General features: G+C 42.3%; 8 protein-coding genes across 24 annotated transcripts in view; 3 read left to right on the top strand and 5 right to left on the bottom strand.

Moving 5' to 3' along the window:
• atp2b3b (ATPase plasma membrane Ca2+ transporting 3b) overlaps positions 1-29,478 on the top strand; it is a 78,768-nt gene extending 49,290 nt beyond the window's left edge. For 5 of the 10 annotated variants that reach the window (XM_089002973.1, XM_089002939.1, XM_089002947.1 and 2 more), the window contains 12 exons: positions 2,984-3,090; positions 3,210-3,285; positions 3,792-3,950; positions 4,047-4,226; positions 5,985-6,072; positions 6,187-6,293; positions 7,490-7,681; positions 8,569-8,782; positions 14,328-14,539; positions 16,161-16,268; positions 16,385-16,567; positions 28,237-29,478. In XM_089002973.1, the coding sequence (XP_088859099.1) occupies positions 2,984-3,090; positions 3,210-3,285; positions 3,792-3,950; positions 4,047-4,226; positions 5,985-6,072; positions 6,187-6,293; positions 7,490-7,681; positions 8,569-8,782; positions 14,328-14,539; positions 16,161-16,268; positions 16,385-16,567; positions 28,237-28,740 (2,130 nt within the window). In that variant the 3' untranslated portion in view covers positions 28,741-29,478. Of the gene's footprint in view, positions 1-2,983; positions 3,091-3,209; positions 3,286-3,791; positions 3,951-4,046; positions 4,227-5,984; positions 6,073-6,186; positions 6,294-7,489; positions 7,682-8,568; positions 8,783-14,327; positions 14,540-16,160; positions 16,269-16,384; positions 16,568-18,454; positions 18,632-19,484; positions 19,645-19,882; positions 19,940-28,236 lie in introns of all 10 variants that reach the window. The other 5 variants (XM_089002998.1, XM_089003006.1, XM_089002981.1 and 2 more) reach the window with 4 other exon arrangements.
• A 9,012-nt stretch (positions 29,479-38,490) lies between these two features.
• crebzf (CREB/ATF bZIP transcription factor) lies at positions 38,491-42,316 on the bottom strand. Of its 3 annotated transcripts, XM_089003043.1 has the most exons (5): positions 42,142-42,316; positions 40,759-41,328; positions 40,495-40,658; positions 40,238-40,313; positions 39,593-39,944 (listed from the first exon to the last, which is right to left on the bottom strand). In XM_089003043.1, the coding sequence occupies exons 2-3, from the start codon at positions 41,271-41,273 to the stop codon at positions 40,607-40,609; spliced, it is 567 nt and encodes a 188-aa protein (XP_088859169.1). In that variant the 5' UTR covers positions 41,274-41,328; positions 42,142-42,316; the 3' UTR covers positions 39,593-39,944; positions 40,238-40,313; positions 40,495-40,606. The 3 variants fall into 3 exon arrangements, with proteins under 3 accessions (XP_088859161.1, XP_088859153.1, XP_088859169.1); XM_089003035.1 differs by having other exon boundaries at positions 38,491-39,944; positions 40,238-41,328; XM_089003027.1 differs by having other exon boundaries at positions 38,491-41,328.
• A 3,581-nt stretch (positions 42,317-45,897) lies between these two features.
• las1l (LAS1 like ribosome biogenesis factor) lies at positions 45,898-48,178 on the bottom strand. The gene has a single exon (XM_088998517.1). The coding sequence runs from the start codon at positions 47,965-47,967 to the stop codon at positions 46,249-46,251; it is 1,719 nt and encodes a 572-aa protein (XP_088854643.1). The 5' UTR covers positions 47,968-48,178; the 3' UTR covers positions 45,898-46,248.
• Positions 48,179-48,299: 121 nt separating this feature from the next.
• Positions 48,300-54,108, top strand: haus7 (HAUS augmin-like complex, subunit 7). 2 transcript variants are annotated; one of them, XM_089003057.1, is made up of 9 exons: positions 48,300-48,767; positions 49,157-49,272; positions 49,371-49,441; positions 49,698-49,759; positions 49,877-50,058; positions 50,145-50,253; positions 53,487-53,702; positions 53,770-53,878; positions 53,997-54,108. In XM_089003057.1, exons 1-9 carry the CDS (start codon positions 48,711-48,713, stop codon positions 54,074-54,076), a joined length of 1,002 nt encoding a protein of 333 aa, XP_088859183.1. In that variant the 5' UTR covers positions 48,300-48,710; the 3' UTR covers positions 54,077-54,108. The 2 variants fall into 2 exon arrangements, with proteins under 2 accessions (XP_088859183.1, XP_088859190.1); XM_089003064.1 differs by having other exon boundaries at positions 48,712-48,767; positions 49,182-49,272.
• An 80-nt stretch (positions 54,109-54,188) lies between these two features.
• On the bottom strand, positions 54,189-55,123 carry mrpl49 (mitochondrial ribosomal protein L49). Its single transcript, XM_089003076.1, has one exon. The coding sequence runs from the start codon at positions 55,080-55,082 to the stop codon at positions 54,582-54,584; it is 501 nt and encodes a 166-aa protein (XP_088859202.1). The 5' UTR covers positions 55,083-55,123; the 3' UTR covers positions 54,189-54,581.
• A 616-nt stretch (positions 55,124-55,739) lies between these two features.
• Positions 55,740-60,309, top strand: LOC148903452 (ninjurin-1). Its single transcript, XM_089015850.1, is given in 6 exon segments — positions 55,740-55,743; positions 55,964-56,103; positions 59,663-59,841; positions 59,843-59,892; positions 60,018-60,144; positions 60,222-60,309. Coding segments are annotated over 6 exon segments (588 nt in total).
• A 1,689-nt stretch (positions 60,310-61,998) lies between these two features.
• On the bottom strand, positions 61,999-66,527 carry emd (emerin). 2 transcript variants are annotated; one of them, XM_089003087.1, is made up of 7 exons: positions 66,408-66,526; positions 66,202-66,281; positions 65,815-65,910; positions 64,872-64,906; positions 64,744-64,769; positions 62,826-62,885; positions 62,001-62,753 (listed from the first exon to the last, which is right to left on the bottom strand). In XM_089003087.1, exons 2-7 carry the CDS (start codon positions 66,278-66,280, stop codon positions 62,567-62,569), a joined length of 483 nt encoding a protein of 160 aa, XP_088859213.1. In that variant the 5' UTR covers position 66,281; positions 66,408-66,526; the 3' UTR covers positions 62,001-62,566. The 2 variants fall into 2 exon arrangements, with proteins under 2 accessions (XP_088859220.1, XP_088859213.1); XM_089003094.1 differs by lacking the exon at positions 65,815-65,910 and having other exon boundaries at positions 61,999-62,753; positions 66,408-66,527.
• A 4,622-nt stretch (positions 66,528-71,149) lies between these two features.
• Positions 71,150-117,936, bottom strand: flna (filamin A, alpha (actin binding protein 280)). 4 transcript variants are annotated; one of them, XM_089003107.1, is made up of 49 exons: positions 117,780-117,936; positions 108,836-109,293; positions 95,808-96,059; positions 94,878-94,975; positions 93,857-94,004; positions 93,651-93,769; positions 93,499-93,576; positions 92,615-92,777; positions 92,327-92,527; positions 89,697-89,834; positions 89,487-89,613; positions 88,863-88,999; positions 88,597-88,793; positions 88,365-88,478; positions 87,987-88,130; positions 87,761-87,884; positions 87,313-87,473; positions 87,127-87,217; positions 86,832-87,001; positions 84,742-84,859; positions 84,426-84,538; positions 84,204-84,353; positions 83,799-84,117; positions 82,713-82,886; positions 82,463-82,625; positions 82,212-82,372; positions 81,908-82,075; positions 81,677-81,800; positions 81,462-81,618; positions 81,198-81,387; positions 80,545-80,568; positions 79,887-80,134; positions 79,096-79,170; positions 78,297-78,396; positions 78,080-78,220; positions 77,872-78,000; positions 77,569-77,742; positions 77,308-77,469; positions 77,020-77,223; positions 76,788-76,940; positions 76,584-76,706; positions 76,141-76,407; positions 75,922-76,059; positions 75,362-75,477; positions 73,877-74,009; positions 73,594-73,770; positions 73,291-73,509; positions 72,998-73,195; positions 71,150-72,414 (listed from the first exon to the last, which is right to left on the bottom strand). In XM_089003107.1, exons 2-49 carry the CDS (start codon positions 109,203-109,205, stop codon positions 72,230-72,232), a joined length of 7,635 nt encoding a protein of 2,544 aa, XP_088859233.1. In that variant the 5' UTR covers positions 109,206-109,293; positions 117,780-117,936; the 3' UTR covers positions 71,150-72,229. The 4 variants fall into 4 exon arrangements, with proteins under 4 accessions (XP_088859233.1, XP_088859242.1, XP_088859250.1 ...); XM_089003116.1 differs by lacking the exon at positions 80,545-80,568; XM_089003124.1 differs by lacking the exon at positions 79,096-79,170.
• Between the last annotated feature and the right edge of the window lie 17,150 nt (positions 117,937-135,086).

The raw sequence follows: 135,086 nt of genomic DNA on the forward strand, positions 1-135,086 counted from the left end.
AGACGTCGTGAACCGTTGGGCAGAGTACTTCGAAGACCTCCTCAACTCCACCAACACGCCTTCCTTGGAGGAAGCAGTGTCTGGGGACTCCAAGGTGGGCCCTCCGATCTTTGTGACTGAAGTCACCGAGGTGGTTAAAAAGCTCCTCGGTGGCAAGGCCCCGGGAGTGGATGAGATCCGACCGGAGTTCCTAAAGGCTCTGGATGTTGTGGGGCTGTCCTGGCTGACACTCCTCTGCAACATTACGTGGTCATCGGGGAGAGTGCCTCTGGATTGGCAGACCGGGTGGTGGTCCTCCTTTTTAAAAAGGGGGACCGGAGGGTGTGTTCCAACTACAGAGGGATCACACTCCTCAGCCTCCCTGGAAAGGTCTATTCAGGGGTCCTAGAGAGGCAGGTCCGTCGGAAAGTCGAGCCTCAGATTGAGGAGGAACAGTGTGGTTTTCGTCCCGGCCGCGGAACAGTGGAACAGCTCTACACCCTTAGCAGGGTCCTCGAGGGCGCATGGGAATTCGCCCAACCACTCTCCATGTGTTTTGTGGACTTGGAGAAAGCGTTTGACCGTGTCCCTCGTGGAGTTCTGTGGAGGGTACTTCGGGAGTATGGGGTACAGGAGCGGCTGATACGGGCCGTTCGGTCCCTATATGACCGATGTCAGAGTCTGGTTCGCATTGCCGGCAGTAAGTCGGAATCGTTTCCAGTGATGGTTGGGCTCCGCCAACGCTGCCCTTTGTCACCGATTCTGTTCATAACCTTTATGGACAGAATTTCTAGGCGCAGCCGAAGCATTGAAGGTTTCCGTTTTGGTGGCCTCAGTATAGCATCTCTGCTTTTTGCAGATGATGTTGTACTGTTGGGGTCTTCAAGTGGAGCTCTCCAACTCTCGCTTGAGCGTTTCGCAGCCGAATGTGAAGCGACTGGGATGAGAATCAGCACCTCCAAATCTGAGACAATGGTTCTCAGTCGGAAAAGGGTGGAGTGCCCTCTCCGGGTCGGGGAGGAGATTTTGCCTCAAGTGGAGGAGTTTAAGTATCTGGGTGTCTTGTTCACGAGTGAGGGTGTAAGGGAGCGAGAGGTCGACAGGCGGATCGGTGCGGCGTCTGCCGTGATGCGGACTTTGTACCGATCTGTCGTGGTGAAGAAGGAGCTGAGCCAAAAAGCAAAGCTCTCAATCTACCGGTCGATCTACGTCCCAACCCTCATCTATGGTCACGAGCTATGGGTTGTGTCCGAAAGAACGAGATCTCGGATGCAAGCGGCCGAAATGAGCTTTCTCCGTCGGGTGTCCGGGCTCTCCCTTAGAGATAAGGTGAGAAGCTCCGTCATCCGGGAGGGGCTCAAAGTCGAGCCGCTTCTCCTCCACATCGAGAGGAGCCAGATGAGGTGGCTCGGGCATCTGATTAGGATGCCCCCGGGACACCTCCCTCGTGAGGTGTTCCGGGCATGCCCCACTGGCAGGAGACCCCGGGGACGACCCAGAACACGCTGGAGAGACTATGTCTCCCAGCTGGCATGGGAACGCCTCGGGATCCGCCAGGACGAGCTAGAACAAGTGGCTGGGGAGAGGGAAGTCTGGGCTTCCCTACTGAAGCTGCTGCCCCCGCGACCCGACCCCGGATAAGCGGCAGAAGATGGATGGATGGATGGATGGATGGAACCTGTAAAGGGTTATTTGGTTATTTGTGGCTTTCTGGAAAACACATTTTTTAAGCTTCTCTTTTCTGACACCGGCCCCCCCATCACAGAAGGGAAAAGTTGTGTGGCCCTCACAGGAAGAAGTTTGGAGACCGCTGTCATAGACTGTCTTCACAATTAAGCAGTCACGCTCAAATTCGTGTTCATGTTAGTCAGCACACATCAGCAAAAAAAATGTAACAAACTAAATTTTGACAGGATAATCAGGACTAAGCGGACAAAATTATACTTGATTTGTGTTTTGTCAGATTAAAACCAGAGTTTTTGACGAACAGAAAATTGTGTTTTTTTTTAATGGCGGCACCTTAACCACAACTAATTTGTGTACTTGACAAGGCGATAAAATACTTGACAATGCAAAATATTGATTCTCTTCCCACCTTCAAATCCCACCTCAAGACCCATCTGTTTAAAATCACATTGACAGTTTAGTTTAACTCATTCACTTCCAGACGTGCAAAAATGTGTGAACACGCAGCGGCTCCCCTCTCCCGGCAAATTGGCGTTTTCATGTTTATTATGTTTGTTAAAGTCATTATAAGTGTCTTGCATGCTGGGTCCGAGAGGACAGTAATTTCATCTGTGCATAGCATATTTGACAATAAAGCTGACTTTGACTTTGAAATGTGTCCACTCCAGTGCCACGGAATATTGAGTTTTAGGACTACGTAAACATTCAAAACAGTGTTAGAAACCTTAGACTCTCTTATTTCAGCGGAAAAAAATACTTATTTCCTAAATTATATCGGTCTGAAGTTACATGACCTTGAAATGAGGGCGGCTGTCCAAAATACAATGCAATACATACATATTGGTTTATATCGCGCTTTAACAACAACTGAAGTTGGAACAAAGCGCAAACATGGAAAAACTGGAAATGCTGCCCCTTTGTGGAAAACAGAAAAACATTGCCAGAGGCCATTGCCAGCGCTTTATCAGCACCCAAGCATGAAAAAACAAAACCCGAACAAATTCGGGAATGGCGCACTGCATCTTATTTTCAATTTCCAAATAAATTTGTCAATGGCAGTGAATGAGTTAATCAGCTCTTTTATTATTCATGATTTTATTTGTGGTTTTATTGTTCTGGTTTGTATTGTTCTTTTTGATTGTAAAGTGTCCTTGGGTGCTTTGAAATGTGCTTGTAAATTAAATGTCTTCGTATTATTATTATTAAAATTCCCTTGAATAAGGCCATGGACGACTTTTGCACAGCTCACATTGCATGTCAAAAACATGAATGCTTTCACGATTCTGTATAATGCTCATCATTGTCTCTTTCATCCCAGGTGTATACCTTTAACTCAGTGCGCAAATCTATGAGCACAGTGATCAAGCTGCCAGATGGTTCCTTCCGTCTCTACAGCAAGGGAGCCTCTGAAATCATGCTGAAAAAGTGAGTGGAAGGGAAGAGATGCGCTCAGCCCAGGAAATATACAATATCGCTTTTGATTTGTCAACAAACACATATGTTGGGTCATCTGTTCCATGGTTTACCATTCTCTCTCTCCGCAGGTGTTCTTACATCCTAGATAACAACGGGGAACCTCGAAGTTTCCGCCCGCGGGACAGAGATGAGATGGTCAAGCAGGTGAATGACATATTGTGGAACAACATTGTTGTTGAAAGAATTCCCCAGCGAAGATCAAGTACTTGCTCTACTAACAGATTGGATTTTGCAGCAGTGTGAGCAAATTGTCCCCTTGAATGGCAGGCGGGCTGACCTGCCTCATGGCCATTTCATTTTATGCCACGAGAAAAAAAACAACTTTGCCCTTACACAGCCCTTACATAGCTGTATTCTAGCTCGTTTCTTCTGCTTGCGTTGCGGCAGCTTTATGCCATGCAAGCTCTTCATCATATTGTCTTCCTCTGCTTCTCGGCGTAAGGGGGCTTTCCCTCTCAGCGTTGTCAGAAAGAATACGAGCAAAAACAGTCAAAAGCTCACGCCATGTTAACTTCAAATTGCATGACAATTTGCTGTTTTCCTTGCATAATTTTGGTGTCTGCTATAATGATAAGTAAATACACCCAAAATACTGAAGCCGCTCGACATTTTTCCTGGATACATTATTTTATGCTGATTTTATTGAACAGGTGATCGAGCCAATGGCATGCGAGGGCCTGAGAACCATCTGCATTGCTTATCGTGACCTGCCCTCCAATCCAGAGCCTGATTGGGAAAATGAGGCAGAAATAGTGACAGAGTTGACTTGCATCACCGTGGTTGGGATTGAGGATCCGGTACGACCCGAGGTAGGAGTGTATCACCACCGGCTGCTATCCATATTGCAGTAGGTGAATAATATTTTGTAATAGTAATCTCATCGTGTTTCTGTGTGAAACACAAAGGTCCCCGAGGCCATCCGCAAGTGTCAGCGTGCGGGCATCACTGTGCGGATGGTGACTGGCGATAATATAAACACAGCCAGGGCTATTGCTGCCAAATGTGGAATCATCCACCCTGGGGATGATTTTATCTGTCTTGAGGGCAAAGACTTCAACCGACGAATCAGGAACGAGAAAGGAGAGGTGAGTTGGGGTCTCGTGACTGCACTCATTCATGCACATCTTTTCTTCCAAAAGAATACGTCTGTGTAAGCTCTCAGCCAAACAGGAGTGGTCCATCGATGAGAAGGTTTCTTCAGCCGTCATCTGTACAATTTTGAAGGTTTCGGATGTTTCGCCTCCGATCCAAGAGGCTTCGTCAGCGAACTAAAGTCTGACTGGTCGTATCGGCCCTATTTATATATCCCTAATGTCCAGGCATGGCGGCGCCGGACACAGCTACGATAGGTCACTACTCTCAGGTTGGGGGTAGCAGAGGACCCCTCCCTGTGGCCCCACTGATTGTTCCTACATTCCTGACTAACGACTGGCCTATTTCCCCCACTCCCACCGGTATCACCTCATCAGCATAACGAATGTTGCCTAACCTGTTTTGCCTAAGCAGGCTATTGTATGAACGATCCAAATTGAACCTCACCCCACCAGACCGGTTTAAAGAAGGATTTTGTTGTTTTATAAGAATCGCTTATTTTCCCCCCCTTTCAAACCATCTATGTTCTTTCGCTAAGATTTTAACCTCATTGTCGTCAAATGAGTGGTTGCTAGCTTTTAGGTGCAAATGTACTGCCGATTGAGGCCCACTTGTATTATCCCTGCGATGTTGATAAAGTCTTTTTTTGAGAATTTGTTGAGTCTCCCCAATGTACTGCTCTTTACAATTTTCATTCTTACAATGTATGGAAAAGAATGTCTTCCAAAAGAATGTCTTCAAAGTGCGCTTTTCCATACACGTACTGAGAACACTTCATCTCAGCAGCCAAGACCAGTAAGCACCTGAGTTATTTTAAGTCACTCTATCATTATTCAACAATATTGTCTTCTAATCGGAATCAGAATTAGAATCATCTTCATTGGCCAAGTATGTAGAACACACAAATAATTTGTCTCTGGTAGAACACGTTGCACTAGTGTCATCATAAAACTAATTCCAAAGAGGCTCGATACAGTTATATTTGTGTTACAGTTTAGCGAGTTAATGGCTAGGGGGAAGAAGCTGTATAAATGTCTGCTGGATTTGGTGCGCATGGATCGGTAGCGCCTGCCTGAGGGAAGGAGCTGGAAAAGGTTGTGGGCAGGGTGTGGAGGGTCCAGTAGGATTTTCCACACCCTTGTTTCGATTCTTGCTAATACCGTGAGGAGAACAAATGTATATGTATATTTTCAATATATTTATATTTGTTATATTTATATTATATTGTATATATATTTATATTTTAATTTATATTGACTGAAAGTAACTTACAAATGTCACAATCGGCCATACTTTTGCAGGATTGCCACACGTTGTGAGGTTGTGGCATGTCCTCCGTTTGTGTGTGTGCGTGTGTTTGTGTGTGTGTGTGTGTTTGTGTGTGTATGTGCGTGCGTACGTGCGTGTAAGAGTCCGTGTGCGATATGTGTCTGTTCTGCATGTTAAAGGAGCTAATAACAATTATAATATTAACTACGTTTTGAGAAATTGCCCCTGGCAAAAAAATTGATTAAAATTGATGAGATAGCGGCATTCCCCCACATTTGTATTTGCTGAGTGCAATGCTTGGGATGTGGACTTTTCCATACATTCAATTGTACACGACTTGCAGGTGTGTGTGTGCCTTTATTTTGTTGTTGTTTTGTTTTTTTTACAGCCCAAGATTCAGAATCATAATTTGGTATTTGCCAGTGAAAGAAGTGAGCAATATTATTTGTTAAATCCATCTTCCCATTTCCATGTGCATGCAGATTGAACAGGAGCGAATTGATAAAATCTGGCCCAAACTACGTGTACTTGCCCGGTCCTCACCAACAGATAAACATACCCTTGTCAAAGGTGAGTTACAAATTGATAATCCAAAACAAACACTTTTTACCCCCCCCCCCCCCCCGCCCTCCCCACACGCACACACACAAACACTGATCTGCTGTGCCTCTGCTCCCCCGTTAGGCATAATTGACAGTAGTGTTGTAGAACAGAGGCAGGTGGTTGCAGTGACAGGGGATGGAACCAACGACGGACCAGCTCTGAAGAAAGCCGATGTTGGATTTGCTATGGTAACTATGACAGTGGCTTCATTTTTTTGCAATCCACTTGCACTAATTCTACAACTCAGTCCTGAGTCACGAATGACTGTTGGCTGTGAACTCATTTACTGCCATTCCCGAATGAATTCGAGAATCGAAAAGGATGACGTGGCGCGCCATTCCTAAATTTGTTCGGGTTTTCGTTTTTCTTGCAAAGGGATGTGGATCAATCTCCAGTCAGACCTATGGCAATGTTTTCCCCTCCCACGAGGGGAAGCAATTACATTTTGTACAGCCGCCCCCACTTGCTGGTTCTAGATAGCTCTAGAACCAAATAAGCTTGACCTAAACTTTTTTGGTGATGAAATAAGAGGGTCTATGGTTTCTTACGCTACATTGATTGTTCATGTAGTCCTAGAACTCAATATTCTGTAGTTCCTGGAATTTTAGTGAAAATGACAAAAAAAAAAACCCTGGCACTGGAGTGGAAATATTTTATGCACATCTTCTGGCAGTGAATGAGTTAAGGAGTTCAGATTTAATATTGTTTGAGTCTGACTTTGCTGTCACTATATGATGAACAAAACCTTGAGTTGATTTCTTTTTTTCTGTTCAGATCAACATTTCTGCAACTATAATAATAATAATAATAATAATAATAATAATAATAATAATAATAATAATAATAATAATACAGTTCATTTATAAGCGCCTTTCAAAACTCTCAAGGACATGAGAGAAATATACTGCTTCATGAATAATATGTACCATATACAGTAAAGTCTCGTTATATCGATATTCAAGGGAGTCCGAAAAAATATCGATATAACCGGGACTATCGATATATCCGACCCTGTTTGCATGTAATTTTCTCCGTGCGTGCATAGAAATAGTATCGATATAACCGGGACTATCGATATATCCGATATCGATATAACGAGACTTTACTGTATTTAATACCCAGAGTTACAATGGCAATGGATATGTTAAATGAGAGTTTTGTAGCATCCAAAGCACATTTGCCTCAACGCACTATTCTAAATAATACATGTTGCAAATTTTCATTGGGGTGGCATGCATTTGTCTTTGACCACATCTTTTACTCATGCAAACTGCAAAGACTGCAGAGAACAACACAGCATTGAGGCAGTAACTCCAGAATGATTAGAATGCTTCAACGCTCCCATGATTCATGCCGTGACTCTCACCGTTGCAAATTCCACCAGGGCATCGCCGGTACAGACGTGGCAAAAGAGGCATCTGACATCATCTTGACAGATGATAACTTCAGCAGCATTGTCAAGGCGGTGATGTGGGGACGAAACGTCTACGACAGCATTTCCAAGTTCCTGCAGTTCCAGCTCACAGTCAACGTTGTGGCCGTAATCGTCGCCTTCACTGGTGCCTGTATCACTCAGGTGCGCGGAATCACATCTGAGTCATATGCTTTTATTTGGATTGCAAAACCAACCGCTGCGCTGGGCCAATCTCACAGGGGGAAATGTTTGCAACGGGTCTTGGAATTAGGTGACATTTTTTTTTACTTTCCTTCACGAATATGCTTCTTATGACGGTCAGAGAGAGGTGGAGTTTTGAATGGTTGGTGAATGGCCACCATGCCCAATATGGCCTCAACTTTAGCAGGACAGTGGTGAAGTCAGATCTCAGGAAAAAACAACAAAGAGTCAAACGGGGGACCCTTCATGAATGAATGAATTAATTCAGATTCTTTTCATCAAACTCAAGAATAATTGCGGTCTGATGGGATGATGTTAATTTACCATAAACTGTGTGAATTATACCAGAGCCTTTTGATGGCCACTGTCTTTTGATTAGTGTTTAGGGGTAGAATTATTATTATTACTTTTTGGTGTGTAAGCTGAATGTGACACGATTTGCAAGGTGGTGGTGGTGGTGTTGGACCCCAAATAAGCAGGTGAGAAGAGCAGGGTGCAATTGACAAATTGTATTAAATAAAGCCAACAGGAACAAAATTTCAAACAACAAACTCATCATAACAAAAAAAGTCCAAAGTAGCAAACAAAACCATGAGTGAAACATGACAAGACAAAACAAACCTGACGAGGTGAAACAAACAATGACCTGCCACTGAATGGTTGTGCCGGGAGTCCTTATAACTGCCCCGATTAAAAGGACCAACACCTGTGCAGCTGCAGGCAGGGCTTTACAGTGCCACCCGTTGGTCATAAACCGAAATGTGACAGGATCTGGCCCAAAATAGAATTAATGGGAGTTTTACTTTATTTTATTATTTTTTAAAATACATGGCGTCATCTCTCGGTAGGACTCTCCGCTGAAGGCGGTGCAGATGCTGTGGGTGAACCTGATCATGGACACGTTTGCCTCCTTGGCCCTGGCCACTGAGCCCCCCACAGAGGCGCTGTTGCTACGGAAACCCTACGGCCGCAACAACCCGCTCATTTCCCTCACCATGATGAAAAACATCCTGGGTCATGGAGTGTACCAACTGATCATCATCTTCACCCTGCTTTTTATAGGTGAGTGCTCGCCTACAAAAAGTACAAAGCAAGCGTCTGCAATAGAACCTTTCTTATGAGACGCTATGCTTGGTGGGTTGACTTAATTAAACATGTGCCTTTTTTGTTGCTGCTGCTGTTGTGAAAAAGTATATTCATGCCTGCCAGTAATGATTACATTGGTCAGCAATTTTCCCATTAAAAAAAACCTGAGATAGAAGTACACCTTTCTTGAATAATTTTTGCCAAATCTGTTGGAACTTCTTTCTGCGGCCACTCTAAATGACAACTGAAAGTTTCAAACAAAAAAGAAGAAAATATCTCAAAAACTTGAGTTGTCCAAACAAAATATAATAATAATAATAATAATAATAATAATAATAATCCATTTAATTTACAAGCTCTTTTTGAACACCCAAGGACACTACAATAAAAAAAAACAATACATAAAACAATAAAACATGAATAAAACAGTAAATAACAAAATAGCAGATTGAACTAGATCATGAAAGCAAGTTTAAACAGGTGGGTTTTAGGTGAGATTTGAAATTAGGAAGGGAGATATAGATATATAGATAGATATATTCTTAACTCTTTCCTCCCTAGCAGGCATTTTGCATTTCTTCCCCCACAGCCTACAGAGCCTGCAGCCTCGCTTTGTAGTGTGCTCTCTAAGTGGCTTCAGCAGGAAATTCATAACTAACATGTGTGTTCAAATAAACTGTTATAACTTCTTTATTTGTTGTTCAATCTTTATGAAACTTTCATTACACTTTCATAACATATAATAGAATAAGACAGGGGTCGGGAACCTTTTTGACTAAGAGAGCCTTAAAAGTAAAATATTTAGAAATGTTTTTCAGTGAGAGCCACACGCACGCGCACATACAAACGCTCGCGTGCGCACGCACACACACACACGCGCGCACGCGCGGCCACTTTTCAACAAAATATCAGAATGTATTATTTAAAATAACTTTGTGATAGTACTCACCGTTAACATGAATGGTTTTCCGTTCCTCGTGATTGGTAAAAATCCAGGCAAACGATCGGAATGAAATTCAATTTGCCGGTCCAGAGGCGAAGTTACTGCGAGCTAGCCTGCACACGGCTCATAAGCTTCCACACTTGCTATCTGCAATCTACTTCTCGCAGAAGTATGTTGATGCTAACGTTAACATCGGGCTAGTTAAAATGTCACTGACATGCGACTGTTTCATCGATGGTATTGTTTCATTGCAAATTAGAATCAGAACATTTTCTCTCCTCTAATGCTCCGGTGCATTCACGCTGAAGTGCACTAGTTGGGCTCATTTAAAGGGGTGTTTACCTGTTTCAACATGACGGCCACTATCATCCATGGCGCTTTCGGCCATTCTAGGTCAGTGTCATCCAATCAAAATTGCGCTTTCCACCAACTGCAGCCCCAACGGGAAATGAACGGCGAAAAAAACCACAATATGTATTTAGTTTTATCGGCGAGCCATATGCAATCATCAAAAGAGCCATAGGTTCCCGACCCCTGGAATAAGATAACAACGTTTTTGGTGAAATTGATTGAAGTTTTAGAAAATTATTGCAATGTTAATGAAGATTTTTTTTCCAAAACCTGCAAATTACAACAAAATGCATTCGCAACAAGTCACATATGCATGAAACAAACCTAGAATGTTTTTAAAACAATTCAGGATGTTTTTATTTGTGGTATGGTTTAAAACATGGAATGCATAGGTTCACCTTGCATTGCTCACAACCTGTTCTTGGCTCGCGACAAATTTTCTTCTTTGCACACTCTTTACATGTTCTCTTTTTATCCAATTCTACTGGCCAATGAAGAAGGGCAACAGTGTCATTCTCCTTCATGCATTCTGTTTTTCTTTTCCTTCTGTAATTGCCAAACAACTGATGAGCTAAATTTGTCCTGAATTCTAACTGTGTCCTTTTTCGGAGGCGACCTGTTCTGGTTTTTGCTTGATGGTTTGGAGAGAGTTTCATCAGTATAAATCCATTGCAAATACAAATATCCACTAGAAACCAGAACAGGTATTTCCACCATTTGAGTGATTTCCTGGAGATAGCGTATGAAGCACGTAGTTGATTAGCCCGAAAGTATTTGAATGGTGATAGAAGTTGTCAAAATGTCTTCATCAACATGGTCATCTATTTCATTCACATCAGGAAAGATATACAGTACAGGGGTATTTTAGAAAAAAAACATATGGACCTCCGTTTCAACAATCATATTGAGAATGCAAAGCTATGAGGTACTGCTATTAGTGGAAAACGCAACCACGCGGGTTCGCGTCCCGGTCCGGCCTCCCTGTGTGGAGTTTGCATGTTCTCCCAGGGCCCGCATGGGTTTTCTCCGGGTCCTCCGGTTTCCTCCAACACTCCGAAAACATGCATGGCAGGCAGATTGACCACTCCAAATTGTCCTTAGGTGTGAGTGTGAGAGTGACTGTTGTACGTCTTTGTGTGCCCTGTGATTGGCTGGCAACCAATTCAGGGTGCCCGAAGACAGCGGAGATAGGCTCCAGAACCCCCCGCGACCCTAATGAAGAATCAGCGGTACGGAAAATGGATGGATGGATGGATGGATGGCACCATTCACTTGCAATTATTCGCATCGGGTACCAAGTCAGGATCAACAATATCATCATGAAAATAGCGTTAGCGTTAAAATATTCCAAATTTGGGACACTTCCTTATTTTTAATATTTCTCTGTAAATAAACAAGTGAGCGTTAGTTTATGCATTTCGGTATCAAGGTAAATCTCTTCTGAATAGCTCATAAAATAGTTACAACATATACTTACGTGGTATTTCATCCATGATGAAAAATAGAAGGCGCTTTGAAGATGGAGGAGAGCACGTTGTGTTGCGCATGAAGGAGATGATATCACTGACGCTCTTAAAGGCAAAACTGCATATAATCTGTTTTAAAGGGACATGTAACTTGTGCCGCATCAGTTTCAATCGGCACTTGAACTGCTACCTTTCATTTTCTCGATCTAGAAGCACAATCGTCCGTAAAGGGTTAACATCTAGCCCAGGGGTGGGCAAACTTTTTGACTCGCGGGCCGCATTGGGTTCTAAAATTTGACAGAGGGGCCGGGCCAGGAGCAGTTGGAGGGAGTGTTTGGGCCGGAAATACTAAACCTAAAGCATTAAAGGACAACCGACGCCTCCCGACAAGTTATGTCCATAATTTATAAAATCACTTCAAATGACTTTTACTGAGCGTTTTTTACAAAGATTCCACAGCATATAGCTATAGTTTACGTTCTAAGACTTGCGCTGAATATTCACGAAGTCTTGTTTTCGAGTTGATGACGATCCCCATGTGACGTCACGTTTGGACCGCCCCTGACCGAGAAAGCGACGCACAATGCATTTTGGGTACTTTGTTTGGTCTGAAAACTTCGTGTTGATGGCGAAATTAGAAGGAAAACACATAAATAACGCCATGGTGAATTGTTGTGTGTTGCACCAAGACAACTACAGTAAAGTCTCGTTATATCGATATCGGTTATATCGATAGTACCGCTTATTACGATACTATTTCTATGAACGCAAGGAGAAAATTACATGCGCGCAGGGTCAGATATATCGATAGTCCCGGTTATATCGATATTTTTTCGGACTCCCTTGAATATCGATATAACGAGACTTTACTGTATTTGATATTCGCTGACACAAATTCCCAGCTGACAAATCAGCCCATTTCCAACGGAGCTTGGGCGCAATCTTCTGCATTTTCTGGGTGCTACATTTCTGTCATTGGCGGCTCGAATTGATATGGGAGGACTCCTTGAATCAATTGCAAACATTTATGCTTTCCTCTTTAGAACTATTTGAATCATATTCATAACTGGATGAGTAACAAGAAAACATCTTCTCCGAATCTGAAGCCATTGTTTTGATTCTCGAGCAAGGCAAGACGTCATGGCGTGACGTCACGAACAAAGGGGTGGGACCTTCTGAAAATGGCCATTTCCGGATTCATTTTGAAGTCGTTTTTATTGGTGTTTTTCATTTAACTAAAATATCAGCCTGCCTGTTTTGGGTATTATAGATGCTATAAAACGTTTTTATAATGTCAGTGGGAAACACAAAAAAATGGTGCCGGTTGTCCTTTAAATGTAGTGTGTACAAACCTCATAGCACAGTAAGAACCCAATTTATTAACTGTCTTTCAAATGTGAAAAATATCCCTGATCAGTTAATAAATTTGTCTCAAGGAATGTGGCGTTTACATACTATTTCACAGATACTTGGAGGAGGAAATGGAAATAGATTAAAATAACATGCACTGTGATTCATCAAGATTGCGTCTGTTTTTAATAGGTTTTCATTGAAGGGGCAACGTTAAAGAAATCAACATTTATTGAAAAATGGAATCACTTTCAACATTCAAAACATATTATTCCACAACGAAATATTCAAGCTCAATAATACCTACTTGTTTTAAATTCCGCCAAATCGTAGATGGTTTGTCCTGACCGCGCGCTCAAAAAACTCCTCACTGACGCCCTCGCCTTCACGCGCAAACAATACACGTGTACCGTCGCCGAGCACGCAGACATCGGCAACCTGCAGTGAAATTTGCATACTCGGCACGGCAGCCAATCAGAAAGAAGCATGCTGCTTTCTTCCGGACTTTCGCAAGCGTTATAAAGTCGTGCAATTGCATGTCATTTTCCAAAATAGATGCACAGAACCTCAGCCCAGAAGAAAGATTCAAAAGAAGCTAACAACATATGTGACGCTACAAAACGTAAATTTACATTAAACCGTGACTGTGAAGTGTACGTGAGACTCATGAAAGGGGCTTCGTGGCTCGTAGGAAGCAATGCAAACGTTGCATTGTGCACCGCAATGACAATCGACTACAGCAGCAAAATCTAGCCATGCACATTTACCGTAAATTAAGCAAGGCAGCATTTGTAGTAGGTGCATTCTTGATTAAAAAAAAAATAATACTTTGTTACAATGTTTTTGATGTGATTAGTTGTCTCATTGTGCTTCAAGTTGTGAAAGATGGGGCAGGCAACTTTTCAGTTATCTGCCCTGTTGTCCGCTAACTTTTTGTCATAAGTTTCAGACGCTGTTTTTAATATAATTTGGGCAGGTTCGGCGGGCCGGATTAAAAAGCCTAACGGGCCGTATGTGGCCCGCGGGCCGTAGTTTGCCCATGCGTGATCTAGCCTGTAGTCGGCATCCGACATTATTTGCTATCGCTTCAGCCCGACTGGAGGTGTGACTCGGGATACACGGAAGTAAAAACACGACTGTAGTTGTTTGCCGGGAGGAATGAGTTAAAATAGCCTTCCAAAATGCATTCAGGCTCACATGAACCCTCCATAGATTCAAATTTTGCTGTTGATAAGTGTTATATTTTCATCATGAGAATAGCATTTGTGTTAAAAAAAAAACTTATTGGTGTATTAACCATTTCATCTCAACTACTGTTAATTTTGCACAGCTGGATCAATAAGTTGTTATTGTAATGTATTGAGCAGGCTCGTCCTTTTTTCTCCTCTTATCTTCCTTTGCTCGCGTTCAGGCGAGCGCATGTTCAACATCGACAGCGGCCGCAACGCTCCCCTTCACTCACCACCATCCGAGCACTACACCATCATCTTCAACACGTTTGTCCTCATGCAGCTGTTCAATGAGATCAACGCACGTAAGATCCACGGAGAGAGAAACGTCTTTGATGGCATTTTTTCCAACCCCATCTTCTGCTCCATTGTTTTGGGGACCTTCGCGGTACAGGTAAGATGAATTTTAAAGAAAACCCTTAAAAAATATTAGCCGAGTAAAGGTTTATTGGAAGGAGATAGTTGTCGTGACTGGTTGAGAAGAACACGTGAGATTCTGACCCAGAATTTCTTAACAATGAAGCAAACACTTATGCTCATTCATTCATTCATTCATTCATTCATTCATTCGTGAGATGACTTCCAACACAAAATGCTGATCAACAGGCCTGGAGCCAATTTTTCTTAGGTGGCAATTATGCTGCCTCACATTGAAGAAAAGGGACATGGAAAATTTAGCATGTCAACAGTCAGACAAGCCTGAAAGCATCAATTTTAAGCACCCACTTAAGTTACCATTCCTTCTCCGGTAAATAGCTAACTCGGGTTTGTTACAGGCGTGTAAGCAGTTCACATCCACCTTAATGTTTGCTTCGTGCACATGATGGTTGGACGGGGGGGAGGAGAAAAAAATGTTAAAAATTTAAATGTTGCAGAGTGCACCATAATGACAAGTTTGCTTATCAATAAATCATACTGAGAAGCACAGCCCGTCAACCTGCATTATTGAAAAAGGTTTGAGGACCACTGTCTTATGTGTTTCAGCCAAATTAAAGAGAAGGGGGAGGGGTGACACTCAGGAATATTGTAAGTACACAGAAAAGAGCAGATGAGGAGACAAAGACGCGCTACAGTGCTTATTGGCTCTTTGGGGGAAATCAGGAGAAAGGCAGGCAGGCAGGAAGGAAGGCAGGGAGGGAGGGATGGACTGAGGGTGAGGTTTTGGGGATTTTGGGTGTGTCTGAATAGCAAAATTTTGAGAGTAATATCAGCATTGTAGACAGAAGGAGGCTTGGGAGGAGTTGAGTGACAGAGTCGAATGCATCTTTGATCTAATTGAGGGAAGACTTTGCTGTCAACAAGACGTCACTGCAAGAGGCCTTTGGAAAACTGCATCTTGCTCTATCGTGGCTCAGAATCGAATTGAGATCTAATTCATGCAGCGAAAGGTCATATCAGAACACATTTGCTCCCTCCTCTCAGTTGTAATCAAGGCTTAAACGCTCAGCGATATCGCCAACAGTCATCTGCCACGTGTTTTGTTTGATGACTTCATGTTTTGGACCTCATTTGAAACATTTGGGTCAAATTAAATGCTGTTCTCTGCCTGACTGAGGGGACAAGAGTCTGTCTTGTCACATCAAGCCATTATCACCCGAGCAGTGAAATCCTGTTATTCACAGTGCATTGCCTTTTACAATCATGACACTTTTCATTCTCATCAGCACTTTCCTATATTCTGACACATTTTTGTGTTGAGCACGTTGGACATTGTTTCATAGATAGAGACATTTTGATCTTCATTTTCATGTCTCGCTAAGACAAAGGAAATACAACATTCTGTTTCAAAATGAACATTTTATTTAATGCAAGAAGTAATATCCAAAACTATCTTAGATGAGTAAATCACTCCAATAGTACTCGGCTTACATTTAGTTTTTTTTGTCAACGACACGTGTGTTGCACCAACACTGTTAATGCAGCAGTATTGTGTGCTGCAGTCATACAGTCAAATCCTCATACGTGTATCTGTGTATGTCCCTGTCTGTCCGCCTGTCTGTCTGTCTGTGTTTCAGATTGTGATTGTGCAGTGGGGAGGGAAGCCATTCAGCTGCGCTCCACTTAACATTGAGCAGTGGCTTTGGTGTCTGTTTGTGGGAGTTGGAGAGCTGCTGTGGGGTCAGGTACGACTCTCTTCAGCTTGTTGGAGCGAAACGTGTGATCCCCTGAGCTGACGCCATTTCACACTGTCACTTGCACTCCCTACCGACGATTAAAATGTAACAAACCTGATCCGTAGGTGATCGCGACTGTCCCGGCCGAGCGGTTACCGTGCTTGAAGGAAGCGGGTCTCGGTCTGGAGCCCGGGGAGGAGGAAGGGGAGGAGCTCGCAGAGGATGAAGAGGAGATTGACTGTGCTGAGAGAGAACTTCGTCGTGGACAGATCCTCTGGTTCCGAGGCCTCAACCGCATACAAACTCAGGTAAAATATGCTTGATAAGACTGCAACCCAAAACTCAAGATTTGGTACTTCTCTTTGGTACTGTTGTTTGTTCTCTCTGTGCTGTGTGTTTTTCCATCTAATATGCGTTTCTCTTCAACACAGCCGACAGTATGTTCTCCTCTGGCTTTCATTATGATTCTCTTGCAAATTAAAAGCGGTGGTTTGTAAAATGCACCACAACATGACAAAGGCGTGTGCTTGTGTAACGGAGTTGTGCACTTAGATTATTAAATTATGAAGGAAGTGACGCAACGGCGCACAGTGTGGCACCATGTCCCGCCCATAGTTTCCAGAACAATCTCGAGGAGATTCAGGGTGAGTCGCAATTTTCTGTTGGTCTCGATTAACTGCGCAATAGAAAAGCACTATGAAGCACATGTGCTCCAAAGTTCCACTCGACAAAACGTGAAGTAAATAATGACACAAAAAGTAATCTGGACTCGAAATGAATAAGGGAACTAATTAGATAACACTAGACAGTATAAAAGGGGAAACAAAATAAGATATTGTCATGAAAATGCGCGTTAATCGAGACCAACAGAAAATTGCGACTTACCCTGAATCTCCTCGAGATTGTTCTGGAAACTATGGGCGGGACATGGTGCCACACTGTGCGCCGTTGCGTCACTTCCTTCATAATTTAATAATCTAAGTGCACAACTCCGTTACACATGTGTGTGTGTGTGTGTGTGTGTGTGTGTGTGTGTGTGTGTGTGTGTGTGTGTGTGTGTGTGTGTGTGTGTGTGTGTGTGTGTGTGTGTGTCTGTGTCTGTGTGTGCGAGTGTGTGCGTGTGCGTGCGCATGCGCGTGTGTGTTCTATTTTGACCTGTGGCGGGCCATGGGTTTCATCGCTAGGCCTTCAGTAGTGCTCCATCTGAATTAATCCAGACTGAAAAAAGTGTGGTGTGATTTTCCACTAGAGGGCACCATTAGCCAGAAAAAAACTGACCGACATTTCAGAATGACGTCCATTTTTTCTTGAAAAGTCTGTCTTGAAAATGGCTTAAACAATATTTCTCCAACCAAATCCATTTCTTCTCCTCTATTACCGCTATTAAATCAACACAATATATTTACTCATGCAGCTCGCTACCGATACAGTGTGCTAGCTCTGGCCAGTATGCTCTTGTCATGAGCGGCTTGTGATTTGCTAGCGACTAGCCAATCATAATTTGCGAAAACTCTGACGATGCCAGCGCCTTCAAGCAGGTCTTGGGTTGCCAACTCGAACTCTGATTGGTTAAAGTAATTGCTTCATCGACATTTATTTTTATGCTCCAGAGCCTGCAGAACTGATTGTGAAGGCGTCTAGGTAGATTTCTGACCCTGGTAACAAATGCTTAAATATGAAAACACACATCTGGAAGCAGCGCAACGGGAGGAAAGTAGTGAAAGGAAGCTGAAAGACAATCTGGAATCATTTAAAAATAATTTATGGACAAAATATAATTAATTGGTCTGTGATTCAGATATTTTTAAGCCAGCAGAGAAGGCCTTCCAGGCCCTGACGGCCCGCCACTGATTTTGACCATTGCTATTTACACGAGTACAGTGACGTGCGGTGAGGTTCATGGCTGGTGAGGCACTGACGTCATCACAGTCAGATTTACAAACATATGAACTCCACAGAGTAGCGTATTCACCATTTGATTGATTGGCAACAATTAACGTGTTTTGTTTAAAATGTCATGTCAACATTCCTTATACACTGTATACAAACTGTAGCATAGAAAAAATAATTTAAAAACGTTATTATCGTGTTACCTTTACTAATAAATGAAGTCCAAGTCTCTCTGTCTCAATGGAGATCACTGCCAGTGTAGAAAGTCGTCTTTGATCAGTGCTGTTCTGACTGTATGTTTTCAGTCTTGTGCTGAGAATGACCGCTCCACTGATGCTGTAGTAGCTGGAACAGTGAGCACGGTCTGGAGCAACTTTGTCGCTTCAGGAATAGTTTCGATGAGATCCTTCTTGGCCCAAAAGCTGAGAAGCTGTCCAGGAGATTTACATTCATCCCTCACCGTTTGTGAGCTATACAGTCCGGTAATGGTCTTCCTTTAATTATTATCTCCTGCTTCGATTGAAAGTCTAGTTTAGAAAATTATTTCAATTTCGATAAGTAATCCACCATGCTGAAAATAAGGCCAAGCAACACGAAAAAAATGACTGGATGGTTGCACTTAACTTGCTAACTGTTTATTGTAGCTTGCTCTCACTAATTCTATTCTGCAGCCGAGGAGTCGCAAGAAGAATCTCAAATCAGCAGCGCCCGCTGTCATGAGGCAGGAGAACTGTGTGCCTCACCTATGCACACGGTTTTGATAAAAATAAAATAAAATATCACTGTGGTACAGTGTTTATAATGTACAGTGACTGTACATTATATACACCAGCTAAACTGTAGAAATTTAGTTCATATACTTAAAGCTTTTGAACACTTTAATAGCAATATACAGAGGGACAGCAATGCGGCCTCACTGAAGAGCAAGCCAGCACAGTTAGCATAGTGATTGCGCAATCCATGGTGAGGCTGAGACGGCTGCTGCCTCACCGCTCGTCTCCACTTAGTATTTGAACGGTAAATGTGAAAATTCAACGATTTTGAAAAAAAATCCAAAAATGGTGAAGTTAAATGGAAAAGTATGTTAAAGTACAAATCACTAAATAAATATAACCGTTTAATTTATTTTGTCATTTGATATTTCCATGATGACAGGTGAGGCCCAGCCTCCCCTGACTGCACGTCACTGCACGTGTAACTGTACATCTACTTCACTAGAGTGGATTAACACTTTTGTTGAACACAAACACCACGCACACACAACGTAGAGGGTTCCACACCACCTGCATTCATGGCGCCCTCACTGAGTGCCGCTGTTTTATCTCTGTCCTGCAGATGGAGGTAGTGAGCACATTCAAGCGAAGCGGCTCGTTTCAGGGGGCAGTGAGAAGGCGCTCCTCTGTGCTCAGTCAGCTCCACGACGTAAACACTATATCTACCCCCTCTCACGTAGCTCTCTCCACCGCAACAGCCAATACCAGCCCAGCCCCAGGGAGTGAGTCCGCCGAAAGCATGCACACAGTTTTCTGACGCACACACACACATGAACACAAACACACCCACGCATACAAACACACGCTCACACATACACGTTTATGCACGGCACATGGACTTGCAGTATTTTACAGTATATGGTTGTGCCCCCCCCCCCCCCCACCCCTCCAGCTCGCCTGCTGCTCATGCATATACAACGTTTCCTCTATGCTTTTTTTCTTATTCTCCCTTTCAAATAGCACCCGGTCCTGACCAGCTGTGTAATTCTGGTCTGATCTGGTCTGGTCCAAATCCAGGTCTGGCCCCAGTCCAGAGTGTATTTGATTTTATGTTTGAGTGTTGAGTGTGGTGCAGAGGGTTACTGTCTGTTCGCTCACTGTGTCAAGGGTCCTGCCAGAGGAAGAATTTACGTTTCAAGGGGATGTCAAATCCAAAATGTTCTTCATGATATTTTGTCTGCAGGCCCACTAATCCAAGCACAATATTATGATAAATATTATTAGTTTCGTGGGATACGAATTAATAATATTGAGGCAAAGGAGCTAAATGTTCTTCAAATGTGCCACCTAGTATCCTACCACAAGTGATTACACAACCTTTATTGGATATTGGATTGGATTGAATTGTATTGAATTTGATTAGTCTTTATTACTCACAGTGGAGAAATGTATATTTCACAGCAGCAATGCGGTAAAAGTAAGACGAAAGGAAAGGAAGAAGTAGAAAAACAAAATGCAGGACCTGCTGTAGAAGCAGCCACTCTCGCGGTGCCATCTTGAAGTCAAAACAACAACAAAATAATAATAATAATAATAATAATAATAATAATAATAATAATAATAATAATAATAATAATAATAATAATAATAATAATAATAATTGGTGGATTTGCAGTGTAAGAAATATACACACATTCAGTCTGACTGAAGCATAAGGGCTCAAATTCGCTAACGTCACCTGACGAAATCAAGAAAACAGCAGAGTCATTGATTGTTTGTTTCCTGGGCCCATAGGTGCTTTGATGTGATGTCGTTTTCAATTGACAAGTGGCAACATAAATACCAGTGCATTTTGCTGCTCATTTTAAATTCCACAAACGCGATTTGAATCAAAATGTTTAAATTTGTGGGTGTGCATTGAACATATTGGGAGGAATTTGATATCCCCTTTTAGTAATAGTACATAGTTGAACAACCCCCCAAAATAAAAAAAGTAAATGAAAGCTATTGAAATGATCAAAATGACCTTGGTGGAAGTTAAGGGCCAAAGTTGACAGAGGTGAGGACAGCTCCCGCTGCACCATGTCTTACAATATTTACTGTGTGTCAATGAGGTCAAGCCGAGTTACCGTGTTTAAAAAAAATGACCGCTCTCAAGCTTAACACGTCAAAGAAAATAAGTGATGAGCGTGATATTCTTGGAATGCTACAATTAGAATATTGGCTACAAACTGTAAACCTTCGAGTATCAGTGCCCTCCAAACTGCTGCTGTTGCTTAACTTTGCCATTCAAAGTTGAGTTTCCCTTTTAGCCTTGTTTCTCCCTCGTCTCTTCCTCCTCTCAACTTTGTTCGGCATGTTGTGGATCGATTTTGTCTGTAACACAACTTTCAGCTTCAACGTCTCACGTTTGCCTCTCATCCCGAGCCCTCCAAAACATTGCGGTTTCTTTCCCTGCCTGTCCCGTTTGTTTGTTTGTTAACGTTCTCTCTTTCTCCAGTCTCACTCTTGACTTTCTCTTTGCTGTATGTTCTTTTTGTTAGAGATTTTACAGGATGGTCTGTTTGCCCTAAGTACTCCTAAAGACTGTGAAATGTACTCTGTTCTATACGTAGTGGAGTTGTTATCTTGTAGATGTATTTGGATTGCGCCAGATCTGAATACAGGCTTAGTTTAACTAAGATTTCTTTAGATTTTCACATCCTTTTTGTTTTGACCTTGTTCCTCCTTCTTTTGTCATTTCCCTTGTCCTCACTGTCATCCATTTTTGTTATTGTCCCCATCTCCTGTGAAGAGTAGCGCAACCCACCTCACATTTCCTCTTTGATTTCTCTGCATGTCAGTTCGGCGAGTGTCTGTTTGTGCCCACAGTCGCTGTTGTGACCACTGCTGAGTGTTTCTCAGTGCGCTTGTGAGCTGGCGACTTGTGTGTGTATGGCCATGTGTGTGCCAATACTTTTGACGTGTCTTTTGCGTATCTGGGTGTGTGTGTGTGCATGCTTGTGTGTGCCTGTGCTGTCTCATCATCCGTCTTCTCAGTTGCTTCTCCTTTACAACCTTGCTCCTTCCCTCATGCTTTTGAGTGACGTAGGAATAGAGACAGAGAGGCTGGCCTCCACGTTAAACCGCGCTGCTTTGTTGCCCGTGGCCATTTTGCACCGACGCGAGAAATCCTGGCTGTCCTTGAAGAACATTTCTGTTTTCCCCTCATGATTGCAGTACAGCATATCATGCAGTGTGTTGCTTTTTCACCGCGGGGGGCCTTTGCATTTCAGTGGAAACGCTTTGAGGCTGACAGGTAGAAATAAAGAGGGGTGTGTGCAGTGATAAAGGGTGCTGCTGCTCCCTTTTTCTTCATTTCTTTTCCCGCAAGAGCTCGCGAAGAGCTTTTTTTGAGAGCACCTGGTCGTAGAATGACAGATGCAGATTGATTTCTGAATGCACTTTTACAGGTGAGACCCTCGCATTATTTGTCGATTCATCTGTTCGATGACAACCACGTGAATGAGCAATGAGGCCCCCCAAATACTCACCAATGGGACAAATGCAGTGATTTCAAGTCTTGTAATTTTTCTCTGATAAATTGAAGAGATGTTACTGCCCATAAACACCCTTTCAAATGTCATCTTGGCGCTTGCCTTGGAATGAATACGGTCCTGTTGCATTGCCACTGAATTAAAAGACCTTGCCTTGCATGAACAAGTGCTTCAGGCTGCAGGCTGTAACTTTTGCGTCTGACACGAACTCGGCCAAGTCACGCAGCCCGCCGTGTGCGCACAGCATCTCTTTGCCGCCTGCGCACAATTTACAGTATAGGATAGAGTAGCCTGTCCAATGACTTAAACTGTTAGCCTTCTCGTATCTGTCAACGAGTGGGCTGTGCTGTTTTGTTGAAAGGTGGCTCTGTACATTGGAATTCATAGGGCAAGCATTTAACTTAAATGTCTTCACCGTCTTCCACATGCACACTGTGGTAAAATCAAACTTGTGCCTGATTAGCACGTGAAAAATGTGCAGTATGTAAATCAGACATTTACACTTTCTCCAGAGAAAGTGACACGATAACTGCTAATCACATCTGTAGCACTGTTGCCTAAAATGGTGCCTTCTACGTCTCATTTGATGATGAAAAAGCTCCGCCTTTGAGTGTTGGAAAAGAAGATTTAAGTTTCAGGTAACTTCTGCGTCATGTGTTTACGCCACTGGTATTCTCGGCAAATAAAGCCCACCCTGCTGACTTCCATACTTGAGATATAAGAAGGAAGATGTGTGCGTGTCTCGCTTTCAACCAGCTTGAGCAATGTTGGACCTTTGTGATCCTTGTCGTTCCACTTTGTTTTCATTTGATATTGGCCTACTTTCATCGACATCGTTTTCAGATAGACACAGAGTCCAGACAGAGTTTACTGTTGGGATCACCCTCTCTCGCTTCTTCCATCAGTTCTATTCATTCGTTCTTGTGTTCTTGCATATTTTAAAAAGAGGTATTTGCCTCCTGCCTTTGAGTCAGCGACACCAAGGGAGAATGTTTGTGGCAAGGGTTGCTGCTGTGCCCCTGAAATGAAAAGCATGCATATTCCAAATTCTCACTTGACGTAAGATTTGGGAACTCTTATAAAGGCCATCAGCCTCACAGCTTTTCTCTGTATTTATGTTGCAGTTTCTTCCCATCAGCAGTTTGTTCAAACCGCACCCTACCCCACCCAACACACATGCAGCACACATGCCTCTACTTTTAATCCTAATTGTTTTTCCATCAAGCTATGCTGAGAGGGCCAACAGGGTGGCATGAAAGAAGAGGGGGGGGGGGGGGGGGGTGGGAGGGGGGTGGCATGGAGATAAACTGAAACAAAGCAGTAACACAGCAGCGCCATGACCTCCAGGTCTCTGCAAATTTCCCCACTGTGGGACTATTAAAGGCTCTTTGATTCTTTGGTCACACTGTAGGCGAAATATACTCGAAAGTTTACTCCACCTACGGGGACAAAACAAAATGAAATAAAAAGCCAATGCTGACAAAGTGAGACAAAGTAACTTTCTGAAACCTTCTCAGTCTGCATCAAGTGTTTTTTTGCTGTCTGACAGGCTCTTTGGAAAAACAGATAAGCACTGAACCTACTGCTTGACCGCCAGTCTGTCTGTCTGTCTGTCTGTCTGTCTGTCTGTCTGTCTGTCCGCCAATTTGTCTGTCTGCCAGTCTGTCACCTATGCCAGAGTCATGTGTAGAGATTCTCAGAGTTTGGCCAACTGCAGCATCGACCCCCATTCAAGCGACCTGATTGTCAAAAGTATTCAGTGGTCGCTGTTGCAGTTGAGAGAAAGCCTTTGGCCAAACGGTCTCTATGTAAGTCTCTGTCTGCCCGTCCGCGCCTGACTTTTATCGTTGTATTCAATTTTGTCCTTTTCTTTGAGCTCATTCAGCTTTCCTTTGATTTGGCCTTGAGGAAAGCATGCATGGAAAAACCGCCATGGCCTGAGAATGCCTTTTTCAAGCGCCTACACCGCATCATGCACCTCTCAACACACTCACGGATCTCACGCTGGTGTGTGTTTGTATGACAGAGAGGTAGAAAGAATGAGCAAGTGAAAGAGAGAGAGCGAGTCTGTGACTGACACTCATCTGATTCAGCATGACCTGCCTGCCTGTGGAAGCGTGCAGACCTTGAACCAATCACGCCCCGTTTGAAAATAATCTAACCAATCACGTGCTCTTCTAACCTGCTGTGATGTTTGCTTTCTTTTTTTTGCAACTCTTGAATTTTATTTTACATGTCCCGCAGCAGCCTTACTCATCAGCCTCATCCTGATTCCACTCTATACGTTTCTCTCTCATGCATGTCTGCAGGAGATTCGGAAAATGTGTGTGTGTGTGTGTGTGTGTGTGTGTGTGTGTGTGTGTGTGTGTGTGTGTGTGTGTGTGTGTGTGTGTGTGTGTGTGTGTGTGTGTGCGTGTGTGCGTGTGTGCGTGCGTGTGTGTGCGTGTGTGTGTGTGTGTGTGTGTGTGTGTGTGTGTGTGTGTGCGTGCGTGTGTGTGTGCGTGCGTGTGTGTGTGTGCACGTGTGTGTGCACAGCGATGTTGACAGATTGACTCGGAACACAATTTTCCAATGCATGCTGATTGGATTTGGATTGGATTGGATTTGCCTTTATTAGTCTCCCAGTGGAGAAATGTACATTTCACAGCAGCAAAGTGATAAAAGGAATGATAGGTAGGTTGGTAGGTAGGTAGATAGATAGATAGATAGATAGATAGATAGATAGATAGATAGATAGATAGATAGATAGATAGATAGATAGATAGATAGATAGATAGATAGATAGATAGATAGATAGATAATGTACAAAGTGCCAAGTTTACTACATGGAAAACTGCCTTTCCATTCTATTACAACGGCTGTTGCATGTGCTTGTGTGTGTTCGTATGTGTGTGTGCGTGTGCGTGCGTACGTGTGTGCACGCGCGAACGTGTGTGGCCACTTGGTGATTTCTTGATTGTACATTCAATTAACTCACTCTTCTTTTCTTCTTCTCCATCTGTGCCTCACATTTAGCCTAATCTGTGTGCATGCATGCTAGCCCGTGTGCTGCAGTGCGAGTGTATTTTACCGCATCCACAAACACACTCTCAAACACACCCTCACATTATTGTCAACTCTTCCACGCACATCAGGTGTGTATTATGTGAGGTGTATGCTGCTTCTGAGCTCTTTGTGGAAGGGTTTGTCTGGTGTGTTGGAACTGACATCAGTGTTTGTCAATCGCACACTCATTTCAAAACACTTTTTTTCCAACATTTTTTGATGACACACTGGATCAGGCGGGCATCCTCTGTACTTTGGATAAAATGAATTCATTTTTACTCCCGGCAATGTTTTTTTGTACAGCAAATAACCAGAAATGCATGGCAGAGTGCCCCCAAATGTAATTCTTAGGAGGTAGTACCGCATGGCAAGTGCTCACATCACTTATAGTCATCGGTGTATTTGAGTCCTCGCTCAGTTCATAATTTCATTTCATCAAGAAGATGTAGTTGTCAGAGCAGCATGGTGTACATCATGTCTGCTTCACAGTACAGTGAGACCTCGGTTTACGAACCCCTTGGCTTACGAACTTTTCGGTTTATGAACGTGCATTTATGAAAATTTTACCTTGGCATACAAACTATTTTTCGGGATACACGCTGAGCTGCCACAATGAGTGATGTGTCGTTGGTGAACGAGTCCGTTCTCCAAACAAGGAAATGGCAGCAGACTTTTTTTTCTCCTCTATTCCCCGCCCCCAGTCATCGGTTAAAGCCACGTGATTGGTCAAGAACACAGCAGTGGGGGATGGGGTTACAGACAGAGACAGAGTGAGGCCGTTCTCCAAAAAACAAAATGCCGTCTTCGGTTAAAGCCACCTGATTGGTCAAGAACCCAGCAGTGGGGGGTTAAACATTAAAGGACAACTGACGTCTCTGGACAAGTTGTGTCCATAATTTGTAAAATGGCTTCAAATGACCTCTACTGAGCGTATTTTACAAAGATTCCACCGCATATAGCTATATTTTACATTTTAAGACTCGTGCTGAATATTCTGGAACTCTTGTTTTTGAGTTGGGGACGAGTCCGTACGTCACTGAAGGAACGCCCCTGACCGTAAAAAAGGACACATTGTAGCAGTCCTTCCATCACGTCAATGCTTGTTTGGTCTGAAAACCTCGTGTTGCACCAGAAAGAGCCAGAAGAGGGCGACCAAGCTCCATGTAAGGAGTTTATCAGCCTGTGGAAACGGGCTCGGTGGCCATTTTTTGCCTCTTTTTGGGTGAGACATTTCCCCCCAATGTTGCCTCAAAATGGCACAGAATAAATTCTTTAATTGATTGCAAACATGTATGCTTTCCTCTTCAGAACTATTTGAATCATATTGAGCTGACGCTCCTTTCTTCTCATCACAGGCTCCTCAAGCCATGTATCCATCCATCCAGCCGCAGACTGGAATGAAATCAGTATAGTGGATGGATGGATGGATTCAGTCATCGACATAATGTCCTATGAGTCTGAACATCACTTAGTGGCATATCAGACTTTGCATTTGGAAGACTTTTATCAGCGACTGCATCCTTACCCGAGGCCAGACACATTTTGGAACAGAGGTTCCATCTGGGGCCCTCCCCCATCACACAGTTGGAGGGGTTTTTGATTAAATGTTGAACGCAAAAGAAGTCAACTTGCCTTTGAATCGACCCCAATAGATTCTCATCACCTAGAATCTAGGTGATTATCTAGGTCCTAGATAATCAAACGTATTGACAACTGCATCTTGTTTCAGTCAATCACGTTTTGAGTGGGATAGACACAAACTACACAGACTCAACCCCTCTTTTCTCTTTTTATAATTATCGGCAAAGCTGTCTTTAACTCAAACAGCTTGCAAAGGTCGCTACGTTTTTGGTACAACTAGTAGCAATTCCTTTGTTTTGGCTGTAGACGAAAAACATTCGGATTTGACATCAAACAATAAAAAACACAATCGATCAATATTTTAGCTTTAATTTCCACGTGAGATACACAACTCAGACGATGCACCTTTTGTTTGATTCCAACCATATTTCTTGTGAGATCAATAATTGGAATGTGTGCTTTTTCAGCCATCTATGGCCTACATTTAATATTCAAAGAATAAAGCGCAGTGATTTGTTGACTCATTTCCAGAGAATCCTGCTGATGAAGACTTTGTTTACGCTAGTCAGTTATTGTTCACTATGGGAGGTGCGATTAGCATAAAAATCTGTTATTTTTCTCTGTGGTGAAAAACAAGCAAGCAAAAAGCCGAAAAACAATGCAATATCAATCTGAATCACCATGCAAACATTTTCCGTACTCGGTACAATTAGAATTCTTATGGGGAAGTTCGGAATCATGGGTGGACAAAGTAACAGACGTTGAGTGGGTAGAAGAAGAAAAAGTAGCAGTAGATGATGAAAAAAAAACACATAACAAATGTTAGTGTTATTCACTTCAGTCACCGTTGCTTAGCAAAAAAAAAAGGGCTTTGATTATAAATAATGCGATCTTCTGAGTTGTTTATCAGATGGAAATAAGCGGCCAATGTTACATTTTTTTTCCTTCCTATTCATATTTTGATGTCAAATTCAAATGTCTTACATTTGTCACTTGAGGTTTGAAAATAAGAAGAGTGACATAGTTATGAAAAGTTAACCGGAAAGTCACCTGGCCCGGTGTGTCTGTCCATTTGTGTCTGTTTGTCTGTCTCTTCTGGAGGAGACCAGTCGGTCTGTGAGGGTTTCCCTTGACTTTTTTTCCACTTCAGTATCTGACTGTTCTCTTGTTGTTCTTGTGGTTTCTCCTCCACCTTACCCCTCCTTTCGGCAGATGCGGGTGGTGAAAGCATTCCGTAGTTCTCTGTACGAGGGCCGGGAAAAACCAGAATCCCGCAACTCCATCCACAACTTCATGGCCCACCCGGAGTTCCTCATCAATGACCTGATCCACAACATCCCGCTGATCGATGACACCGATGTGGACGACGACTCAGAACTCAGCAGATATCAGCACGTGCACCCGGCCCTTCGCAAGCCGCCGCCCCCTCCCACTCACCCATCCACCCGCACCCGTCCCACTCGTCCATACCGCCAGCATAGCCTCCCAGTGACCCGGTGCAACCGAAATAACAACAACAGCAGCAGCATCGGCATCGGCGGCACTTCCTCAATTGTCCACGCCAACAAACACAACATCAACACCATCATACCGAGCAACCACAACTCTTGTCACCATCACCATCTACACCGCAACAACCATCATAGCACGTACCGGTTGGGGAAGCCCCCAACTCCTTACCTAGCCCACCTCTACTGTGTGGAGACCACCTTATAACTGAGTGGGTCAGGGAGAAGGGGAACTGAGTCTTGGGGTGGGACAGAGGAGAGAGCTTGAGGACACACGCGTGACATTTCCATCCAGTCTCTCCTGTGTGACAGGAAAGGGGGAGGCCGATGACTGCCGACTCCATGAGAACATTGATCAAAGTACCACTCCTTCCCCCTCATCCACCAGCCTCCATCTGCTGATGGCGAGCTTGGAGACGCAGGGGCTCCCTAAGCCGCAACCCCCCCCGCCCAACTCCATTCCGACCGGTGTTCATCAACTGTGGTTGACATGACCCCACCCACTTGCCTGCCATGACACCACAACCGCCGTGCTCAACAATTATGTGGTTGCTCATTGAAGGCGTCAAACAGCTAGTTTTTGCTCGTGATGTAATTGTTGAAGCTTTATCTTCCTCATCCGCTCCGCTTGGATTCATTCATTTCGGAACATGGTGCTCATGAGTTTTCCACGTTGCTTCAGTTCCTGGCTTTTGTCACTGCTGCATCATATTCATTTTTATTTTACTTCTGATCACTCCCCATACTCTGTTTCAATGTGTGTGTTGTCTTGTCTCTTCTGAGAAAAAAAAACTAATTGTGTAAACACATCCGTATAACTTATTTTATTTTATTTTAAAACAGAATCTTTACTTACAGACAGTGTATTGTAGGTGTTTCAAATACCTGACATGTTTCGGCGTCTACTTCCGCCTTAGTCAGAGTGCATATATATATATATATATATATATATATATATATATATATATATATATATATATATATATATATATATATATATATATATATATATATATAAAGAATGTGTATACATTTCAAAGTTACCTTTCATTTAGGCCTAATAGTAAAGGAAGGAGTTATATAAGTACAGTATATATACAGTACATATGTATATATGATATTATTTTTTTTATCAATAATTGTGAAGCGACAATATGGAACTGGTCATCAATCGCCAATCCTTGAATGCTGCCCCGTGTCCACATGATAAGTTCTGTCTCGATGCTGAATCCTCTCAAAGCCTCTTCATTTCCTCTCCTTCGTCTTGCTGGTCCTCTTCCTCCCGCTTTGCTTTGGCTCGCGATCCCTAATGTTTCTTTTTGGAATGCATGGAATGCATTATCCCTTTAAATGGCATCAGGTCACAATGCACAGACTTTGGCCCTTTAAGACTGACACTCACCTCACACCTGCTCTTGCTCACATGTCAACACCATCATGGATGGAGGGATAGAGTGATTGACAGATTCATACAGCTAACAATTCATTGTTGGATTCGCCCCCGACCCTTCATATGTATAATATTGTCAATTATGTTACATATGTGATATTTGATCATTGAAGTTTGCCCATGGGGAAGCGGCAAAGCTAACATTTGCACTACACTGCAAAAAAATCACTAATTCAAACTTTCAAATGCAGCAAAATGAACTTAAACCAATTTAAATTGGGTAAATTGAAATTAACAAACAAGAAATTAACAAAACCTCTGTTATATTGTTTCGCAAATTTTTAACTTGTTTCAGCTTAAATTTCTCTTTTATCTCGGCCAAGTGTGAATGTTGCATGAGAAGATCCATATTATATGTTACGCTTTAAAACGGGCCGCACATAGACACACAAAACTAGGCTGCTTTCTTATTGATAAATGATAATGTGACATTTTACTCACTCGCTTATTAAAAATCCCAAATCTAATTTCGAAAGTGTGACTTTCAACAGCTCGAAGATCAAATTTAATGTAAGATGTTAGTTTTACAATTGTCCCCACTCGGCCACGTGTTTTTCCAATGATTGCAGTACGTCACAATACTTTCTAAAGTTCAACTTCTCTTCAAACAATTCACTGTCGTCCTTTTTCTTCTGTCGCAAGAAATCATGCATTTTGCTGCCTCATAGTGAGGCTTTTGGGCTCCATCGACAACTCCTTTGTCAGTGACCAAATATGGTTGCTTGTTTAGCAAAGGGAGGCAAGTGAATGGACTCTGCCTATCTTGTACAGTCTGTTTGTATTCCGCTATATGGACCGACAATAGCACTATTTATGCAGAAATAGGGGGAATAGACTTTTTTTGTAGGCGCACGATATGAAACGTGCAAACATATTCACTGTATGTCCTCGTGGCTCTGGGGTCAATTGTAGCACAAAAGCAACGGTTGCACTATATACAAACCGAACGTTTCCAAATCACTTGAAGGCGTAATTCAGGGGTGTCCAAAGTAGGTCCTCGAGGGCCGCCGTCCTGCCTGTTTTCCAGCTCTCCCAGGAGCAACGCACCTGATTCAAATCATCAGGACCATTTTGATGCTGCTTCAGAGCTGGCTGGTGAGCTGATCATTTGAATCAGGTGTGTTGCTCCTGGGAGAGCTGGAAAACAGGCAGGACGGCGGCCCTCGAGGACCGACTTTGGGCACCCCTGGCGTAATTGAATAGTGTGATGTATTATTTGCTCTTTTTTGAGATCATGGCAACAAGATGAAAATGTTCAGGTTTTCGAGGGTAGAACGCAGCCACACAAATAGTTGACAACATACATGATGGTAAGACCATGTGAGCCGGTGACATCACATTCCTCCACGTTCATGCTCGTGACCTTCCGTGGACATTCCAAACAAGCCCCCCATCCCAAGATGTACCATGTGTGGGTGAACTGCTGACTTCATGTTGCCTTGAAGTGCAACGCAATGCAAATCAACTCCCACCCTCCGGTCCCCACCACCACCACTGCCACCACCTTCATGTCCTTGCGCCTCTCCTCACTTTTTTTTTGACCGGATCCACCACCAGAAAAAGGCAAGGACGGATAATATGCAACTGACTGACATGTCATCATGTGTAACCCAGATTAGAACTGCAGTCCAACAGGGATGCTAACACATGCAAAAACAGAGCCGGAACACACTTGTCCTTACCAGTTCTGCTTCAGGAGGGGTGTCAGGCTCTCTGGAAAAAAAAACAAACAAAAAAAAACACTAACTGTACAGAACTCTTGTCTTCTTGAATGCTCATCATCATGGCTGCCACCCCACACCTGGGTGGTAGCCTTGTGTTCCTCTTGTCTGTTTTGAAGCATGCATTTTGGTATCATTAATGTCACTCTTTATGTGTAGGTAAATCATTTAGATGACTGTCACAACTGTGTGCTATGAACTCTCCATGTTTGCTCTCATGCGCACATACACATACACACACACATACACAACACACACACCTGTTGGAGTCTAACCCTATTTCATTGCCTCGTAGCACAGCTGTCAGTGCTTCTTACAGTCAACAAAAAAGAAAAAGGCACACCAAAACATACTGAGCAAATCTCCAGTGTTGTAAATTCGACGGACCAGTTGCAGCCATTTCTGTCCCATCTGTCCACAGCCATGTTACATTATGATGTTGTGAGTTAGATTAACAGAAGGCAAAGCAGAATGTGAAAAAAGAATATATTTATCCCAAATTAGAAATTGTACCGCTGCATCAAAACTGTACAGCTTTCCCCTAAAGTGTACACACGCAACTTTAATTTACAGGTACTATGTTCCTGTGACTCTCTTTTCCACTCCCCCCCCCCTTCCTTTTAGTCCTTTTGCTTTTTGTAAGGAGAAGGAAAATGAAACAGAAGCACTTGTACATGACTATGATTACTGATTTTGTCCACCGGTGCTCCCACCGATGGAAGACAATATGTTGCACATTTTTTCCTGAGCATATTTTGAGGGCTGTGTTTTCTGTCCAGTGAACAGACCCTGAAGCGTGCGGAGGGGCCCAGATGCTTTCAAGTCTCTTGAGACCGTCACGGTGACTCTGTAAATAAGCAGTAGACAAATTACTTTCTTATTTTGAAAAAGACTGGACGACTGGAGGATGGCACAGAGCTAGAGACTGCAGAAGTGCAATGCATCTCTCGTTTGCATTGTTTAGGCTGCTCTTTTAGATCTGCCGCAAGTTTTTAACCGCCCGGGGGGAGAAATTTTGGCTTGACATTATTCATGATACACACTCTTGTAAATTTTGTGCGCAGAATGGTCCTCCTTCTTGCACATCGCAGAGCTGTTCTGCAGACAGAAAATGCAGCCTGAACTGTGCTGGAAAAAAAGACCAAAAAAACAACAACAAAAAAAACAGACTATTGAATATATTCAAGAGTTACCTGCCTGTTATTTAAGCGAATAAATATCTATATATATGAGGAAGAACACACCTGTATACTGTAGACAAACTGTACGGAAATCTAAGATAATTTATTGGGAATTAAATCCTACACCTTTTGTCTGTATGAAAGAAAAAAAATACATCAAAGTATTCTACAATAATAACTGACAACTCTGTGTGATCCTGTGTGGTTTGTTTACGCCAAATCAGAGTACAACAATCCCTCGTTTTTTGCGGTTAATGGTGACCCACCCGCGACAGGCAAATGTCAGCGCTGAGAACCAATCACGCTACAGCCATGTACAAAACCTCTAAGTCATTTGGCATTGTTTTATTATGAACATTTTTTTCCCTGAAAAAAAAAAAAAAATCTGTGATCATTGACTCCAAAAACATTTTTGGTCTTTCTTTTTTTTTGAAAAGGCATACAGAAGAGCAGATACAGTTTTTCCGAAAATTTACGAAGCACCCAGAGACCGTAATGCTCGCACCATATCAACTGGCTTGGAACATTGCACAGGCTAAAAAGCTATTCAATGAAGGGGAGTTTGTTAAGAAATGCCTCAGTGACGCTGTTGAAATCTTGTCTTCTGAAAATGACAAACTAAAACGAATGGTGGCAGATGTCCAACTGTCCTGCTATACTGTTGAACACAGAATATCAGACATTAGTATGGCTATTGAATCACAGCTGCACTCTGACCTTCAAGCATGTGAGTATTTTAGTGTCGCATTGGATGAAAGTTGTGACATACAAGACAAGCCTCAGTTGGCAATATTTGCACGGTCTGTGACAAACGATTGTATGATCAAAGAACACCTTGATATTGTGTCATTAAAAGACAGAACCTGTGGTATATATGTGAAAGAAACAATGATGGCTGCATTTGCGAAAGCAAATCTGCCCATACTGAAACTGCATTGCTGCGAGAGCCACGGAGGGACACCGAATTTTAGAATTTCCACTGAATCATCCACAGGGAGCAATGGCCGTCTAAATCATTGAATTTAGACAACGTCATGAAGCCTGTGATGGAAATTGTCAACTACATCGGCGCTCACGCGCTTCACTACACACATTTCAAGAATCTCATTGCTGAGCTGGACCGAGGGCTTCCAGGTGAGCTGCCACTGCACTGCATGTGAGGTGGCTGTCAAAAGGTCAAGTCATTTTTGCAACAGGCTGCATTGTCGTGATGGTTTCCTCTCGTGGGCCGCTATTAATTTGGGGAAGCCATTAGAATGTGTCATATTACATATAGAGCACACAGCAAATTAATAACAAGTTTTCAAATTTGAAGTAAAAAATAATGACTGTTATTGTTGTTTACATTGGACAATTTAACATTTTGGTTCAGACTTTAGCAAGCATCATGGAATTTCCCAAGTTTGTTTTGCTTTCTCAGGTGAATAAAATGATGTGGTGGGCCAGGTTTGGCCCACCACATCATTTTGACTTTGACACCTGTGATAGACCAGAGGTGTCAAAGTCAAAATGATGAAGGGTGTCGAACTGTTTTTTTGCCGCAGGCCACATTGCCGTTACGGTTTCCCCTTGAGGGCTATATCTGGAGAATTGTGCGCACTGCGGCTTTGATGTGAATCTCAGCCTGACATGTTTCCCACGCTTGGACGGTATAAAAGTGCAGCCGTCGCGGGACAGCAGAAGAGAATCATCTCAGACTCAGACACACACGCAACTCCCAGAGACCTGCTCAGCATCGGACGGAGTTTCACAGTACTACTTGCTCGACTCCACGCCACGATCAAGCTCTGCGAGACATCTTCCCTGGGAGATTTGACAACGAACCTACTTTTGATTACCATTCTACAAATAAAAGTGAAACTTCACTTTTGTACAGATGACGGCTGAAGAAACCTTCTCATCGATGGACCACTCCTGTACGACTGAGAGCTTACACAGACATTCTACAAATAAAGAGAAACATCAAATCCACTCCACATATTATATGTGGAGCACACAACAAATTAATGAATAACTAGCTTTCAAATTTGAAGTATAAAACAATGACTTATCATGGTTTACATTCAACAATTTGAAATTTTGGTTCGGACTTCAGCAAGCATCATTTGCCAAATGTGGCCCCGAGGCCACATTTGGCCCCTAGGCCGTGACTTCTTCGACACCCATGCTCCAAACAAAGTGCTGGATGTGAAACAAGTTCTTCTCATTTAACAATTACCAAAACAAGACGGCATAAAGCCCAAAAAAATGTAAATCAAGTTTCATGCGGAGTCAAAAGCCAAATAAAAATGAGTTTTAAAGATGTGCAGCGAGGGGGCATTTAGTGGGAGGTCATTCAGAATTTTGCTTTTCTTGTTTTTGTGCAGTTTGAAGATGAAAGGAGAGCTTCAATTCGAGTCTGTACTTGTTCTTTGCCCGCTTGACCCACGGTGTGAGGGATCAGGGAAGTGAGAATCGCTGAAACGATAGCAAAGCTCAGTTATTTTCATTCTCATACTCAAAGGCCTACGATTAGCTCCACACACTATTAATCCAAAGTGTTATTGAAAGGTATATGGGAACAGACAAGCGAGTTGAAAGTGAGTTTTAATTGCTTAAATGCATAAAAACAAGTACAGCTTACGAACTTAATTGGTCCCCAGAAAGTGTGTGTGAGGTGAAAAGTTGGTCCGCTAAACATTTTTTCCCATAATTGGATTGGATTTGCCTTTATTAGTCTCACAGTGGAGAAATTTACATTTCACAGCAGCAGTGATGAAAGGAATGAAAGTAGAAAAACAAAATACATGAGCTGCTGGAAAGGCAGCCACTCTCGCGGCACCGTCGTGAAGTCAAAAGAAGAAAAAAAAAAATTAAACGAATAATATGACAACATGTATGTACAATATGACAAAGACACAGAGTCATTCATTCTTCAGGACTTGCTGTACCCTCTTTGTGATGATGACATTCTAGATGAAAGAAGAGAGGATCAAAGCGTCTTTCCACCAGTGGATCAGGTACATCATGGTGGAACGTGCACGTCGACTACAAGCTAAATGTTGAAAGCAAACACGCAGCTATAGCATCCATTGACGAAAAGAGATTGTCTCACATAAATCTGCTTCAATTCCAAGCCGCAACAGTTCCACATACGCATCGGCGCTCTGCGCTGACGCTCCTTTCTTCTTATCACGGGCTCAAGCCATGCATCCATTCAGCCGCATACTGTCCAACAGCACCGACCTTTCCGCTGAACAAAGAGGGGCTGTGAAGATGCTGCCCATTACAGGCGCAAAAAAGCACAATGGGCCCTTTGCTGTCCAGCGATGGCAGTCGAATGGCACAAAGTCACAAAGTCAAAGTGACAAAAGAAAACACAAAACAAGACAAAAACAACCAAAAAAAGCAAGGCTCATGAGAGCACTTGCTGACGGCTGCCTACTCGGGCGCCATTTTGGACTTCTTTTAACCATAAACCATTAAAAATTAGAAGAATCCGTTCACAGGTGCCCATAAAAAAACTTCTACTAAATAAGCCTTAAAACTACATAAAATATACCTTATTTTATGTATAATAAATGTGATATTGGGTTGTAATTAAATAAACTATAATAAAGTCATTATATTTACATTTGTGATGGTCATCGTCAATGGATGGTAGCCATGGTCGACTTAGCGTAATGGTACTGGGACAGCTAAGTCACACAAACGCAGACCTCGTTCGTGTTTTTCGATGATCTTCCACTCGACCGTAATTTTCTTTTGTGTCCTCTTCGGCTGAACAGTAGTGTAGTATATTTCTGGTTCCTTTGGGGAGGGGCTAAATGTAGCATACGTTTTCCCTCGACTGTTATTTTCTTTTGAGTCCACTTCGGTTTAACACTAGCCTGTGGTGGGGTTTTTTTTTTTTTTGGTCCCATAATAGAAAAAGCAATCCACTCGATGACAAACCACGGCTACACTCAATTAAATTGAGGAGGGGGGGGGTGAAAACTAGTCCGCCAGCCAACACCTTGTTCGTGTTATTCGATGATCTTCTACTCGACTGTAATTTTCTTTTGTGTCCTCTTCGGCTGAACAGTAGTGTAGTATATTTCTGGTTCCTTTGGGGAGGGGGTAAATGTAGCATACGTTTTCCCCGTAGTATTTTAAAACATTGTTTCATAATTTTGAATTGTGTACGCCGTATAACAACTTTTCTATGATAAAAAAAAAAATCTGCGGTTATCGAGTCTGTCGATGAAGCATGGAATGCGCATGTGCGGCACATTCTTTTCGTTTGATTTTGTATTTCCGTTTCCGTATTTGAAGTCCAGCAGTCCAGCAACGTAGAAGCATGGGAGAACCGCCAAGTAAGAAGAGAAAAACTCTTGGATGGGGTCGCCACAGAAAAGAATGGGAGTCTCCAAAGTGAATACGCTGGAGTGATTAGATCGTCGACAAAAGGTCCTCAGTTATCACTCTGCGTTCCGTGTAAAAAGGACGGAAAAGTTGCTGCAAGTGGATTTTACGTTCTAAAGAGCCACTTTAAAACTGCCGGACACATGGAAAATGTAGCCAAAAGAATGTCTCACTCGATCATATGTATCTATTTTTTTCGCACCGGAAAATATGGTAGATTCCATTTAGATTTCTTCACCAAGGGGGTAATCCATGTAATTTAATACTACAGTAAAGTCTCGTTATATCGATATCGGATATATCGATAGTCCCGGTTATATCGATACTATTTCTATGCACGCACGGAGAAAATTACATGCAAACAGGGTCGGATATATCGATAGTCCCGGTTATATCGATATTTTTTCGGACTCCCTTGAATATCGATATAACGAGACTTTACTGTAATTGAAATGTCCTCTCCGCGGGTTTGAAGAGGAAAGGGTAGTGAAGGAGAAAATTAAAGTACACCTGTCAGTAAAGTTACAAGTGAATCTAAAATTACTGGCATACAAAACTTAGTTGCTTTCTGTCAAATGAAGTTTCTACAGTGGTCAGGGTCCTCTGTCATGATCATCAGCAGCTCTCCAAAGGTCCAAACTCAATTAGTCGGTTTTATTAAATGTCCCGTTGCCAAGTCCGCTGATTTGCCTCAACACGGGGTGAATGATGACAAGATAATAAACTCAGGTTCTGGTCAGAAGCGCTGGCCTACATCAGACTGTCAACATCATCGGCGTTGGCTGCTACTCAACTCTGCGTTTGATCTTCTAGGCCTCTCCCAACAGGCGTTAAAACCATGGCAATTATACGCATGTCAATAACCTCAGCAGAGTTGTGCAACGATATATACTACGGTATGTATGTTGGCTTTGAAAAGCAAACCATTATGTTGCATTGCGTTTATAACTCAAAAGCAGCACTCGGCATAATGTTACAGGACATATTCGGAATGAGCATTACTGAAATGGAAAAAAATAGGACCATATAATCCATCATTTTGAGTGCTAAGAAAATGTCAATTCTAATCTTCAAGGTTTTTTCCCCCATTCAGGTGCATACGGCATTGATTTGGGTAAATCTGAACTACCCCAATACAAGTGTTTCTTTCATGGTTTTCTCTTGTACATTTCTCCCATTTGATTTCATTACTTGCTTCAGTTTAAAAAGTGTTGGGACTGTGATGGAGAATAACAATTTATCATGTTTAAAAGTGCCGTGCTTTGCTGACCAACTAAACAATAAGCCCACAGTCAAAGCGCAGATGACCACAGTAAATCTGAGTGAAACAGACACGGCAAGGCGAACTGTCGGCTCCATTTAGATTCTAGAAGGTCCGGCCTTACTAATGTATCACCTTAATTTACATATACTCTCAATAGCTTGGCAGAGGGTCGCAGAATTCAGACGTATGTCATTTGATGAATGCGTCTCCTGCCGGCAGTGGGGACAATCTTTCTGGTTCCGAGTCTGTCCATAGGTGTCTGTCATATATCTGACAGACTGATGACAGTGAAATGTTTTAAAGTACAGTATTGTATTTCTTTTACTATTCAGTTAAATAATATTGCATGAAGTGCAACTCTGCAGTGTATAATTGTTGGTTCTATTTAAAAATGGACTGAACGTTTGCAGGTTAGGGCCACAGTATCACTTTCAATTCAAGTAGATCCATCCACACAACATGTCAGGAATGGTCATCCAAGCTGCAACACTAATCAAGAGTTGAATGTAGTATAATTTTCATCCACTTATCAATTTGTAGATAACAAATATTGCAAGCTGTTCCAATGACCATTGGAACAGTATCGGCCGCACTTCATGAATGATACTATTCATCGATTAATCACAACTGGAGATTAGTCGATATGGCAAAAATCATTTTTGTATCTTCTCAACTCAATTATACACATATCTCCATTAAGGTGATGTGCTAAGTTACCCATCTCAATTCTGCATAAATTAATACTTTACATATGCAGATTTCCGTACTAAATATTTCAGGACATGACACTGTTCAACAATTTCCAACTGAAGAAAAGTCAAAATGTAAAAGATCGTATTTATGGGCTTTTTCGGTGCATGCCATTCACTTGCAACCTTTACCAGCCTTGACCCAAACGTTGAGGAAAAGTAAGATCTTTATCGCAACCTTTACCAGACTTGACCCAAATGTTGAGGAAAAGTAAGTTCTTTATCGGGAGAGAGCTTGCTGTTTAGAAAGAAAAAGAGAGATGCATTAATATCAACAGCATACACAAAACCAATGTCAACGTTTACAACCGAAACAGGTAAAATGTGATTTATTTGTTCATCTTCTGTCAGAGGTCAATTACCTCAGAGGGCACATTTTCAAATTACAGTATGTACACATTTACATTTTATCACAACTGATGGCAATGGAATCGCCTAAAGCGGGTGATTAAGGATGTAATATTACATTTACCAAATTCTCAAATGTGATCATGCAGTTGATTGAGCTCGCAAAGGCCCAGAATTGCAACTCTTGTGGCAAATAGACGAAGAGAATGACATATACCATTGTTACCGATACTACCTTAAAAACAAAAATCAAAAAATAACAGGCCATGGTGGCAGCAGCTTGTCCAGTCTCTTCAACCTCCACCAGCAGAATCCACTTCAGCAATAAAGAAAAACAGGCGCCTCTGAATTAAACGATTCTTTTGTATCGTGGTGCTGGTTCACAATGAGCTCCATTGGAAAAAAAGTTTCAATTTGAATAGTCTTCAATGTTTCCGGAATGAGAATGCCAATTGCTCTTTGTGGACCTTCACCATAATTTATACATTTTGTGTTCTGTTACATTTACGAGTCTTGGAATTACTGTACAAACCTTTAACATTTTTTATTAGCTCTGACCACAGAATGAATGAAGCAGAACTGAAAATATCTCTCCGCTCTGATCCTTACCATGGAGTCAAGCAGGTTAAGGTGTTCAGAGAGCCATTCATCCCTCACGGGAAGCGCAACCTTTACCTAGAAGAAACTGTCAACAAGGTTTAGCGGTAACGAGCATCACCAAGCCATCATGTTAACAAACACATGCACAATCAGTGGGGCCCTAAAAAGAATTAATTAATTCTTAGAGTCTTGGTCCACCATCAATATGGACAGAAGATACAGCCATGTCTCATTACATGAAATCAGAGTTAAGTACTTGACCCTACATTTTAAGTGATGAGCTCGCACTCGCTGCACACTTAGTGCAGAACTCCACTGACACATAGTTCTTGTCCACGTGGAGGCACACGCCACCTGATGTCTCTTTCTCCTCCACTTTCACACGTTTCCGTGGCAATGAGTAGTCGTGCTCGTTAGAAGAGTCTGCGCCCTGGAAAAGCGAGGAGGATAATTTCATGCCATTCACACCGCTCAGCCGTGACAACAGCTGAGCTAACATGCTCTCATTGGCCAGCACAGCTCGCAGGTACCTGGTCTCATCTTCCAATTCTTCCACTCGTTTGATCAGTTGAGAGTTTTTGTTTTTGAGCGTGTTATTTTCCATGGACACCATGTCCACTTTCTTTTCAAGGGTGTGAACATATTCTTTCTTTTTGAGACGATTCAACCTAGCAGCAATTGCATTTTTGTTAATCACTTGGCTTGCTTGTCGCTGCTTATTTCTGCTTTTCATGGATGATGACCCACTCTCACTCTCTGGGGAGGAGGCAGTTCTGACTTCAGCACCGGAATCTTGATGATTGTCGCTGTAAAGCTCACCAAACTCAATGTCAAATATTGGTGAGCTTTTCTCTTTATCATGAGTCCATTCTAGGTCTTCGACCCTGAAGAAGTCATCCAACTCCATTCCTATACTGTCGAAGGCACCAATTTGAAATTCCTCCGGGAGACTTGGGTAAGCTTCTATTGTTTTCTCGGCACTGGTCACTTCAACGTCCAGGGGCTTCAGCACAGTGTTGCAATTGCTTCTTCTCCTGGTTATCATTTTGTTGGAAACTGGACAGTTGATGAACGATGTTGTGCAAATGCAGAATGTAACCCTGTAAAGACAAGACTAGTCCTTAACATTTCAATGTGAAGTAATGTGACAATTTCAGGTGGATTTACAATTTTAGATTACTGTTGAAGGGAAAAGCCCAAAGGAAAAGAATAAGTTAATATTCCATCCCTTCGTGTGTATTTTGTTGAACATAAAGTTCACAATCGCCATATCAATCAAAACTGTTTGGCAAAACTGTTTGCTTGGCACGCTCGTGGCATTGCAAAACTGGCGTGCAGGCGAACTTCTTACAACATCAAAGTAGCAGTACGTACGCGAAAAATGTTAAATCACAAAGGCACAACAGGCTTTGAAGGACCGTCATTTACACTAAGTTATGAAAGTGAACTCAATGCCCTGACGTTTGACATACGTTGCTTCTTAACTCCAACACAAACTAGTCAGACAAACACAAAAAGTCATTTAAACGCTCGTATCACACGGACGTGTATTTGTTTACTATATATTGCTTGTTATACGACGTGATATTACTAATACGCGTATTATAAAGTTACTTTGTCGTCTTCTGTCGTGATAAGCACATTTCGCTAATGTTAGCAAGGGCCCGAATACAACAGTGAAAAGCCCACGATAAAAACACCAAGTTTATTCATACATGATTGGACTGTAGTTTATTTGTAGTTACAGGATCCACTTAACGAGTTATCTATCCCACGACTTGTTGAAGCGGGTACTTTGTCCAACTGCGTAGCATTTGTTAGCCTGTTTGCTAAAGCTAGTTTCACAGGACCGAGCGCTTAACGCGTGGGTCACGCAACGGTTTCAAATAGCAACATTTTCACGGCCGACTTACCTTTCTTCTCAAACGTGAACGGATCCTGGGTGAGATAGATGGGCGATATAAATATCAGTTTGCGTTTGTTTCTTCTGTTGTACACAATTCGTATGTCTGTCCAATAGTGATGTGTCGTTTGCGAACAAGCCGGATCTCTGAAGTGAACGAACACTCCCGGCCCTTAACAAGGAGCCACACGGAGCCGGAAATGGGAGCCAACTTCCCCCCCCCCCTCTATTCTCCGCCCCCAGTCTTCGGTTAAACCTGCACGTGATTGGTCAAGATCCGTGGTAGAGGCGGGACGGGAGAATCACTGACACACGCAGCAGTGAGGAGAACAGGAGTGGGTAGAGAAACAGAAGCACACTGTTCAGTCCAAAAAAGCCACAGTGTTTGTCTAACAACTGACTGCTGGACACCCCGAACCACGACATCCTACATGTCAGTTACATGCCACTTTATTGAAAATTTCAAAATGGGGAGATGTCAGTTGGATGGTTTTGAGTTCAATGAGAGACACATTTCTGAAAACTTAGCAGGAGAAGTGGGGAGGTACTGCGGGACGCATGCACTGTTTTGGAGCCATTTGAGCAGGTTACTGGAGATCAGCTTCAGGCAGAAATTCACCAGGAACGCGGAGTCACTGACCAACACTAACTCTGCCGCAGCGGCGTTCTTTTGGGGCCGAACGTAACCCGAGCAGGACTCACGGAAGCCGGTTGAGCCAGTTACCGTCCTATAGTGCGGCCCGTAGCGCGACTTTAAGTGACCGGTGGAAACGTTCACACATCCCGTTAACCTGCGGGTGGTAGGCCATAGTGCGGTGTACCTGCACACCCAAGGACTGCGCCATGGCTGACCAGAGCTCGGACACAAACTGGGGGCCTCTGTCCGAAGTGATATCGGATAAAATGAGCGGGCGTTATCTGCCGAGGTCGTGGAGGACAGGGGGAATGCTTCCGGCCACCTAGTGGTCCAATCGACCATAATGAGGAGATGTGTGCAACCCTACGAAGGAGGGAGGGGCCCGAACAGATCCACATGGACGTGGTCAAATCTCCTGGCCGGAATCAGAAAAGTTTCCAGGTTTGCCCGGGTGTGCCTGTGGACTTTGGCGCGCCGACATGCCATGCATGCAGCTGCCCACTTCCTGACGTTCTTTCGTAACCCGGGCCAGACAATCTTGGCCCCAAGTAGTTTGACTGACGCCCGGACGCCAGGGTGTGAGAGGGAATGAATTGAATAAAAAAATCTCCAACACCACTCCTGCGGAACCACGGGACGAGTGCCACCCGTAGACACATCGCAGAGGAGAGCGGGACCCCCTTCACACAGTGCCACCACCTCAAGCTTCAGGGCCTTGCATGCTGCCTTGAGTTCGTGGATGTCCGGATGCTCAGATTGGGCGGTGGCCATCTCTGAAAAATCCACCCCGAGCTGGACTGGACATACTATCGCACGTGACATTTGCCGGCCATGTGCCGAATGTCTGTTGTGAATTCGGAAATAGCCGCTAAATGCCGTTGTTGCCGGGCCGACCACGGTTCGGTCACCTTTGACATGGCGAATGTTAGGGGTTTATGATCTACGTAGGAGGGGAACCGGCAACCCTTGAGGAGGAAACGATAAGGCTTACTTGTGCCCCGCTGTCCACAAGAAAACGTCTACCTGACGAGGAGTCGGTGATAAAAAGCAGCTTGCTTTCGTTGCCGGCGCCCACGGCTGCTATTGGGTACCGGCGCTGGAGTTTCCCGGAGCCTCGTAGGTACAGGAGAATACGCAGCGTCGAGCTGGTGGAAAAAACAGAGGGCTTTCTCGTGTCGCTTCCGCGTGACCACTACTACGGTCGGGTCGATGTTCGATGCCGCTCCGCCGAGGGGTTTGGCCATCACGCTTTGCATGGCGAACCGCCGTGTCGCTAGAAGCACCCCATCCACTTCTTCCGCCAAACCTCGGTAGTCCCCGGTGGCTAGGCACATCTAGTTAGCTGGCACGGCGCGCACTGAGGCCAGTAGCTGGCGAAGGAATACCTGGGGGAACAGGAATCCGCCGTCATCCGAACCTAGTAGCGACAACATTTTGTCCATCAGATCCACTGCTGTTCCGTCTCTGAGTTCAGAAAGGGAAAGAAGCCCGTCTGCTCTCTCAGAGGCCGATAGCGTGAACCGTGCAGCAGGTGTTTGAGCGCCGTGTATTTCTCGCTCTGTGGAGGTGCATGCAAGCGAGGCAGCACACGACGAGTAGTCTGTTCGTTGAGAGACGCCACGACCAGATAATATTTCGGATCATCTGCCGTGATGCCTCGTAGGTGGAAAAGCGCATCCACATGTTGGAACCACGAAGCCAAGTCGCTATTCCAGAACTCGGGCAGCTTCGCGGCGTAGGCGGCAGCTGCGAGCTGAGGCGCCGGTCATGGCGACATGGCCGTAGGAGATATCTCTTCGTCTGCTGCCATGAACATTTCCAACGTCGGGGTCACCAGTGTAGCAGTTGAGGAAGGAGAACTCACGATCGACTGGAGTACGTCTTTATTCCAACTGGATCTAACTCAAACAGAAAATGCAGTGAAATATATGTAACATAAACGCGCCCCCTCCTGTGCACCTGTCTGGTCCTCGTGCCCGCCACAATCATATTATAATGATATTATTCAATTCCTGTATTATCAATTTTACTAGTTGGTATTATAGCATTACTTATATGAAAAGCAAATTAGTGACAGCTGATCATCAGACCAGAGTAACCACAGGGAACGTGAAAGTTAGTGGATGCTCTCTGTGCACATATAAATAGGCCATATAAATAAAAATATTTGATAGTGTATTTTTTTACATGAGTAATTCGTTTTTCACATAATTTTAGGTAGTCACTGTAAGCAACCAAAAAACTGAGGAGCCATTTGGGAGCCAATAGAGACTGATCTTTTTAGTGAGCCGAGCCAAAAGAACCGGCTCTCTGAAAGGAGCCGGAATTCCCATCACTACTGTCCAAGTGTGGCGTGTTGGGGAAGGCGGTGCCACAACACCTCCCAACTCAACCTACAAGATTGCACGGTGCTGCATTTAGTGACGTTTGTAATCTTTTGCCTTTAGTGTGAATCAGAGAGCGTATACCGTACTGGTTTGTTAGCACACACAATTGTGTATTGAAAGTCTTAGTCGCATCTTAATCACGACGCATGCGGGTTAATGACCAGCAGTGACGTGCAGTCAGTGGAGGCAGGTGAGGCAGTGCCTCACCTGTCATGGAAATATCAAATGAAAAAATAAATTAAACAGTTAGATGTATTTAGTGATTTGTACTTTAAAGTTCTTGTCCATTTAACTTCACCGGTTTTAGGATTTTTTTCAAAATCGCTGAATTTTCACATTTACCGTTCAAATACTAAGTCGACGGATGGTGACGTCATCGATGACGTCAGTGCCTCGCCAGCCATGAACTTCACCGCACGTCACTGATGACCAGTACTTGTTTGCGGTGCTAAACCGAGATAATTAATACACATTCTTATCTAAAAATATAAAAGGAACGATGAAAGGGCACGCAGACGTGCTGATCAATCGACAATCAGTTGTGCCGCTTCAATCACAATAAACTTTTACAAGTGGTAAGGTTCCTGCTTCCACATAGCCTCAAAATATGTGTCTTTAGTTACTGAGACTGACTGGTCAACACTCCCAATTTTCCCCCTTTGTACAAATCCAGTTCAGCTCACCTGTGACACCAATGAGGAACATTGGCTGTAAAAATGCATGGATGGACTCAGAATGCAATGACAACACAACTTTTAATACATGCCACCTTATTACAATGCAATGGTGAAAAATTGACATTTAATTAAGGAAAATGTTTTTCTTGGTTGGTAACGTGTGTGTAAAAATAAAGTCCACAGAAAGTGTTTGTAGCAAAACGCTTCAATGACTTTGAAGCTTTGTCATAAAAATATATAAACATTTTGCATTCAGGATTATTGGCTTGATGTAACACATTTAAAGTGTTGCTTTCACCTTTAAACGTGTAATTGTGTTGATGAAATCAACCAAGCAAGAATATCAAATGGTGAGCTCCACTAACTGATGTGCTTTTAAAAGTAAGCTTATGTATTTCATCACTTTACAATCACAATCAAAAAAGTTGCAATCCAATTTTAAGTTTGCCAAGGTCACTGTGGCTCCACAGAAGACCATCAGCTGCCCTTCGAGAAGGAGAAAGTCCAAATACATTCTGCGGTGTGCTGCTCTCCATCCCCACCGGCTCGTCAGACACGATCATAGTTGAGTAATTGTCCATCATCAGGCACGAAGGCTCATCTGACTGGCCCGGGACTTTTCCAAGAGGGTAATTCTTCCATAAAACTTTGTCTATGCAGACTTGCCACGAGGAGCCTTGCAGCAACTTTGCTTTTTGCACTTCCGCATCTGACCATTTGTTCTTTTCTTCCATCCACTTCTGCTGTGGTTCCACCAGCAACGAATGACTGTTACGTTTTGTTTGCTGAATCTTCTCCTGCAAACTCTCCAGTGTGTAAATGGGCCACTGTTCCTGCTCTGTGTGTGTGTCAGAATGTTCTGGGCGAGTGTAGATGGAGCAGAGTTGCAGTAACCTCTGCTGGGTTTCCAGAGGGAGAGGATGCTCCATGTCCTCCAAGACAAGGTTGAGCAAGTACGGCGTACTGGGACAGGGAGCTTCCAGGCAGGCAGACAACAGCTGCTGCCACCTCAGCTGCATGTGGTTGACAAAAATCCTGTCCTTCAGTCTGGCTTTCTTCTGTGCCTTTGTTTCAAAGCTATAATCATTTTTGTTAGTGTTACAGTGCATTACTTCAGAGATCCATGCAGAAATGTAGTACATCCTGTGTTTACTATTCTCACTGGAGAGTAGCTTCAGTTCAGCAAAGAGTTTCTCCAGGAAGAGATGAATGAAGGAGGGCGAGTTAAGTGTTTTCAGGAAGGGGAGCCAAAAACGCAAGAAAGTTGGAGGAAGTTTGGGCTCTGAGAGACAAAACCAATCATCAGAGCTGTCACAGCCTAAGGATGACAGTTGTTGGGCAGTTGGAATTAGGAAGCCGTCTTCTAAGAGAACTTCAATCAGCAACTCACCAAATTCAACAGAAAAATGTTTAATCTCACCAAGTGTCCCGCTCATATCGGCAAAAGGGTCTGGCCACGTGCCCTTTTCTTTTTCTTCGTGCAGCCCCCCACAAGCACCATACTGCTCTTTTTCATAAGAGATCAGAAGATCCCTTGCATTCTTGTAAGCCTCTCTTTCTTTTTGCCTTGAAATGAGATCGTCCTCTTGCAGTTGCATGCCAATTTCTTCATCCTCCCCATCAGACAGTGCATCCCAGTCAGCATTAGAATCCCCTCCCAACTGTCTGGACCAATATTCCTGCTGGAGCCACTCCAGAACCACTTCGCACCCCTTTCGGCACAATTTCAAGGCCGGGAGTTGATGATGAGTGACGTCATGCCTTAGGTTGACGATCCATTCGGGGATGTTCAAGTGGCCGGCCAGTCTCCTTAACGAGCGGGCAAATTTTCCTTGCTGGCGTTCGGTGATCAAGTTCGTGAACCTCACCAAAGCCGTTCCATACAGCAGAACCAGGTCATGAGAGTCCAGCTTTTCGGACCGGTCCAGCACCTGACACCTCACCAGGTCCGCGGTGCAGTCAATTGCCACAGGAGTACTGTTAGCATACCTTGCTTTCCACGCTGTAATTCTATGGAGAGCATTCCTCTGTAAAGTTGAATCCTTGGAGTAAAGATATTCCCTCACTTGATCCCATTCGGCATTGTTGAGCCACGCTACCACATGGCGTTTTTTCTCTGAGCTCTTTTTCTTCATTTTGAAGGCTGAAGTGGTGCAAGGCGCTCTTGTATGTGACACGAAAATTTTCAAGTTACTGGACACCACAGTCTTCCGAGTGTTTTCAAACAAGCACCAAAACGTGACGACACGCTCAAAACGTTTAGATAGCTTTGTATGAGCGGTCACGGCTCCAGCTGGGAACGTTTTTCTTCGTCTTCTAGTATTTTTTTCTCCCTTCTTCTTCTTCTACGACTAATATTTTCTTCTTCTGCTGTTTTCTTCTTAGTTTTTTTTTCTTCTTCTACTATCTTCTTCCTCCTCTTCCTATGACGTTTCATTTCAAGCAGGTTGTAATCGTTTGAACTAAATCCCGTCACTTGCAGATAATGGGAGTTGGAGTTGTATTTTAATTCACGACGGCGGCACGTTTCTTAAGATTTGGTCTGTTATTTTTAAGAAAGTATTAATTCGCAACATTCTCAATTGAAGACAAACAAAGTACTGTAGTTCTTCTTTTTATTCTCATTTAGATACTAGTTCCTAAGAGATAATAGTAACAAAAAATGCTCTGCAAAACATTAGTGCTTTTTAAAAAAATATTTAAACGTATATGAAACATCTCTTTTCGTGTATATAGTATTCGTGTTCTGTACTGATTCTGGTTCAACAAAGATTTTTAAAAATGCATTGAAAATAACTGACGGAGGGTGGCGCGCGTGTGCTGACGCGGTTGCAGTCGAAAGATCCTCCACCAATGCACATGCGCACTCTTAAAGAACATGGCGGCCGATTCAAATGAGAAGGAGCGGGCTGAGCGCATTTATACACGCCTGCTGGTAAGTTAGTTACTACTCTTAAATTTAAACGGTCAGTACACGTTGGACTGAAACGTAGGGTAATATCATATCTTGCTGACTAATTTTTAGTTCCAGTGACAATATTTCAGAAAAAAACGTAAACAAAGCCCAGCGGAGCCAATTTAGTCAATACGCTATTTTCGTTTTGAGCTAGCGTTTTGCGATGACTGGATCCACATTCAAGATATTGCGATCCATAATAAAGATACTGCACGGTAGGGTACTGTGCAGTACAGTGTATTCGATACATACATTCACTTGCCATACAATTTCTTTTGTGATTTCAAAATTCTCGTGAAAAACAACCAGCTTCAATACTTCTGGCACTGGATAAAATCCACTGATAAAAGGTGTCATTCTATTTTTAGGCTGTGCCATGTCCTGTTTTGAAAGGTTTACGCATGGAGGAGCCTGAGGACATACTTCAGCTGCTTTGCACGCCATCCCAGCTTCGTACCGACATACTGACCTGGATGTGCTGCAGGTTACAACAAAGTGGAACTAAAATGCTAACTACACGCATATATATATATAACCAAATCAATGAGAACTAACTATGTGTTTCCGCTTCTGGCTTCTCAGTATTGACCCAAGCATCGCCAGTTTGAAAGGAAAGGCATCAAGAAACCAGGACGTAGATATTTTGACAAAGGGTAACACAAAATTATTAATTTACATGCTTGATGATAATTGCATAATCTTACAGTTCTCAATTTGGATAGCTTAATAAAATTGTGGAAGGTCAAGAATGACCACCAAATTGCCGTGTTTTTGGGAGCGTTATCTTGTAAAAAGGGCTGAATTATTTTGACAAATTATCCAATTATGACTGGATTTACTTGAGGTAACCAGATATTCATATGGATGTTGCCATAGCTACAGTTCTGCACATGTTTTCTCTTTCTAAAGGTATGGCTGCACTTGGCCAGGATTTGTTGCTGTGCAGAGTCGACAGCCTAGACTTAATCAAGGTGGGAAGGCACTCTGAGGTCAATTGCATCTTCTGTCGGCTGACACGTTGTCCACCATCACTTCTCAGCAATACAATGAAAACATAGTGCACACAATCTTCTTTTGTTTTACTCCAGGGTGAAGCCAGTTCGTACCGGCAGCTTCAGTTCCTGGAAAAACTTCTTGTTGAGGTCTCGGACTTCAGTGTGTCCTCTGCGCACGATATGAAGATGCAACTCAACACACTCTTCACTGATGAGAATCTGAATCTTGCGCAAATTGTCACACCTTCGTTGGACCACTGTTTTTCAAATGACACGTATGTTACACGCTTCCCGCATAACCGGCTTCTTGTGTGGAGTCGTCTTCATTAGCTACAAACCTTCCGAACACTTTGTATCACAGGATTACAAACAAGGGTACCAAATCGACCAAGCCAAGAAGAGACAACTCTGAGAGTATCACCAGCCTTCTACAGTCTACCCGCTCTATGCTGGGGCAACTACAGTCTGAGGTGTGACGTTTACCTGAAAATTAAGTCTCATGAGCAAAACTATAATTGCTATTAACTCAGTCACTGCCATTCACAAACGTATTCGGGAATTGAAAATATGACGAAGAGCATCATTCCCGAATTAGTTCGTTTTTGTTTTTTCTTGCTTGGATACCGATAAAGCGCTGACCAGATCTCTGGTGATGCTTTTCCCTTCCACAAGGGGGCAGATTTTCCATTTTCCCCATGTTAGCGCTTTGTTCCAGCTTCAGCTTTTGGTGAAGCGCAATATAAACAAATATGTATGTATTGCATTGTATTTTGGACAGCCACCCTCATTTCAAGCTCATAACTCCAGACCCATATAATTTAGGAAATAACTTTTTTTCTGATGAAAGAAGAGAGTCTGGGGTTTCTTTCGCTGCATTGAATGTTTATGTAGTCCTAAAACTCAATATTCTGTGGGTCCTGAAATGTGAGTCTTCTTCGGCACTAAACCTTGAAACACTACTTTTCGCTTTACACACCCACTACGGCTGGCGGAGTGATCTTCGGATCTGGCGGAGTGATCTTCGGATCTGGCCGAGTGATATTCGGCGGAAGCACACGACCGAACAGCGCTCCAGCCAGCGCACCTTTCCATGCCCCCTCTCTCTGAATTCACACGTCGATCGCCTCCGAGGAGCTTTTTGCAGATAATTTTACTGTTAGGAAATGAATGCAAGATGATCCCCTAATAATCACCGTTGAGGAGAAGAAGGAGGTCATTGAGAAACACGAACGAGGTGTGCGTTTGTGGCGTCACATGTACATACCGCGGCTGTCGTGTGAATTTCAGCCTGACACATCTCTCACGCTGTGTGTCACTTCCCTGAGAGTAACTTTCTACAACCATTCTACAAATAAAGAGCCAGGTACCATTCACCATTGCTACCATCCTTCGCCTAAAAGCTTTACACAAAGGCGTTATTTTGTCGATGCTTTCACGTGACTAATGACACCGAAATTGTCACGTGCGAGTTGACAGCTGGGGCGAGGCCGCCGCTCGCGACCTACGCCAGCCAAAGAAGACACTTCAATATACAATGCACTGTATAATAAAGTCACTTTATTTACATTTGTGATGGTCGTTGATGGCTCTTAATTGACACCTGTTGCTCTCTGACTTGAAACTGAGGCATCACATTACCATTCATCATGTTGATGATTCTCATAGTCACAGTCTTTTCTGAATGGAACTGTTCAATAAAAGCCGTCACATCATTCCACTTGGCAAATCAAATCCTGTGTGTTGAGGACCTCATTATGGTCAGCAACAAGCTCCTCGATGTCATCTGCATCCACTTCGCGTCCCATGTTCTGTCCAATGGAAACAATGTTGTCCAAAACAACAGAGTCATGAGGATCAAATCCTTCAAAGTCCCTCTCAAAGATGCATGCGGGCCACAAATTCTTCCATGCTGCTTTCAAGGATCGAAGGGTAACATCATGCCAATCCTTTTCTATCAGCTAAACACTGATACACATTGAAATGGGCTTAGCATATCCGCTAAGCGGCTAAATCAGACAAACACCTCGTTCGTGTTTCTCAATGATCTCCTTCTTCTCCTCTACTGTAATTTTCTTTTGTGTCTTCTTAGGCTGAACACGAGCCTGTGGTGTCTTTTTCGATCCCAAAAAAGCAAGAGTATCCGTTTAAAAACTCCTTGGAGGCGATTGACGTCTCTCTCTCGCTATCTCTCGCTCTGGATCGATGTGTGCATTCAGAGAAAGGGTGTGGAAAGGCAGGCCGGCTGGGACCTTTATCGCTCATGTGCTTTGGTGTTCTTCTGCGGAAGATTACTCCGCCAGCCGTGGTGGGGGGTGTGTATCGCCAAAAGTAGTGCGCAATCCAAGGTTTAATTTTCATAAATTTAACGTTCGTAAACCGAAAAGTTCGTAAGGCAAGGTGTTCGTAAACCGAGGCCCCACTGTGTGTGTATGTATACAGTAAAGTCTCGTTATATCGATATTCTCGGGAGTCGGAAAAAATATCGATATAACCGGACTATCGATATATCCGATTCTGTGGCATGTAAATTTTCTCCTTGCGTTCATAGAAATAGTATCGTAATAAGCAGTACTATCGATATAACGAGACTTTACTGTATGTGTATATATATATATATATATATATATATATATATATATATATATATATATATATATATATATATATATATATATATATATATATATATATATATATATATATAAACACCAGAGCCATAGAGGCACGGATATACCACACCAGGCAAGACCCAAGGTGTAGGTTGTGAAAAGAGGCACCTGAGACAATCCAACACATAACTGCAGGGTGTAAGATGCTGGCAGGGAAAGCCGACTTGGAGCGCCATAACCAGGTGGCTGGCATAGGCTACCGAAACATCTGTGCGTATGGACTGGAAACCCCAAGGTCAAAATGGGAAACACCTCCCAAGGTAGTAGAGAATGACCGAGCAAAGATCCTGTGGGACTTCCAGACTGACAAGATGGTAATGGCCAACCAACCAGATATCATGGTCATAGATAAAGGGCAAAGGAAAGCCGTTGTCGTGGAAGTAGCGGTCCCGAGTGATGCAAACATCAGAAAGAAGGAACATGAGAAAATCGAGAAATACCAAGGGCTCAGAGAGGAGCTGGAGAGAGCCTGGAAGGTAAAGGTGACAGTCGTGACTGTGGTGGTCGGAGCACTCGGGGCAGTGACCCCCAAACTCGACGAGTGGTTGCAACAGATCCCGGGAACAGCATCGGATATCTCGGTCCAGAAAAGCGCAGTGCTGGGAACAGCACAGATACTGCGCCAAACCCTCAAGCTTCCTGGCCTCTGGTGTGTGTGCGTGTGCATATATATATATATATATATATATATATATATATATATATATATATATATATATATATATATATATATATATATATATATATCTCCTGAAATGTGAGTGACAATGACAAAAACCCTGGCACTGGAGTGGACACATTTTTGCACATCCTCTTAATCGATAAATAAAAGATTTCATTTGAGTCAACATTTACAGGAAAATGAGGTGATCTCACATTTGGTGGTTGCCGATGGGCACAGACCACAGATTGGGACACTTACATAAACCGTTCAAAAGTTACATTTTGCTCATCTGTTCCCTTGAGTGTTGAATATGAATTAGGGTCTCTGTTTGCCCCAATGCTAAAAGTGCTTTCTGCTCTTCCCGACTCAGTGCAAGTTCGCGACAACAAATGAGGTGCCAAATACCAGTGAGTTCACTTCCCGTGCGCTGCATGTGACCGTGTCCGACCTCCAGCAGCTGATGACTACCTTCTGCCACGTCTATGAGACACACCTGAGTGTTTTTTGCACGAGAGAGCCAGCGAATTTTAGTGCCGACACACTGGTCTTCCAGAGCGTATATGAACGTTTGCAAGCTTGCTGCATGGTATACACACACAAAAGCAGTTTGTCCAAGATGAAACAGGATCTCACTAGAATGCATCTTTCTGCAGGAGTTGGATATGCTGAATGAAGCATCGGACACATCAGCGTCTGTGAAGCAGGAAGTAAGCCAGCTGCAAAAACAGCGTTGTTGCACTAGCCAAGGAAAGGGAACTTTACGTGAGTAAAGGGTACACTTATACACCATCAGACAAGTTGCTATCATGATTTTGTAAATTGTATCACTTGAAGATTTTTTATTATTATTAGGGGAAAACGTGTATTCTCTGTTTCGCAGATGATCAACTGGAAAAACTAACCAGAAGAATCAAAGCGTTTGTCATCCACCTCCGTGCGGCCAACAATAGTTTAGCGTAGCTTCTTTTGCTATGGCATATTTGTACAGAGAAATATTATTGTATAGTTATGTTTTTTAAGCTTTCTTAGAAAATAAAGACTTTTAAATAAACAGTGGACTCTGACTCACATGCATTTGAACTAGTAGTTAGGATTACGGCATCCTTTCGTCATGAAGCCAAAGCAATGCAGCAGAACTTTGTTTTCATAATGTTAACATTTAAAACCCTATCGCTTCCCAAAAAATATGATCACCAAATACTTGGGACGGGACTTTTTCGTGTTTGCATGCGGAATTGTGGTCTCATGAGTACAAGAAATTGGATCCAGTCGTATATTTACAATAGTTGCCACTTTATAAACATGGAATTGCATTACCGACAACTAAGACGCAGAGCCCGGTTCGCACCCTTTCTGCGTTTATGGGGTTCTCAAGAGTCCAGGCAGGGTATCGCATTTTGCCTCGAAGGACAAGAGTGCGTCTATGAAACAGGCAGGCATCCAATCACCGCCCCTCCAAACATTTTCAAAAGCCTTTACTAATCAACCATTCCTTCAGTTCTTTGTCAAAATGTCCTTTCACCCTCAGTGTCATCGTGACCTCGTTGACTTGAGTGGGCATTTCTTTGCCAGTCACGTCCTTCAGGTACTGTTTCACGTCTTTCTCCAAAGCCCAGATGTCGCCCTCAACCTTCCGGACCAAAGTCATAAAGCGATTGCCGTGGGTCACGTCGGTGTACACCGGTACGTTGTGCATGCGGGAGCGGCGAATCAAGTAAGGAAGAGGCGGCGGAGATTCTGGCGGCGGTGTCCAGCCGGAAGGCGTCGGCCCGGAGTGCTTGGGCGGAGAGGGGACACATGAAGGCGGGATGAGACGCTCGACGAATTCGTATTCTTTCGCGGACTCCTCGAATGGGGCTTTTGTGGCAAAGAAGACCCTGGGGCCCATGATCGCACTGGGAGAGCCTCGATGTAGACAAATGGCTCCACGCAACGCAGCAGAACGAAAGGCGAAATATACCGCCATGATTTAGTTGAGGGCGGAAGTAGTCCGAAAGTCCACGATTCTCTGCTGCGTTGTCGGGGAGCACTGCCCCCTGCAGGTTAACCTTCAAACATCCAAAATCAAGTGGGGTCAGGGCCAAGTTAAGCCTGTACTTCGTGTCAGAATTCTGACACGCACGCACACGCGCGCGCGCACACACACACTTCTGTCCATCGTTAAAACATGTCTTGAAATAGTTTTTTTAGCTTTCAATTGTTTCAGTATGTTTTTGTGATTACTGTTTTTATGTTATTAATTGTTTGAACTATTTGTAGGTCTCATTATTGTCACATCACTTTCTATGCAGCTGGGACTGTTTTAAAACGCTATATCCATAAAGTTGAGTTGAGTGAAACCATATAAATAATTATTTAATTGTATTATTACGTCACCATCACAAATGTGTTCATACTACATATTTTAAAATCCAAAGTTTAATAGAAATTTTTTTCAACTGTTGTTCAGGTTGCAAACCAATAATAAAAAAAACGTTATTTATTATATATTATATTTATTATGTTGGTAGAGATTTGCTTTTGCGGGCCACAAACTTATCTGGTAGGCCAGATCACGCCCTTACGCCTCAAGTTTGATATTGTGGGTTGGCCAAACCAAGGGGTGGGGTGACGCTCCCAGAGGATGGGCTGAAACGTGCTACATCATTCATTTTACACTGTGGTCTTCCTTCCTAGAGTCAGAGCGGCCCCCTTAGTGTAACCTGAGGAGCTTCTTGGCTTACTCGTCCAGTCTCTCTCCTCAGCTTGTTTTCTATCTGTCTCTTCAGTTTCAGGAGTGTTGCCCTAAGACTGCCTTTTGTCGTACTCCAGGCAACAACAGCAAGAAAGGGAAGAAACTTATCTGAGAAGGTAATGTGGACAGAGAACACACACGCTACGGAGAGACCATTGTTCTCAATAAACCCAATGATATAGACCATTGGTCACCAAACTACGGCCCGCGGGCAGTAGCTGGTCCGTCAGCACATTTGGACCGGCCCCCTGAATAATACCAGAGATGCTATCAGATTTTTTTCCTATTTGGCCTCCAGAAAAATAAAAAATCCTTTTAAAAGTCAAAGGTCGGTTTTCGATCATTATCTGTTCCTATTTTAATCAATGTAATCAATGTATGTTGTTTATAATCGTAATTGAACAATACAAACATGCCTGCTCACAATAGAACGCTAAAGGAGTCGGTCACGGACCTCTGCTAGATCCTCTTCAGTTTACCTACTGGGCAAACAGGTCTGTGGAGGATGCAGTCAACATCGGACTGCACCACATCCTCGACCACCTTGACAACACAGGAACCTACGCAAGGATCCTGTTTGTGGACTACAGCTCTGCGTTCAATACCATCATCCCAGAACTCCTCATCCCCAAACTTCTCCAGCTTGGTGTGTCCCCTATGATCTGCCAGTGGACACTCAGCTTCCTGACAGGACGGACACAACAGTTCAGACTGGGAAATATATCATCCTCAACACGAACCACGAGCACTGGAGCCCCACAGGGATGCGTCCTCTCCCCATTGCTCTTCTCTCTCTACACGAACGACTGCACCTCAACGCACCCAGCTGTCAAATTCATAAAGTTCGCAGATGACACCACAGTCATTGGTCTCATCAAAGAGGGCGACAAGTCTGCGTACCGACAACAAGTGGAGCAGCTGGAGCTCTGATCCAGCCATCACAAGCTAGAGCTGAACACGCTCAAGACAGTTGAGATGATCGTGGACTTCAGGAAACATCCATCACCACAGCTACCCCTCACACTATCCAGCTGCCTCGTGTCAACCTTTGAGACCTTCAAGTTCCTGGAAATCACAGTCTCCCAGGACATGAAGTGGGAGGGCAACACCAACTCTGTCTTGGGAAAGGCCCAACAAAGAATGTACTTCCTGAGGCAGCTAAAGAAGCATGGCCTGCCACAGGAGGTGCTGCAACATTTCTACACGGCTGTCATTGAATCCATCCTGTGTTCTTCCATCACCGTTTGGTTCGGGGCCGCCACAAAAATGGACAAAATCCGACTTCAACGGACAGTTAGGATGGCGGAAAAAATCATTGGCACCGCCCTACCCACTCTCGAGGACTTGTACACTGCAAGAATCCAAACTAGGGCGCAGAAAATCCTACTGGACCCTCCGCACCCTGCCCACCACCTTTTCCAGCTACTTCCCTCAGGCAGGCGCTACCGATCCATGCGCACCAAATTCATCATACATTTAAACAGCTTCTTCCCCCAAGCCATTAACTCATGGAACTCTTTCAAAAGTAGCCCAAATGGAACTGTATAGTGCCACTAGGCAATTTTTTGATGATGATACTAGTGCAGCGTGTTCTACCGGAAATAAATTCCTTGTGTGTTCTACATACTTGGCAATAAGGATGATACTGATTCTGATTCTGATTCTGATAAGGAAGTGGAGGGGAGTCCGGTGGTACATTCAGATGCGTTTAATCATTGACACTTAAAAGGACACCCGGCGCGACCATCCGGTGCCGGTTCATTGTTTGTTTGCTGCTTGGTTGCTGCATGCATCGTGTACGTGTTTGTTTAACCTTGGCGGACTTTTACTTTTGGTCTTCTTTTGCTACTTTGTATTTTTTGCATTCAGATGATTTTGATGTTTTACATTTTGTTCCTGCTGACTTTATTTTAATACAATTTGTCAAACAACCTCCAGCTCCCTCCTGCCTGCTTTTTGGGATCCGCACCCGCCATCACCACCTCGCAAACCGTGACAGGTAAATGATACAACTTCTGGATAGAGTTGAGGTTCTTTATTAGGACGGCTGTGTTGGTTGGAGGGAGAAGGCAATTGACATGTGTGGTCTCTTAGGCTCTCATCAGACTGACTTGCAACAGTGCGCATGCTCCTTTGGTCTATAGCCAGGCATCACTAGTCAAACATGCAAATACGATTTCTTAATTGAATTCTTTACTTTTAACAAATGTAATGAATTTAATTAATTATGTCAGTAATGATAAAATTTAAACTTGAATAAGGTCTTTCCAAATGTTGCAATAATAAATGAAGCATTCACATGCTTGATATTTGAGGCAAATTGTACATCTCGACACTTGATTCTGTGATGTCTTGATTCATCCTAGGCCAGAACATCAGTTGTCGTGCTCTTTTCTTGCACTTTCCAATTCCAAGATGTCCTTCATTAATCTTTTTGAGTATTTCACTTCTCAGTCTTTGGAATGACAATCTTACTGCCTTTGTATATGATGTCATCCACTACAGATAACTCCATCCTCTAGTTCCAATATTCTGCGGCATCTGGTGAACAATTTTGTTTCACTTTGGGCCATCCATTTTTGATGATTTGTTAGAGATAGGGGGAGAGGGAGATAGATAGATAGATAGATAGATTAGAGTAAATACAGTACATCTCAAAATGCCGTAAGCCTACCTACATGCGTTAGTGTGCGTATCCAGACGTTCCCCCCATATTTTATTTTTTGTAAGCTAAAGCTGCTATTTTTCACCTTGATTTTTCAAAAAACAGAATTATTTACAGCAATTGAGTTCTAGTGAGTCACTTACCAGCACTGTGTGTGTGCCTGTGTGTGCCATTCTCTCCACATGTAAATGCCTTGTGACAAAACAAACAAGCACCTACCTTGGGGTTTGGAGCAGAGAGAAAGTCCCATATGGACGGTTTATGGAGAAGCACGGTCAAATAATTGGTGGGGGATTGTTACGATGGACTCTCTTTAGAAAGCTGCTATGTGTGTCTTCTTCTTTTCCTTTCGACTTTTCCCTTGACGAGGTCGCCACAGCAAATCAGTGTCCTCCATCTTTAGAGGTTTGATCCGCATGTTTGTTTTGGCCAAGCTTTTACGTCGGATGCCCTTCCTGACACAACCCTCTGTATTTTTCCGGGCTTGGGACCGGCACAAGAAGACTTATGTCCCTTTGTGGCTACAGAACAAGCAACTCGCTCAGTAAAAGGCTCCCAAACACAAAATGGTCATTGGCACAGCAACATTCAAAAAAGCAAAACCTGTTTAATGTAGAATCAGTTACATATTATTACACAGACACAGATTGACTATTTTTTGGGGGAAAAAAATCAAAGGTCAAAAAAGGGTTTTGATAACAATAATATGTTTTAATTACATGTTTAAAGGTAATCAAGTTGGCTCGCAACTTGATTACGTGATTTTTCACTGTAGTTTTGTTTTTGTATTTTCTCATTTTTGAGCAGATACATTTTTTTTTATTTATCGAAAAAGTAAATTATACTAAATTTCCCAAACATGGGGCATTTTTGCAATAGTTTGGTTTTATAAATTAATGATGTAGTAACTACATCATTATTAAAAGTAGATGAAACTACATTGTAGTTTCATCTACTTTTCACTTTTTAATGGTGTTTATGAAAATGTTTATTTTATTTTGTAAACAAAAATGTTTTTACAATTCCTGGGATTGGCTTCAGCTCACCTGAATGAGGGTGCGCACTCTAGAAAAAGAATGGATGGATGTTCAAAGTGAACAAAATAATTACGACGAGTCGGTCACTCATGGGGTGTCCTTCACCAGAGATAACATCACCGACAGGCAAAGTGCACCGGCCCTTGAACATGAACAACTATGCCACCAATAAAAGTGCAGCTCAGAGTATGCTGGATGTGGCCTTATTGATGGCCAACTCATCCCAGCTTAAGACAGTTCTCTATGTGGGACCTCAGTATCGTTTCTACATCCCCCTTGTTGTTTTACTGTCTGTCCATCACTCTGCAAGTCATTGTGGGCCTACTGCTCGTTTTTATAGGCAAGTAACTGACAGGCCTGCTTTGGTTTGGTCGATGATTTCAGGCATTACAGAAATTTGACGTGGCAACAGTCTTCTTTTTGTATGGGTAGTTCTTTTCTTTTACTTCGACTCTGTGGCAACAGTAAAGTACGATCTGAATGACGTGCGTAAACACGCAAAGTTGAACAGGATGAATAATGTGGCACCTGTCCTGGTCTTCACGGTCCTCATCAATATCTTTATCACGGCGCTAGGCTTTGAAGGACACGCTCTAGGTACAGGTGGTGAAACACACATTGACACACAGTCAGAGTTGTTTGCTTTAATAACGAGACCTTCTTCTTCTTCCTTAGGCCATCACATCATGGCATGATGCTTGAAGCAGCACCCCAGATGTCCCTTCAGCATTCTGAACACAACGTGACTGGTGTTTGAATCAGCACTTTTAATCAGTTGTGGAATGCAAAGTTTGCACGTTACAAATCACGTAACATTTATTCCATTTGTACATACAGCTTTGGTTTGCCGCTCCAAATAATTCAGGATTTTCTATCAACAGAATGCCACTACAGTATATTTGTGTTACAATGAAATTAAATGACCATATATTTGTCTTATATGGACATGTCAGCATTTTTGTCATCGCCAATGTGAATTTCAAGGGGCTTTCTTTACATTGGTACTGCTGAACAGTAAAGAAACTATGTCGTGCGGCGAGACAGCAAGCAGGTGGAAAGTTGATAAAAGTTCACTCAGCCAGATGCAGGAAGGGTATTGTGAGTTTTCTTTATTTGAAGTTGATATCAGTGTTCGGCAGACCCCAGGTAACACTGCTCTCCAGGTTGTCCTTTGTCCCTCTTCTTCCTCCTCGAAGTGACTCGCTCAGTCTGGCTTTAAAGGTGCTTCACCTGAGCTTCTGGCCAATCGGGTCCCAGCGGCAATTGGCCATTCCCAGGTGGTTGCAATCACCTTCTCAGAGTTAATTATTGGTCGCCCAACTCTACTGTTTTGGAAAATCCAGAACACACAAAATTATTTAACATTTCTTTTGGCATCATGACAAACTACATATTAGGATTCAGTCTCAGCCCATTGATTGTATTGGGAAAGCCCATCCATTTATTTATAACGAAACGAGATGATAGAAGAGGTGGTGTAATGACAACATCTTGTCAACCATTAAAAAAAACTTTCAGCTAGAATTCAGCGCATTACACCAGTGTTTGAAATAACGTCTGCCCGGGGTGTACAACCTTTACGTCGGGCCGAGAACTTCTTCAAGAAAAAAAAAAGAAACGTTTTTTTTTTTCAACTCAAACATTTGTTTTATTCAATAAAGCAAACGCTAGAAGCAAATCGCTCCAAGCCACGTTGACTCCTCTTTCTAAGCGCCTTTCAAAACTCTCAAGTACACTTTACAGTCACGGTATAGTCCGAAGCACGAAACCGGTTTCTGATTGGCTGCCGTGCCGAGTATGCAAATTGCCAAACGTTTCGTGCTTTGGACTATACCGTGACTGTAAAGTGTACTTGAGAGTTTTGAAAGGCGCTTAGAAAGAGGAGTCCACGTGGCTTTTAGCAGACAACGCAACGCAAACATTGCATTGTACACCATGACGACAAACGACAACTGCAGCAAAATTTTCAGAAAGGGATATTTACCATAAATTAAGCAAGGGAGCATTTGTGGTAGGTAATCCTTTTCCTTTGCAACAATGTTTTTTTTTTGCGATTAGTTGTCTCATTGTTTCAAGTTGTGAAAAATGGGGCAGGCAACTTTATGGCCGGGCAAGCAACTTTTCAGAGTTGTCTGCCCTGGTGTCCACTAACTTTTTGTCGTGAGTTTCAGACACTGCATTACACAAACAAATTTTTTGAAATATGACACCCATCACCTACATAAAGTGAGCATGGTGATTATTATTGACGTTTGTATTGAAATTGATCTAATCTTAATTTAATATGTGCCGTTAGTATCGCTGCTAATTTGACTTTCTGGCATCTTGCTTGAAGATAATATTTTACTTATTACTATGCATCGCTGGGATAGATAGGCAAACAAACTAGTTTCACTGCAAATAATTTAGGAAAATTATTGATGAGAGCACAGCGTTGGGAATCATGTTTTTACTTTCAAATTTGAAATGAAACACAACAGAAGATGTTTGACTTGACATGATTTGGACAGCCATTCATTGTACACATATGTTTTTATTTAAAACAACATGACACAATCATATACATAATCAATACAACTATCTTTTAGACCAAAAAACAAAGCATTGAAAGTAATGACAGCATTTATAACAAAGGACTATGTCATGAGCAAAAAAACAAAACAGAGCAAGTAATTCAAATTTTTGCAATATGAGAGAAACGAGACCAAAATGTATGATGAAATTAATGATTTAAAAAAAAAAACACCATTCAATGCGACTTGCACGATTCAATTGAAACAACAACAAAATTAAATATTTGAGTAAGCGAAAATAAGAGTAAATCCCAAAGATTCCATTCGGTGAGCGAGGTGATGTCGAGAGCATCGCCTGCGGAATCCAGAATATTTGATGTATTTTTTGCAATGCAGACTTTTGGCGTGTGTCACATCAAAACATACCACATTGACTCACTTTTACCCAAAAGAACAGTGCTTTTTTCCCCTTTGGAAAAATATAGTTTAACAGGTCATAAGTCAAATTAATGTTGGAAAAAAAGGATTCTCGTCTTTGGTCATATGACAATAAAGGTAGTAGGCGGCGGCTACCACCGCCAGTAGCAGCAGTATCCTTATGACCCCCCAGATGCTGCATCCAGAATGGGCGGTCTCCTTGGGGTGCACGCCGTTCTGATAGGCTGCTCTTCTCTTGTGCAGGATGGGCCTGTCGCACAGGAGGGGACGACAACATTTATATGAAGTCATTTGCTGTGATGCGTAAAGTTTCAAGACATACTGTAGGTCTCTGTCTGATTCTTCATCGTCATGTGGTTCACCGTTGTATCTTTGTCTGAGCCTGGATGGAAAAAAAATTCAATTTCTTATGAAGTGTCTCATACCTTTAATTATTTTTTTAAAGGAGACATACTATACACATCCTTTGATAATTTCCAACAAGCTCTCAAGTGTCTTACCTTGTCTGTGACATGCGATGAAAATACCCAAGGATTCCACAATGATAGTTTAGCAATGCCCCCCGGTTCACAAACAAAACCGTTTTTCTATCATTTACAGACACGTCACATATTTCACATACAGATACGCATTTTCTAAAGTTTTTGTTTTATATCCAATGAAAGCAACAATTACATGTGATCATTCTTCTTGGAAGTCCCTAAAATTTTGTTTTTCTGAGTTCCGCTCCCAGCCTGCCGTCTCAACAATGCATGCTTACCTCCTCTCTGGTATATCGTCTGCGGCCCGAGCTGTCCGGGTGCACTGTTGTCCACTTCTTGTTTCTACGCAGCTGCATGCTAATATGACGTAGTTCAGTGGCAGGAACGGATTACCAAAATTTCTCCATAAAATGCCCAGTAGAATACGGTCCTCAAAACTCATATTTTAAAAGTGACCTTTCTGCCCCTTTGCACTTGTGTTTATGTCTCACTATCTGCTGGTATCATCCTTACTTATTAGAAGGAATAGTATGAATTCATAACTATTCAAATCATCCAAATACAGTGTGTATTTTTAAAACCAGATTTAAAGCTACGACATTGTCCCATACATTTCAAACCATTTAAAAAATGACAAAATGTTGGTTTGACACTTGGCAGTCTGAGTAATTTTAGTAAAAATTTTGTTTCTTCATCTTAAAATGTCTTGGACTTCTTAGCTTGTAACTGCTTTTAAATAGTGTATTTGAAGCACATTCTCACCCGCAGAAAAACGGATCCTGTGACTGTAAAGTGACCTTGAGAGTTTTGAAAGGCGCTTATAAATGAAATGTATTATTATTATTATTATTATTATTATTATTATTATTGGGTAATGTATTTATTTCCACATGGTTGACATGTTTAAGGTGCCTAAAAACTCAAGACTAGAAACACCATCTAATGGTCATTAATCAAATTACACTTCAGTATATAGAAAGTGATGATAGATTTCACTAACTCAGATTATTTGGCAGTGAAAAACAATTGTTATAATGTCAGGTAACACTACAAAATGCAAAGAGCAAAAAAAAAGCTTTTATTGACGCAAACTAAGTGCCACAAACGGCAGAATAACATACTATTCTGTTGCGACCGCACCCGAAACAAGAAATATACAAAAGTGACACAACTTATTTCATTAAACTACATATAATTTTGGAATTAAAGTACACAAGAAGCCATAGTTATTGATAAAACTCTGTACAATGTGAAAATCTCTTTTTTTCCCCTTCGCTCAACTCTGGTACAATACTCCTGCTGCATTTTAGATTATTTTTGCAGTAAAAACACAGCCAATAATTCACAGAAAATTATGATAGTTTTTACTAAGGCCCTGAAATTAATTCCGTTCATGGACTTGGGTTCAACTAAAAATACTGTTTCTTCCATCCTGTTCCGCATTCTGCTGGCCCAATGCTGAGACTGGCTTTCACTGATTGTCTCATCGGGTGAGCGTGTGCGTAATGCTTTCTCACATTTATTGGAAGCTAATGCTATCGATCAGCAAGTTGTCAAGTAAAGAAAGCTTAATGAAGTGCTGCTTAACTTTACCCTATGACGTAACCTTAACATTTATAATTGTTACACAAGCTAACATGGTCGGGCAGGTTTTCATGGTACTCCACCCCGCAGGACACACAATAGAATAGTCTGACAAGGTGTGAGTGTGAGCACATCGTGCATTTGGCGTATGCGTGTGGCAAGACGTGCACTCACATGTCTTCATAACCTTCATGTCTGACCTGTGAAAATGAAAACAAGATGTAATGTAAAATGGCTGACTTTGTCTCTACGTCAAAACAGAAGTGAGGTATAAACACAAAATGGGCAGTTAATGCACTCACCGGGCTACGGTACGTGACGTACGTAATTTCTTCTTCTGTGAAAACATACAAACAGATTAGAACACTTTTAGCATGGTCACTAATTTCAGGACTTGTAGGTCCACCAACTGAGCACATGTCTTATTTGGAACATGTTCACAGTTTATAATCTTAAAGCAGACATGTTACAAGTGACTTTATATAATTTAATGAAGGTTTACAGAAATAAAACAGTTCCCAGGTGTCTTAATAACATGTCTTAGCATGTGACATACTGTATTGTCATGGTAACAAAACTCTACCTCAGCCTAGGCCCGAAAAGGAGAGGAAGTTGGGCAAATAACATTTGCCTCAAACCAACCTAATTTTAGAAATGTGTGCTATAATTTTGGAGTAAAGCATGTGTGTATTTTGAGTAGAGCATTTTCTGAATGTTTATTAAGGGAACTTATTTAAATTGTGGGGAAAAAATATGGTTATTTTTAAGAAGACACAAAGAAAGGCATAACTGTAGATTTAAAGCCAGATCCCAACAAAAACCTGAAACTCCAATCTGAATGTGTGAAAACTCACTATATTTGAAGTTTGACCCAACAATTTTAGGGAAAATAGGTCTTCAATCTCATACATAAAATTTAGACATCAAACAGCCGAGATTTTTGACATTACCAAATTGAGTGAGCCTCATTGGACCTCATTTCAGCTGACAAAAAAGTGTCATCTTTGCTCAGCATGTGTTACAAACAATTCAACTTCAATGTATGGCAGATTAAATGTTTCCCAGTGGGTAGTAGTAATACACTGGCAAAATTATGATGACAAAATGTTGATTCTGGTATGAATTATTCCAGATATAAATGAATGGATGCCACAGTGTGTTAAAACAGCCTCACGTCATTGTTTTGAATCTCCTGTCATTGTCCCCGTTCCAAACGAGCCATGCGCAAACACTAAAGCATCTTACCTTCCTCTCTGTAGTAAGTTTTATCAGAAGAGGGGTTCACTTGCAGTTGTTCCATGGCCCTCTCAAGCTTCTTCACATACAATTTGCGAGTGGAGTCTAATCACAGATGCATGTCAACGGCTATGATTACAAATTTAAAAACTCATACAAAAATTGCACAAACCCGAATGACGTGGCTTCTTAATTGTGAACGTTCGGTGTAGCGCCACGAAATGCAGTGTAGTAATTGGAAGGGGTAAAGGTTTACAATCACAAACTCCGTGTTTATTGCACGCTAAAGGTGGAACAAATTAGCCTAGCTTCATTTGTATAAAGTGCATTTGTACAAGAGAAGAAAAAACGAGCACGTTAATGACTTTTATTGGGTTGCAAATATCAATGTATTACCAACTACGGGTCCATGTTTGATGCCGTATTCGGTAAGCAACTTGCTGAGCTCTTCGTCGCTTTTGCCACCCAATGACATTCTGCACAATGACAGAGATAATAATCGTTTCATAGATTCGACAGATTAATACGTAAACATGGATTGGGAACTGAATCAAACGTATTAAAAATAAATCGGGGAATGATAGGATACGATTCGAACTTACTTTTGAAAGAGAGGTGGAAAAAAAAGTTATGCCTTGGAGAAAAAAATGGTCCCAGCAGAGAAGTTTGGGATTGAAAAGTAGACGCAGGGCGTGTCCATCCAGTGACGTCACATAAATCGCCCAATCAGCGACCTCGTACTTAAGCGTTTGAATTTCATTTGGGATTTTTTTTCCCTGAGGATCGTATGAGAACTGTTTTCGAACCACGTTTCAAACTTGTTTTGAATTTGCGTTTTCAGCATTTTCCATGTACATATTTTCAAGAACGACACTGATTCGCTGTGGGAAAGGAAAAGATCATTGGCCAAATGAAACAGTTTCAAAATGCACTCAAAATCTAACAAAGGTCGATCAACGTTTCAGAAACAAAAACAAAATGTATTTATCCAGGTGCTGATTTCAATCCTGTCTTTTCATTGACTTCTGTTCCTGATATTTTGTTTGTACATTAGTGTTCTTCATCGATGAGAAGGTTTCTTCAGCCGTCATCTGTACTTTTTTGAAGGTGTCGGACGTTTCGCCTCCCATCCAAGAGGCTTCGTCAGCGAACTAAAGTCTTACTGGTCGTATTGGCCCTATTTAAATATCCCTAATGTCCAGACATGGCGGCGCCGGAAACAGCTATGATAGGTCCCTACTCTCAGGTTGTGGGGAGCAGAGGACCACTCCCTGTGGCCCCACTGATTGTTCCTACATTCCTGACTAACGACTGGCCTGTTTGCCCCCCTCCCTCCGGTATCACCTCATCAGCATTACAGATGTTGTCTAACCTGTTTTGCCTAAGCAGGCTATTGTATGAACGATCCAAATTGAACCTCACCCCACCAGACCGGTTTAATGAAGGATTTAGTTGTTTCATTAGAATCGCTTCTTTTACTCCCCTTTCAAACCCTCGATGTTCTTTCGCTAAGATTTTAACCTCATTGTCGTCAAATGAGTGGTTGCTAGCTTTTAGGTGCAAATGTACTGCCGATTGAGGCTCACTCGTATTATCCCTGTGATGTTGATAGTCTTTTTTTGAGAATTTGTTGAGTCTCCCCAATGTACTGCTCCTTACAATTTTCATTCTTACAATGTATGGAATAAACTACATTACTTTGTTTTTCATTTGGCAGCCTATCTTTTGGATGCACTAATTTTTGCCTTAACGTGTTTATCGGTTTGAAATAAGTAGGAATTTTGTGTTGCCAAAGGACTCTGAGGTTCTTCAGAAACTCCTGCAATGTAAGGTACCGCTACTCCTCTCCTTTTTGTATCTTGAGAATTATTGGTTTCAATCCCTATTCTTTCTTTCTGACATTTGTTGAATGACCACTGAGGGTACCCACAGTTAGTGAGTGCTCTCCTGATATGTTTTGACTCCTTTTCTCTACCTTAAACGCTTGTTGGTATTAGTTTAGCCCGATGCTGGAGGGTTCTGATAACTCCTAGTTTGTGTTGTAAAGGGTGGTTAGAATCAAAAAGTAAGTATTGGTCAGTGTGCGTAGCCTTCTTAAATACTTCTGTTTTAAGCGCTCTGTCCTCTTTTATAATTACTTTACAATCCAAGAAGGCTAGTTGGTTCTCTTTAATGTCCTCACGAGTAAATTTAATGTTGATGTCTACCGAGTTGAGGTGATCTGTGAAAGATTGAATTTCTTGTTTTTTTAATTATGACAAAAGTATCGTCCACACATCTAAACCAGTGTCTAGGTTTTGTCCCCGGGAAGGATGTGAGGGCCTGTTTCTCCATCTCTTCCATGTACAGATTAGCCACTATGGGTGAAACTGGTGAGCCCATAGCACAACCATGAATTTGTAAAATTTCTCCCTAAATTGAAAATATGTAGTATTAAGGCAGATTTCCAATAATTGGCAGATGTGATCCGGTTTAAGTTCAGTTCTTTCATGCAGAGAAACGTCCGACAGCAGTCTCGTCCTCACCACTGAGACTGCTGCTGGGGTTGGGACAGATGTAAAGAGAGAAGTCACATCATAAGATGCCAAAGTTTCCTCAGGTTCCAATATAAGGTCTTTGATCCTCTTTACAAACCCTGTCGTGTTCTCTACGTGATATTCTGTGTTACCAACCAACGGAGCTCAGATAGTTTTTAAATATTTGGCTACATTACTTCTGATGGGCGGCCCGGTAGTCGAGTGGTTAGCACACCGGCTTCACAGTGCAGAGGTCGCCGGTTCGCGTCCCGGTCCGGCCTCCCTGTGTGGAGTTTGCATGTTCTCCCAGGGCCCGCATGGGTTTTCTCCGGGTCCTCCGGTTTCCTCCCACACTCCAAAAACATGCATGGCAGGCAGATTGACCACTCCAAATTGTCCCTAGGTGTGAGTGTGAGAGTGACTGTTGTATGTCTTTGCGTGCCCTGCGATTGGCTGGCAACAAATTCAGGGTGTCCCCCGCCTCGTGCCAGAAGACAGCTGAGATAGGCTCCATCAACCCCCGCGACCCTAATGAGGAATAAGCGGTACGGGAGATGAGAGATGAGATTACTTCTGATAAAACTTACTACAGAGAGGAAGGTAAGATGCTTTAGTGTCAAACTGATAAACACGTTAAGGCAAAAATTAGTGCATCCAAAAGATAGGCTGCCAAATGAAAAACAAAGTAATGTAATTTATTCAATACATTGTAAGAATGAAAATTGTAAGGAGCAGTATATTGGGGAGACTCAACAAATTCTCAAAAAAAAGACTATCAACATCGCAGGGAAGGCGGCCCGGTAGTCGAGTGGTTAGCACACCGGCTTCACAGTGCAGAGGTCGCCGGTTCGCGTCCCGATCCGGCCTCCCTGTGTGGAGTTTGCATGTTCTCCCCGGACCCGCGTGGGTTTTCTCCGGGTCCTCCGGTTTCCTCCCACACTCCAAAAACATGCATGGCAGGCAGATTGACCACTCCAAATTGTCCCTAGGTGTGAGTGTGAGAGTGACTGTTGTATGTCTTTGTGTGCCCTGCGATTGGCTGGCAACCAATTCAGGGTGTCCCCCGCCTCGTGCCCGAAGACAGCTGAGATAGGCTCCAGCAACCCCCGCGACCCTAATGAGGAATAAGCGGTACGGAAAATGAGATGAGATGAGAGAACATCGCAGGGATAATACGAGTGGGCCTCAATCGGCAGTACATTTGCACCTAAAAGCTAGCAACCACTCATTTGATGACACTGAGAGTAAAATCTTAGTGAAAGAACATAGATGGTTTGAAAGGGGAGTAAAAGAAGCGATTCTCATAAAACAACAAATCCTTCATTAAACCGGTCTGGTGGGGTGAGGTTCAATTTGGATCGTTCATACAATAGCCTGCTTAGGCAAAACAGGTTAGACAACATTCGTAATGCTGATGAGGTGATACCGGAGGGAGGTGGGCAAACAGGGCAGTCGTTAGGAATGTAGGAACAATCAGTGGGGCCACATGGAGTGGTCCTCTGCTCCCCCCAACCTGAGAGTAGGGACCTATCATAGCTGGGTCCGGCGCCGCCATGTCTGGACATTAGGGATATATAAAAAGGGCCGATACGACCAGTAAGACTTTAGTTCGCTGACGAAGCCTCTTGGATAGGAGGCAAAACGTCCGACACCTTCAAAAAGTACAGATGACGGCTGAAGAAACCTTCTCATCAATGGACCACTCCTGTACGACTGAGAGCTTACACAGACGTATTAGTGTTCAATTTTGAAATGTCAACGAACTCTATGACAAACAAGTTTCTTTGGGGGGCCTGCGCAAATAAAATGGGAACATTATTTCTATTTTCATAACATGGGACTATTTGCATGCTCCCTCAGAGATGTTCTCTGTTCTCTTAAAATACATCCATGGTATCATATGGAATGGCTGTGGCAGGATTATTCAACCACATTCCATTCCCATTAGGTACGTGCCTTTCAGAATTGTGTTTTGTGTGCTTTTACCTCCTGTAGGCCTATGACCAGAATGCAATCGTGTGTGGTTCATGGTGCAAAATGTGTGCTTGCACATTTTCCAGTGTGATATATCCAATCAGCTCAACAAATCATTTGTATGTATTTTCAGTTTCAGTCCTCCGCGTGTCGCCAAAGGACCACAAACGGCCACACTTGTAACCAGTTTCAGATTTCTTACTTTGAAATAACTCTTGGTGGGTTTAGGATTTGAGGCAGGGGATGGGGTTCCGCGAATATGGATTTTGTTGTTCCAAACTCGGCAAGTTAAAAAGTCCTGGTAGATCAACAAGTAGTTTATTTTTACATCCTCAACAGCCAATTGGGTTGTTGCCGTTGGTGTCAAAGGAGGTCGTGGTAGCTTGATCATTTGCAGATGGACTGTAGTTGTCAAATTTTCTTCCACTGAAAAAGCTGATCTGGATCATGCGTTGACAGAACAAACATTGGCAGATTCAATGCCGGATGTCCATGCGATGAGTCTTTCGTCGATGACAGGGTGCCCAAACACAGACATAACGTTATGGAATGTGGTTTGGTGCAAATAGTTACTGTGCTAGTCTACCAAACATTCCGGAGACGTGACAGAGCTCCGTAGAAATCAAGTTGCAAAACTGGGGTTGGTAAGCAACATTACAATACACGGATTTGTGTCCACTCATATTCGTGAAAATCGACGCGGTTTTTAAATCCGAATTCTACCCTTATTGTTGTCTGCAGGAAGTTGGAAAATTGATGCTTCGCATTTCAATTTAAAAAAATTAAATCAGACAAAAAATTGAGAAACCAACATTCCTGTTCAGTGAAATAAATAGGCATTACACTCAGAAAGGTACTAGACAACAACTTTATTGGGTATCAAAATACTGTCTTACAAACATTTAAAATCATATTTATTCTGGACAAAGTCATGGTTTTGTGGGCATAGGACTATGTAGGAGTAGGGGGCAAAAAACGTGAGAACACTGAGAAAAGTAACTTTTTTTGGTCACCACTTTGAAAAACGTGATGCAGAACAACATCCAGCACATTTAAATTCTTCCCTTTTTAAAAGACAACACATCAGGTTGGTGTTATCCTGAATCTGAGGGCATATTACAGAGAAATTGACATGCATTAAACACATAGAAAAACATTTTTGTGAGCGTGTGACACAAACCTTGCGTTAGAGTACTACCTGTTAATCTAATGTTTAATTACACCTCTACTCTAATGTGCATCATTTTAATAACAGCAGTGCCTAAAACTGGGACACACTATCAGCAGGTAAAACAACTGTTATCAAAAAGAAAAAGGCATCACAAATCCATACTGAGCGGACGAGGCATTTTCCAATTATCAACAAACACCACAAGAAGTCCACCCCTGTTCAGTGTGAGCAAATCACATTTTATATGGACAATAAAAGAGCCTCATTTGTTCAAACGCAGCAAGGCGCATTGAGCATTTAATTGCAGCTTGTTGTTCATATAAAATGTAAACTTCTGTATGGACCAGCCTCAATGGTGGATATTATGCACAACTCATTCTCTGGTAGCCCAAAAAAAAGGACCTTGGACTTCCATGGCCATCAATGAGTTACAACCAAGCTATCTACCAATGCCCACTACATGCCCAAGTTTTTAGATTGAAAAATATATGGTAAAGTCAACTATTAGTTCACGATCATTCAAAGGTGCCTTATTCTCCTTCCCGATGCTTTGCTTATCAGAAATGGGAGCAATTTAATAATGGTTAAAAACCAACAGTAATATTTGCATCTTTGGGATATGTTTGGTTTTCTAAAATATCTGAATAAACTGGAATCTGGTTGCCTGAAATGTATAACATGAATGGGCCATGGACCTGTAAACAATTACAACAGTGGAAAGAGAAGTTGCTGGTGGTGGTGGTGCAAGCTTTTTTTTTTGGTTCTAGACCATGATATGGAAGGGGCTGCCTGGAATGTGATCATCCCCCCATTTCACCACCAGGATGTACTCTCCCTTTTCTTTGAGTTGGTAGCTGACATTATACAGGCGATTGCCCAGATGTTTTACTAGGATTTCCTCACAGGGTATTTTGGGGCCATCCACCCCAACCAGCAACATGTTCCGACCTATAGGTACAGAGGCACATGTATCACGATATGAGTTTTACTTCTGTAGGTTTCAAATATAGTCATTTTAAGTACAGTAAAGTCTCGTTATATCGATATTCAAGGGAGTCCGAAAAAATATCGATATAACCGGGACTATCGATATATCCGACCCTGTTTGCATGTAATTTTCTCCGTGCGTGCATAGAAATAGTATCGATATAACCGGGACTATCGATATATCCAATATCGATATAATGAGACTTTACTGTATCTAACAAAGTTTTCATTTAGCTCGGAGACTACACAATCAGCCGATTCTATATTCATTTCAAGATAAAACTTATTTACATTTTTCTTTTTTCCCCTATTCCTTTCGTAACTTTGCTGCTGTGAATTTGTGATTTCTCCATTGCGAGACTTACAAAGGCTTTCTCATGTTATTTTGCAACTTCACTGTCCTCTCAGGTGTGTACTTTGACCATAGAGTGCATCAAGAGTGAATTCAAAGGAAGTCATAAAGACTACTAAATTGAGGATATTGTGACACGCTAATGAGACCGCAAGTTATGTATGCATGGGTAGGTTAGAGACACGGACATACCTGCTTTGCTGCAGTCAACATTGAAGCTGTTCTTCTGACCAACAAAACCTTTGTTTAGGCCAAGACCTTTCGCCACGACCTTACTGGCATCGGACTGGATAGGAGCACCTTGCTGAGTGGCGCTCATGGCGCGGGTCACAGGGTCAACCATAACCGAGGAGGTCTCATGCATACTGTGGCTGGACACAAGTTTGGAACCTGGAGAAGGGTCGGACAATATGATCTACTATCAGACTCAATTGTCAATCAAACCATTTGTAGAATCGCTCCAAGTAAGACCTACTTGGTCTTACCAGTGATCTTTGCCTTGAAGGGGCTTCCCACAATGTGATAGGGTCCACCATACTTGATGGATATGAGATAACTGCCAGGTGCCATTGGCGTGTATGTGACCTTGTAGCCCTCGGAGCACTCTACGCAGTCCATCTTCACTTTCGAGGGGCCATCAATAGTAACAGCCAAAGCCCCAGGACCAGCATTGCTCGTATTGATCACAAATTCACATGCTGTTCCTGTGGCAACAATAGAGTAAGAATGGTATTGGGACTTTTATGCAATCATTTTCTTCTCCCACCTGGGAACATACAGCAAATTACCTGTGCTGCCTTTTTCCAAGCCTGGCCCATAGGCAGACACCATCCCAGGGTCTCCGGCCTGACCCGTCTCTCCAACCCGGATCTTAAATGGACTACCGGGGATGTGACTTCCATTGAATTTCACATCAATTAGATAGAGGCCATTCTCTCTTGGGATGAAGCGGACTGCATACTTATCTAGAGGAGCGAGGAAAATGAGTGAAGGTGTTAACCCCAGATTTCTCCACAATACATCAAAATATCTTTGTAGTTGTTGAAGTGAACACATTTTTGCAGATGTTACCTTGGTCAATCTCAGTAACACAACACTCCTCTAGCGCTCCCGACGGGCTGTGAACCTTTGCATCAATCACACCCTTTGCTCCATTCAGACTGACTGCGAATGATGCCGGCTGGTTCACCTTCAAGCCAGACTCCTGCTCGATAAAACACACTCAAACTCTCAACGAGGCATCCCTGTTGCTCTGCATTATACCATTCCGCATGTGCAAACATTTTATGTGCACACACACAGGCACTTTATATCGGCAAGAGTATTCGCACATTCAAATACTGTATTCGGAATCAGATGTTCGAATTATCTGCGTCACGAAAGCAACTGTTTTTAATAACATTTGTCAAATAAAGAGTCACTTTGAGGAAGAACTCGGTGGAGGCTTTATTTTAGTTTTAATATTAGGTTTTATGTTTATGGGGGATATTAGGTACAAGATGAAAATAGAGGTAACCATTTATCCTAATGAAAATGTTTTTCCAAATGTAATTACGTATTTCATTCGCCTTGCTAACTGGCGATTTTAACACCTGAGTCTTATTTTCAAAACGTGTACACTTTTAGTAAAGGTGATCCTTGGAAAACGAAATGGTGTGGTGGCCAACTGAAGCACAGTCCTTTCCTAACGGTAAAGGCAAAAAGTTGCAGTGAGTGTGTTGCAGTTGATAAAACTATCCTAACTATGCACAACAACCTTTAATTACACTTTTTGTATTTGTGAATATATTTAATAAAGTTACTTCAGTTAATAGAACATGTTAATTTTGTTCATGTAAAAAAATGCATTTCGATTTTGTTCACTTTTCATTAACTACAATAACCTTGTGGGTTATGGCTTTACAGGAGTAGATCAAAGTCGATGAAAACGAACCATAAACGTTTATTCCTTTTTTTTATCCTTACCTGGGGGTCGCTAACAAGGTTAAAGAGGAGGCTGTATAGAGGAGTATAAATGAGGACAAAGTCCCGCTAATCTATTACACACTATAGTCATGATACACATCTATAGATGAAATGAAGTGAAAGGGTTGGAGAAAACGGCCCATTTCAAACCTCTTTAACCCTTTAGCACCCCGTAATCAGAGGAGTTGGGCTGTTGGGAGCCTTTAGAATGAGGCACGAGAAACACACACAGTCCTTTCTTATAGCAGAAGCCATTGGCACTGCCCAACAATGCAGCATCTGCTGATGAGTGGTCTGCAGCTCTTAGGACATCTGAAGCACTCAAACAGATCTTTAATTCTTCACGGAAACAGTCTTCTAACCAGTTCCACTTTGGCTAAACATGAACCACCTTCTGCTTGTAGTTTTTACACAACTTCCTTTTGCCTGTTCTACTTGTCCGCTGTAGTATTTTCCCCGCTACAGACTCAAGATTGTTGGTACCTCAGAGTGCTAATTTGCAGGTCACTTTATAAGCAGATGCATTTTGGGCAGTGTACTGCTGCCTAGCGTGCGCGCACATGGACATGTGTGCGCGTCTCAGAGCCTCACCTGAAGGCTGGCAACAGTGAGGCGTCTGGCATCATCTGAGGGCGAGGCCACTGGAACGATGAAAGGACTGTCAGGGATGTGCTCGTCATTGAAACGGATGGAAACTTCATAGTCTCCTGCACACACACACAGACCAATATTCAGATCCGAAGGCAACAGAATTCATATATCTGAGTATTGGGCTGAATTTCCAAACCCAATTTTCACTCAGTACGGAAATTTCAGTCACATTTATGCTACAACTTGAGGTAGCATAATGCCCCAAGATTGGCCTCTCAAATCTTGAATTAGGTTTTTACAATGCGTATGTGTGCTAATACTTTTCTTTGACTGCATGACAAATAAGATGCATACCATCTCTTCAGGCATGTTAAACAAAGGCCTACGGGCCCACCATACCGCAATTGCATTACTGTTCCTGTTCTGCTGATATTTTTGCAGCCTGCTTCATAAATCACTGCTTAGGGGATGATCTGCAGAGCAGATCCAATTAGGGTAGCTGTATACAGCCTGCAAATTTTAAAAGAAGAAACCTGACAATTATTCAGTGTTTGTCTCACCTGGCTCCTGCACAATGTAAGACACACCACTAGAACCATCCTTGCGGTCCTCAAATGCGATTTCGGCCTTGCTCGGCCCCTCCACAGCAATACTGAGCCCACCAGCTCCAGCCTCCCTTGTCCAGATACTAAATTCAGCTTCACACACACAGACAAAAAGGACCACACTTTGCAGAAGCTTCTATAATATCAGAATGAAATACAAGTGGCCACACCAACCTGGCACTCCAGCCTCTGCTCTCTCCAGGCCTGGCCCACCAGCGCGTACTTTATGTGCCCCTCCCTCTCCAAGCGGGCCAACAGTAAACTGGAACGGGCTGCCTGGCACATGCATTCCATTGTATTTCACGCACACAGTGTGCACACCGGTCTCAGTGGGGACGAAACGGATGCAGTATGTGTTGTTTTCTCCCTCCATAATTTCTGCCTGATGAACCTGACCAGAGGGGCTGGTCACTTGAGCAGCCATGTCTGCTATGCTGATCTCTGAGGAAACAAACAGTTGAGTGTCTGAATCATTGAAAACACTACTGTGATGCTCTGACAGAATGGGAGCAATCTGTCAGTGTATTGGGGGGAAAAAAATAGCTGTCACAAATAAAATCCATGCAGGCAAGAAAATAAGTTTGACAGACACTGTCACAAAATATACTCTTGGCTACCTGGGATCTTGAGACTGAGGTCACATTGGCTGCCAACATTGGCCACTGATGCTGCTCTCTTCTTCCTGGTGATGCTTTCCTTCATTCTGCCCTCGCCTGTAACCTTTACTGTGAATGCACTACCTATACATGCAATCACAACCAATTGCGAAGGTTAGTTAGCCATTCTTGACATCACGGTTGTGACCTGTCCTATTCTCCTACCTGGAACATGTTGGTCGGCAAACTTGATGTTGATAATGTAATTCCCAGGTTCAGTGGGGCAGTATGTGACCTTACAGGTACCATCTTCCTGGTCCTCAGTGTTGATGTCTACTTTGCTGGGTCCTTCAATGGACAAGCTCAGGCCACCATAACCTGAGGAGACTAAACGTGTGAGTCCGGTTCCAAGTATTTTCTCAATTACTGATAACTATGACGTTCTTAAAGGTTGTACCTGCATCACGAGTGTCAATGATGAATTCAGCAGGCTCAAATGTTCTGGCTTCACTCAACCCCAAGCCACTAACGTGAACACGGCTGGCATCTCCAATCTCAGACTGGCTAATCATAACGGGTATGGGGCTGCTTGGAATGTGGACACCATTTTTTTTAATGTTGACCAGATGTTCTCCAATCTCCTTTGGAACAAATGAGATGCCTGCAACAGAGACAAAACAAGATTTCAAAGATATTACGCTAAGAAACATCAGTAAATGTGTTTGTTGAAAACCGTTACACTCACCAACATGGCCGTTACGCAGCATCTTTAGGAGGCAAGGTTCTTCACGACATGACGGTGTGGTGAGTGAGGCTGTCAGTTGGCTCAAGTCAAAGTCTCCAATGTCCAGAGGAATGTCAGCAGCTGATCCCACCTTTAGGTGAGACATCCTCATTGAGTCATCCCCTGGAGGCAGGTACAAGACAGGGTGATGCACTTGTCACTCATGCAAACTACAGATTATGGGACATTTATATGTATAGTTTATTTCATAAAACTATGTACCAGTAATCTTTGCTGAAAAGGGACTGCCAGGAATGTGCTTGTCATTGTATTTGACCAAGATGCTATAGTCTCCTGGCAGAACAGGCAAATAGGACACGCTGCATGTCCCATCCTGGTTGTCCAAGCAGCTGATGTCTGCTTTTGATGGGCCCTCAATGGCCAGAGACAGACCACCTTTTAAAAAAGTAAACATCATAATCAATGAATTAGTATAAATGGTCATTAGTCACATGTCTGCGATAGGTTGGATGGATGATACATGGATGTGCACGAATGTCAAGCTAGTGTTTGAGCTCTACACACCTTCGCCAGCATCTTTAGTATTGACTGTGAAAACAGCAGGCTTGTTAACGGTCCCATGGATAAGGCCAGGACCATAGGCACTGACATTACCGCTGTTCATGTAGTCCACATAAAATTGTAGAGGGCTTCCTATGAATGTCAGTGAAGAAAAGGTAACATTAGAGGACAAACCTGTCATGACAGCAATGTCTCAAAACAAAATGCATACCAGGGATGTGAATGCCGTCATATTTTATGTCCATCTCATGCAACCCAGCTTCGATTGGCGCGTACTTGACAGTAACAGTGCCATCCTTATTGTCTGTGATGTCAGGTTTGGCAACCTTGCCTGATGGCATTCGGACTTCACCTTCAGTTTAGGGGAGATGGCAGTGAAATTCATGTAGCCCAAAAGAAGAGATCAGCATTACTATTCTGTTTCCAACCTGTGATCTCTCCCTTCTGAATGGTGAATGGGATGACCAAGTCAAATGGCCGGAGCCCTGTTACATCTAGACCATTCATTCCCAATGGTCTGTCTGTTGCCTAGGAGACAAAGAGCACAGGTCTAACACTCTGTGTAAGACGATGGCACAAATATTTCACTTTTTCTTGTAGTGTGGATTACAACAAAGTTTAAGATGGAAAAAAATACACCAAGTAAACTAAATGAAATGAAACATTGACATGAAATGATCGAAAATGTTGATCATTGGAATGATGACATCAACGGAAACTGAGAATGGAATGAGGATTAAAACATTGGAAGGTCAAAAAGAGTCTAGCATCAAGTAACTCAGAAGACACATCCACATGGAAGACTCAACGCAGACAATTTTTCTCTTCAGTAGAGTCAAAGAGCACTGGGCAACAGTGGTTCATTATCAACCATTGACACTTTGCTCAGTGCCAATTGCTGGACTGTTTCAACTAAAAACTGCAGCACTCTGGATCGAGGTGTTGACCAGTGTCTCTTTGTTACTGAGAAAATCTATCTGTTGCATTGTCCATGTTAGGAGCCCTGTTAATGAAACAGAGGAACACTTAACACAGTAGAGGAGAAAGAAAGGCCTCTTAGGAGGTGAGACACCTGCAATGAAATGGCGCAGACTGATGATGCTGGACATGTGTGATTATACACACAAGAGGAAGGAAGTAAGGTTAGAGACAATGGAATTAAGAGGTTAGGACTCTTTTGTTTAAAAATAAAAATGCTGACGAGTTTGGGACAGAGGATTGAGGTACCCAGGGCTGTTGAGCGTAGTACTGGGGCATTTGGCACTGCTGCATGAGCTGGTCTGATGGAGCTCCCTCCAGCGCCTGTGGGTCAGGGATGGGGGAATAGAAAGGATTGTAGGGAAGGAAGTCAAACAACGTGATACCAACCTGGATCCAATGATGATATTTCTGTGGGGAGAAACTAATATGTACAAGGATCACAACGATACTAGTGCAGCGTGTTCTACCGGAAACAAATTCCTTGTGTGTTCTACATACTTGGCAATAAAGATGATTCTGATTCTGATTCAAGATGCTTTCCTGAAGTAGCCTGCTATGTTCTTTGTCTTGTCCCAGAAATACACGTTACGGGAACGACGGTTCCTAAGAATGTATTTGCGACCTTGGGGCCAACCCTGCTTCTAAAAGTCAGCAAGCTGTGTCCAGTGCCCTCTTTTCACTCGTAAACCAGAGATTTTGTTCGACATGAACCAATTTATAAGGAGTGTGGTTCAAAACAAAATCTTTATGAGAAGTGGCATCTCATTTCAATTCCAATGGAATACATTCAAATCCAACAAAATAGATTACGAAAACTATTTTCATATTACAGGAATGTCAAGGGGCTGATGTTGAATGAACCATGATTTTTTTTTATCCTGAAATTATGGATCGAAAAGCTTACAAGCCAGTTAGAAGGCTAGTCATGTAACAATCTCATCAAATCAGGGTGTACCTTTATGCTCATTAGTCTTGCACCACACATTTGTATATTAAATAGTCCATCACACAAATCTACCTCCTAAAAATACACTCACCGTGACTTGGAATGGACTGTTGGGAATGTGTTCTCCTCCAAAACGGACACAGATGACATACTCGCCAGGCTGTGGTGCCGTGTAAAAGATGTCGAATGTGCCGTCCTCGTTTTCCACTACGTCTACGTCCAGCTCTGCACCCTCGGGCGTGCACACTGTGCAGGTCACCTTGCCTTTACCAGCTGCCTTAGCATCCACAGTGATGACCGTCTGTTCCCCAATCTGAATGGTTGGCCCAACACCGGCACCTGTGAGTTCGAAGAATTGTCAAGTAGATGACATACTATGGCACCTGTTCAATAGTTATTTGGCATGCACATTTTGTCACAAAGGGAATAGGTCAAAGATGAAATCTAGTCATGTTAAATCCAGAAACTATTTGCCTAACATTTGTAATGCTGTTATATTTCTTTCTGCCAATCACTGCAAGCGTGATTAGCAGAGGTATCATTTAGCATGCCAACCCTAATTTGTTTTGAGTTAGTATTAGTGTTTCCATGGAAGCAAAATGCCCACATGGAATGCTGAGATATACACAGTAAAATATAGAGTGAAAATGTAGATGAGTAAAAAGAGAATTAGAGCCTAGGTTTAAGTGTTTTTTCCATGCAAAAAGACACAAGTTCCTCTACAGTACAAAATTGCTCTATTGGCTTACCTAAACCGTGACCTCCGATTGAGACTGACAATGGGAACGGTGACAAGCAGGATGTGCAAAAGACAAAAGTGACACACACAAGATAGTCAGGGGTGGGGTGATTGGAGGCAAATGTGTGCTCTTAAAATTCAGATAAGGTGGGAAAAAAACAAGTGGTAAGTGCTGTGGGAGGCAAGGAAGTGTGTGTGTGTGTGTGTGTGTGTGTGTGTGTGTGGAGCAGGGAATGATCCAAGGAGCAGTGTAACAGCAACAGAAATGCAACACAAATGCATGAAAAGTTATCATAAAGAAGCGGCAGCAGAATGGGATTTTACGCAAGACCTGCTGAGAATCAAGATATTTATGGGCTCAATTCTAGCACAGGTCAAATTTCCCCACATTTCAAACCAATGGCTACCAATGGCAAATTATGAAAATACAGGATGATCAAAGTCAACTTCATTACAGCCAGAACTACTTTTCTACATGATCTCATGCGAGTCCCAGGTATGACGCAAAAGGTGGTTGGCAAAGTTCACTTCATACCTGACCTTCAAAAAGTCATTGGCCATTATTTTTTAACTGTCAGAAAGGATTTAATTCCAAAGAAAACTACTTTCATGCCCAAACCAACAAGTGCAAGAGCAAACATTTGGCGGATATTCATAGCATACCTGTGACAGTACATTTGCTGGCATCTCCCGTGGGGAGGGCCCGGATACGATATGGTGAGTATGGGATCTCGTCTCCTCCGTACTTGATCATGATTGTGTATCTGCCAGTCATGTCCGGAACGTAGGACACCATGTATGTTCCGTCATGGTTATCCCGGATGTGGGCCTTCTTTGGCTTTCCTTCTGGGTCCTGCACAAACAGTTACTCAGCAGCGATTCTTGTATTGTTAAACTAAAGTACATCTTGAATGCTAACACACTCACTGTGATTTGCACTGCCAGCAGTCCTTCCCCTGCATCTTTGGCATCAATGGTAAACTCCACAGGAAGAGAAGCGGGAACCCCCGTGGTGTTCAGACCGGGTCCACTTGCTCTCACTTTACTGGCATCATGGGTCGGAAGCACCTTGACCTTGTAGGGGCTGATAAAAATGGTCATTTAGTCTCATCGAAGACTATTATGATTACAGTCTGTGGTACCTGCGTGGGATTTCCTCGTCGGCGTACAAGACATTAATGGAATACGGTCCCTCTCTAGTGGGAACATAGTTGACTGTGTGAGTTTGGTCACCATTATCCACAATCTCGGCAGGCTCCGCCAAACCTAGTATGACAAATGTCAAGAGGTTAAGTATCAAGTCATTTTTGAAAAATACCTCATTAAATGTGATTAAACAGAAGATTTATCATAAATGCAACCAAGCCACACACCTTTGGGTCCCTGCACGCGAACCTGCAACGGGGCCACTCCAGCTTTTGTCGCATCCACTGTAAAGGTCTGTGGAATATTGGCCCTGACATTGCCGCCAAGGCCTGGACCTTGGCATATCACCTTTGAACCGTCAACTGTGTCAATGACTGGCACAGAGAAAGGACTGCCTACAAATGCATTGCATTCAAACGTTTAGACAAGTTGATGGCAACTGAAATGGCATTCTAACACACACCCGCGCCAGTCCCGACTGAGAAGTATCGACTCGTAGTCCCCGCACCCCACCAACACACAAGTTAGTACCATTGACGGGCTGTCCTCCATAGGTGACGTTGAGGTTGTAGGTGCCCGGCTCATAGGGGATATACTCTACACTACAACTGCCATCCTTGTTATCAGTGCAGGACATTTTGGCCTCTGAAGGACCTTCCATCGCCAAGCCAAGCCCGCCAGTGCCTGCTCCTCTGTAAAAAAGATAAATATAAAACAAGAACGCTCTTACTTCACGGTGCAGTGAAACTGCTGACTAGACTTTCATTGAAGGTCCCATTTACCTTGTCTCCACTGTGAACTTGTTTGGCTTGTTTGTAGTGCCGCTTTTAAGGCCAGGACCATGCACACGTACTCTGGCTGGATCACACCCTTCAGTAACGGCAACACGGAACGGGCTTTTTGGCACTGGTGTGCCATCATAGCAGACTTCCACATTGTGTGGGCCTAAAGCATACACAGAACGTCTTTAAGCCTGTGTTCCCGAAATGACAACACATTGACTCTAAACTGGGAAGATAAGTTTCCACTAACCCTCCTCATAGGGTGTGTACTCTACGTTATAAATCCCATCTCCAAGGTCAGTGATCAGGCTATCGGTTTGGTTGCCCGATGGGTTGCTAATTACAGTTTTGATGTGGTCACCGCCAGAAAGAGTAAGAGCTCGAGCATCCACTGTGAAATCAGTGGTGGCTTCCCGGAAAATGCCTATAAAAAGAAACCGAAAATATATCTGTAATATTTTATACATCTCAACAAGCACAAATATAATTTCTTGATGCCTTGTGGATCGCACATCACATCGTTAAGATAACATGTTGTAAAGGTTGGATGAATTCACCCCCCAAAAAAAAATAAAAAATAAAAAATCAATGGCTGTCATCCATCTGTGACCAATTTATGACCACCACTTCATCAAGAGGTAAATCGGCTACTTGAATTACATTAATTGGGAAGCCAGTAATGAGGGCTATAAAAGTTCTGAAGAAATCATGATGCATGCCTATTTGATCATGAAGTCATTCACTCCAACCTCAAACAAATGACACAGCATGCCAATCAACAGGATGGTTGTTAGTGGTTACTACAGACGCATCAAAAAGGGCAATAGGAGGAAAAAAAACGTTTGGTCGGCTCATTACATAATTTAAGAGGAAATTCATCTTTCCTTCTTATTTGTATCGTGTTAAGGAAAAATTGTGGCTGTGGGGACAAACGAAATACTAAAAAGTATTTCAAGCAGTCAATGATTAATCTGCCTTGGGTGAACACATACACCCTTTGTGGCTTCCGTTGTGGCCGAAATTTTTAGATATTCGAGATATGGTGAGGCGTGAAAAAGTGAGGAAAGGTATGTTACTGTTACGAGCGTTAGGTGCATCAACATGGCTACGCTTATGAAAGCAAGACAACAAACTCAAACGTCTTCGTTCAACATTGCAAACTAATATCAGTCTGGATTAATTTTCGGCGAAGTGCCCTCAATTTTCCAAAGGAATGTTAAAATCTGGAATTCCAGGAAAATCTCAAGGACTTTCATCAGTGTATTTTTCGCAGTGAAACCTGTGGTAGCAAAGTTAAAAATCTACAGGTACACCCTTTCAATCCCCCATTGTTCACCTTTGCCTTCCACTCCTGGTCCAAAAACACGGACTCCACTGGCATCGATGGCTGGCTCCACAGTGAGCCGAGCTGGGAAATTGGGCACATCCTGGCCACCGTAGCGGATGGTCAGAGTGTATGAGCCAGGATAGAGGGGGATGTAGGTGATTGTGTACGTGCCATCCCCGTTATCCTGGATATGAACTTCAGCCTCTGTACCGCCATCCGAAATTATCTCTATGGTCAGTTCAGCTGGGCCGGCATTGGTGCAGTCCACAATGAACTCCCCTTTTTCCCCAACCTTGGCACGTTCCAAGCCTGCACCCGAACAGCGCACCTGACAGGAGATGATTAATGCATTAACAATTAAGGTCCGTGTTTCTATAATTTATTAAAACGTGCACATATATCCATCAGAATTACTTTGGAGGGGTCTGTGGCCGGATATGCGATGGGCGTGAAAGGGGAGCCAGGGATCTGGACTCCGTCATAAGTCAGTTCAACCTGGTATGGCCCTGCTTCCCTTGGTATGAACTTGACCTGACTGGTCTCTGGACTGAGCCCAGGCTCAACCTGTTAATGTCAATAAATGTGTCAACATTTGCATTTGTACGCAAAAGGTGCGAAAATCACCATGTACCCTACCTTGCTAGCAACAGGCTTTCCAGACGGTGCCGTCACTTTGGCTGCCACTTTTCCTTGACCTCCAGCACCCTTTGATTTCACAACCACTTCCTGGTCCTTGCCAACGGACATGCCTACAAGAAACATAAGCACAGTGATGGAGAGTTGAAAAAACATTTGAGAAGGGGAAAAAGGGGACAAGTTGAACAGGATGCTGGATATACTGTATACACAGGGATTTATTTGTGCTGGAACACCAGTTTGAAATTAAAAATGGGCAGCATGGTGAAACATTGAATTGTTACTATGATTTAGAACAGGACTGATAAACACATACTCTCCCCCAGTCCCGTGACGTTGATCTTGCTGAGGTCCAATGAGGGTGCCACTGCAACATTAAATGGGCTCTTGGGTATATGATCTCCACCATAGGTCACAGCAAGCCCCAATGGACCCTGATGTCAGGAAAGAATTGAGATTTAAGGTGCAACAGTCAACACGAATTGCTAATGACAAGATTTAGCAAAATAACTCCATTGTGTTGGTGAGAGAGCGCGGGTGGGGAGGTTACTTAAGGTCGTCAGTCCAGGGCAAAGGTAACGTGGTGGAAAAAAATTTATCGTGTCAGGTTGGATCAGAGCAGAAGATTAGATTATTTTCAGAGTTGACCAGGCTGAATAGGATTTGATATTGGCGCAGAGGGACAGCCAAGGTGACATGGTTGAGAGACCAAATTTTCCATGCTTCAGGAGAGTGATCATATTGGCAGGGGGAAGAGAATTGAGCTTGAAGGAAGAAGGTTAATTGATATCGTGAGGACAGACACAAGGGCAAATTATCATTGCAAAAGACGATGAAGAAGTTGGATTTAGATGGAGAACAATGACATGCGTGACCAATTAATGGGACAAACTGAATGAAAAATAAATTCTAACATTGTATAGCAGGTATTGATATGATCACTTGCACTTATATAGTCGCGTTTAGGGTTTCTGAGTAGAAATCAATTTGTATACTAACATGTTTTGCCAAGAGTATCGTTTGGAAAATTCATGTGGGACATCCACATACTAATTTGGCAGCTTAATACTAATACATTTAATTTCTAAGCGCCTTTCAAAACTCTCAAGGACATTTTCCAGTCACGGAACAAGAACTTTTTTTTTGTACGGGTGAGCAGCGGCAGCCATTCGCGCCAGCATTCACTCTACCCAGAAGTAACACAGCAGCAAAGTTATGAAAGGAAGAGGAAAGGAAAGAAAGTAGAAAAACAAAACACAGGAAGTATCACGTTTGTCATTATACTTTTCAGGATATGTATCTTAGTGATTAAGTGCTACCTTAAAGGACAACAGACGTCTCCGGACAAGTTGTGTCCATAATTTGTAAAATGGCTTCAAATGACTTCTACTGAGCGTATTTTAATAAGATTCCACCGCATATATCTATATTCTACGTTTTAAGACCACTCTGAATATTCAGGAAGTCTTGTTTTTGAGTTGGTGACGAGTCCGTACGTGACGTCACGAAAGGACTGCCCCCTGACCGAAAAAAGACATTGTAGCAGTCCTTCCATCACGTCAATGTATTTTGCTGTACATGTTTGGTCTGAGAACCATGTTGCACCCAAAAGCCGCCAGAAGAGGGCATCCAAGCTCCATATAAGGAATTTATCAGCCTGTGGAAGCGGAGGTGGCCACTGGAGGTCGCTATTTTATGCCTCTTTTTTTGGGTGAGAGATTTTCCCCCAATGTTGCCTCAAAATGGCACATAATTCTTTAAACGATTGCAAACATGTATGCGTTCCTCTTCAGAACTATTTGAATCATATTCATAACTGGATGTGTAACAAGAAAGCATATTCTCCGAATCTGAAGCCATTGTTTTGATCCACAAGCAATGCAAGACGTCTTGGCGTGATGTCACGAACTGGGGGCGGGACTTTCTGAAAATGCCCAATTCGCAGCTCAATTTTTTGCAGATTTTAGACACTTTGTCATTTTTATTGGTATTTTGCATTTGACTAAAAATATACTGCGTGTTTTGGGTATTTTAGATGCTATAAAACGTTTTTCTGATGTCAGTTAAAAAACAAAAAAGTGACGTCGGTTGTCCTTTAAGGAGTGAGAATAAAATTTATAATTTTCTCTTTGGGCTCAACAAGAAGCCAACCTGCAGTTTTGCTCCAGGACTTCAATGTATTAAAATTGTGCCCCTTCAAAATCTGAATGAGTTCAACCGGTGAGTTCTAAGTCAAGTGTCCTTTTCTTTCATTAGTTTTCCTGTACTTTCAACCAATGCAGACAAGGACTCTGTCCACTTGATACTTTGAACTGTGGGCGGGGTGGGGTTTATATTGCAGTGAACTTGACAGTGACTTGTGAATTTGTTTAACATTATTATCAATTACCCATACTAGAGTCTTACCTGCTGCACGGGGGTGTATTTTACAGTCTGTGTGTTGTCATGGTTGTTAATGATTTCAAAGTCCTTGACTGCCTCTCCTTTAACAGGGCCAACAAAGCTGCAGTCCAGGTTTGCCTTTCCCGCTCCTTTTGTGGTCACGGTGAAATAAGTGGGCTTGTTTAATTCAACACCTACGAAATTTAACAAATGTGTCATACACAGTAATTTATATGTTGATCATTATATTTGTTCATGTAAATGCAAGTATAACCACAATAAAAAAATAAAAAAAAAAAGAATGCAATGGTACCCATACCACTGCGGCTTAGTCCTGGGCCATCTGTCTTCACTTTACTGGCATCATGGGCTGGATCCACCTTTATTCTGATTGGTGTCATTGGAATAGCCTGAAAAGTTCAAACAGGAAGATGGATTTGAAACTTCTCAGTGCCAATGCAATTTCCCTGATCGAATGCAAACTTATCGTGGAAATACAACTTACTTGGTCAGCAAACAGAACCATGATGGTGTAGCTGCCAGCCCCAGGTGGTGTGTATTTGACAGTGAAAGTATCATTGTCGTTTCTAATAATATCGAAGTCGATGTCAGCTTCGGCATGCCCCACAATGCCAGGAGCACATTTAATTCCGATGCTGATGTCACCTTTAGATCAATAAGTAGAATTGTGGCACACTGTAAAAATATGTTGGCCTGTGTTCGTACAATTATTAAAACAATTGGTCTAAATAAAATAAGGAATTTTCTTCCAGAAATTGTAGTAAAAAAATGTAGTCAAATTCACCAGCGAAATTATAACCCCATACACCAGATGTATTAATTAAAAGGTCAGAGAACATTACAAAAACAATATATGATGCATATAAATTATTGCAGTTACAAATTATTTTGATATTAGCCTTGCGGAAGTTAACACCTTGCATAATCTTTACCTTGGCCAGCCTCAGTGCAGTCAACTGTAAAATATGTTGGCTCAAAGGCCTTGAGACCAGTCTTGGCCACTCCAGGTCCTGACACCTTCACCTTGTTTGGATGGCGCCCTGCCCCAACATTCATCTGTACAATACAAAAACAGTACAATATTAAAAAAAAAGAGGGACCACAAAATGTCATTTGATGAAAATTGGTGGTAAATGTTGTCGATCAGAGAATGCATACCCTAAAAGGGCTGTCAGGGATGTTAACTCCTCCCCAGGAGATCATGACTGTGTGTTTTAAAGGTCTGCGGGGTGTATAAGCACACGTGTATGTGCCGTTGCCATTGTCTTTAACATGCACATCCAGAGGAGTGCCTTCCCCATCCTGGAAGTAAAGAAGTGCAGTAGGCCACGCTTCAGTACAAGGAGAGGAACAGCATATCTCTGCCTATCTTAAAACCTAGTGAACCATTTTGCATGCAACGGAAGAGGTTGAAAATATGACCAGTTACTAGCTTGTTAATTACTTAACTTTTCCTATATGTGGTAGTAATCTACATTCAAATTGTTAGAGTTTTTAGACAGTGTTGAAGAAAATCTTGGTGTACGACAACTTAACCTGAGCAACAATCTTCAGGGGAGCTTTTCCACCTTGCTTGGCATCGACTGTAAACTCAGTGGGCTTGCCCACAGCCAAACCACTGCTTTGAAGACCTGGGCCATATGCCTTAACCTGAAAGGAAGAACACAAGTATGAAGTGGATTATAGTTTAGTTGTGTAAAAGCTTATGCTGCCATTCAATGTCTGGCTTTATAAACACCATGATAATGTGTTCAAAGCAATGGCTTACCTTGTCAGGGTAGAAGTCTTTGCCAGGTGGGTTGACAATCTCAGCCATGAAGGGAGAGTGCTGAATGTCCTCACTGTTGCAGAGCACATGTACTGCATACTCGCCAGGCTCAGTAGGCCAGTAGCGCACATCACAAGAACCGTCGCCCTTGTCATCACATTCAATCTTGGCCTGAGATGGACCTTCCACAGAGAAACCTGAGGAAAGCAACACAAGCTTAGAAATGGAAAAGTTAATATATCATGCAATTCTTACACAGCCCATACCTAATGTGCCAACATTGTCTCCAACAGCCTCCACTACGAAGTCAGCAGATTTGCCAATCACGCCCCCCTCAAGGCCTGGACCCCAGGCCCTCACCTTCTGCTGGCCTGCTTCAGGACCAACCTTGACTTCAATGGGACTAAAAAGAGCCAATTGTCTCAGTACAGGTAAAGTAAAAATTGTAAAAAGCAGTACATTGGGGAGACTAAACAAATTCTCAAAAAAAGACTATCAACATCGCAGGGATAATACTAGTGGGCCTCAATCGGCAGTACATATGCACCTAAAAGCTAGCAATCACTCATTTGACGACAATGAGGTTAAAATCAGTAAAAGAACAGATGGTTTGAAAGGGGAGCTTCTGAAAAAAAAAAAAACACCTTATGAATATTGTATTTTTCTGAGATATTTTTAAGTGTGTATTGTCTGTAAGACATAATCAGCAAACATATTAGGAATAACAAATGGAAATGTACAAAGAATATGAATAAGTTTCACTTTCTGAAATGTCTGACAAAAATAAAATACAGTATTTCCATCAATATTCAAATTATTTTTACGTGTACCTGAACATCTTCACAATATAAATACAGAAGTAGCATGTGTTTCAGTGCCCGTGTGTACACCTGCGAGGGATGTGCTGTCCTCCCCAGGTGATGGTAATGCTGTATGTGCCAGTTGCGGTCGGGTAATATTCAAATCCATACACACCATCTCCCAAATCTTTCCTTTTGCAAGGTTCTTCAAGGCCCTCTGTAAACAAGAAGCAACATTAGTAGAAAAAGCCAACACAATGCACTGATAAATTGATTAAAAAATATAACATCAAAACTCACTGGGCCCCTTGATGCTGACTTTAAGCTCTCCAGTGCCAGCTCCTTTAGTGTAAACTTTGAAGTCTGCGGTCTCCTTTACCCTTAAACCTTTAGGTTGCAGCCCACGACCCTTCGCTTTACATAGGCTGGGGTTGCACGCTATTCAAAGACATACACACAGGCATGCAGACACACTAATTAAAGACATGGCTGTCTGAATGTGAACAATTTATGACAACAAATCGGGTCAAGAAGGCACACGCTGTTACTGTGGGATGTGTGGCATCACTGGATATCAGATAACGTATCACCTCAATAGTACAAGTATTGATTACATTTGACCTCAGCAGCTTGGCTCTGCTTTGACAGTAACATTAACTTTTGAGATGCATTCACTAAAACAGTGGGTGCCAACGTTGCATTGGACACACTTGAGTAAACTATTTTTTTGGGGGGGGGGCAAGAACCATATACCTACCAATTTGTCTTTCAAGCTACACGGGCCATCGTGTTTCATACATCCTTTGGAATTTGTTGATCTAACGAAGGAGTAACACTGTGGAACACTGAAAAGCATCAAACGCTGATTTAACTAACTAATCTGAACTTGCTCTGTCGCCGTACTCTAGAAACCTGTTATCCAAGATGGTTCTTGCTTTGTTCAGGAGAGAGAAAATTGCTGAACATTTGAGGCTGGGGTGACAATAGTGCATTGAAAAAATGCTTCAGATTCACTTAGTTTTGCCCTCAAATTCTGTGGTTTTGTGGAGGTGGGTGTAATAAAACAAAATCAAAAACATTTAAACCTAAATAGTATTTCTTTCACATTGTATTCTACTGTAAAGCCTTTGTTAGCCCCCCCCCCCCCCCCCCCCCCCCCCCCGCCATCAACAGGCCTCTATCGTGAGTTGTTAATATGCAGAGGAAGTGGGCTTTTGCCAGAAAATTGCATCATTGATATTGCCTGTTAATGAGCAATATAGTATCCATCAGAATAGATGTTTGCAAGGGATAAGGGAAAATGCTACAGGCGAAGAGGCTGGCTATATTCTCATGGAAAAGATGGACCTAGAGGGAAAACAAACAATGTCAAAAATGCCTCTTCCTAAATTTGTTCAGAACAAGGGGAAAAATGGCACAGAACCACACTTTGGTGGTTTTCTACCATTTTACATTTTTAACTGTTTCATTTACATCTGTTCTTTCTGCATGCACTAAACATGGTTGCTATCCTTACAACATTATCATTTGGAACAATTGCCAACTAGTATTTAAAAACTAATGTGACTTTTGGGTGTTATTCAAAGATCGAGGATATTTTTGACCCAGATATCCATTTGTCAAATATGCATTGTCAGATGAAAAAAGGTGATTGAAAGGGATTCCAGGCTGGAGGGCACACAACAGTGACTAATGTTATGTAATTTGCTGACAGACTGTTACTGAGCTGGAACAAATAGGATTCAAAGTGTTTAATTGAGAAAAAGCTACTGACAAGACAAAAAGTCTATTGCAAAGCAGCATGTGGGGAGAAGAGAATTTCCTCCCAAATGTGTGGAATTCTTCGTCACGGGGTCACAAAACGAAAAAGCTTCTTGTCAGATGGCGCGCACACACACACACACACACACACACACACACACACACACACACACACACACACACACACACACACACACACACACACACACACACACACACACACACACACACACACACACACACACACACACACACACACACACACACACACACACACACACACACACACACACACACACACACACACACACACACACACACACACACACACACACACACACACACACACACACACACACACACACGCGCACGCACACACACACGCGCACGCACACACACACGCGCACGCACACACACACGCGCACGCACACACACACACACACACGCACACACACGCACACACACGCACACACACGCACACACACGCACACACACGCACACACACGCACACACACGCACACACACGCACACACACGCACACACACGCACACACACGCACACACACGCACACACACGGAATCATGACAAGACATGCATTTTTACAAAATCTGTCAAATCCTTGAGTGTACAGCTCAAACATTCATGCAACCATGCGTTTTATCATTTCAACTATTGCATACCTCTATCCTAGTGAGGACTTTCTATGGTGTAACCCATTTGTAGCCCAGCATGATATTGAAGTTGCTTCAACACTTAAAACAACTTTTCACATAAAAACTTTTAACTATTGTGTGAAGTCATCTTTATCAAAGAGTGCACTCACAAAAAAGTCCTTACTAAGATGGGTTCAAACTATACCACTTGCAAAAATAGCTGTATAAGACAAAAGCACAAACACAGACACATTTGGGTACCAAAGCGAGATCCCAGGAAACAGGAAATAACAGCAGAAGGAAGAGGCAGCTCCTGAGAGTAGACAGATGCCACCAGGCCTCTATCAGAAGAGGCCAGGGAGGATCCGACAAGAGGCAGGAGGAGACAGCAAAGCGTTAAAAACAATAAGAAAACAGTGACGACGAACATACTCACTAAACGATGCTTCAGTAATAGATATCAGTAAAAAACAGGTGCGACTTGGGCTGTCAATAATTCTCTTTTGGTGGTCTTACCTTCTCCGATGTCCACTGTGAAGGGACTCTTGCTGATTTGACCACCAGCAAAGGTAACATAGATTGTGTGTAGGCCCTCTTGCGTGGGTTTGTAGGTGCAGCGGTAGCTGCTGTTACCCTTGTCCTCTATGTTGCACGTAACACTGTTTTTCTTCCCTGCAGGGTCCATGATCACAACCTCCACCTCACCAACGCCAGCACCTGAGCAAAAGGAGGCATATGAGGAAAACAAAAAAGGGAAACAAAAAGGCACACCCTTTCATCAGATAGTTGGCCCATGTTAATTACCCGCTGTGTAGGTGTCAAAGTATGTGCTCTTGTTAGCAATGTTGCCCGTGGGCTCTAAGCCGGGTCCCTGGGCAGTGGCCTTGCTGGAGTCTCCCTGAGCCATGCCAATCTCGATCTCAAAGGGACTCTTGGAGATGTGTTGGCCTGCAAACAACACTGTCACCTAGAAAATGTCACAGAGAAGAGAAGAAAACTACTTACTGGTCTAGATAAGATAAGATAGATAGATGGCCTGGTCTTTGCTGCTGTGAAATGTAAATTTCTCCACTGTGAGACTAATAAAGGCATATCCAATAAGAACACAGTTTCTCAAGAGAGTTGGGCAGGGAGCAGACATGTCATATTTTTGTCATCAGAGAAGACCATCAAGACACGTGTGTTCAATCAAAATGGTCTATGTTGGACACCAGGAAATGGAAGCTCAAATGTTGATATCTTGAGTACATCTTTTGCTGTGTAACCCAAATATTTTCCATCTACAGCTCTCTGGGTTTTAATGTTTAGCATACCAGAGAAGACCTAACAACTGTTTTGATGTACTCAAAAACAATGTTATAAGTAACCTGAATCTGTAGAGATACTAATGTAGAACAATCTTTGTGTGGGGACAGCGAAGTGAGTTATTCAAGGCATATTGGCAGCATACTTTTTTTTAAAGGACACATTTTTGCCACATTCAAACACCATCAAAACAACTAGCAGTTTTTTGGATTATGTTCCCAAGTCATTTGTGCACACATTTTAATTGTCCCTTCCATCTCATCCAACAACAATACTTGTAATACATTACTTTATTCTAGCCATCCCAACATAATATGACCACCTTGACTGTTTTTCAATTAAAAATAAATCACCCATTGCACATAAACCAATCAACAGCTTACCTTGTGAAGGCCTGTGACTTTGGGGATATAGAAGACAGAGTAGGTGCGATTCTTATCATTGTTGGCTACGACTTTGGCCTGGAATCAGAAGTAAATGTTTTGTTTTTAAATGCAACAATATGATGTGAGCAATTACACCAAGCTTCAATAACCTCTTCTCTGTGTCCCGCAGGGTCCTCAACATAAACAAGTACTTCTCCCATTCCAGCACTGATTGTCTCCACAGTGAATAGAGCCTTCTTCATGACAACATTTCCAAGTGGCTCAATGCCTGCAGGAGTACAGTCAATTTTTAGCTTTTGTCACATTACCAATTGTGTGTGTGTGTGGGGGGGGGGGTGTTGTCTGTATGTGTTACCTGGCCCATAAGCACGGGCTTTCTTGGGGTTGAGTTTGGGTCGCAGAGGTGCACCAGGCTTCAGTTTAGCCTTCGGGAACTGGGATAGGTAAGTCATGACAGAATGCTCGTCCACATTGGGGTCAACAATTTCCTCAGGGGTTATGACCTAGGAGGACAACAGAAGATTATTAAAAAAAATAAAACACTGTCATTAAGTGAGAATTTGTTAATGAAAACAAAACATTTACAATTTTTTGCACATCGTACAGTACCTGCAATTTACTGTCCCTTACCCCCCCCCCCCCCCAAAAGTAATGCACATGCCCTTTGTCTTTTGGAAACAGCCCACAAAGACTCAAACAAAGGGCTCTTCTTCACCGAATGATAGCCGTGGGCGGAAACAGCAGCGACCACACAGCCATTTGTGAGCACGCAATGCTGTACTTGCTGCCAACTCTGTCCCAGGCAGCACAACATGGGCAACTGCTGTGCCCACACTTGTGTATTTTGAAACGGCATTGTTATGTTCAACGAGATAAGCCTCATAGGGAGAATAAACAAGAATGAGGACACAATGATTCTTTTGGTCCAATCCAGATTGACAGCATTTCATGTGAGGTGCAACAGCAAATCACAAATGTCAGCTCTTAGTAAATAAAGTAGTCCAGGTAAAATTGACGATTCACAGCAAATTAATTTCTGCAATTAAAAACAAGAGTTTTAAAGTTTAGCCATCCGTGTCATTAGCTCTCCAGTGCCTCACTACATAGTGTGCATCCAAGGCCACCTAAATTGAAAAAAGGAGCGCTTAATTGTTCACATGACATAGGTTGATCAACTGCCCTGGCCTTTACACAGTACTTCTCTTGTTTGCAAGTCAAAACACATGGAACCAAAATGGAACTGTATAGTGCCACATAGCAGTTTTTTTGACGACGATACTAGTGCAGCGTGTTCTACCGGAAACAAATTCCTTGTGTGTTCTACATACTTGGCAATAAAGATGATTCTGATTCTGAGAAGTAATTGGTCATTTCACCTGAGGTATACCAAGCCAGTCATCAGCTTGCTGCATGGCCTCACGGGCATTGTCCACAGGTTTAGTCTGATCCCACTGGTCCCAGTCAGGACACAGACCTGGGGGTGGGAGAGTCAAAGATAATGAAAATGACAGGCTTGAGGGCTGCGGCAAAGGTAATATGTCAAACTGTTTAAATCTGCATCAGATACATTTATATTAAAATGCTTTGCTGTGGGAAGTAATGCATTTCAATACAATATCAATATCAAATACTCGATTCTGGTCAGAACATGATAGTTATGGAAACACTATGAACATGTTCCTATTGTTTTAAGGATTTAAACACTAATAGAATCAAATGAGGCTAACATGACAATGGTACCCAGTTAAACTAACTGCTGGCAATGACTACTTGGGCACAAGGACAACATTTGTATGCCTACATTACATTTATTCTTTTGTTTGTATTAAACTGCTAATTCTTTTTTTCCAGAAAGTACACTATTTAGTCTTATTGGTTGTGCAGTATTTACCAGTCTGGGCCGGGAAACAAAAGGCTTTTCTGCCACTTGAATGTGTGGCGGTATGCCAAAAATCCAAACTTTGTTTTATCTCAACATCAAATTATCCTTTTATTCACCTCACACTCACCGTGATTTAGAAGCTCCATCCACCCTTTTTGTTTCACTTATTAAAAGGCATTCACTCAAGGACTTTCCTTGACCTGACCCGGCCGGGATGATCTTCACTTCAAATTTTTTCCTGATTAGTCAAGTGTGCTTTGTAGCAAAGCAGTGCTATATGGTAAACTTGACACATTTGGTTTGCTCTTCATATCCTGTCTGTGGAGCATAGATGCATGCAACTTCGCATTGTTGTCCTTCTCATTCGTCTGGCCTCTTTGCTTATGAACTAAAATATACAGTATATGCGTTAAAGCATTCATACCTGGAGCACAGCTGTCGACCAGAGCCCCCAAAGCCCGGCCAGTCTGCCAGTCCCTGTTGAAGTTAGTGATGGGAAGCTCAGGGAGTTTATTCTGAATCCATCCCAACAGCCTCTGCTTGGGGGTCTTCTGTCTACCATCATCTGCCTCCTCCTCTTCATCCCACATTGGCATGGAGATTGAGTAGTGCAGGATCAAGGTCCAGATCAGTCCAAGGATGAGCTTCAGATTCCCATCAACGATGGCTTTGGAGTCTAGATAGAAAAAAAGGATTTAAGTATTCATGGTTTACTTCTTTAATAACATTCAGTATACATACAGTAAAGTCTCGTTATATTGATATTCAAGGGAGTCCGAAAAAATATCGATATAACCGGGACTATCGATATATCCGACCCTGTTTGCATGTAATTTTCTCCGTGCGTGCATAGAAATAGTATCGATATAACCGGGACTATCGATATATCCGATATCGATATAACGAGACTTTACTGTATTACCATTTAAAAGGGTTGTTAAAATAAAAGGTGTAAATGCTACTTTTCCGCTGCAAGAGACTCTGGGTGTTTTTTTGTGTGCCAGAAAATGGTCTTCTTGGAAAACGTATGTGATTTGAAAATTTAAGGACTGACGCCGGGCAATATTTCACTATCAACATGCAAATAGAAATTGTGCTTTACATATGGAGTAAAGAAAAAAAATCTGGATTACAAGCACCCAAGAGGAAATTTGGACACATGTACAAAAAAATTCTGATCTACTGAAGTAGGACATGAATAAAGACGTGCACAAGCGCAAGTACAGTAAAGTCTCGTTATATCGATAGTCCCGGTTATATCGATACTATTTCTACGCACGCACGGAGAAAATTACATGCAAACAGGGTCGGATATATCGATAGTCCCGGTTATATCGATATTTTTTCGGACTCCCTTGAATATCGATATAACGAGACTTTACTGTATGTCGTACTTATTCAAAACAGAGAAAAATGAATAAACCATTTGATTAGCTCTACCCACTTCCAATGTTTTACAATTGTCTACCTTTTAGAACAAAGATTAATGTTGAGTGAGGAGATTGTGCAAGGCAAGAAAATCTGCATATGTCAACATTACCAGCAAAACCAAACTGCATAACATTCTTTAAACATCTTCCCTAACATGTGGCCAAAGCCACTGACTGTGTCATGTCAGCACAAAAAAACGGAATCCTGATGCACTCAACATTTTACAAAAATTGTATGTGTTGAGACAAGAGTTAGGAAGAAAGGAGGAGAAAAATTGCTGGGCAAAAGATACATGAAATGTATAAACAGAGTTTGTAACACAGTCAGAAGCGTGCACTTACATGTTGCAAAAGATGGGGTTAATCGGAATGGTGATCTCAAAGTTGAGGATAAGCCTTGAGGAAAAGGTGGGGCTGGTGTGTGTGCACGCATGCGCACTTGCCAACTGATGGTAATCAAAACTGCTAGCCTACACAAGCATATTCGTTTAAGCTCCGACAAACTCAGTGGAAGTTATGTACTCTAGACACGAGTCCAAGTGATCGAAAAAATCTTTAGCTAAATATCGGCCCATAAGTGCGATGTGATATGTCATAAGATGGTGGGTGCCCCAATGGAAAAATACATTCCTCACAATGATTTGGCAACCCTCACCATGCAAACTCTGAATTTGTGGATCAGCCATTCAACTCAATCGGCAGTAGTTAAGAAGAATGAAAAAAAGTGATGACGGAAAAGCCAATGAGCAAGAAGTACGATTGAATAGGAAAAAAAAGCCATAGCAGTGTAGAACGTTGACCAGAGTGATACAAATGCTTAATTGATGTGGGATACATTGTGTTTTGAAAGTCCACCACACGTCAGAACAGGCAGTAAGAATGCCAGAGTGTTAAAAGAAGGGTGTGTCCCGACTCGCGATGTCCTTTTCATACTTTTGACTCCCAAGTCAGTCTTTGGTTTCAAGTATGTGCCAATACAGCACATATGTCAAAAGGCCCGGGGGCCCAAATCTGGCCCGCCACATCATTTTATTTGGCCGTGAAAATTAGATGACACATTGACCACTTCAATGTGTATTGGTTCATCGCAGTTTTGTCATGTCAACTTTTCGTAATGAAACTTATTGGCTCATTTGCACAAAATCAAATGCAGGCATAATGATATTTACGCTAATTGTATGTTAAGTTAAAACAATACATAATGTGCAGGGCACTTTATGAAATTAGCAGCAATTTGGGTGAATAGCCCATATGAACAGGATCATAAAATTAAGGATTCCTCTCGATGGCAAACAATATGACGTCTACATTGTTATATTTAGGGTTGTGCAGGCTAAAATGGCAAGTCCACACACCTCCGTAGTTGTTGTGTACGGGTGTGTCTGCCATCATGGAGAAACATGATGTATGACCTCATTAAATGCAAACAGTGGGGAACCAGCTTGCTTGTCACCAAGTAATTTACACTCCTATTTTTTTTTTTTAAGTAAAGCAGTTCGAACATGTCACAATCGCTAACTTATCTGCCGTACTCTCAGTTCTGGTGAAGTTGTTTAACAAGGAGGGTTTTTTTTTATATCAAGCGAGGCAGACACCCAGTCTCAAGACCTTTTTGAGTATCTGCGTGGAATCCTCCAGTGGAAGATGGAGGACCTGTCTCCAACATTCACCAGTTTGGTGAATGTTGGAGACCAACTGCATGAAAACAACTTTCTTGGAGGTAATTATAGTATTGACACAATCAAAAACATTTTATATATAGTATATTTATGTATTAACAGTAACCTATTAAAGGACAACCGACATCACTTTTTTGTTTCCTAACTGACATCAGAAAACTGTTTTATAACATCTAAAATACCCAAAACACGCAGTATGATATTTTTAGTGAAATGCAAAACACCAATAAAAATGACTTAGTGTCTAAAAAGTACTTCCATTTGAAACCGGAAGTGGCCAGTTGAAGAAGGTCCCGCCCCCATGTTCGTGGTGTCACGGCAAGACGTCTTGCCTTGCTCGAGAATCAAAACAATAGCTTCAGATTCGGAGAATATGCTTTCTTGTTGCTCATTCAGTTATGAATATGATTCAAATAGTTCTGAAGAAGAAAGCATACACGTTTGCAATCGATTAAAGAATTTATTTGTGTCATTTTGAGGCATCAGGGGTGGGAAATTTCGCACCCAAAAAAGGCAGATATGGCGACAAAGCCATGTAAGGAATTAATCAGCCCCTTTCCACAGGCTGATTAATTCCTGACATGGAGCTTTGTCGCCCTCTTCTGCCTCTTTTTGATCCTACACGACGTTTTCAGCCCAAAGTATTACAGCAAAATGCATTGACGTGATGGAAGGACTGCTACAATGTGTCCTTTTTTTGGTCAGGGGCGTTCCTTCAGTGACATAGGGTGAGGACTCGTCACCAACTCAAAAACAACACTTGCGGAATATTCAGTGAGAGTCTTAAAACGTAAAATATAGCTATATGCGGTGGAATCTTTGTAAAATACGCTCAGTAGAAGTCATTTGAAGCCATTTTACAAATTATGGACACAACTTGTCCGGAGATGTCGGTTGTCCTTTCAGTACTTTTTACAGTAAGCAGTCACTGGGTTGTAACACATAATTGTTCCTCTGCTTAAGGACACAAAGCAGCTCACACTTAATCTGCCTTACTGTTTAATACATGCCTTTCTCTTTCCCCACTAAACATGCTAGGAATGTCTCAGCATTCCTGTCACACCACACCGGCTCAGACAGAGCCCATATACGGACACAGACTGCTACATAATCCCCGTCTACTGATTCATAGCTCGTTTGTGCAAATGTGTGACAATCTGCCCCCCTCCCCCGCCCCCAAAAAAGAAAAAAACTCCCACGAGTCAACGAAATGGTGTGTTTGTGCAGCCACCCGATTCGAGCGTCACAGTCATGCCATCACCGCAACCTCTTACCCCACGGACCCCACTCTCAGCCTTACAAACATCAAGAGGGGATGGTAGAACTGGACAGGAGAAGGAACAGCATTATTGAAAAAAGTGTGCAGCAGCAATTGGAAGATAGTCAATCCATGACCATGACTCAAACAAATTCAAACAGGCAGACAGTTTTGGTATAATTTCAATTCCTATGAATGTTACATAGATTTTTTTCTAATTTCCAATGGAACAAAACATCACAGTAGCACAGTGTCCCAGAGCCAAAATATTAACTTTGGATAATTTAAACCAATCATTTCTAAGCAGTGAGCCGGGAAACAGCCAAGTATGTAGAACATGCTTGTAAAATTGTTCTGTGGGGGAAGGCACAAAAAAATGTCGGGAGCCATTGGCGGTTTAAAGTTGACCAATATAAAAAAATGAATACTTATCCATCTTTCCGTGTGGATAAATAAGGTACACTGGAGGCAATTACGACAATTCATGAACAGCAAATCCATCAATGAGTGCACTTTCAACAAAGATGCCTCATATCTCTTAAGATAAGAAAACCTTTGTTCGTCTCAAGGAGAATTTTCAAATTCACAGCAGCAGAGTTACAAAAGGAAGAAGTGAAATACAACGTGCTGTTCAAGGCAGCTAGTCTTGCGGTGCCACATTGAGGTGTAAGTAACAAAATAATACAAGATAACACAACACAAAAAGACAGGCAGCCATTCAGTCTGAACCACTTTTCTGCATCCTCCGTTGTGAAGCAGTGTCATAAAGATGAGAGCATCAAAGTGTCCTTTCACTGGTGGATCAGGGACGTCCGTCTGAGACAGTTAAAATTGTTTTTCACTTTCAAATAGGAATCTCCCAGTTGACACTCAGTCAAGAGTACAAATGGGCAAAGTCACCGATTTCGACAAACATCCACAATGGCAACAAAATCAGGGAAAGGTTTGAGACCAACCCATGGAAAGATGATTGTAAACGGCTTCAGAACACTGCAATTTTCATTTCTGCCTGAATGTTTTCTTCATTCTGTGCACACGTATTTGCAATTGTCATGTTTATATTTTATATTTATAAATGTTCATACTGTGTTGTATATCATAGGTGTTGGCCATTTCATTGGAAATGTTTGGAGCGAACGACCGTGACAACAGAGATTCATTAAGTCCCTCTGGGTTTTGGTTGTGATGTGGTTCGACTGTATTACTTAATTTACTTTCTTCAACTAACAAATCAAACGAGTGCAGTAAAAAGGACGACTAGTTGGCAGTTTCCGTCCAAGACATTTTTGCTGTGTCGGAAAGTAAATATGTGCAGTTAAGCCATGTGAAATTTATCACTGTCATTTCTCATACTTTTGTGTTAGAAATTGTTACGCTCCAAACGTCTCAGTTCTTCGTTTTTACTTATTACTTGCAATCCAAAAATAACCGAGAGAAATTATGTCAGATTATTTTTTTTCAACAAACAGACCTACCAACTACCAACCCAATTATCCAGTCAACTTTGTACTTTATGTTGATGTTGGCTTTTTGGATAATATTTCATAACATAAGAATTTAAATGGTCTCATTGGCATGTTTGACTTCACAACATGAATGCATTTTGCAACTTCACAGTTCGCTTTGACCTGCTCTCTCGGGCCCTTCCCTTCCTCCTCCACTTGCCTCCCTCCCTTCAACAAGCCACAGTGGATCTACTACACTTCCTCATTTTCCTTTCCGCTGTTTGCACTCACTCACTGCTCCTGCCTCTTCTCTCCTTCGCCTCTCTCTGTGACCGGAAAAAGTTCCCCCTAGTTTTTTCGCCTTAAAAGGGCAGAAGCAACTGGATCTTGGCGGCCCTCCCATTGCACGGGCTCTGGTTACAGAAGAGGGAGGAGGGTTTTGGGAATATTGGGGGAAGTGAGACGCGGAGGGTGGAAGACCTAAAGAAGAAAAAAAATGGAGACGTGCTGTGTGGGATTTTTGGGTTTGTTCAATCTTGCACAAGCAGGGATGTGCTTTGCTCAAGTGAGGGAACACTATGGTGAAAATGAAGGTTGAAGCAGAGTGGGTCAAAAGGGAAATATTTGGGCCAAGTAGGCTGCAAGGGCAAATGAGCTAAGGATGAGGGTGATGAGGAGGGAGCGCACAAAGCGATGAACGTGGGACTTTAATAAACACCATGTGGCTTCAATCAGGTGGTTTTTCGTGGAAGCATCTGGTAACACTGAGCATGGACACAAGTTTGCATTTGTTAAACATTGATGAGCTACAAAAGCTCATAACATTTCCAGCATTGCACACTGGTTATCTTCTATTACAGTAAAGTCTTGTTATATCGATATTCAAGGGAGTCAGAAAAAATATCGATATAACCGGGACTATCGATATATCCGATATCGATATAACGAGACTTTACTGTATATATAAAGTATAACGTGATTCCGTGGCATAAGACCCATTTCTTTGAGACTCCTACTGTGGCTTCATGTCTCTTGCTCAATTTGCTTATGAGGAATGGGGTGGAATGCACATTTCCAACACTGATGTCATGCAACATGCTGAATGGCACTGAATGGAATAAGAATGCACATTCTACTTATGCTCACAACCCCTTCGAGGAGCCCCCCCGCCTTGACTTGACAGACAGGAAGTTATGCTAACGATAAGGACTTCACAGGAAGTGATCATTTGGACGAGAATAGCCATACAAATGTATTCCTCTCTCTCATCTTGTACCCCATCTATCCATCCAGTTTTTATTTCGCCTAATTTATTGAGGTCAATTGTCTGCCCCAGCCAAGTGGGCTCTGATTCTGAAAGAAAACTTTTTTTATGTGACACAAAACCAGAGCATGTTGAGACCCCCACCAGAAATAGGAGAATTCCACAAAAAAATCCCGATCCTGCACCTCAGATCTTTGAGGCAGACATGCTAATCACAGGTTCAACGTACATCAATGCCAAAATATTGAGACAAAAATAACACTTATTGATCTACAATATATAATCATCACAATTTGTACATAAAATCTACTTTGGCGTGACATCACCTCAAGAGTGATGCAATGAATTTGCTAACAATTACTTATTATTCTTGCAATCACCAGCCACACAAACTTTGAAATCCAGTAACGAAACTCACAGGATGAAACACTAGATCCAAAGTAAAACATAACACTATTCATATTATTGTTTGATTGTGTTAAGGAAATGAGAAAGACACCATTTTGCCATCATGTATGCATTTTCAATGCATCTTTTTAACTTGTCAGTCACGCACCCAACATGACCACAACAAAACTACAGTGGTGCCAGACAGAGTGTGTAAGGCAAAAAGTGTGTATCCCAAAAATTAATTTCCCTTGGGAAGCCATTAATATAAGAATAATCTGTTCCCAGGTCTCCATAATATAATTTTCAACTAAATAAGCCTTAAAACTACAAACAATATACAGTAAAGTCTCGTTATATCGATATTCAAGGGAGTCCGAAAAAATATCGATATAACCGGGACCATCGATATATCCGACCCTGTTTGCATGTAATTTTCTCTGTGCGTGCATAGAAATAGTATCGATATAACCGGGACTATCGATATATCCGATATCGATATAACGAGACTTTACTGTACCTTATTCTATGTATAATAAATGTGCTATTGTATTGTAATGAAAGAAATACACTGCATAATAAAGTTGTCGTTCGCTAACATGCCGGTTCTTGGAGCTGCATCTCTGAAGTGAACGTGGAGCTGGAAATGGCAGCAGACTTTTTTTGTCCTTTATAACCCGCCCCCAGTCTTCGATTAAAGCCGCACATGATTGGTCAAGATCCGTGGTAGAGGGAGGGGACACACGCAGCAGTGAGCCGGGGGAGGGGTTACAGAAACAGAGCTGCACATGAACAGGAAAGGTAGACGACAGAGCTTGAAATAAAAAATAAAAAAAAAACAAAAGGTTAAAATATCCCATAAATCAGGCTCCACAAATAACCCACACAAGCCATCTGTACAATTTGAAGAGTAGACAAGCAGGGGAACCAGCAATTAATGAAGTTTCTAGTGTGTCTGCCTGCATCTGTTGCAATATCACAACTTCCAAGCTCCTTGAGAGACTTTTGCAAAAAATCCATCAAGCCATCAACGACCATCACTAAGGTAAATAAAACTAATATTATACAGTACAGTTTATTTCTTTAATTACACTACCATATCACATTTATTAAACATAAAATCAGGTACATTTTGAGTAGTTTTACGGCTTATTTCGGAGAAAATGATGTTTTATGGGGAGCTGGGTACGGATTATTCTCATATTAATGGTTTCCTATGGGAAAATATGTTTGGAATACACACTTTACACCGTACACACACTTGCTGGGAACCAATTAAGTTCGTAAGCCAAGGTATCACAGGAGTAATTATTACTAAGGGGGAAAGTGAAATCTTCACAGCACCCTACCCTGCCACCGGGCACCTGCAACAGGACCAAGAAAATTCAAATTTCTTACAGTGTCCATATGCAATTCTATTGACGTTTCCCTGTTTCCATTTCACCATTACGAAATAACACGGCTGTTGCCACACGTGCATATGCCTCAACCTGCCTTCTCAGCCCGAGGCAACAGACAAGAGAACAACCAGTTGCAAACTTACACCAAACTTGTGTTGACATCCAACATGCAGGCTTAGTCACGTCAATCGTAGTTTAGGTCAAACAAGGACTTCGTTCTGCTGATTTATTTTTTAAAATAATTTCAAAGATGCTGCCAAGAAACTTGAATAATCTGAAAAGATGGTATGCAGGGAATTATGGTTTAATTGATACTCTTAAAACAGATAAGATGATGCCAAGTGGGAATGATGAAGCTGACTCAAACAGGCGTGTGATGACGCAGTTGGAAGACGCACACAGGATGTCTCAGGCAGATGATAGCTAGTGGGTTGGAGTTTAAGTACAACACTTGCCAAAAATGACAATGTGCCAGAAAAGTGACTCTTGGACTTTTGACAGATCAAACTTACCCTCCGAGTCATTCACATGTCACACATCCCAAGATTATCCAATGCTAGCACGGCAGACTACCAGGATGTGTGGAGATGCGTGTTCATGCAAATTGCGTGTTATTTGATTTTCTCACATGAAGACGTTTTTTTCTGAAAACTATTTGAGGCAAAATGATTTCTTATAGAATAGATGCATATGATTCAAAGGTCGGATTTTCCTCTTGAACTGAAATTTCAAAGCCAAAGTACACATCTTAACCATGGGATAGATTGCTAATTATGGTGTTCAACAAATACACAAATAAATCAATAAATACCATTTTGAGGAAGCTAAAATGTTCCTTAAATAATTATTATTATACCGTTATTCACCTTAAAACCCTGAAAACCTGTTCTAAACTTGATTAACACCATTCAATTATTTGGAACTAATGAACAATAACTGGCACAATTGACAAAATTCGATATGGTCACTTTATGATATACTGTATGACATCATGTAAAAATGCATGAAAGTAGGTACATCTCAAATTTCACATTGAACAAATTGTCATCAAAAAGTCTAAATCTACAGAGCCAACAACAATCCCTCATTTGAAAAAAAATAGTGGCTCTACATTTTTGGGCACAGTCGGTAGTTTCTGGGTTTGTATATCAGACTCATTCACAACATGTGACATGACCTACATTTTGAGACCACATAAAGAAGTTACAAAAGATGCAGCAGGGGTAAAATTAGGAAAGTAGTGACGAAAGAAAAAAAAAAGACCAAGTAGTAGGAACCGTTCGGGTGGTAGTTTGTGGTATACTGTGGTGAGGGTGCCTGGAAGGGTGTGTCCACTTTGTGCAATAAGAAAGGGAAGTACAAGAACAAAGTGGGCTGCTCTCTCATCCTTTGATTAAACAAGTAAAAAAAAGAAGCTGGAGAAGGGCGAGTCATCTGGGATCAACCGCCCCCTCCAAATAACAATCAATGATTCATGTCCATATTTTTTGAGGAGGGGGGGGATTTGACTGTGTGCAGTCTCACCTGCAGCTTGCGGGAAACACTTTGTAAGCTTAGGGGAACTACAGTGTGTCAAAAATCCCCCCCACAGATGTCACTGGTGTCTGATTCACAGCTACTCAAGTCACCAAACCTTTTCTCATCTTTGTCACCAAGGACATGCTCCCAGAGAAAGACATGAAAGGCAAACTTGTAAATCTGGCCTCTGGAAGACTAACCCAAGCAAGAACAACACACTGAAGGTTACATTTTCACCCATGCTTGTGCATTGCAAGCACTCCTGAAAGATCGTTTCATAAAACACGGAAGGCACATGGCATGGGCTAGCCAAGAACGAAATGTGTTAGCTTCTGCCAAGGATGTACCAATTGTACCATTTTTCAACTGCTAAAATTTAACTTCCACAAGCGTTGTGGTATTTTTCCTATCTGTTGAAACTCAATTTGAATTATGATTTGCATCACTTACAGAGGTGGAGTACAAATTAAAGAGCACTTTAAGTCAAAAGTATCAGTACATTGTGAGGCACACGAAACACTAGCTAGTTATGTATATTGTGTATGCCGAAGACAACTTTCTAAACACCTGTAATTGTCGGGATTGAGTGCCTGTGGTTATTTGATTAATTGGCAATGAGACCCTGGTGTGCTCTCGCTTTCTGTCTAGTCAGCTGCGACATGCGACTCAGCAATATAGGTGGTTGACAAAGATACAATTCAATTAAATACCACGTTGCGCCAAATCGCAATCTGATTTCATTGTTATTTCATCTGTATGAATCAAATTGCATCAAGGTATCCTTCCACACATACCATTCATTTGTTAATTCCACAAGAGTGAAATGTCTTGCTTGTTTTCAGCTGTCACGAGGGACAACATTCATTACTGAAACCAGCAGAAAAGATACAGAACTGTATTGAGACCAATTTAAAGGTCATCCATAATTGGTCTAACATGGACACTGCCAGACTGGTATCAGGCAGAGGACCACCCCGTTTTCTCATGGTAGTTAGCGTTTGTCCCCACTTTGTCTTGAAGTGCTCTCAAAGGGGAAGCAAAACATTTTCATTACAATTTGGTACACACTCTAACACACCAATCTAAAAAATAAATTCTCATTACTATTGTTTGTGTCATAAAAATTAAGCAGCAAAATTCCACCATTTTTATCCATCTCTGGGAGCGGCCACTTTGCTACCTGCTGTTAATTGCTACTTGCTGTTAATTGAAAATAACATCACTGCACCCAAGGGCTAAGGTAACGGCCAATCAATGCCTTGCCTATTTGGCTCAGGTAATGGCCAATTAAGGGCTCATTTATTTTCTGGGCAAACTGATCCCTTTTTTTATTTTAAGTTTCAAATCAATTGTTGTTTTGAATAAAGAGCAAAATCTCAGATTTGCGTGATTGAGCCACATAGCGCTAATTATAAGGGCACCAAGCACACATTTTAGAGGTGAAATATAAGTGCCACCCATTGTGCGACTGTTGGGAGAAAAACAAGAGCAAAAAAAAAAAAACATTAAAAAAGATACCCAGTCTATGAGGACCAAGTCATGTATGTTTGATTATATCCGTTATATCTGTGCAGGGCGGAGCAGACCTATGCCAGCAACAGGCATCCGACTCTGGCTTGTGACGATTCATTTCCGCTGAAGTAAACGTGTTTGGTAGGCTCATTGTTTTATGTATTGTGGCTTTGGAAGAGTTTGGGAAGAGGACGGACAGAACAGATTTTGCTTTTGTAATGTTAAGGTGTGCGTCGTGTGACCACGCCTGCCTGCCAACAGTGAGCATCAACACAGCACTCTGGGCCATTTTAATCAATAAGGGCAAAATAATTAGGGGTCATATTAGGATATCATATGAGCTCCTGAATATAATTTTGGGACACTGTGTTGAGAGTCATTTCTATGAATATCTCTTTGGTCATTACAATGAGGCTCTGCATTTTGACTGTCATTTTTGGCATGTTGCTATTTGACACAGACATTTTCAGAGCTCAAATTTTAGGATTGTGTCGTATACTAATTGCGAGGTGAACCATGCATTTTTTCCAGGGTGTAGTTTTTTGCGTTCATTGGACATGCCCACAGAATTTGTCAAAATCCATGGCTTTTTTGCAATTGTGAAGTGACCAACAATTCAAACTTAAAAGAGTTATGAACACCTTTCTCTGTGGTGAGTCTTATTTAGATTTAGAACATATATTTTCACTTTACGGGTGCCTCTTTTGGGTTCATTCATTGCTAAACAAACTTGAGTTATTTACAGAGATGTCACAAAAGTCCACTCATAATGATTTCAAAGTATGCTTTTTTTCAATGCTAGACCATCAACATACAAGTAGCTAAGCTACATCCAAGCAACTCATCCATTTTACTCAACCTAATGTGACCTGCCAGGAGTAAGCTGGTCATTCTATGGAAACCCAATTCCACATTACATTAGCAGAGCACAGTCAATGGGCCTAATACTATATGTCCGAGCAGGTTCATCCAGGATTAGTCCTCCTCCAGACAGAGAGAGAGTCTGAGCGAAATACTGACCCACCGTTTGGACTCATGGTGGGTGATCCGTTCTGGCCGCTGGCAAGCGTGGGGTGGGTGATTGGGTCAGAGGGCATTGGTAAGAGACCCTCCCAGTCCTCCCAAGTCAAGTGGAGAAAGGAGGGGACAAACAAAGCAATGGTCCCAGGCAGACAACACGCAAGGGAAGCCGCCTGTTTTTTTACTCAAAACTGACAAACGTTCACACTTTCTTGTAGCCCTCCTGAACCTTTTTGATGGCACTAGAATTTCTCCAGTTCCAGTAGATAGCTGCTCATTGAATTGCAACAAAACATGTCTTCTCTTTTACGGGGACTTCACGGGTAATTGCGACACAACTTAATCACTGCACCTGGTCAAGTGATTCGTCATGCACGTAAATGAAAACAAACCCATCACATCGTGTCGTTATACTTATTGTTTCTTACCTTTTGTGCAACAGAGCAAGTCGATTAGATCAGTGTAATACAGATTAGCATCATTGTGCTCAGCAATGTTAAAGCACCGTGAAGACGTCTGATTCTAGCATTGTGACTCACCTATGGACACTAATTTGATGTTCTCCTTGTCCAAGAACTCGAGGGCCACGGACACGTTCTCCAGCTGCATCTGGCGGAAGGTGGGCCTCTGGTTGTACTTTCGGAACATCTTCTTCTGGGAGAGCACCTCCAACAGACCGATGAGCCGCAGTCCATCGCTGAGGTCCGTCTGCAAGTTGCCAATTCGCTTGTTGACGCATTTCAAGTGCTCGTTACACCAGCGGGTGAATGTGTTCTGCTGGATCTTCTTCCAGGGCGCGTCCTCGGCCAGGTCTTTCTCCGTGGCGGGCATTTCGGCGTCCTTGTCCGTTGCGAGAGCGTTGGGAGCAGGCGCGGTGCTCTGGTGGAGACGGGGGTGGGAACCACTCATTTTTATAGCGTTGGCTGTCTCTTGGTTCGCTGCCTTGTTTCTGGGTGGAGTCTGTTCAACTTTCCTTTTCTCTGCCACTCGGCCTCGTCTGTTTAACAGAAACAAAACAAGAAGAAAAGCTTGGAACGCAATGAAATACTTCTTATAACACAAATAAATGATTTAAATCAAATAGGACATTTTTGGGACGAAAGTGCAGCGGCGAAAAACAAGTTCCCTCAGACGACTATTATGGACTTTTTTTTAACTCATTGCTTTTGTCCCCGCCTGACAAGAAACGTCGGCGGGGATATATTGCAGCGCTGCCACAACCAGAACAAATACGGCCAATATAATTGTACATTTAACATATATTTAAATACTGCGTTCATGTTGTCATTTAATCCATGTAAAATTGCGATTGGCTCAAAGTACACTTCCGGAATGTTTATTCCCGCCCCCTAAAATTCCACCTTTCCTGAAAGAACTGAATGTCAAACTCTGCACCGTGTATTGTTCTTCAAAATGAAGTTTGCCCTGTAATATTTTAACCTAACCTGACACTAACCTTAAATATGTCATCATAATATTTTCAGACGTAAATTCAGACGTGTGAAATATTTTTATTCCACGTTTTAAAGACATTTCCAATCCCTTCACAACATTCCAAGACAGCACAATGTACCAGTACAATGCACCACACTCTTACCTCCGCTATATCAGATTCTCAATCTGCATGTTCTCTGTGAATTGACTCACCAGATACTTCCTTCTTCCGAATACATGCGTTTAATTGGTTGAACACTTTTTGCCCCTACTGTATTTCTATCTGTTATTTGTGACTGTGATCTAACGAAGGAGTCACCATCCTTTTTGAAACAGATTTCTAGGGTACATGATAAATGCACTGGGATACCACTTTGATTCACAATTGTGAAGTCATCGGTTGTTCAGGCTGCCTTTCCTAATTCTCTTATCATGCATCGTCTTCTTTTCCTTTCTTATTATGCATAATTCATGTTATTCATCTCTGCGATGACACAGACGATGTTAATCATTTGTCACAATTATTATCAACCCCAATTTAACAAGGAAGTAAACTGAGAAATACCACTTTTATTTCAAGAAATAAACACCAGTGTTGACTTTTTCTGTCCCCACTGCACATATGATCATCTCATAACACAAATATGCCACAACTTACAAGTTGGGATTCAATCAGTGTACATAACCATCATCCACTGTAATGGCGAGTCCACAATTGTCATGAATTCATCATTAACATTATTAATTATCAGCAAACTCCAGTCCTCAATAACTACTTGTCCTGCATCCTGCCTTTTTTGCATTGCATTGGATTGGATTTGCCTTTACTAGTCTCGCAGTGGAGAAATTTACATTTCACAGCAGCAAAGTTATGAAAGAAATGAAAGTAGAAAAGCAAAACACAGGAGGTGCTGGAAAGGCAGCCACTCTCGCGGCGCCGTCTTGAAGTCAAAAGAACAGAAAAAAAACTAAATAACAAATAACATGTCTGTGTAAGCTCTCAGTCGTACAGGAGTGGTCCATCGATGAGAAGGTTTCTTCAGCCGTCATCTGTACAAAAGTGAAGGTTTCGGACGTTTCGCCTCCTATCCAAGAGGCTTCGTCAGCGAACTAAAGTCTGACTGGTCGTATCGGCCCCATTTATATATCCCTAATGTCCAGACATGGTGGCGCCGGACACAGCTATGATAGGTCCCTACTCTCAGGTTGGGGGGGCAGAGGACCCCTCCCTGTGGCCCCACTGATTGTTCCTACATTCCTGACTAACGACTGGCCTATTACCCCCACTCCCCCCGGTATCACCCCTCCTCTTGGATAGGAGGCGAAACGTCCGAAACCTTCACTTTTGTACAGATGACGGCTGAAGAAACCTTCTCATCAACAAATAACATGACAACACAAAGACACAGAGAGACATTCATTGGATGTCCCTGATCCACTGGTGGAAAGACGCTTTCATCCTCTCCTCTTTCATCTAGAACTGCTTCATGTCATCACAAAGAGGGTACAGCAAGTCCTGAAGAATGAATGTCTCTCTGTGTCTTTGTTCTGTCATATTGTCTCTATGCTGTCATATTTGTTACAGTAAAGTCTCGTTATATCGATATCGGATATATCGATAGTCCCGGTTATATCGATATTTTTTCGGACTCCCTTGAATATCGATATAACGAGACTTTACTGTATTTAGTTTTTTTTTTGTTATTTTCACTTCAAGATGGCGCCGCGAGAGTGGCTGCCTTTCCAGCAGCTCATGTATTTTGTTTTTCTACTTTCATTCCTTTCATCACTTTGCTGCTGTGAAATGTAAATTTCTCCACTGTGAGACTAATAAAGGCATATCCAATCCAATCCAATTCTTAAGCACTTTCCGTACCCTCTTTGTTACATAAAGCAGTTCCAGATGAAAGAGGAGAGGATCAAAGCGTCTCTTCACCAGTGGATCAGGGACATCATGGTGGAATGTGCACGTCCATTACAAGCTAAATGTTGAAAGCACGCACGGAAACACGCAGCTGTAGCATCCATTGACGAAAAGAGATTGTCTCACATCTCCTGTCCCACATAAATCTGCTTCAATTCCATCCCGCGACAGTTCCATATATGCATCGGCGCCCTGCGCTTACGCTCCTTCCTTCTTATCACGGGCTCCTCAAGCCATTTATCCATCCAGCCGCAGACTGTCCAACAGCACCGACCTTCCACTGAACAAAGCGGGGCTGTGAAGATGCTGCCCATTACAGGCGCCAAAAACCACAATGTCCCCTTTGGTGTCCAGCGATGACAGTCGAATGGCAGACATTCCTCCCATTCAAAAACAGTACTGGCATATTCATGCTGCCGAAAAGGCGCAACCGCTCAGCACAGTCTCCTCCTTGATGAATGTCGTGGCCAAAAATGCTGAAAAACAATCCGTATCTGTTCCACACGACGCACAACAACACAAAGTGACAAAAGAAAACACAAAAAACAAGACAAAAACAACAAAAAAAAGCAAGGCTCATCAGAGCACTTGCTGACGGCTGCCTACTCGGGCGCCATCTTGCACTCCTTTACCATACCATACCATATTGAAATAATTAGTTCACTGGGAAGCTCTGCAAGAGCCTGATACCTAAGATTAATTTCTAAAACATTCAGGATAGTTCTCCTCGAGGACTGGAGTTTGCCATCCATGGTGTAGAACAGGGGTCGGGAACCTATGGCTCGCGAGCCATATATGGCTCTTTTGATGATTGCATATGGGTCGCCCATAAAACTAAATACATATTCTGGCTTTTTCGCCGTTCATTTCCTGTTGGGTCTGCAGTTGGCGGAAAGCGCAATTTTGATTGGATGACACTGACCGAGGTTGGCGGAAAGCACAATGTTGATTGGTTGATAAAGGCCATCATGTTGAAACAGGTTAACGGCCTTTAAGTGAGCCTGACGAATAAAAAAAATGACGAGTATGATTCAGCTTGAATGCACCGGTGGATTCGCGATACTAATTTGCAATGAAACAATAACATCGACGAAACAGTCGAATGTCAGTGATATTTTAACAAGCCCCATGTTAAGGTTAGCATCAATATACTTCTGCGAGAAGTATATTGCAGATAGCAAGTGTGGAAGCTAATGAGCCGTGTGCAGGCTAGCTAGCAGTAACTTCGCCTCTGGACCCGGCAAGTTGACTTTCATTCCGATTGCCTGCCTGGATTTTTACCAAACATGACGAACGTAAAACCATTCATGTTAATGGTGAGTACTATCACAAAGTTCTTTTAAATAATACATTCTGACATTTTGTTGAAACGTGGCGCGCTCGCGTGTGTGGCTCTCACTTAAAATCATTTCTAAATATTTTGCTTTGATGGCTCTCTTAGTCAAAAAGGTTCCCGACCCCTGGTGTAGACCTTTAAAGGAACACCGACACTATTTTTTGTATCCTAACTGACATCAGAAAAACGTTTTATAGCATCTAAAATACCCAAAACAAGCAGGCTGATATTTAGTCAAATGTAAAACACCAATAAAAATGACTTAGTCTCCCAAAACTACTTCAAAATGATCTGAGAAAGTTTCAGTTTCAGAAGGTCCTGCCCCCTTGTTCGTGACGTCACGCCAAGACGTCTTGCCTTGCTCAGAATCAAAACAATGGCTTCAGATTCGGAGAAGATGCTTTCTTGTTGCTCATACAGTTATGAATATTATTCAAATAGTTCTGAAGAAGAAAGCATACGTTTGCAATCGATTAAAGAATTTATTCCGTGTCATTTTGAGGCATCAGGGGTGGGAAATGTCGCACCCAAAAAGAAATGTTTGCAATCGATTAAAGGAGTCCTCCCAGATCAATTCGAGCAGTCAACGACTGCAATGTAGCACCCAGAAAATGCAGAAGATGGCGCCCAAGCTCCGTTGGAAATGGCCTGATTTGTCTGCTGGGAATTTGTGTCAGCGAATATCAAATAGTTGTCTTGGTGCAACACACAACGATTCACCATTGCTTTATTTATGTGTTTTCCTTCTAATTTCGCCATCAAATTTCCCCATTGCGGGACGAATAAAGAATAAAGGTATTCTGATTCTGATTCTGATCAACACGGATCAGCACGAAGTTTTCAGACCAAACAAAGTACCGCAAAATGCATTGTGTGTCGCTTTCTCGGTCAGGGGCGTTCCAAACGTGACATCATGTGGGTATCGTCATCAACTCGAAAACAAGACTTCCTGAATATTCAGCACGAGTCTTAAAATGTAAAATATAGCTATATGCGGTGGAATCTTTGTAAAATACGCTCAGTAGAAGTCATTTGCAGTGATTTTACAAATTATGGACACAACTTCTCCGGGAGCGTCGGTTGTCCTTTAAACATGAGCGCAAGCAAGACACGGAAAGAGGCTTCCGAGCTCTGACAGTGAATAATTGCATGTTTTAAGAAGTAACTCTCTTCATACTGTTATAGGGTGGTGGCTCCCTGACTTTTTGAACACATCACAAGCACCACAAGTTTAAAAGTCTTCAGATTCCTTACTAAGAAATAACGCAGCAGAGACTGGGGCGGAGGGGTGACTGCACCTTCTTTGTCTAAATAAGGACCTCAACGCCAGTCGACTCAGTGCGGCCTGAAGACATTAAGAACGCTGAGCCTTTGTCTGTGTGTGTGTGGGTGTGACCGTGACCATGACCCTGATGACTGACCAGACGGTGCTAATACTTTTAGCGATGTATGCTTCCCTCTAGTGACTACTTGTTGTACTGCATACAAGATGCCTTTCAGTCAAAAATGTTTTTAACTTAATGCACAATTATTTACTACGAATAAAAACTGGTTACAGTGTCAATGATATCCATCATAATCATTGATGTGACTTTTTTCTAAAAGTGCCTGAAAGACCCTCAGTGGAAAGACATTGTTTTTCAGTCACATTTCTTTTCTCATTGTGACAGAATGAATGCATAATATAATTGACAGACTGTAAATTAATATATCCATCCATTTTCCAGACCGCTTTGTCCTCATTTGGCTCGCGAGGAGTGCTGGAGCCTATCCAGCCGTCTTCGGGCACCAGGCAGGGTAAACCTTGAATTGGTTGCCAGCCAATCGCAGGTCACACAGAGACAAAGAATTTAGAGTATTCAATGATCTTGCCATGGATGTTTTTGGAATGTGGAAGGAAACCCACGCGGGCCCGAGGAGAACATGCAAACTCCACACAGGTAGGCCCCATGACCTCTGCACTGTGAAGCCGTTGTGCTAATGACTTGTCTACCGGGCTGGCACAAATTAATATATTTTGGTGAAAATGAATTAATCTTTTGCTAAATAAAATGCAGCAAAATCACAGCATAATATCAATTCGGGCGTATGCTCTAATAATGCCACATATCCGCTGATTATGTGTCCTATTCATCATTGGTTTAGAAATGTTTTGTATTAACCATTGCTGAAGTTGATTTTGTTCCTTGTGGCACGACTTCTTCTAAATCAAGGCCTTTCAAAAGAACGGCGTGTCCTGACAACTTGAAGGCTTTAAATGCAGCCTTTGAAAGGATTGATATAGTTTCCAGAAGTGTAAGTGGCCAGGTGACTTGCACACTGCAAGAATCCAAACTAGGGCGCGGAAAATCCTACTGGACCCTCCGCACCCTGCCCACAACCTTTTCCAGCTACTCCCCTCAGGCAGGCGCTACCGATCCATGCGCACCAAATCCAGCAGACATTTAAACAGCTTCTTCCCCCAAGCCATTAACTCTTTGAACTCTTTCAACTCTTTCAACAGTAGCCAAAATGGAACTGTAGTGCCACTTAGCAGGTTTTTTTTTGACGACGATACTAGTGCAGCGTGTTTTACCGGAAACAAATTCCTTGTGTGTTCTACATACTTGGCAATAAAGATGATTCTGATTCTGATTCTGATTCTGATGTTCATGGACGAAAGTTCTCGTGGTGAAATACATGCCTCACCGTGGTCCTAACTTTGTTCCTCTCCCCCTGTGATGCCGTTGTTCCTCTCCCCCTGTGATGCCGTTGAGTGCCGGTTGGCCATGCCAACGACTTGTCGTCACAGCCCACCACAACCAATCAGCCACATAGCCAAGCCGAAGAATCGGAACACTCTCTAACCAGCACATGGCACCAGTGTGTCAAATACACATGTAATATGCAATCTTTTTATGTCTGGGAATTTGTTTAAAGTGACAGGGATTGCCGGTTAAATGTGGAATGTGGTGCATAGAGAACACTTCCATTTCACGCTCAAATTAATGAGCCTTGCTTTTTTTGTTGTTTTTCTCTTGTTTTTGTGTTTTATTTTGTCACTTTGTGTTGTTGTGCATCGTGTGGAACGGATACAGATTGTTTTTCAGCATTTTTGGCCACGACATTCATCAAGGAGGAGACTGTGCTGAGCGGTTGCACCTTTTCGGCAGTAATAATATGCCAATGCTGTTTTTGAATGGGAGGAACGTCGGTGCCATTCGACTGTCATCGCTGGACACCAAAGGGCCCATTGTGCTTTTTTTGCGCCTGTAATGGGCAGCATCTTCACAGCCCCGCTTTGTTCAGTGGAAAGGTTGGTGCTGTTGGACAGTCTGCGGCAGGATGAATGCATGGCTTGAGAAGCCCACGATAAGAAGAAAGGAGCGTCAGCGCAGGGCGCCAATGCGTATGTGGAACTGTCGCGTCTTGGAATTGAAGCGGATTTATGTGGGACAGGAGATGTGAGACAATCTCTTTTCATCACTGGGTGCTACAGCTGCGTGTTTGCTTTCAACATTTAGCTTGTAGTCGACGTGCACATTCCACCATGATGTCCCTGATCCACTGGTGAAGAGATGCTTTGACCCTCTCCTCTTTCATCTGGAACTGCTTCGTGTAACAAAGAGGGTACAGAAAGTGCTTAAGAATGAATGACTCTCTGTCTTTGTGTTGTCATGTTATTTGTTATGTAGTTTTTGTTTGTTCTTTTGACTTCAAGACGGCGTCGCGACAGTGGCTGCCTTTCCAGCAGCTCCTCTATTTTGTTTTTCTACTTTCATCCCTTTCATAACTTTGCTGCTGTGAAATGTAAATTTCTCCACTGCGAGACTAATAAAGATAATACAATCCAATCCAAATTAATATTTTTTCCTGTAAATCATAGTTACCTGATCATTTGGATCCTCATTACCACTTACAATTGACAACAGCTATCTTGCTCATGGTGCATAACACCCACAAACAAAATCCAACATTTCAGGTTTAACTTTCTGCAAAAAAACTTTGCGTCAAAGTCAGTACAGCCCCATCAATGCGTGTCAGAGAGTTGGATTGGTTTGGGTGGCGGTTAACAATGTGCTTTGTTCTGTCAAATAATACACATAAAGCATACAGTAAAAAGCTAATATTTTTTCTTATTAAACTTTTGATTGATTTTTATAAACAGAAAAGCAATTTTATGTAGTAAATTTTACACAATAAAACTAGTCGTATCCGTTCACTTAAGCAAACTTTAATACGTAAGTCAGAAGCACTTTTTTCCTTATTTCACACGTAGTGTATCACAGTGGTCGGATGAATACCCCACCTCCTCAATCCAAAACAGCAAATAGGAGAGACACTGGCAATGGTCACCCAATTAACAGACCCCGCACTCCAAATCACCAACTTTTCAGTCATCGGTTGCTCTTAAAATTCTAAGTGTTCTAGTGTTTTGTGACTAAAATATAATAATTAATGATGCACAAAATATTACAATTCGTGATGCACCCTAAAACGGGATGGGAAGGAGGCTATGCGATTCCCCAATTCCCAAACCCATCGCTAGTCCAAAAAAATCAACTGTCCATTTATGACCTTATTTGGTGAGACGCCATAAATGAAGTCTGGGTATGAGGATCAGAGACAAGTTAACGCGGCAAGATCACCTGCACGAGTCGGCGAATCGGGTGTTGAAAAACTTAATAACAAATAAAAAGGGCTGAATGTTTATACAAGATTGCGTCACACAGCTAGACCGATACAGACCGAATTGGAGTCAAACAATCGTCCACTTTATTTGACAATTGTCCTGCAAAAAGAAACTTACATTGTCTCTTGAGGGGCGAGCCTGTCTGTCTCCGCTGTCCTGCGTGGGTCCTTCCCACGCGAGCTTCCAGCAGAAGGGACTGAACTATTCAGGTTTACAGGCTCGTGGTGGTGCAAACACAAGAGGAAAAAAAGTAGTCCCTCCGCTCTTCTTGCTGCCGGACTCTCTTCTGGGAGCGAGTGCTTTAATTGGTGGACAAGTGGGAGCATCAGAGGTGCGGTGGGGGTGTCACTCACTGCTCCGACTCGCCTCCTTACGTCACGACCCCGCCTAAAGAATATCAAAGATGTGATGTCATCGTCTCGTGCAGCACACGTACTTCGATCATTTTGCTTGTGCCCCCGTTAAGTGTATAATGTGACAGCCCTCACACCCAGCTGAGTGTTCGCTCAGAAGTCAAGAATGCTCTGCTTAAGATTCATCATGGTGGAAGGACAGAAGCAGAAGAGGAGTGAAGAACGAAGAGAGAGGGATGGAGAAGATAAGAAAGAGAACAAATCGAACAAAGAGAAGCAAAAACTTTCTGGAAAAATTGTACTTATACACTCTTGTTAAGAAAGTTAGATTGTATCCTCATTTTGTGAAATGCTGTAATACTGAGCTGATCTGGCTACCCAGCCACTACGTGACATCACGTGATTTGACAGTCATCAAAGCCAGTGTATTTGTATGTGTTTGACTCTTCTTACGACGATGAGAGCGCAGTGGTTGCTCTCTGTGCTCCGGCAAATAAATATCCTACTTGTATGATCTAAACAGGTAGACCATCTCGACTCTTTATTCTCCCAAATGCATCGCGAAAGCGCTGAAGATCTTAACAGGTTATGGGCCCAGGAGACGTTTGGGAGATAAAGTGAAGCCAGGAGTGTATCTTGACTTGAAAGAGCAGTGACCGGCTAAAACAGTGGTCAAGATGGATCGAGGAAGGGCAAGCAGGCACCTTCGACTGGCATTCGACGGAGATGAAGATAAGTACGAGATATGGGAATAAAAAATGCTCGGACATTTTCATTTATTGGGACTAAAGAAGACCGTGCTGGGAGAGCCGGCGGCGACGAGTTCCGAAATGGCTACGGATGCAGAGAAAAATGCCGATGCGTATGCCGAATTGATAAATATGGTTGGTGACAAGAGCCTCTCACTAATAATGAGGGATGCGCTTGATGATGGAAGAAAGTATTTGAAGATATTGAGAGAATATTATGCCGGGAAAGAAAAATCACGGATAATAAATCTGTACACCACGCTCACGTCGCTTCAAAAGAGGAACGATGAAAGTGTTACAGACTATCATCAAAGCCGAAACCGCCATCACAGCACTCTGAAATGCGGGTGAAACTATGGGAGATGGACTACATGTTGCCATGGTATTAAAAGGACTACCAGCCAGTTTCAAGCCATTCACAATACATGTGGCGGATTCAAATGATGAAATCAAGTTTGCAGATTTCAAGACTAAGCTACGGAGTTTTGAAGCCACTGAGAAATTGAACACTGAGTCAGGGGACAGTGTGATGAAGACACAGGGTTGGAGTGGACGACAAAACCAACACCCATGACCAGCGCAGTGATGACACAAGCATAGTGTGTTTCAAGTGTGGGATCAAAGGCCACAAAGCAAGAGAATGTCGATAGAAGACATCAGAATCAGAATCAGAATCAGAATACCTTTATTCGTCCCGCAATGGGGAAATGACTGCACATGGTGCAGTCATTGCAAAAGCAAGACAAACAAAGACGCCACGTGCCGGAGTAAGGACAAGTACAGACGGGATGACGCCAGTAAAGCGTCAGAAGATGGCGACACCGAAATCGTGCTCAAGATGAGGGACAGCAAGACCAGATCAAGGGAGCAGTTGGGTCGCGACATCAGAGAGAGGATTGATGGTGGACACGGGAGCCACTTCGCATATCATCACCGACGTGACCATGTTCAAGAATTTCGAAAGTACGTTCAGACTGGAAAGACACCGCATGGAGCTGGCGGACGGCACACAACGCAGCGGAGTCACACATAAAAGCGGAGATGCTGAGGTCTCTTTGATAGACAAAGACATGAAGCAACGCTGAAAGACGCTTTATACATTCCTTCATACCCCCAAGATATTTTGTCTGTAAAGAAAGCGACCACCAACGGGGCAACAGTGATATTTAAAGAAGGCAACAATGCACTGATTACAAAAGGTGGGACGAAATATGATATACATGTGTGTGGAAAGTTGTACTATTTACATATTGAGAAAGAGGCAGACAAATGAAACAGATGAAAACACATATTATGGCATGAGATTACGGCCTAAAACAAGTGAGGTCTTTCAGAAGCCTAATAAGAGAGCCCAAGAGTCGTATATACAAGACAGGGATGCAAGTGAAAGTGCAGTCACAGAGATTAGGCCACATGAACATAACCTCACACAACAAAGTGACACAAATGAACCTGAAAATAGACGGTATCCTACTAGGGAAAGAAAGAGACCTAGTCACTTTGATGATTTTGTGATTGAGTACAGCGATAACGATGAGGCACACACCACAGTGGACTACTGTCAGAGCTGTGTGTGGTGTTCAGCAAACATGCAGAGGCAATGAGATCAAATTATTCTCAAGAATGGGCAAAAGCCATGGATGAGAAAATTCAGTCATTAAATGACAACAATACATTTACTGTAACAACCCTATCAGCGTGCAAGAAAACAGTGGGGGGTAAATGAGTATATGCTATCAAACGTGATGTAGATGTCTGAGACAAATACAAAGCACGGTTTGTAGCAAAGGGCTACAGCTAGGTGGAAAACATGGAATATGGAGAGATGTTTTCACCAACAGCCAATCAAACAGGTATAAGAATGGTGCTTCAAAAAGCAGCTCTGGAAAATGAAGAAAAGATGATGGTCTAGTTTACAAACAAGAACAACTTTACGATCTCAAAAAATCTGTCCGAAACGGGAACAAGGTCTTACAGGATTATTTAACAAATACAAATGAATAATAATAATAATAATAATAATAATAATAATAATAATAATAATAATAATAATAATAATAATAATAATAATAATAATAATAATAATAATAATAATAATGACACAAAGTGATAGCGGCCCGGTAGTCGAGTGGTTAGCACACCGGCTTTACAGTGCAGAGGTCGCCGGTTCGCGTCCCGATCCGGCCTCCCTGTGTGGAGTTTGCATGTTCTCCCCGGACCCGCGTGGGTTTTCTCTGGGTCTTCCGGTTTCCTCCCACACTCCAAAAACATGCATGGCAGGCAGATTGACCACTCCAAATTGTCCCTAGGTGTGAGTGTGAGAGTGACAGTTGTATGTCTTTGTGTGCCCTGCGATTGGCTGGCAACCAATTCAGGGTGTCCCCCGCCTCGTGCCCGAAGACAGCTGAGATAGGCTCCAGCAACCCCCGCGACCCTAATGAGGAATAAGCGGTATGGAAAATGAGATGAGATGAGATAATAATAATAATAATCAGAGCATTGTCATCAAATGGTGAGTATAGTTTAGCTTTTTTTGATTGTTGTTGTGCTGATGACCATTTTGTGTTTGCGAGCCTTTTACTGAGCGAGTTGCTTGTTCTGTAGCCACAAAGGGACATAAGTCTTCTTGTGCCGGTCCCAAGCCCGGATAAATACAGAGGGTTGTGTCAGGAAGGGCATCAGACGTAAAAGCTTAATCATAAAAGCGTATCATACCTCTGAAGATGAAGGTTACTGATTCGCTGTGGCGACCCCTCGAAGGGAAAAGCCGAAAGGAAAAGAAAAAGAAATGAATACAAGCAAAACCCAGCTGACTATTGTATTTATGCCAAAGAGTCAAGAAGTGACAAGATGATCAGAATCAGATGGGACGGTGATTTCATTATTGACGACTACCAATATGCAAAAACAATTGTATTTGAGAGTTTACACCCATTGTTTTTGGAGGTTGAAATATGTAAGACAGGGTTCACATTGTTCTATTTATTTTGGTTTACATTACAGCAAACTGCGTATAAGTGGGGGTGTTAAGAAAGTTGTAAAATTGTATCCTCATTTTGTGAAATGCTGTAATACAGAGCTGATCTGGCAACCCAGCCACTACGCGACATCACGTGATTTGACAGCGATCAAAGCCAGTGTATTTGTATGTGTTTGACTCTTCGTACGACGATGAGAGCGCAGCGGTTGCTCACTGTGCTCCGGCAAATAAATATCCTACTTGTATGATCTAAACAAGAGGACCATCCCGACTCTTTATTCTCCTAAATGCATCGCGAAAGCGCTGAAGATCTCAACAACTCTAACCCCAGTTTTGTGTGGGCGGGTATGCGCGCGTGTGTGTTGTATTAAATACAGCCAGATGTTCGCTGTTGGGCTTTTGAGCCAGGCCGTCAGTGACATCACCCATATGGAGTTACATTAGCAGATCTGACATGCAATATTTTTTGTGACTGATGCAGTTTCCCCCCCAGAAAATAGCAATGACAGGAATATCGATGAAAAGGTTTCTTCAGACGTCATCTGTACTTCTTTGAAGGTGTCGGACGTTTCGCTTCTTACCCAAGAAACTTCGTCAGCAAACTAAAGTCTTACTGGTATTTTAGTCCCTATATATATATCCCCATTGTCCAGACATGGCGGTGCCGGACTCTGCTATGATAGGTACCTGCTCTCAGGTTGGGGGGGAGCAGAGGACTACTCCCTGCAACTCCACTGAATGTTCCTATTGGTCTGACTAACGACTGGCCTGATTTAGATCGTTCATACAATAGCCTGCTTAGGCTACATTGGATTAGTTATACTAATTAGGTGAGTCAGGCCAGTCGTTAGTCAGTACAATAGGAACTTTCAGTGGAGTTGCAGGGAGTAGTCCTCTGCTATAAAAACGTTTTATCGCATCTAAAATACCCAAAACACGCAGTGTGATATTTTTAGTCAAATGCAAAACACAATGTCTAAAAAGTACTTCAATTTGAAACCGGAAGTGGCCAGTTTCAGAAGCCCCCCCCCCCCACGCCCCCCCATGTTCGTGGTGTCACGGCAAGACGTCTTGCCTTACTCGAGAATCAAAACAATGGCTTCAGATTCGGAGAATATGCTTTCTTGATACTCATCCGGTTATGGATATGATTCAAATAGTTCTGAAGAAGAAAGCATACATGTTTGCAATCGATTAAAGAATTTATTGCATGTCATTTTGAGGCATCAGGGGTGGGAAATGTCGCACCCAAAAAAGGCAGAAAATGGTGACTAAGCCGTGTAAGGAATTAATCCGCCCGTTTCCACAGGCTGATTAATTCCTGACATGGAGCTTTGTCGCCCTCTTCTGCCTCTTGTTGGTCCTACATGACGTTTTCAGACAAAAGTACAGCAAAATGCATTGACGTGATGGAAGGACTGCTACAATGTGTCCTTTTTTCGGTCAGGGGCGTTCCTTCAGTGACGTAGGGTGAGGACTCACCAACTCAAAAACAAGACTTCCGGAATATTCAACGCAAGTCTTAAAACGTAAAATATATGCGGTGGAATCTTTGTAAAATACGCTCAGTAGAAGTCATTTGAAGCCCTTTTACAAATTATGGACACAACTTGTCCGAAGACGTCAGTTGTCCTTTAAAGAGTGAATGGATTGGGGGAATAAGCTGTTTCAATGTCTTCTGGATTTGGTGCGCATGGATCAGTAGCGCCTGCCTGAGGGGAGTAGCTGGAAAAGGTGGTGGGCAGGGTGCGGAGGGTCCAGTTGGATTTTCCGCGCCCTAGTTTGGATTCTTGCAGTGTGCAAGTCCTCGAGAGTGGGTAGGGTGGTGCCAATGATTTTTTTGCGCCGTCCTAACTGTCCGTTAAAGTCGGATTTTGTCCATTTTTGCAGCGGCCCCGAACCAAACGGTGATGGAAGAACACAGGATGGATTTGATGACAGCCATGTAGAAATGTTGCAGCAGTTGTGGTGATGGATGTTTCCTGAAGTCTACGATCATCTCTACGGTCTTGAGCGTGTTCAGCTCTAGGTTGTGCCGGTGCACCAGAGCTCAGGTGTGCGAGCTGGAAGAACAGGGAGGAGAGGGGCGCGCACCTGATGGCAATCAGGATGTGACAGTGGGGCAGATGGCGGAGATACGGTAGTTTCTGGTAATGGTGAGCAGACGAGGGAAATGGGGGTGTCCTTTTCAAATCGGCAAAAGAAACGATATACAGTATCGTTGAAAGCATACATACGGGCAGTATAGGATAACGGTTGAAACATATCAGCGCTAGCCTGTCGATTCATTACAAATCATTGTAGGTTTGCGACTTTTGTGACATTGGAGGGGCAATTGTCTGCAAAATGTCTGACAAAGTGTAAGACTGAATGAGTCTCTCCCGTCTTCGCCCGTCTCTCACTCCTCACACCACTGCTGTCCTCGTTCATAGTCTTGTCACGTCCCGGATTGACTATTGCAATTCACTTCTCTTTGGTGTCCCTGAGAACCCTCTCCACAAACTTCAACTCGTCCAGAATTCTTCAGCCCGGATCATCACCAGAACCTCATCCTTTCACCACATCACCCCTGTCCTCCAAGAGCTCCACTGGCTCATATATAGAATCAACTTTAAACTTCTTCTTTATACATTCAAAGGACAACCGACGCCTCCGGACAAGTTGTGTCCATAATTTGTAAAATCACTTCAAATGACTTCTACTGAGCGTATTTTACAAAGATTCCACCGCATATAGCTATATTTTACGTAAGACTGGCGCTGAATATTCAGGAAGTCTTATTTTCGAGTTGATGACCCTACGTGATCCCCTACGTGACGTCACATTTGGAACACCAACGGAGCTTGCGCGCCATCTTTTAAATTTTCTGGGAGACTACATGCTGTCATTGACGGCTCGAATTGATATGGGAGGACTCCTTTAATCGATTGCAAACATTTATGCTTTCCTCTTCAGAACTATTTGAATCATTCATGACTGGATGAGTAAAAAGAAAGCATCTTCTCCGAATCTGAACTCCGTGAGCCCATTGTTTTGTTTCTTGAGCAAGGCAAGACGACTTGGCGTGATGTCACGAATTGGGGACGGGACTTTCTGAAAATCACCAGTTTCGAGCTGATTTGTAGCAGATTTTGGACACTTTAAGTCATTTTTATTGGTGTTTTGCATTTGACTAAAAATATCAGCCTGCATGTTTTGGGTATTTTAGATGCTATAAAACGTTTTTCTGATGTCAGTTAGGAAACAAAAAAAATGTGTTGGTTGTCCTTTAAAGCTATCCATAACCTTGCCCCCCCATACCTATCTGACCTTCTTCAAATTTCTATTCCCTCTTGTTCCCTCAGATCCTCTTCCTCCCTCCGCCTATGTGTGCCCCCCCTGCCCGTCTCAGAACGATGGGTGAGTGCCTTAAGCTGCTCTGCACCCAAACTATGGAACTCACTTCCTCCCAACATTCGTAACATCGATTCGCTTCCCACCTTGAAGTCCCATCTCAAAACCCACCTATTTAAAATCGCATTTTCTGTGTAGCTCTCTCTCTTGTTTCTATTTATAATTGTATTTTATTTATTGCATTCTATTTGTGATTGTATTTTATTTATTATAGTACCTATGCTTGTCTGTGACTGTAGTGTCCTTGAGAGCTTTGAAAGGTGTTTAAAATGTATTATTATTATTATTATTATTATTATTATTATTATTATTATTATTATTACCTGTGACCTCTCCTCTTTCATTTAGAACTGCTTCATGTCACAAAGAGGGTACAGCAAGTGCTGAAGAATGAATGACTCTGTGTCTTTGTGTTGTCATATTACTTGTTATTTCATTTTTTTTTTGTTCTTTTGACTTCAAGATGGCGCCCCGAGAGTGGCTGCCTTTCCAGCAGCTCCTGTATTTTGTTTTGTTCTACTTCTTTCTTTCCTTTCATCTTCCTTTCATAACTTTGCTGCTGTGAAATGTAAATTTCTCCACTGCTAAACTAATAAAGGTAAATGTAATCCAATCCAGTCACTTCCAGGGACAATTTAAAGCGATCAATTGACCTACCGTGCATGTTTTAGGAATATGGGGGGAAATAATGTGGGAATGCCTATGGTCGCTAGTTAAAGGGGGGAACTTAATGAAATCAAAGTCAGCAGTGATAACATAATGTCGCAAGTTTATAATAATAATACATTTCATTTCTAAGCACCTTTCAAAACTCTCAATGACACTTTTCAGTCCCAGGATTTTTTTTTTGTGCGGGTGAGCTACTTTCTGCAGTCTTTACCACTTCAGATGGTGATCTTGAGAGCTCTGAGGCATATCCTTACCTTCGCCATAGTCGAATCAGTGTCCTCCATCATCAGAGGTTTGATTCCCATGTTTGTTTTGGCCAAGCTTTTCCGTCGGATGCCCTTTCTGACACAACCCTCTGTAATTATCCGTGCTTGGGACCCGCACAATAAGACACTGGCTTGTGTCCCCTTGTGGCTACAGAACAAGCAACTCTATAAACTTAATAATTAAGATGAAGATGCTCAGTAAAAGCCTCCCAACACAAAATGGTCATCGGCACAGCAGCATTCAAACAAAGCAAAACTTTATCTTTACTTATACATTAATAATGTTGGTTACTCCCAAAAAAAAGATAAGGTTGGATGCTGACTTTTCTACCATCCAAAAGCCTCATGAGAAAATTTGTCTTTGTTTGCCAGTTAACGAAAGTAACGCGGTTCAAAGTGTCACCGGAAGTATAATGGATGTGATTGTTTAAAATTGTCCGAGACAATATATATATATAATATATAATATATAATATATAATATATAATATATAATATATAATATATAATATATAATATATAATATATAATATATAATATATAATATATAATATGCCACATTGGTTTTTCTTTTCGTACTCTCCCAACAAACTCCCCTTTGGCTTCTAAGTCATAGACACTCAACACACTTAATTAAACCTTGCTCCCACATAACCAACTGGAGTAGATTTGGAAAAATGTTACTAAATAAAAAGAGGATAACTTTTCGACTTGTGAAATATAAAGGAGCTTTACGGCCACTTCAAATCCAACAAATCACTCGCACAGAAACAGCAGTCTTAGCAAAAAACATTGGACTTGAATCGTTCTGTCAAATGTACCAAAACAGCATAAAAATGTGGATGGATGAATCAAGTCACACAATGGGCGTTTTAATATTTTGGGTGATGCGTCTTTGAAGATTCAGATGATCAACATTCAATTGAGACGGCATACACCTAAAAGTTTTGGGGACAAAGTGTCAACTCCGCCAGATGTTTTCTGCACTACCCACCGCCCGCCACTTCACAACACAATCAAAAGGGAGGATTTGTACCTCTGCATGCCATGACAAAAAATAAACAAAAATACAAAACAATATAAAATACACATGATAGACTGTTGCTAAAAACATTTTAAACAGCTTTGAATTTTGAACTCATTTGAACTCATCATTTGAACTCGGCCACCATGACGACTCAAAGTCGGATATCTTTTAATATTGAATCTTGATAAAAAATATACTTATCTGTTTTAATAAAATACAATTTGAATTTGAAACCCCATTTGCAGTCACCTTTTCTATATCTGCAGGACTCCCACAAAGAAATTATTAGTAATTTGTGACTTGTAAATTTCTGAGCTAAAGGTTTCATTGAAAGCAAGGGGGGGTGTTAAAAACTGCATCAAGCACCAAGGTTTTGTTGCATTGTCAAAATCTGTGGACCTTGATTAACGCCTGCCTGTCAGTTCAAGGCAACTGCTTTCTACCTGTCAATCTGCAACAACAACAAAATGACATAGAAGTCCAAGATGGCGCCCGAGTAGGCAGCCTCAGCAAGTGCTCTTATGAGCCTTGCTTTTTTTGGTTGTTTTTGTCTTGTATTGTGTTTTCTTTTGTCACTTTGTGTTGTTGTGCATCGTGTGGAATGGATACAGATTGTTTTTCAGCATTTTTGACCACGGCATTCAAGGAGGAGACTGTGCTGAGCGGTTGCGCCTTTTCGGCAGCGTGAATATGCCAGTACTGTTTTTGAATGGGAGGAATGTCGGAGCCATTCGACTGCCATCGCTGGACACCAAAAGGGCCATTGTGCTTTTTTTGCGCCTGTAATGGGCAGCATCTTCACAGCCCCGCTTTGTTTAGCGGAAAGGTCAGTGCTGTTGGACAGTCTGCGGCTGGATGGATGCATGGCTTGAGTAACCCGCGATAAGAAGAAAGGAGCGTCAGCGCAGAGCGCCGATGCGTATGTGGAGCTGTTGCGGCTTGGAATTGAAGCAGATTTATGTGGAACAGGAGATGTGAGACAATCTCTTTTCGTCAATGGATGCTACAGCTGCGTGTTTGCTTTCAACATTTAGCTTGTAGTCGACGTGCACATTCCACCATGATGTCCCTGATCCACTGGTGGAAAGACGCTTTGATACCTCCTCTTTCATCTAGAACTGCTTCATGTCATCACAAAGAGGGTACAGCAAGTCCTGAAGGATGAATGTCTCTCTGTGTCTTTGTTTTGTCATAGTGTCTCTATGCTGTCATATTATTTGTTACAGTAAAGTCTCGTTATATCGATATCGGATATATCGATAGTCCCGGTTATATCGATACTATTTCTATGCACGCACGGAGAAAATTACATACAAACAGGGTCGGATATATCGATAGTCCCGGTTATATCGATATTTTTTCGGACTCCCTTGAATATCGATATAACGAGACTTTACTGTATTTAGTTTTTTTTTGTTCTTTTGACTTCAAGACGGCACCGCGAGAGTGGCTGCCTTTCCAGCAGCTCATGTATTTTGTTTTTCTACTTTCATTCCTTTCATCACTTTGCTGCTGTGAAATGTAAATTTCTCCACTGTGAGACTAATAAAGGCATATCCAATCCAATCCAATTAAACACAATCACGGCACAGCACAAATAATCTAAAAGCAAAACAGATACAACACTGCCAACAGAATCATGCCGCGAGAGACCCACAGTGCGCTGTCATGAAACCAAAATACAACAAAAAAATACACAGCCGTACATTCCTCAAGCTGCTACTACAAGCACCGCCTAATGCACGACGAGAAGTTAAGATCGTAGAAATGCATCGCATTGAAGCCTCTGATAGCTCCATCATTCTGAGACACAACTTCCGATCTCTTTGCATGTTATGTCCTTTATGAGGACTGTGGTCAATAAGAATATCAGGACATGTGAGGTACGCAATCCATGCGAGTGAACTCTGAATGATTATTGTCATTTGAAGTCAAATGTCATTTATTTTCCAGGAATCACACCTCTTAGTGGAAAAAAAATGGTTTCTAATTGATCATTTAGGTATTTGGCATGCTTTTAATGATCAAGTTTATACGACTATTTGTTGCTGTGTGGAATTTCTGGGGCACACTTGAGCTGGTGTAATCGTCAATTGCAGCTGACTTGGTGAATGGCAGATAATATCATGGAGTAATCACTTGTCAATTGTAGGGCATGATGGCACATTGACTCCACAAACACCTCCCGTCTGTGAATCCCTGAAAAATGGAAGTAGGCATTCACACGGATTCCCTTGGTTACTTGCCGGCCAAAGTGCTCTGCGACATCACAAAGGGAAGAAAAGGGAGAGGTGACATCAACACAATCCCACTCAGGTCACACACACACACACACCCAAAAAGAATAAACAGTGCTTTGGGATTCTGATAAATGTTTGATTATACAGTAAGACAGGTCACACACACACACACACCCAAAAAGAATAAACAGTGCTTTGGGATTCTGATAAATGTTTGATTATACAGTAAGACCAATAATCCAATATTCTCTAATCCATATAAAATGTATTAAAGACAGGACAGGGGAAAACTCCATTGTCTTCCAGTAACTATCAAAAACCAACATAATGTAGGCTCCTTTCAAAGATTAAACAAACACTTGACTCTTGTTTGGAAAAAGACACAAGTACGATTGGGACATTTACTTTAGCGACTCCGACATGGGCGTCTTTGGCCTTCCTGGCCATATTAAGACAACCACAGAGATTGGACGAGACGGTTGACAAATGGAGAGGGAAAGAAATCTGGACCTTTTCCAAGATGAATTGATGTTACAAGTATATTTATCCAGAGCAATGAGTCAGTGTTGAAGCATATGCATAGACTGGATTTTTTTATTTACTCCCTTTTATCTGATTAACTAGTTGCACAAAGGAAAATCACCTTGATCGAGATACATTTAGAAAATACAACAATTAAAAAAATATCTGGATACATATGATGTTCTATTGCATCATCACTTGACAAAATAAAAACTATGTAAGTTCTCTGTCCAGTCTTGCTTCTGAAACTTGTTGATCTTGATGACCCCCTTACACCTGTTAACAAATAGATTACAAAATAGCTCGGGAATGCTCACTCAAGTCCATTTAAACATTGAGACGCCCTTCTCGATCTACAAACACAGCCTTTTAAGGAAAGCTTTCCCTTCCTCTCACTGCCTGTCTTTCTTCCCCTTTTACACCGTTACCCCCCACCCCGAGTCCGCACCCCTCCTCAACCAACCCCCACCGGCACCACCTGCCCCGCCTCCCCGTATGTGTGCCTTCGTATTTTTTCTTGTCTTTGGCTCTTTCCCCAAGCAAGCAGTATTGAATTCCCTGATGACCAGCATGCCCCTGTCGGTTCTTGTTGAACTAACCCGCGAAGAGGATCCGTGAGAGACCAATTGAGGAGGAGGGTAAAGCCAACAAACATGCAGATTGTACTGTGGAAAATGTTTTCAAGGTCCTGGTTTCTGTAGAGTGACAGTTCGGTATGGTTTTGTTAAGTCCCTGGATCCTAGGGAGGAACATACACCATTAAATTTACTTCAAAGCGAACACTGAAGACGGGGTGCACTCAGACTCAGATAGCCAGATGAGCTCCAGTAGTTTTGCCCTTTTAAGGGGGCAGAGGGATGCAGGCAGCAGCTATGAATGACTGATCTCCCTTTCATTTGTTCCCCCCTTTCCTCCATCTTACCTCCTGTGAATCTATCCTTCTTGCTCTGTCTTCCACAATGAATCATTTTCCTTTGTGGCATGGAGGACTAAGGCGCGAGTCATAAATGTAGATATTGACCAAAAGAAAGATTAACTCATTCACTGCCATTCACAAATGTATTCGGGAATTGAAAATATGACGTGGAGCGCCATTCACAAATTTGTTCGGGTTTTGCTTTTTCTTGTTTGGGTGCCGATAAAGCGCTGGCCATGGCCTCTGACAATGTTTTTCCCTTCCACAAAGGGTAGCATTTCCCTTTTTTCCATCTTAACGCTTTGTTCCAGCTTCAGCTGCTGTTCAAGCGCTATATAAACCAATTTGTATGCATTGCATTGTAGTTTGGACAGCCACCCTCATTTCAAGCTCATATAATTCCTGACCCATATAACTTAAGAATTAACTATTTTTTTCTGATGAAAGAAGAGAGTTCAAGGTTTCTTATGCTGCATTGAATGTTTATGTAGTCATAAAACTCAATATTCTGTGAGTCCTGTAATTCAAGTGACAATGACAAAAATTCTGGCATTGGAGTGGACACATTTTTGCACGTCGTCCGGCATTGAATGAGTTAAATCATGGCACAATCAACATAACACCAGTGGATTAATGACCAATATATGTGTATTTCACACATGATGACAAATAACTGCGCCTCAAATGAACATAGCACACCTGCGTGACTCAAGCGTGAGTTTGTGAGTTTGTGTGCGTCATTGTGTCTGGTTGTGTGTTTCCCAATGACTTCTGCATCAGTCGAGCCATTACGATTGTGTGATAAGATGTAAAGTGACACCAAATCTCAAGGCTTGCATCTGGATTCACTGGAAGCTGGTATGAAGGGAAAAGAATAATGACCTCATGCAAGATTAATAAAAGCGTGCAGTGAAAATGTCTGGATGTGATGAACTCGCTGGTGTGTGTGCTTGTCCATTCATACATGAAACCCCGACACTAAAGAATCCATCACATATCAAACATGGTGCAAAATGTCAAAATTTTCACCAGAGAGGTTCTATCATCTGTTTTTGTTTCAGTTAATTTTGTGGTTGCTCGCTAACCACTCGACTATCTATATATATATATATATATATATATATATATATATATATATATATATATATATATATATATATATATATATATATATATATATATATATATATATATATATAGAGAGAGAGAGAGAGAGAGAGAGAGAGAGAGAGAGAGAGAGAGAGAGAGAGAGAGAGAGAGAGAGAGAGAGAGAGAGAGAGAGAGAGAGAGAGAGGAACATCTAATACACACATAAAAAATAATTTGGTGTTAAGATTTATATTAATTTCAAACAGAAAGGTCGTCAAGTGAAAATACACATGTGAAAATCATCAGCAATATAGGTTTGCTGTAACTTGTAAGTAGTTCTCTCTGCCTCACTATGTGCACTCACAAAGGGTTCAGCAGGAAGGGGATGACATCATATGATCTCATGACTAAAGCAGTTGAGCTCAACACAGACCTGCAGAGACATGACCTGCAGAGTGGGAGACATGAACACACATGATGGCACAAAACACATGTTGGATATTGTATTTAGAGTACCCTGTGGGAGATTTAGTGCCTTTGTAATTACTTGTGGCATTTTAGCTATAGTTCCTTTTGAGTTCAAGTTGCTGGGAGCAAGACGTTCAGACACTTCCTATTCTTATTTGAACCATGGTCACCCATGGCAGAAAATTATGATGGCATTCGATACAATGTGGGTGCTAATCTTGAGCATTAACCAAATGCTTTTTTCAGTTATTTTGTTGTCATATCTGCAATATAATGTATCATTCATAGTCAATGTCATTTTATATCACTTTCAATTATATGAGTCTTGATATTATACATAATACCAGTACTTTACACTTGCAGTACAGTTTACGATCATCTACCTTTTTCTCTTTCAATCTGTCTGTCTCTCTGTCCCTGTTTTATTCATGCTGAATATCTAAGGGGCAGTTCCCTTAGAAAAATATATCTACACTTCCAGATCCACAGTTGAATGAGAAAATTCCACTCAGTATTTTTCAATCATCTACTTACTGACTGGTTTGTCCTTTTTTTTAATTCAGGAGAAAACTACTATGATTGACAGTTCTAACATGCTCTTGACAAAGGCTACAACAAGTATATGTCCTTTTCTTGAAGCTCTGTAGATGTTAATCTTGCTGTCCAATCATGTCCTTTAAACTAACCATGGACAGAAGAGTGAAAATATATTTTTATATTCAAGAACTGCTCCATATCACACAAAAGGACCACACCACATTCAAGCCTTGACTTGAAGATTCCCATGGGCTTGGTCATGCAGTACTTCAAGAGGGAGTCTGACAAGAAAACCCAACTCACCACGTGAAATCCTATATGTTAATCCTAAATAATACAAATAAAATAACCGTTGAAAAATTCTTTCTATATATATGTTAATGCTGGTCATGAACAATTCGTTTTCCCACATACTGCCAGTTGTGTCTTACAAACACACAATCAGTTTCTCGTTTTCTTCTAACGTCGCTTTGAATGCAGGCCTGACGTCATCAATTTGTTTTTAAATTTGGTATTTGCTGTTCATTACAAAAAAATTGGGAAATTGATCCCTATTGTATTCTCCATCTGAGCTGTTTTCAATCTTTTTAGTGTTTTTGCACAAATTTCTCTCACGATTGACAAGTCGACCGTTTCTTCCTCCCATCAGGTCAAAAGCCTAGGTGTCTTCCTTGACAGCACACTATCTTTCCACTCCAATACTAGTAACTTAACACAATCTGCGTACTTCCACCTACGCAATATCACCTCCCAGATTGACTATTGCAATTCACTTCTCATTGGTGTCCCTCAGAAACCTCTCCACAAACTTCAACTCGTCCAGAATTCTTCATCCCGGATCATCACCAGAACCCCATCCCTTCACCACATCACCCGCGTCCTCCAAGAGCTCCACTGTCTCCCGGTCAAATATAGAATCAACGTCATACATTCAAAGCTATACAGAACCTTGCCCCCCCCCCCCATACCTATCTGACCTTCTTCAAATTTCTATTCCCTCAGATCCTCTTCCTCCCTCTGCGTGCCCACCCCCCTGCCCATCTCAGCACAATGGGGGACAGAGCTTTCAGCTGCTCTGCCCTCAAACTCAGGAACTCACTTCCTCCCAACATTCGTAACACTGATTCTCTTCCCACCTTCAAATCCCACCTCAAAACCCACCAATTTAAAATTGCATTTTCTATGTAGCTCTTTCTTTTGTTTCTATTTATAATTGTATTTTATTTATTGTATTCTATCTTGTGATTGTATTTTATTTATTATACAGTGGGACCTTGGTTTACGAACCCAGAGGCTTACGAACTCTTCGGTTTACGAACGTTACATTTATGAAAATTTTACCTTTGCATACAAACTATTTTTCGGGATACACATGAGCTCCCACAATGAGTGATGTGTCGTTCGTGAACGAGCCCGTTCTCCAAACAAGGAAATGGCAGCTGACTGTTTTTGTCCTCTATTCCCGCCCCCTGTCTTCGGTTAAAGCCACGTGATTGGTCAAGAACCCAGCAGTGTGGGGGAGGGGGGAGTTAAACGGTAAAAAAGACAGGCAGAGAGAGAGAGAGAGAGAGAGAGAGAGAGAGAGAGAGAGAGAGAGAGAGAGAGAGAGAGAGAGAGAGAGAGAGAGAGAGAGAGAGAGAGAGAGAGAGAGAGAAAACACACGAAAGGGAGAGGACAGACCTTGAAACAAAAAAAACAAATGTGAAAAAAAAGTGAAATGGTGAGAAAATGGATAGAAAACAGTGAAATTTGGACCCATTTCAATTTTAATAGTTCAAAAGCAGAGTGGAGACTGGAAGGTTAAATATCCCATCAATCAGGTTCCACAAATAACCCGCACAAGCCATCTGTACACATGATGCAAAAAGCTATCAACCCAGCTAAACAGATCACAATTGATGAACAAGATACAAGTATCACAGAGAAAGCAGGGGATCATTCCTCAAGATGGTGAAAGAAGCCTATGTTCCTCATCAAGTGTTTAATACTGAGGAAACCGGACACTCCATTCCATCAAGCCATTAACGACCAACACAAAGGTAGATAAAATGACTTTATTGTATAGTTTATTTATTTAATCATAATACTATAGCACATTTCTTATACATAAAATAAGGTATATTTTGTGTACACCTGTGTAAGCTCTCAGTCGTACAGGAGTGGTCAATCGATGAGAAGGTTTCTTCAGCCGTCATCTGTACTTTTTTGAAGGTGTC

This window comes from Hippocampus bargibanti, linkage group LG01, assembly GCF_051943395.1.
Source record: "Hippocampus bargibanti isolate YZ-2025 linkage group LG01, ASM5194339v1, whole genome shotgun sequence".
Lineage (NCBI taxonomy): Eukaryota > Metazoa > Chordata > Actinopteri > Syngnathiformes > Syngnathidae > Hippocampus > Hippocampus bargibanti.

Excerpts from the sequence above, each read along its gene's own strand:
- crebzf (XM_089003035.1), bottom strand. The coding sequence starts at position 41,273 with ATGATAACCAGGAGAAGAAGCAATTGCAACACTGTGCTGAAGCCCCTG.
- las1l (XM_088998517.1), bottom strand. The coding sequence starts at position 47,967 with ATGAAGAAAAAGAGCTCAGAGAAAAAACGCCATGTGGTAGCGTGGCTC.
- haus7 (XM_089003057.1), top strand. The coding sequence starts at position 48,711 with ATGGCGGCCGATTCAAATGAGAAGGAGCGGGCTGAGCGCATTTATACA. Across the intron at positions 50,059-50,144 it reads CACTGTTTTTCAAATGACAC|GATTACAAACAAGGGTACCA; the intron begins GTATGTTACACG and ends TTTGTATCACAG. Across the intron at positions 53,879-53,996 it reads CCAAGGAAAGGGAACTTTAC|ATGATCAACTGGAAAAACTA; the intron begins GTGAGTAAAGGG and ends TCTGTTTCGCAG.
- mrpl49 (XM_089003076.1), bottom strand. The coding sequence starts at position 55,082 with ATGGCGGTATATTTCGCCTTTCGTTCTGCTGCGTTGCGTGGAGCCATT.
- emd (XM_089003087.1), bottom strand. The coding sequence starts at position 66,280 with ATGTCATTGGGTGGCAAAAGCGACGAAGAGCTCAGCAAGTTGCTTACC. Across the intron at positions 65,911-66,201 it reads CAAACATGGACCCGTAGTTG|ACTCCACTCGCAAATTGTAT; the intron begins GTAATACATTGA and ends ATCTGTGATTAG. Across the intron at positions 62,754-62,825 it reads GAATCAGACAGAGACCTACA|GCCCATCCTGCACAAGAGAA; the intron begins GTATGTCTTGAA and ends CCTGTGCGACAG.
- flna (XM_089003107.1), bottom strand. The coding sequence starts at position 109,205 with ATGAGTGGTTCCCACCCCCGTCTCCACCAGAGCACCGCGCCTGCTCCC. Across the intron at positions 82,076-82,211 it reads TGGAGGACAGCCCGTCAATG|GCAGTCCTTTCTCTGTGCCA; the intron begins GTACTAACTTGT and ends ATGCATTTGTAG. Across the intron at positions 81,619-81,676 it reads GACGAGGAAATCCCACGCAG|CCCCTACAAGGTCAAGGTGC; the intron begins GTACCACAGACT and ends CATTTTTATCAG.